The sequence below is a fragment of the Miscanthus floridulus genome, chromosome 12 (genome assembly GCF_019320115.1).
Source record: "Miscanthus floridulus cultivar M001 chromosome 12, ASM1932011v1, whole genome shotgun sequence".
Lineage (NCBI taxonomy): Eukaryota > Viridiplantae > Streptophyta > Magnoliopsida > Poales > Poaceae > Miscanthus > Miscanthus floridulus.
Genome location: NC_089591.1, coordinates 62644775 through 62787992, shown reverse-complemented (window position 1 = coordinate 62787992; position 143218 = coordinate 62644775). Strand labels below are relative to the sequence as shown.

At 46.8% G+C, this 143218-nt stretch overlaps 6 protein-coding genes and 2 pseudogenes across 8 annotated transcripts; 5 read left to right on the top strand and 3 right to left on the bottom strand.

Moving 5' to 3' along the window:
- Positions 1-1177: 1177 nt before the first annotated feature.
- Positions 1178-2254, bottom strand: LOC136498646 (ethylene-responsive transcription factor ERF104-like). The gene has a single exon (XM_066494532.1). It carries the CDS (start codon positions 2140-2142, stop codon positions 1180-1182), a length of 963 nt encoding a protein of 320 aa, XP_066350629.1. The 5' UTR covers positions 2143-2254; the 3' UTR covers positions 1178-1179.
- A 28853-nt stretch (positions 2255-31107) lies between these two features.
- LOC136496670 (ethylene-responsive transcription factor 2-like) lies at positions 31108-32859 on the top strand. The gene has a single exon (XM_066492399.1). The coding sequence runs from the start codon at positions 31642-31644 to the stop codon at positions 32521-32523; it is 882 nt and encodes a 293-aa protein (XP_066348496.1). The 5' UTR covers positions 31108-31641; the 3' UTR covers positions 32524-32859.
- Positions 32860-36196: 3337 nt separating this feature from the next.
- LOC136498430 (oleosin Zm-I-like) lies at positions 36197-37175 on the top strand. The gene has a single exon (XM_066494367.1). The coding sequence runs from the start codon at positions 36562-36564 to the stop codon at positions 37039-37041; it is 480 nt and encodes a 159-aa protein (XP_066350464.1). The 5' UTR covers positions 36197-36561; the 3' UTR covers positions 37042-37175.
- An 8301-nt stretch (positions 37176-45476) lies between these two features.
- Positions 45477-47463, top strand: LOC136495984 (uncharacterized). The gene is made up of 4 exons (XM_066491745.1): positions 45477-46209; positions 46423-46522; positions 46949-47251; positions 47322-47463. The coding sequence occupies exons 1-4, from the start codon at positions 45477-45479 to the stop codon at positions 47461-47463; spliced, it is 1278 nt and encodes a 425-aa protein (XP_066347842.1).
- A 641-nt stretch (positions 47464-48104) lies between these two features.
- On the top strand, positions 48105-57360 carry LOC136496334 (uncharacterized). 2 transcript variants are annotated; one of them, XM_066491987.1, is made up of 11 exons: positions 48105-48691; positions 50231-50571; positions 51822-51890; positions 51996-52098; positions 52734-52822; positions 53150-53261; positions 53548-53601; positions 53694-53742; positions 54327-54427; positions 54538-54653; positions 56625-57360. In XM_066491987.1, the coding sequence occupies exons 1-11, from the start codon at positions 48284-48286 to the stop codon at positions 56950-56952; spliced, it is 1770 nt and encodes a 589-aa protein (XP_066348084.1). In that variant the 5' UTR covers positions 48105-48283; the 3' UTR covers positions 56953-57360. The 2 variants fall into 2 exon arrangements, with proteins under 2 accessions (XP_066348084.1, XP_066348083.1); XM_066491986.1 differs by having other exon boundaries at positions 51822-51896.
- An 8443-nt stretch (positions 57361-65803) lies between these two features.
- On the top strand, positions 65804-80454 carry LOC136496671 (uncharacterized). 2 transcript variants are annotated; one of them, XR_010769105.1, is made up of 10 exons: positions 65804-66086; positions 66483-66830; positions 67007-67222; positions 67593-68242; positions 74526-74622; positions 74706-74759; positions 74844-74917; positions 77640-77830; positions 78700-79410; positions 80054-80454. XR_010769105.1 is itself a non-coding variant. In XM_066492400.1 (9 exons), exons 1-9 carry the CDS (start codon positions 65892-65894, stop codon positions 79335-79337), a joined length of 2463 nt encoding a protein of 820 aa, XP_066348497.1. In that variant the 5' UTR covers positions 65804-65891; the 3' UTR covers positions 79338-79588. The 2 variants fall into 2 exon arrangements, 1 of the variants encoding a protein (XP_066348497.1); XM_066492400.1 differs by lacking the exon at positions 80054-80454 and having other exon boundaries at positions 78700-79588.
- A 1361-nt stretch (positions 80455-81815) lies between these two features.
- LOC136495982 (ubiquitin carboxyl-terminal hydrolase 3-like) lies at positions 81816-106294 on the bottom strand (annotated as a pseudogene).
- A 29474-nt stretch (positions 106295-135768) lies between these two features.
- Positions 135769-139277, bottom strand: LOC136497091 (serine/threonine-protein kinase D6PKL1-like; annotated as a pseudogene).
- Positions 139278-143218: the final 3941 nt, after the last annotated feature.

Genomic DNA, 143218 nt, shown 5'->3' with positions numbered 1-143218 from the left:
CGGCCTTAGAAGAATTTTTCGGGGAGGTGGTAGGGACACGAGAGACGGTGGTGAGGCGGAGGCAGCGATGACTGCCGGAACGGGTGGCAGATGAGGCAGAGCGCAACTATGGCCAATGACGGCGGCGAGGGAGGGGGAAGAAGAAGCCCGTCGCAGACGCATCAGAGCTCCACTGCCACGGCCGCCTATGGCCGTGGAGCTCTGGTGAGACCCTACCATGCCGCGGTGGGGACGGCGGCGCGTCGGGAGGAAGACAACGCGTGAAGAAAAAAAAATGAGTATTTTCGGACCCCAAAATACTCGGATAGACACTATTTTTTTTATTTACGAACACGCATATATACTCTCACACCTACGATGACCAAGGGAGTGAGACGTGTGGCTTGGGCCGCCTAATGCTCCTCCAATTTTTTGATTTACATCCTCCAAACGTAATTTTTTTCATAATGTTAAACAAATATGTGCAGGCTTCAAAAAAAAAGAGCTCATGGCTTTGTCTTTCCCTATTAATTGGGTTTATAAAAAAAACATGATAACATTGTGTGCATCTGCTTCCAACTTTCAAAACACCACCAAAATAATTACACACAAAAAATATTCAGAATAATGGTGGTGTAGAAGGTGCCTGAGGATAACAACGGAAAATTCGGAATAGTGAAAATTGTCTCCACTTTTTTTGGGTTTGTCGTTGTAGTATTTGTGTTCTCTGAAAGATTAATTTGCATCGTGGCAAAGTTTGATATAAATTTTATGACTGTTTGAAAGCTATTCTGAAGGTTGAACCGGTAAACCCCATCGCCCACAATAGTTGGTTGACAGATTTATATACTTTTGTAAAATTTGCAACTTTACGAGTATTTTTATCAGTACCCCATTATATAGAAATATATATATTTTTATAGAAGAAAAATCTTCTACCTACAGGATGTCAAAAATCCTGCATGTATGAACCACTTCTTTAAAGAAATCAAATTGTATTTCATGTATATATCCATGAATTCAGAAACCCTCATCAGGTCCCTCTGTTAAGAGTGAACTGTGTGTGCAACTTATATGTCTACTACTGTAGATGGTGATGTATTCCTACTCTGCTAATAAACTTGGTGGTCCGACCCCTTGCAAATTTACGCACATGCCGTCAATCTGTGGTAACACTAGCAGGCACAGTCTCGGGCGGCTTTAGTTTACGCTGAGCAGCGGAAACCCCAACGCTGGGTGCGGCGACAGCGGCGAGAGCGGCGGCAGACCTCGGAGCAACGCTTCCCAGTACTGCTCCGAGCTCCCGCTCGATGGTGTCACGGGGAGCCACTCGGCACGTCCGCCTGTTGTCCCTGTGGTAGTCGACGTCACCGTCGATGACGGCGAGGTGGAGGAGGACACCTGGGTCGACGACAACGACGGCGCCTCGATCTTCACCGCCTTGTTCACCACGGCGACCACCTCAACGTCGGGGTCCTCACCCTCCACCACCTGCTGGCGCTTCCGCTTGCTTGCCGTGGAGGCCTGCGTCGCCGTCGCGGGCGGGGTCCAGAGGTCAGCGCCGCGGGTGCCGACCTCGTTGGGGAAGTTGAGGATGGCCTTGGCGCCGCGCATGCGGAACGCGGCGCGGTCGTAGGCGCGCGCGGCCTCCACGGGCGTGTCGTACGTGCCGAGCCACACGCGCGAACCGCGGCGCTTCGGGTCGCGGATCTCCGCCGCGTACTTGCCCCAGGGCCGCTGCCTGACGCCGCGGTACTTGCGGAAGTCCTCCACGGCCGCCACGGCCGGCGCTGCGGCCCAGGCGTACGAGCTCGGTGGCACGGAGATGGTGAGCGGCTGCCTCATGGTGGTGGCCATGGGCGACGATGGCTCGCTTCCAAACTTTATCATCACCGGTGGCGCCGGCTCCTGCGCCCGGAACGCCGCCGCCTCGCCGACAGCAGCAGCGGCGGTCGGAGCAGCTCCTACGTCCATGTTGCCTTGATGCTGCTGCCGTGGTATGAAAGACATGGGCTGGAACTCCGGCTGAGGTGGCAGGACGGGAAAGGCGACGTCGTCGGAAACTACGACAGGGCTGGCCACGGGGACGCTGCCGTCGCCGCCGAGCATGAGGTCGTGGATGAAGTCGAGTGCGAAGCCGTCGGCGTCTCCGGTGAAGTCCATGTTCGTGTTCGTCGATCTCTCGATGGAGCTGCACAGCTGTACGTAGCGGTGGAGAGGATGGCACAAGAACACAAAAAACTCTCAGCGGCAGAGGTTGTCCCGTGTCTATCTGTTTTTGTGTGTGCGTCGAGTAGCTGATGCTCCGTGGACACGACTACGGCCTACGGGCCGGTTGCCCTGTATTTATAGGCAAGAAATCAAGCAGGGTGTACCGTGGTACCGAGAATAGTAGGAGACTGAACTACTGAAGGCCTAGGGCTTTCCTCCGGTCAGGTGAATTTCTTTGACCACCCTTGATTGGTGGACTCGCTCTAGCCTTTATGGAGTACGTCGTTATCTCGATCGTTATTAAACTTCATCTCACAGTGTATAGTGAGTCTGTTTCGCTGTTGATCGGATCACGGGAGCTAATAAGCCGGCGATGGATTTCACGGCGTGACGTGCAATTTGCCCAAGTGGCATTCTGCCCCGATAGATATTTGACGCTTTCAGATTTTACTATACTGTCTTGGGATGACTTATTCACTGCTAGCCTTACATAACTATCCAGTTGATCAGTTGTTGCTAATGTTTTTCTTTTTTTAGAGAGAGAGAGAGAGAGAGAGAGAGGAGCCGGCACGGCTAGCTTCGTTGTAACATATGTTAGTTGATCTCTTGGGCTCTTGGATCCGTGTCCTCATTGGAGACGCCCAACCCTAATATTGTTGGTGGGCCCCGTCGCACGGCGCCATAAATAGGAGGGGGAGACCGGGGCGCCGAGCACGAGGTTCGCCTGAGCCGCCTAGCACCCCACCTACAGTCCTAAACTCTAACCAATCACAGAGGGGGGCGCTTCCAGCGACGAGAAGCACCGCCACCGGCCAACGCCGCCACTGCACCGCCGTCCTTCGACATAGCACCGCCACCGGGACTTCACCAAGCACCGCGATGGCGAGCCCGTCTTCCTCCAAGGCGGCTGATGGTTTGCACCCTCTTCACCCCTCTCTTCCTCACTCTATTTATTAATCAAGTACTTCTATATGCTTCTAGGACTCACGGGTTATTCCAAGTGCAAGTAGACAAGCTAGATTTATGCCTAGAGATCTTGCTTTAACTCTATCAACATAAACTCTACTCATTATTTATTAATACAATGATACGCAAAGCGGCGCGTATTGGAGAAATAAAGAGAGCAATTACTGTGAACTTTCTTGAGTTTTTGAGCTTTGGAAGAAACAAGAAAGGATAGGAAATTGTCTACAGCTGGAGCCGATCCAAAACATAATAAATAAAGAAATCACATTTCTCGAACCTGAATCTAGTAAGATTAAAGGAGCGACCAAGCTAAGAACTACAAAGCTGGCTACAACGAAAACGCGTAATGGCTTGAAAGACGTACTGTGAATTTCCCTAATTAAGAAACTCGTGTTTGGATATATACGACAAGAGTGATTAGTGGAGGCAGGTTTGGATGGGCAAGGCAATTGTAGAGTCTGACATTGATGAATGAGCTTTGTTTCAAAAAAAAACATATTGATGAATGAGCGGATACAACACGTACGCTCTATGTAAAGCGTACCTAAATTGGCATTTTGCGGGAGGCGTGTCAACAAAGAACAGGTAGCTCGCTGGAGTATTTTGGCCAGGGCCCCAACATTTCTTCTCTTGTGGGATCCTCTTTTCGTTCCAAAACTTTAGCTTTATCCGACATCAATTTTTTCAACTTTGATCGAGGTTTTGAAGATAAATACTAGCTAGCATGTACAAGTTCAAATGAATGAAAAATATTTTATGAAAACACAATAAAAACTAATTTTGATGGTAGTTATATATTTTGCTATTAGAGCAGTGAAATTTTGAGAAGTTTGACTTAGGGTAAATTTAAAGTAATATGCAATTTATATTAGAACGGAGAGTGTAACTTCTAGTACTATTTAAAAGTAAGATCATCGAAGAAGAAAATCTAATCTCCTTAGTCACGGACCACTATGCGCTCTTTGCTAGTTTTTTTAATTATAATTAAAGTGGAACAAAATTTACCTATATTACAAAAAAAATACAAGAAACGGAACAAAACATTTTTCATGCTGCAGAGTGATTTTTTCCCTTTATGAAAGCTAATTAATTGCAAAGAGTTGGTATAAATTTTATCAAATTTCTCTGAGAACTTCCTAGTGGAAATCCGTGTTTCTGACCCCAACTTTGTCTTTAGAACACTTCCAAGTGGTTTAATTTTAGTATATAGCGGAGATATGAACGTCGTAATTCTATTGCATGCATTCATTAGTAGCAAGGAGTCACGAAGTTACTGTTTTGTTTTACCAAACACTATTTTGTGCCTTTTGCCGCGTGAGCGCTAGCACGTGCAGCCGGCTGTACGTTTAGCGATGAGCGTGCGCTCATGTTACGTACGCTTCCTGCAGGAACCTGTTCACAATCGCGATCTCAACGGATCGGATCCTCGTTTCCCCCAGAAGATTGACCGGCAGCCAGCGCACATGCTGAGGTTAACTAGTTGCCTAGTTGCTTCCTGCTGGGTGCTAGGCTGCTAGCAAATGCGGGACGTCTTGGCCTCTTGGGAGTCGTTCGGTTTCCTTGAGGGCTCGTTTGGAAAGCCTTGGAACGGCATGGATCGGGTCTCAAACCCCGCCACCCGTGGAACCAAGCCCACGCCGGGGGCGAGCTCATCTGGCAGGTCGTGGTCGTCGTGGATTGCCGTCCTGCTCTACTGGCTGATAAGCTATGACTAAAAATACTATTGATTAATTCTTTTAAAGAAAAATATTATTCGTGCTTGTTGGTTTCAGCCAACCAACAGTATTTTTTTCACAATAAACCAGCACCAGCCAGCCTAAACCAGCCCAGAAGCCAACCAACGAACATACCAATTAGCTAAAAAAATATGGTTTATAAGTCAAGCGAACACGACGCTAACCCCGCCGTTCCACGTGGGAAAAAAATCGTCGGCTGAGACGCGGAACGAATCTTCCTCCCTCTCGCGGCCTCGCGTGCCTGCGCGCGGTACGCGGCCCTTGCCCTCGCGTCGTTGCCGCTAGCAGGCGTGGACGGGCGGACGGCATGGCCTCAGGCCTCTCCCGTGGATGAACCCGGAGGGGATCGGGTGGCCACCGTGGGTCAACCACACCCCCGCGTGGGTCACATCTCCTTGGTTTGGTTCCCAGAAACGCCAAACGAGGCCTGAATGGGACCGGAAACCATAACAGCTGATCAGTTGTTATACAAATGAGTCAATCATTCAATCTAAGAATCGTTCCAGAGAACGATCAAAGCCGAACCAGCCCTTACTCTTGCTGCTACGTGTCGGTGTCGACACACACGCCTGGACGATGCACGCACGCAAGGTGGTGAGGCGAGGTCGTTTGCCCCATGCAGGTGTGGACTGGGTCTCCTCTCTCTCTCTCTCTTGCTTTATTAACTGCGCGTACAGTGACATGCATGCTTGTTGCGGCTAGTCTAGAGAGATGCATGCATCGATGCGGCTCGTTCATGGATAGTAGGCGACGGCTTTGAAAAAGTTACTCGCAGTGATCTTTATTCTCCGGTCTTTGATCTGGACGTATAGTACGTCTGCCTAACTAAATTATATCGTTTTCCTAATCTAAATTATAAGACGTTTTGATTTTTCTAAATACATTGCTTTCATCCGTACATTTCGGCATAGTGTATATCTAAGTACGTAGAAAAAATCATGAATCTAGAAAAGTCAAAACGTCTTATAATTTAGAATGGATTAAGTGTGTGCGGTACACGCTAGACTTGGTTTCTTGTTTGACAATAGTCTAGTTAAAATCTGATTAGAAGTTGGAGTGCATACAGGCGTGCGTGCACGCCAAAGGACATGTGCATAAGTGCATTGTAGGATAATACTAGGAGAGGATCAGAGGAGTACTGTATATAGCTTAGCTTAGACATGCAGCGTACAGGGTCTGACTCTGAGCCTGCGGCACATCCACATGTCAGCCATGCATGCACACTCTGCCGCGAAGGTCTCTGTTTGAGCGGCTCCATCGGAAGTTCGCCGTTGCTGACTCGAACCTACTACTACGCAGAAAAGTCTAATCCCGGAAAGATTCCGGCGGCTTAATTCACTTTTACTCGTTCTAGCTCGTGCATGTGACGAGATGCCACCAGCTGATTCCGGCGGTTGCAAAAGGACACCTTGGGCCGGATAACAATGGTGGTAGACTCGTCATGAATGGGTTTAGCGGTTACATGCATGCAAGTCGTCCATCGATTGACTTGATAGCGCCGGTAACACCGGCGGCCCCGGTACTGAGTTTTGGAATTTAGCAGACCCTACTGTAAGTTGTTGTACTGTTCCTATTATTCGTCGTTAGACTGTTACACTACGTCAGTACGTGTGAATGGTTCAATGGATAACGTGAATGGTTCCAATAGTAATAAAAATGTCAACACATTGGTTTAGACCATACGAGTAATAAAGAATGTTAAATAATATATTTTTTTCAATTGATATGAGAACTTAAGAATATCCAGAAAGAGATACAAGAATTTGTCAGATTATTTTGTGCAATTAATAATGGTCTTGTTCGCTTATGCTGAAATTTAGTTTATGTTGATGCTTATACTGAAATGTTGTGAGAGGAAAAAATTATTCCATGGCTGAAAAGTAGCTCAAGCGAACAGGGCCAATATCCAGAGAGAGAGAGACAGAGAGAAGATGAAATCATTTGGCGCTGGACCTTGGACGGAAAATATACAACTAAGAGTGCTTATCTTATTCAATTGTCGGGGATACAAAGTTACAAACAAGCTAAAGATCAACCTAATTTGGAGAGCAAAAACAGAGCCTAAATGTCGCTTCTTTGCATGGACCCTCCTACATGTAAACATTCTAACTGAAGACAATTTGTTGAAGAAGGGATGGATAGGAATCCCATTTGCAAGTTATGTTACCTTCAGACTGAAACATCAACCTTATTGCAAAGATTTCTCTTTCACTAAGCAAGTCTCTGGGATAAGATTGTGAATCGGGGAGGCTTCCATGCCCTACACACAGTTACTTCTGGTGGCTCCATTTACTCTTGGTGGAAAAGGTCTAGGGCTAAATTGGACAAATCGGTTCGTAAAGACTTCGATGGTTTAGTAATCTATTTTTATTGGAATGTGCGGAATAGAAGAACTTTTCAACAAAAGGAAGGACCTCGGAAGAGGTGGCAATGATGATCAAAGAGTCAGTTGAACAATACCACATTGCTAAGTCGACCACAAGCAGTGATGCTTAATCCTTTAGTCGTTTCGATCTCCTTCAGGTTCGTTGAGTGTTGCCTTGGTTGTCTAGGTTCCTTCGGGCTAGGGGCTTCACGGCGGGTTGTTTTTACGAGTTGTAAGTGGTTGTGCTCACTATTTATAAGTGGTGGGAGTTGGAGTCACTCCGTGGCCTGTTGTATTTATCTTCTTCTCTTCTAATAAAATACGGCAAATCTTTTGTCATCCTTTCAAAAAAAGAACTTAAGAATAATTGTCTTAACGTGGCTTCTTTATATCATAGTCATTTATATGCTTCTATGTGATTTTTATGTAATTACTAACTAAAAAATTCTAATTAGTTTAAGCAAACATGGTATTAGTCTTGGCATTTATTTCAAAATTTGAGATTAACAAAGTTGCCGTAGATGTCTTGCTCGCCACTAAAAGATTGTGCTGTTAATTAAATCCTAAAATAAACTCAGAAAAATACAAAAAAAATGGTTTGTCCGCGTGAATGTTTAAGACCTGAATTCAAATAGACAAATTTCACCTAAAACATCCAACCAACTGAGATAGGCTCGATTTGTCATGTACTCCCTCCGTCCAGAAAAGAATAGTAACTAGGGGTTGCATGTCAGTAAAAGTAGTTCACGTTTGACCACATTTCTAGTGAATAATATTCATATTTATAGGCTTCAAATCAATTTATTATGAAAATAATTTCGTATTTAATCTAATGTTATTTATTTGATATCATAAGTATTGATACTTTTTTTATTTATAATTGGTCAAACTCAAGATACTAAAACGTGGCACTAGTACTAGAATTGCGTTCTTTTCTAGACGAAGGGAGTATATACGTACATGATGGTGCACTAGAGCACGTGGATCCCACGTACGCCCACAACCTCTATGCAATTGCCTGGTACCTTCAACAGTTGACAGATCCAACGAAGAAGACAAAAAAACCCAACAAGAGAATTTCGATCGATCGAGTTACTAAACCCTTGAGCCGATCGAGGGATGGAGAATGTTGTCATGATCACATTCACATCCAAACCCCCCAGTGGGATCGCTCGCCAACTTCAGTACGGTCTAAGCTGTCCTAACCGAACAGAGCATATCGATCAGCTGGCCAGGTCAACACGTAGTACGTCGCTCCAAACGGCCGGACTGACCTGACCTTGACCCCGGGCCGCTTCGGCCGGCCGGCGGTCCGCGGATCGCCGCGGGCCCGATCCAATCCTACGTGACTCCCGGCCGCGGACCGCGTCCTAGCGCGGAGCCCTTGATCTCGTTGTAGACCTCCTCCACTCCACTCTTCACTCTTCAGGTCGTTCCTGTCCGAGTCCGACGACGCGAGAGTACAACAAGTCAAGAACTTTTGATGCGCCCGGCCTTGCGGACGCTGCCAAAGCAAAGATATTTCCATCTCCGGATCTCAGGATCTGGCATCACATGACTACACGAGGGATAAGGCTGAGGTCCTCCACACGCAGAGTTTACGTAGGTTTTGTTTCTACAGTGTAGCTGCATGTGTTGCTGGCACTCAACTTTTGCATGTCACGGGATCTATGTTATTCGTGCTCTCTATATAAAAAAACACGATTAGTATATTAACGAGATAAATCATTTTGAGTTTAATTAAATTTACAATGTTTACAGTTTTACAATTAGTATGATAACTTTGCTTTGGTATAATACTCTCTCGACCACCCATTCTTCTCTAAGACCAGTTTTAATGGGGTTTCATGGGCATTAAAAAAAATTGACGTGGCATAATATTGATGAAGACAGATTTGGTAAATGTTTCATGGGATGAAATGAGTTTCACTAGGGATGAAACTTGTCTACACTGTTTTCCAACACATAAGAGTCTAGGAAACAGTGACATCAAACCCCCACTAAGACCTATCTTAGTGAGCAGTTTCGCGTTATTTTCAAAATTGTCATATAGAATTAAATGAAACGTGGATAAAACACTCACTCTCAGTGAAAAGTTTCATTCTAGTTTTCAAAGACATTTAATTTAATGACTCAAAGAGAGTTAGTAGTCGTGTCAAGAGAGTTTCATCTAGACGAAAGCTTACTTCTTCTCTCTCTTCTTAAAAATGTTGACATGTCATAAAATTAGCTATATGGCAGTCTATTAAATGCAGATAAAACTCACATTAAACTCTCACTGAGACTAGCCTAAGACTGACCTAATCTTGCGCTTGGTCACCCCCTCTGTCGACCTCGCCCACCGGTGAGCCTCCATTGCCTGGTTGATGGTGGCGCCGCTGAATTGCCTTGTCATCCACGACTCCGCCACCGTTGCCAGCCACCGCCCTAGGCATCCTTCCAAACCCAGAGGGCATTGGAGTCCATACTCGAATCCTAGTCTCCATACCGCTGCCGCTGGTTCCGTCAATTCCATGACATCGACAACGACAACGAGGTTATTCACCAGCTCACCTCTTGACACGTGTTCGTGCGTTGCTAGTAGATGTCGACACAGGTGCATCGAATAAAGGATTTGGTCATGTGTTGTTCCTGCTGTATATGGACATCTTGATCATCTCGTCGTGTGTTGTCTTTGTTGTCTTTCATGAGAAAATGACTCAAATTGCAAAAAAAACCCCTTCCCCACTCATATAATGGCACCATAGCCCATATAAAATGATCACAACCAAAGACGAAACACCTATACTTTAACGGTGAGATTTTTTAATTCTGTCCTAAGTGAGCTCTCACGGGGAGTCCGACCCATCGCATTTCATAATAAAATGCAACCAAGGCTCGATTAGGCCTTATCCATCGGCCAGATTGATGAGACCAACGTTTGCTGTCTCTCTGCTCTGTTGTCTAGTGTTATTTCATAGTAATTTCCTTACCTGTATCTATCTACACAGTACATTTGTAGTAGCAAAATATTCTACTACTGGAGCAGTACGTCTTCTAGCAAGGACTGTCCTTGTTTATTGCAAAGTGAGCCCAGGTCCCTTGCAGCATTTACGTACCACGAAAGCTACTACTACCTCCGGTTACACACACTAGGCAGCATGCTAAAAGACATGCGAAGATGATTAAAAAGAATCGGGAGATTTTGACTGAGAAGTAATAACACAGGAGCAGCTGAGTACATGCCAACGCGTTCACTATCCTACGAGAAAAATACAGTATATGGCGCATCAGTTCCGTTACGAGAGATACGTACTGGTATACTGGTATATTTGACCACGTTCCTTGGGTAATAACGAGTAGACGAATAAAGTAATCCACCGTCACCGGCTCACGGCTAAGTTCCAACCAAGCGAAATCGAGCGGCGATGTTACACTTGCGTTTGCGTATACATATTCACGCAGGATTTAAAACTGCAGCATAGCTTTGAACGTTCTATATATGCATGGATGGATGGATCGATCGCGTGTCGTGTCACCACTCTGCATCATCCACGGCCTTCTTCAGAGCTGGACCAGAACGGTGAGCACATGAATGCCAAGTTCCAGAGGAGTGAGGACTCTCGAGTTGGGAGTGCCCACGGGATTCTCATCAGGGGAACTCACCCGGAAGGTGCGTCTCAGACAGCTCACCGGACCGAGTGTCCTCGGCCCGGAAAGCGATCGCTCGAACAGCAGTCCAGTCGACCGCACGGACCGCTCAATCGGCCGAACTGGCTGTAATAACGAACTCTGGCTACAGGCTGACCGTGACCGATCGACCTCTTCATACGAGACTAAACCGGTTTTTTTTTTCTCGAACACACAAAAGATTTGCACGTCATTGTTTTAAGATAGAGAGAAAATTTGATGCAACAGGTCTGAGGGTCTAGAAGGTTTTAGATGAATGCTCGGACCCTCACTGGTGCAGAATATAACTAGGCTGTTCAATTGGACAATAGTCAAGACCAAACCGCCTGATCGGCAGCAGCAGAGAGTATATACCGCTTGATACGTTGGCTCGGCGTACACCGGCCGGGGAGATGGATCGAGTTCGTTCTGCGTCGTCACGTGACGACAAATTAAGCGCGCGGGGAGTTGGCAAGGTCACACTACCGGTTTCAATCGTGCGGCAACAGGCGAGGCAACCAAAACCGCGAGCGCAGCGGCACGCCCTGGTGAGTGGTGACCCGGTCAGGGCGCGGTCGCCACTTGAGTGAGAGCCCGGCTGGGACGATCGAACCAAAGGGAAGCACACGACGTGATCGAAGAAACGGCTTCGGGGCGCTGGGGCTGGGAAGCAGACCGTGGAGTGGAGCACGAAAGAGAGATTTGTCAATGGTGGTTAGCAGCTACTAGAGGGCCTAGAGCTAGCTGCTCCTGCGTCTCGTTGTTTGGGAGACGGCGCCGGCTGCATGCACCCTGTTGCCGGACGGAGCAGGACAGCGGTGTATACGTATGGGATGGGATGGGATGGATGCCATGTCTGGCCGGACCGCCGGATGGAACACGATTACTAGCTAGGGGGCAGCGGGTGTACGTAGTCTACGGAGTAGGTCTCTGCCACCTTCAATGCGAGCCGAGGACCTCGCGGGCTCTTGCTGACAACAGAGACGGTGTGGAGTCGGGACTGGATCATCGCCTCATCCAAGCTTTCAACAAAATGGCGTGTGTTTTTCCGGATGACAAGTTTGAACAGGTGCCATCAGCATCAGCACTGGTAGGAATGAGGCTCAGCCCACTGTAGGAGTAGCACAAACCAGGCATCATACATCACATCACATGATTTGGAGCATTCTGCGATGAGAATATTCGGTGCTTCCAAAAAAATTTCCCAAAAAGGTGCTACAGGTAGCATCACATCGAATCTTGCGATACGTGCATGGAGCATTAAATGTAGACGAAAAAAAAACTAATTACACAGTTTGGTTAGAAATTACGAGACGAACGTTTTGAGCCTAATTAGTCCATGATTGAACACTAATTGCCAAATAAAAACAAAAATGCTACAGTAGCCAAATTCCCAAAATTCGCGAACTAAACAAGCACTCAGCCCGCGACACTCGAGTAGGGCCTTGTTTAGATTGGGGTTAGGAATCAGTATTTGGCACTGTAGCACTTTCGTTTGTATTTGACAATTATTATCCAATCATAGCCTAACTAGGCTCAAAAGATTCGTCTCGTATTTTACAATCAAACTGTGTAATTAGTTATTTTTTTATCTACATTTAATACTTCCATGTATATGTCCAAAGATTTAATGTGATGAAGAGAGAGTGAAAAAACTTACGATCTAAATAAAGGTTCAAGAGATGGGCACGGAATTGATTGTGTCATGTCGCAAAAAAAAATTGAATGTGTCAGGTGAGCCAAGATAAACCGAAACGGAAATCTGCAAGCCTCAAAATTTGTCCACACTCAAGACTTTTCAGATTCCGGCAGAGACGTTCAGGTTATTTTGTTTAAGAAAAGAAATAGAGCTAGGAGTAGGATTATCTGAAAAGTTCGGGTCGAGTAAGGTTTATATCTTTGACAAAAGCTCTCGCTTTCCTTCCGAGTTTTGTTCTGCCTATTTTCTATAATCATTCCAATTCCATTCGATTCGTTTGCTACTAGATTTGCAGTTTCCCTTTCATTTTCTAATCATGCTTTCCATCAAAGGAAAAAAGTTATGTTCTTGTCATCAACTGTTGCAGTGGCCGCAGAGTGAGGAGACATGAAATTTTAGGGGAAGGAACGTGCGTAAGGTCCTGTGACAGAAAACACAGGCAACTCACGGTTAACCAAACACTGCCGATCCCTCTTTTGATCTGTTCGTCAGGACTGAAAAATACTGTTCCGGCTGATTGTTGTGAGAGAAAAATACTGTTCTGGCAGGAACGTGAATAGTGATCTTGTGAGTGGCAGAACTAAGCCAGCCGGCCGGCTTAAAGCCAGCCGAACAGGAGCTTTGTTCACAGGGCATGATTTCATCATCAACAATGTTATAGATGAAACGGTTCAAAACAAAAGCTGCTGATACGAGATTTCTTCATTTTTATTATTAAATAAAATAACTAATAAAAAGGTAAAAAACAACTGTACTAAAATTGTACAAAGTATCAGTCATCTTTTTTTTAGAATTAAAAGATTAAGAAAATCATTCCTCTCCACTATATCACATGGTTTGTGTCATCTTAAGTTTTTTTTAGTGGAAACAGTCAGTCAGCTAAGATTTTTTTTAAGATGCCCCAAACAGGTCCCCAAAGCATAGAAAGGCCGCGATCTGGGCCCTGGGGCCTGGGCTCGGCTACGTCGCCACCAGCTTCTTTTACTGGATTCCAGCTTTTGGGCCGAGGCCCGTGACTTCCTTTTCTCCTAGTTTTCCAACAGCTTCTATCGCGAGCCCGGCAAGTGAAAGCGACCACTTATTCCTGACTCCTGACTTCCAGTAATTAAGAACAAATGGAAATTGTTCCCGGTTTGAAATTTAAAGTGCAGCATTCACATAAAAAAATATAGAAACGAAATATGTTCCCAGGAAAACAAAGTAGAAAATTTTTCCTAACAAGTATGCAAAGTTCTTGAATGAAGCATATAAACAACAAATATTAGCTTCACCCAGTCACCCTTAACGAGGAAAATATTTCACAAATAAATAAAAACTAATTAATATATTAATCAATAAGTTAAAAATGTTCCGTTAGTTGAAAGCTTGCGTTCTACTCCATCCGTAGAAAATTATAGGTCACTTGTGTTTATATCAAGGTCCCTGTTTAACACAGCTCAGCTTCACTAGCGAAGCTATTTTTTGAGGTTTTAGCTTCGTGGGCAGCTTTTTTGGTGAAACTAAAGTTGTTTTGGATATCCGTTTGGCAAAATATCTTCACATGATGGACCAAAAGAATAAAATAACCCTTAACTTTTCTTTTCCTTCTATATTCTTTCGTCATCTTCTTCCTCGCTCCTATGCCCCCAACGACCACGCCACATGTGCCAGGTGAAGCTGAGATAAGCTACTTTTTTCCAACTTCATCCCATCACATTCCTATGTGAGAGCAGAAAAAAATAAGTTTCACTCATGAAGAAACTGTTTTGAAAAGGGATGCTTCAAAAAAATATCTCACAGCAGCTCATGGTGAAGCTATGCCATACAGGGTCTAAGTTAATTTTTCTAAATTTAGGCCCCGTTCGCGTGCCCTTAAACCCGGCTTGATCCGCTTATTTTTTTATCCGGAACAGTATTTTTCTCTCACAAATTCATCTAGCATTCCTCCAAACTATCCAGATTCCTCCAGAATTCAGCGAACAGACCCTTAATCAGTTTGATAGAAAAATACACGGATATCTACATTCACTAAATTTTTCATGGAATATGTCTAGGCAAAATATTTATTTGAAGGCATATATGTAAATGTAAAAAACATAGACCAGTTGTTATAAACTTGATCAGAGTTTGACTTAAAACAACTAATATAAAATAATTTGAAATGGAGCAATGTTGGGGGTGTGCCCCACCTATGGGCACCATGTGCGGCTCGATCGCCATCCCAGTTTCTTGCGGAAGCGAAATAAGGAGAGTTAGACCCTGGCGCACTCAGCACTTCGCTATGATAAAAGGCGAGAGGGCTGGCCGCGTGTGAAGAGAAGGATGTGTCGAAGCCCCTTCTCGTCGCAGCGAAGTAAGGGCGGCGCTTGCCGTCCTATTCTTAGAATTCTCTTTTCGCTATGACGAAAGGGGGGACTCTGCGGCCAGGATCAGGCCGTGCCGAGTTCTTTTCTTTTGCCCTAACGACTGGCTCGCTCACAATATAGGTTATTCACTCTGGCGAATAGCTGTTAACAGGTTTGGTTGATTGTTTCTGCAGGTTTCGCCAGAGGATTGCGTGCAATCGGTCTCGGCTATTCGCTCGGGCGAATAGCTATTAACAGGTTTGGTCGATCGTTCATGTAGGTTTCACCAAAGGAGGGCACGTAGTCGGTCTCGGCTATTCGACCAAGCACGCGAATCGAGGAACCGACGCGACGGTTCACTTAACCACCTCGACGGTTCAAATTTCGAGAAACAGTTACACGGCGCGATAACCAAAAAACAGTTATGCTCCGTCCCAATATATATATAAAATAAAAATAAAAAATATAATAATAAAAATATAAAATAATAATAATTATTATCATTATCATCACAATATTAATAATAAATAACAAAATAAAATACACACACGTATACACGTATAGCAACAACATAGACCTCCACCCTTCGCCTGGGACAGCGTACGAGCCCCACTGCAAGACAGTCCTATAAATTCACGAGGCAAACGTGCTCGTATCAAGGGCCTCCTCGCACATTTCCGAGGGGCTAATGTTGGGGGCGTGCCCCGCCTATGGGCACCCCGTGCGGCTCGATCGTCGCATCGGTTCCTTGCGGAAGCGAAATAATGGGAGTTGGGCTCTAGCGCACTCAACACTTCGCTATGATAAAAGGCGAGAGGGCTGGACGCGTGTGAAGAGAAGGATGTGTCGAGCCCCCTTCTCGTTGTAGCGAAGTAAGGGCGGCGCTTGCCGTCCCATTCTTAGAATTCCCTTATCGCTATGGCGAAAGGGGGGACTCTGTGGTCGGGACCAGGCCGTGCCGAGTTCTTTTCCTTTTGCCTTAATGACAGGCTCGCTGACAATATCGGTTATTCGCTCTGGTGAATAGCTGCTAACAGATTTGGTCAATCAGTTTCTGCAGGTTTCGCCAAAGGAGGGCTCGTAGTTGGTCTCAGCTATTCGCTCGGGCTAATAGCTGTTAACAGGTTTGGTCGATCGTTCCTATAGGTTTCACCAAAGGAGGGCGCACAGTCGGTCTCGTCTATTCGCTTGGGCAAATAGCTATTAATAGGTTTGGTTGATAGTTTTCACAGGTTTCACCAAAGGAGGAGCCACCCATCTTTGCATGGCCGACAACTTCTTTCATCGTGGGCCCCACCCAGTCGGTTGGACTAGGCGACATAAGGCGGAGCCGGTCGGGACCTATCCGGGTTCGGCGTTACTCGATGAAGGCGGGTACTCTGAATCGCGAACAAGCCCAAAGCTACGGGGAATATTCTTCGAATTTGTAGTAGTTGAGAGGGCATTTACGTCCTATGAAAAGCCTACGGGCATGTATAAATAGCCCCTATTGAGGGAATATAAGAGAGAGAAACAAGTTCAATAAAATCGTTGATCTTCTTTCGCTCGAATCTTATTTTATCCACTTCTCGTGCTTGATTTCGCTTGAGTGGCAACCGGTGTTCGAAGGTCATGGCCTAGAACAACATTGATGCCCACCGTGGTTGTTGCTTGAGCTTATAATGCCATCAAAGAATACGAAGATAACGACAGGTAAAGCAGGACCATCTTCGGCTGCTGTCGTTGCGGTGGCAGCGGAAGCCGCCGCATGAAATGATGCAGCAACAGCTATGAAACCACCCGTGCCGCAGCCACAGATGGATAATACCGTAGCGCTAGGAGGGCGAGAGCAAACGCCAGAAGACAACGTCAAAGAAGTCGAGATCGACCAAAATGGCGATGAGGTCAAAGAAGATGAAGATGGCGAGATCACTGAGCAAGCAAGAAACCTAAAGACCCTGAATCAGTACCAGCAAGACATCCTTAGACTCCAGAATGAGAAGGAGCAGCTACTCAGGCAAGCCGCTACCCGTAACAGAGCCAAACAGACACAGAGGGCAATTAGGGAAGCTGAAATCCAGAGGGATAGATTGGCGAGAGAAATTCAAGGACCATAGGGAGCAGGAGCAGGAGGTGCCATCCTGTTGGCGAAAACAATGTAATACCAAATGATAACCTCCAGGAAGTAGAGGAAAGTGCATATGACCCCACTTCACCTTTGTCAAATGAACTTCAACTGTATCCATGGCCAGCCGGCTACAAGCCTCGCATTCCGGTCTTCGATGGAAAGTCAAACCCGAGGAAGTTCCTCGCGAGATATGAGACCGCGGTAAGATTAGCCAGGGGAGACACTCAAATCCTCGCAAAGTCACTCATCATGGTGGTCGAAGCAATCGCACATGATTGGCATACTTCGTTGAATGCCATTATCACCCATCGGGTGCGCTCGCGCGCACCCTCTGGCAAATTAACTCCGACGAAATCGAAAACACCCCCCAGGCGATTCTGTCCAAATCACCCGGGGGCTCGGGGGCTACTGTCGGGGACCTAATACCAGGGTACCCCAGAAGGTGGAACCAATAACCATCGAACGTTAAAAGCTCCTGGACGGACAAGGGCGCCGCTGCGTTTCTTGCCCGAATGATGGGAGTTTGGTTCCACCTTGCCCGACGCCCTTAGGCCAGCTCTGCCTCGCTCGAGGGCTAAGGGCCAGACTCCACCTCGCCCGACGCCTTTGGGTCAGCTCCGCCTCACCTAAGCGCTAAGGGCTAGACTCCGCCTCGCCCGACGCCTTTGGGCCAGCTCCGCCTTGCCCGAGGGCTAAGGGCCAGACTCTGCCTCGCCCGAAGCCTTTGGGTCAGCTCCGCCTCACTCGAGGGCTAAGGGCTAGACTCCACCTCGCTCGACGCCCTTGGGCCAGCTCCGCCTCGCCCAAGGGCTAGGCTCGGCTCTGCCTCGCCTGAGGGCTAAGGGCCAGACTCCGCCTCGCCCGATGCCTTTGGGTCAGCTCCGCCTCGCTCGAGGGCTAAGGGCTAGACTCCGCCTCACCCGACCCCCGAGGGCTGGGCTCGGTCTCACTCGATGGATAAAAGCTAGGCTCCACCTCACCCGACGTCCAAGGACGGACCTCGCCTCGCCCGATGTCTGAAGACTAGTTTCGTCTCGCCTGACAACCTCTTCCCGCTCCCTCATGATGATAGGTATAGGGTAGGACAAGACGTTCGGGTCAACCGCGGCTTCGAGGACCATACCCTACGCCCCGGCAAGAAAAGTACTACCAGGGAATGACGGGATGGGTGCTTTAGACCCTTCCAGGCGTGGTAGAGCCTGAATAGTGTTGCGGGCGCGTGCTCTTCGCCCTACAGAGTTGTAGGCGCCGCCTTTAGTCCTCAGACATGGAACCCGACGTAGACATACGACAACCACTATGGTCCAGGAAAGGGCTCGCGCCCTCCACAATGACGGATGTGCTGTCGTCGCGCTGTGGTCTCAAGGGAGCGGCACCCGCTCCATGATCCCTCGGGCCCACCAGATCGGAGCACTCGCTTCGGCCTTCGGATGCCCTCTCCAATCGGAAGGCCTTGCCCACAGCGCTACTTCAAACCCTGATCCCGCGTCCCTCCAACGGGGCCTCATAGGAACTAGAAGGCGTGCGGAGCAAGGCTGGGCAAGACTCATAAGTCAAAACCACTATACCAGAGTCCATACCATGCGCAGAGCAGTACTCTGTAGCCACCCTGATATTCTACAGTAGCATCAACAGTATTGTAGGCGCTTACCATTATCTCGTACCCGCCGGAATGGACAACAAGGCTTGGAAGCATACGCACCATTTCCCTCTCACTTATAAGGCTGCCCCCTTCATCTATAAAAGGGGATGTGCTTCCTCCAACAAAGGGACTGACTTTTGACAACACAACACACATCACACACAGTCAAGCTGCTACCAGGCTCTTGGTAACCTTTCGACCCTTCCATCAGAGACTTGGGACTAGTTCCTCTCTCGATCATTTGTACCCCCTACTACGAACCATTTTTGGTGCTAATAATACGAGCAGCAACAGACTGGACATAGGGACATTCAGCCCGAACCAGTATAAATCTTGTGTCCTTTAGCACACCATCCGGGCCTAACGCGCATCAATATAAATTTACTTGCCGGTGCTTGTTCGAAACACCGACAACAATGTTTTTACATGTGGTACTTCTACTTTCTCTTGTTCTTGTGAGACTAACATTTTGATGGAAGAAGTTGATTGTGATCGATGGAGGCCAAATGATGAATCCACCTTACCAAGAAGCTCAACTCTCTATGCCACTCCTCATGTGGGTCTCATGGCAAAGAAAGAAAAGAATGTGACAAGTAAGAGTGAGAGTGAAAATGAAAGTGAGAGTGAGAGTGAGAGTGAAGATGAAAGCGGTGATGATGAGTTCTATCAACACTTGGCACGTCTAAGCAAGAAAGACAAGTTGATGGTGCTCAAACTCATAGAGAATATTCAAGAGTAAGAAGAAACACTTCACGACCAAGAGGAGTTTCTCATCAACAAAATCAAATGTTTGGAGAAGTTGACCAACAAGCACGAAAAGCTTAAGTGCTCTCATGCTAGTTTGGTTGAAAGGTATGAGAACTTGTCAATTGAGCAAACTTGTATTATTAACTCTCTATCTTGTGTTGACAAATTAGAAGATGAGAATTATGTGCTCAAGGACAAGGTGGAAAGGCTCACTAGCAAGAATGAGATCTTACAAGAAGATCATGATGAGCTTCTGTGCTCTCATGAGAAGCTTATGGATTCTCATCTCATGCTAGAAATTGCTCATGAGGTTGTGGTAACAACGGTAAAATCATACCAACCTCACACTCACAAATGCACATGTACACAAGTTTCATATATTTTATCATGTGCTAACAATTGTTGCTCCCAACCAAGCCAACCTTCCGTTGGGCATGTAATTGTAGAAATTTATGATGATTCCATTACAAAAGAAAATGAAGAGCTCAAGAAAGAAGTTAAGAGGTTAAAAAGGGACTTGATTCAATTAAAGAGAAAGTACAATGCTCAAACTTCTCAAGATAACCGTGAAGACATTGTGAAGAAGCTTGAGAAGGGATCAACCGAAGCATGCATTAAGCCCCATCAAGAAGGACACAAGTCCAACAGTGTCAAAGTCAAGGGGAAATTTTAAGAAGTGCAATCTGTCCAAAATACAACAGTTCAGCTTAAGGCTGTAGAGGTTCCAGGATGCGGCAGTGCCGCATCCCAGTGCGGTAGTGCCGCACCTGGACAGAACAGCAAAGCCCCCAAGGTCACCAAGGTGCAACTTCAACTAAAGAAGACTCTCATCACTTGCTTTAGGTGCAAGAAGGAGAGTCACCATGTAAGAGATTGCTCCTTGAAGAAAGAAGAAAAGGGCATGAGCAAGATCCAAGAGAAGAAGAATATGGCTGATGTCAAGTGCTCCAACATGGGACACAATGCCTCTATGTGTTTCAACAAGGTTGATGACTAAGTCACACTTCCAAAGAAGAAGACAAGAAGAAACAAGAGGAAGTGTTATAGTTGCAATGAGAAGGGACATGAAATTGGCTCATGTTCTAACAAGAAAAATGAAAGCCTTGTGTCATCAAGAAAGATGCTCATTAGCAAGGTAGCAAACAAGAAGCAAGATAAAAAGATGTCTTACAAGATCAAGCGCCGCATTTGCTACACTTGCCAAGGGAAAGGGACATCTAAGTATGGATTGTCCCATGGGTAATACTCCTAGGCTCAACTCATCAATTGATTCAAATTTGCTTAGGAGGCCCAAAATGACACTTGTGCTAGAAAGATGATTTGTTCACCACGTGTTATAAAAAATTAACCCTAATGTACGACTAAAAACTAAATATACTAATTAATCTAACCCTAACCATATCTAACTAAACTAACAAAATCTAAATAAACTAACTAAAAAACTGAAATCTAAATTTACAAAAAAAAACAAAAACTTACCTGCATAGAGCCGGGCGAGCAGGCGCCGCGCGGTAGGGTGGGGTGGGGGGGGCGGGGGGGGGGGGGCGGTCGGCGCCGGCCAACGCAGGGAGGCCGCCCGCGCGGCGGGGCGCGCGAGCAGCGGCGGCCAACGGCGCAACGGTGAGAGAGAGAGAGAGCAAGCACGAGCGAGAGGAGGAAGACACGCCGGCTAGATATTTTACGGAGCGATGATGCAAGCGTCCTGTGTCTCATGACTCGATCAGTTGGGCAGAATACCCAAGGCCTTGCCGTACTCGACATTGTCGTAGATCTCATCGAGGGTGTTGTGCTTGAACTGGAACCCTTCCCTCACCAGCTTCGCGGACAAAATGCAGGCCCTCGGCTTCTCCAGGAGCTGATCCTGATCGTAGGTGCTGAAACGCAGGAGCATACATGCTGTGTCACCTCACTCGCTCGCCATGACCAACTGATCGTACATATTGCGTCGCAGCACTAGTTAGCTATCTCTGGGCCGGTGCGAGATATATATCCTTACTGCAGATTCCGTTTCACATCGTACTGCGGGTATTTCTGTGTCAGGAAACGCGCGAGGTCGACGACGGTCGTGCTGTGGCTGCAGCAGTTGTACCTGCCCGCGGCGGTGGCCTCCTCGGCGACGAACAGCTCGGCTCGGCAGAGGTCGTCGATGTGGACCAGCGGCACCGATCCGGAGACCTGCGATCGAGTACTTTGAGCACGCCGAGCGATGCCTTGTCGTCTGAAATCAATCACGCGCGAGCGAAACTGACAGCTCGTGAGACATGCATGGAACGAAAGAACACGTTCTTCAATTCACCACATGCGTGCATGGCATCTTCGCGGATATCGATCTAATCAGTGGGCACCAGATAGAAGGGAGAGGCAGTGCAGGATGCTGGTGCGCGTGGTCGGCGCCGGCGCGGCTCCCACGGTGATGACGGGGCAGACGGTGACGAGGCTGACGCCATGCTCGTGAGCGAACCTAGACGCCGCCGGCGGGGCGGGCGAGCAGCGGCGGCCGACGGCGCAGCGTGCGAGCGCGAGCGAGAGGAGGAAGGCGCGCCGGGTGGATATTTGACGGACTATCGGCCAGCGGACAGCCGACAGGGTCTCATGGGCCGATATGACACTTTGCCGTACGAACCGGCCCATTACGTAGAGTTGTCGGCTCATGGAAGGCCGATAGGCCGCTGTACTCAAATGCACGTTGAAGAAGAATAGCCCGTCATGGTACGGGGTGCCGCTGGCGCCCACCATCACCACCCGGAGCAGGTCCATCCGGTCCTCGAACGCACACACGTAGATGGTGTCTGCGTATGCACGTCAGCACGTGCAAATTAGTTGCATTTACATATATACATATACGTGCATTTCTATATACTATTATAATATGTGTTTATTTGCCCGCACTTCAATTCATAGTTCGAAGGTGAATTGGTACATATGGATATGGTCATTAATCTCGGTCCGTCCTGTATTAGTAGAATCTATTTTACGCGTACCTGACAAGTTATTCTCCAAGATCTTCCATTCCTTTTGGACTCTTTTTGTCCACTTCCTTCCGACAGGAGTGCCCTGCAGTAGCCAATGCAAGTCAAATTGCAAGTTAATAAAGCACCAACTGGTTACTACCAGTAGTACACTAGTACAAGTTTAGCACACGCGACATGTATGTACTGGTTGGTTGGCTATATGGAACGAAGACAATATAAGATAATTTTATGTAATTTTTTGGCAAATAAAGTATACTCTAACTACAAATTTTGGTTCTCAGCGAAGGAGACAATGATGGGGTCATCTTGCAGAGCAGCGGGGTGGTCCTGGAGCAAGCCACGACCATTCGGGTGAGGGTGTAGCGGCCGCTGCTTGGCTGCAACTCCACGGTGGCCGACCAAAATGCAGAGTTGTACGCATAGATGTACTACCTATATATTATATATTATGCATATATATGCATTGCATCAACAGAAAAGGTCGTCATCACTAAAGATGCAGTCTTAGGTGAAAATTACATAATATATATCGACCGTCCGCCTTGGGAGGCGTCAGCTGAACCCTGATACTGGAGACCCCGGCCAATGGGTACTTTGTATTTTTTTTATTTTGACAAACAATTAATTTAAGAAAGAAAATTAGTAAAAATAAATTAATGGAGAGAAGGGTAGATTAGTAATAGCAGGAGCTTTAACGGAGAACCCTTTCTCTACAAAACAGAAACACAGAAAAAGTACATAAACTGCAAGATCACAAACAACTTACGGGTTCATGATGCCACTGGTCGGTCTGCAGTTTTATCAGGATCTCCCTTGAGCTTTGGGCGCTCTGGCAGCAGCGAGATCTCCCTTTTGTTCGTTTGAACTGCTTATCAGCTATGAAATAATGTTTTTCTCTCACCATAAATCATCATTAGCCAGCTTATCAGCCACAGAAACCATCTGCCGAATAGGACGTTGGTCGCTCCATCAGCAGTGAGGCGTATATACAGTGGACTCTTCTTGTAGGGTACACTATCTATGGTATTTCTGGGCCTTTCTCGGCCTTCATGTGCACCTCAAAATGTACCAAGTTACTGCAGTGCTTGTTGCAATGCTGCCATCTATCTTCAGTGGCCGCTCAAGCAACTCTCTGCTAGTACCAGCTAGAAAATTGATGTCCATGCACATGACGCACTACTGAAACTCGAAGACACTTTTCAGGGGGCAAAACCAAAGCAAACCAAACAGAGCAAACTACTGCCTGCAGGATTATTAATTACTATTAATATATCGGGAAAAAAAGATTTCGACGCAACCGGGGACGCTTCGACATCGCACGAGCCATTGAGAGTTGAGACAGAGCCCAGAAGGGATGGAACACCTTGCAACCACTACTTGGTGGATACTATAAAAAAGTGAGCACTGGCTGCTGTAAGCCAGATAATCACAAGGCGACACAACTTTCGGTGCTCCCACCCTGACGTGGTAGGCCGCGTAGGCGTGATCTGGACGCTGATCACTGATCAATAAGGGGTTCATGGCATCTAGACGCCAGACGGGGTTGAAATGTAAAGCCTCGTTTGGTTTCTGAAAGTGCCATGGATGTCTTTTTCTCTGTTGTGCGTTGCATGAAGATGCACTGGGCCACTGGCCAGCTGGAGCAATGTATATATTGGCCAAGTGGCCCATCACAGCGCACTTTGTTATTAACAGCCATGTGTGCAATCTATAGAGCAGGAATATCCTAGAGTCTCAGGTACCATTATTAGCATCGCGGCGGCGAAAGCTGCTTGTTTTTTTCCGTTCCTTTCTTGTAACTTTGTTTAGCAATTTGTCTTGTAATTGTTGGACTTGCTTTCTCCTACTCCCTCCGTCCCACAAAATATGTAATCCTGCGGTTTAAATCCGATCTCAAAATTCAAGTAATTCTATAGTTTAGGTTACCTTTTCAAATGGACCATACCAACAAAAAACATTGCACATTTGAAAAACCAACACATCCCGTGTTATACTTTGAAGGAACATTCTAGATTGCTTTTGAGTTCTAGCACATGAGAAAAATAATGTAGGAGGGGTACATGCTTAATTTCACACTTCCACTAAACTTGCCTTGAAAAATAAGATTTGCATGTTTTGTGGGACGGAGAGAGTACGATGCAACGACAGATCACCCGCACAGGTCGCATATAAAATACTAAAATAGTCCATTAGGATTACATGTTATTTCCATCCTACATATACTGATCGATCAGAGTGACACTTTTTAAATGATTTTTTAACTCCATCCAATTAAATGCGTGGAGACTTCTTTTTTCTAAATGTGGTATTATCCGAACGGCTTTGCCTGAGGAACTGGGGCGCACGCGATGGCGAACCAAAACGAACCAGACTGCTTTGGATGCGAGAGGTGATCAAGCGAACTGCCTGGGCGAGTGGCTGCCACCTTGCCGCCCGATTCCATAGTCTCTCTTGCACATGTGCAGGATATGCTGCTGCACTAGAGGCTCATATTTTATCCATGCCTCCATGCGGATTTCGTTCGGCATGAAAGTACTTTCCGTTACGGTGGGGGTTTTCGTTTTCCGGCCTGGATGCAATGAACCCAATACGGCCAGACGGGGCAGCCAACTTGGCGCCACACGTCCACGTCGACGATTCCGCAAATGATGCCCCTACAACTACTAGACACTGATGCCTGATACAGATGTGGATTTATCACGGAAATCTCATTCTTATCCCCACGAACAAAGTCTGAAACTCACGAGATTAGTACTACATGAATAATCCACGGAGCACATTGTACGTCGCATGACGCTTGTCGTACCTGTATAGAAATTAAAAGTCGTAATACAACAGAAAACACGAATTCCGGAGCCTGAATTAAAAAAAAAAAGGAGTCTGAAAAGTCTCAGCAGCAACTGAGCATGTGTCATGAAAAGGCTCCAGATTCAGTGTATGCTGCCACCACTGGCCAGTACGTGGCCAAACCCGTCCCCGTCCCCGTCCCCTGATTTGTGGGACGATGGTTTGGTGCAAAAGCAGGCTTGAAAGCGTTTTGTCGTCGTGCTCTCGTGGATCTAATCTAAAATCTAAAATAAGAAACCTGATGATGGGTGGACATGGATATGGAGCTAAGCTAGCACCTCGCTAACGCGGAAAGGCACGGAAAAGTCATTGGCTTGGCACGTTTCGCCCTCTCGTACGTGTACTGTGTACAGTGTACTCGCGGCTGCACGTGACACGATCGTGCGATGACGGCCTGTGTCACCGTGCCATTAGCCGTTCCAGTCTCGTCCTCACCCACGCAACAGAACTTTTTTTTTTTTGAGAATTCTTTATTTGACACCAGACAAATAACCTGTTTTTTTGACCCTAAAAAAAAAAGTACGTTCTCACATCGAGTTCAACTTTCATTCCTTACATTTCCTATTTGACACCGAGTTCAACTTTCATTCCTTATACGACACTCCGTTGGATTTTCTATCCGTGAACCGTTAATTGCCATGTGAAAAGACGATTTTGCCCCTGTGGGCCCCACCACCGTTCTCCCTCCTCTTCTCCCTCCTGTCCACGCCCGTATAAGCAGCACGAAGGCGGTGGAGAAGGCAGGCGCGTTGCGGCCCCCGCGCGGCCGTCCCCGCCGCTGCGGTCGGAGCCCCCTCCCTCCTCCGACGAGCCGCGCCACCCTCCTCCTCCGAGGAGAAGAGGGTGAGCTGTCGGCAGATCCGGCCGCCGAGGTGTGTCGCCACCGCCGACGACGGAGAAGAAGAAGCGACACGCCGCAGACAGGGCCAGCCACGGACCGGAGCCGCATGCGGGGAAGAGGAAGAGGCGACCACGCATGGCAAAGGGCTACGGCGGCGAGCAGCGCACACAGCATAGTGAGAGAGGAGCAGGGGCCCAGCAGCGGAGGCGTAGCGAGCCAGGTACCGGCTCCTCCCGATGACCATACCTGCGGCGGCGTAGGCGACCGTGCTGGGGGCTGCCGCTTTGGGGGGCCGGCCACGGCAGTGCACCGCATGCGCAGGGCCCAATGCGCTCGGGTCGCCCGTGCTAGGGTTGCCGCTCCGAAGGCCGACCGCGTCGAGGGCTTCCCTTGCGACGTCAGTGCGCCGCCCGAGAGGGGCCATGCCTGCGTCGGCGCGCCTCCCACGTGGGTGGCCACGTCGGGAGGGAGGAGAGAGAGAGAGAGAGATGCACGCACGGTAGGGGGAGGGGAGGCAGGATAGCAGCCACGGGCCCGCGGTTGCCGGCAACGGTGGGGTTCGGCCGCGCCGAAGAGCGGCGGTCGTGGGGGCCCGGCCGCTGCGCCGCTAGATCTGGAGGAAGAGGAGAGAGAGAGGAAAGAGGAAGGAAGGGGTGTGCTGCTTATACGGGCACGGACAGGGGGGAGAAAGGGAGGAGAGGAGGGAGAAGGGTGGTAGGGTCCACTGGGGCAAAATCGTCTTTTCACATGGCAGTTAACGGTTCATAAATGAAAAATCCAAAGGAGTGTCGTATAAGGAATGAAAGATGAACTCCGTGTCAAATACGGAACGGAAATTTTTTGAGGATCAAGAAAGAAACGAGTCATTTGTCTGGTGTCAAATAAGAAATTCTCTCTAATTTTTTCCACTCGATCCAGTTCCATCAAGCGTGGAAAATTTGATCACCAGATTATCGGAGAATCTACGGCGGAAACAGCGTAGAAGGATCGGAGCACATATAAATTACTAGACATGAACACATTAACACAATAATATATGATCACGGCGTCGATGGAGACGTCCATGGCTTCAGTTTCCCGCGCATAAATTATTGTATTATGGTCCCGTTCGTTTGTCTTATGAGCCACACTTTTTCAACGAAGAAATAGTATTTTTTTTCTCACTTCAAATTAATTAATAGTATTTTCAGCTTGTGTTTTTAGGGGAAAAAAACGAACAGCGCCTACGTATATTTCCGCTTTGAGGCGTTTGTTTGGTTTCGCACGCAAACGCGAGCGGAGGAGACTGCCAGAACTCCACGGCTTCCAGAGTCCAGACCCTCGCTGTCACGCTGATAAGAATAAGAAAATTTAATCGACGAATCGTGCGAGTCGCGCGCCCGCTGGGCTTTGCATTGGTCGCTGGACTCGGACGTCAGGTTGTGCAGTGCACCGGCCGCCCGGTCTACCGTCTACATCAAGCTGCAAAATTTTAAACTTGACCGGCTCACAGGGAATGAAGAAGGGAACCTTTCGCCGATCGATCCTCCTGCGCGCGGAGACGGAGGGGGAGAGCCATCACTATTCTACTCCATCGGCGACTCCGGACAACGGGGGCAAGGAAACGGTTTTGATGGGTGTGTGAAAAGGGCTTTGCAGAAAGGAGATCTCAGTTCCGTTGAGCAATGTATTTTGGATTAGGACGATAAAGTCAAATGGCTAATAATCGCTACAAAGATCAGCATGCATCATCTGATAGGCACTTTGAATATTAATCTAGAGTATCGAGGTAAACATTATTAGTACACTACCGTAAAGCTGAGCTGTGCCAAACGAGGTCATAACATGCATTCAGCTTAACCAATCGAGTTAACTTCGATTTTCCAGGTCAAGACGTCGATCCTACTCGTACATATATGGGCGCAGGCAGAGCGGAAAGCACCGAGCAGCTTCAGTCATCGAAGCTTTTCCGAGAGTCATGGCATGTGCCCGGCACTCTTTCTTCAACCGTCTTGGCCTTGTTGCGGAGAAGACGAGAAGGTCGTGTCTCAGCCTTCAGCCTCAGGCCAGCGAAAAGGTAAAACTACCGGTAGTAGCCGATGCTTTCGCCCCGTTGGCTTGCTTATAAGCTATATTTTTTTTCAATAAATAGTATTTTTCTCTTACAACAAATCAGTCAATGATACTTTTAGTGTTTATTAGTTAAGTAGATAGGACAATAAATAGTATTTTTCTCTTACAACAAATCAGTCAACGATACTTTTAGTGTTTATCAGTTAAGTGAATAGGGCATTTGGAGTGCAGCTGCAGGCAGTGAGAAGCTACAGGTAGAGGCGGGAGTGAAGTTAGGCATTGTTTAGTTCTTTTCTATAAGGTTTCCTCTCTATTCCATCGAATGATTCATATATATATATGGAGTATTAAATATACATTAAAAATAACTAATTATACAGTTTATGACTAATTTACGATACAAATCTTTTAAGTCTAGTTTATGATTTGACAACGTGGTGCTACAGTAACACATATGTTAATGCCGTATTAATTAGACTTAATAAATTCGTCTCGCGGATTACTGACGGATTCTGTAATTTATTTTTTTACTAGTATCCGAACACCCCATACGACACCCCCATATAACACCCGATGTGACACCCTAAAACTTTACATCCCAGATTTAAACAAGGCCTTAGTCTGCAGCACGCTGAAGTCTTTCGAAGTCCTGACGACTGTCCAAAGCCTACCTAAACAGTGCTGTTGTTGTCCGTCCTGTTCGCTTGAACTACTTCTCAACCAACGAACAATATTTTCTTCTCACACCAAATTAGAATAAACATCAGTATAAGTTAAATTTCAGCATAAGCGAATAGAGTAGTCGCCTCAAGCTTAAACAGATTGGGTCAAGAGGGTCCTTTGATTTCTCCCTAGTCCCATGACTATACCGCGCTACTATACACATCGGCGTGTACATGCGTAATATTATGTCGAGCCTGCAAGCCTGCTGAAGTCAATACGGGGCGTCCGTTCCAGATCGGACGAGAGTGACGGACTGACGGTGCACGAAGCATTGTGCCTGTACGAGCAGGCGGCTACTACTGCTATACGATCGCGGGCAGAGAGCCAGAGACAGCAGAAGCAATCGGCAGGAAGGAAGGAGCCGAGAAGCTGCCGCTGCCGTTGAGGCCGTGGACCATTGACGTCTCCCGCACGCACGACAAGGCAAGTCTTCGCTGCGCCCGTGACCCTCCTATCCTATCCCATGGTGGGCTGGGAATGGGCATCCTCCTCTTCTGGAGACCGGAGCCCAGACCAGCAGACGTGGGGTGGGGGTGGGGGTGGGGGTGGGCGTGGGTCCTGCGGCTCCGGACTAGTCCACGGTCAAAGTCCGTCTTGACCATTGACTGGTCTAACTCTCTGTGTCCTAGAGTATGCCCCCACCCCACCCCACCCCTAAAGCTCCTTTGTTTAACCAAACCAAACGAAAACCCGTGGACTTGTGGTGGGCAGTGACGGATGGTGCTTGGAACTGGAAACCACAAACCAGCAGCAGCCCGTGGCAGATTAGATTCGGTTCAGTATCGAGAGCTAGCGATGACATTGATGAATGAAACCCTGAAATTGGTTAGCATAACCGTCGTGATCAGCCTTGATAAGAAGTCTGAGCTTGCGGCGGTTTTATTCCGATTCAGACCTTATAAGCAGCTCCAAAGAATCACTACTGTCCAATGGGCAAATTTTTCTATGGACCTGATCACTATCCAACAAGCACCTCCAAAATTTTCTAAATGGACCTCGCCCTATAAGATTAATAAGAAACTAGCGTTCGTGCATGTGCCATTTCGTAATAAACTGATTAATCTAAAAAAATCGTAATAAACTGATATGATAGGTATATATGTGATATACGATTTGTGGTACTGCATACACCCGAAACGTTGTTACCAATCCGCGCATTCCCTCTGCACTCCACTATGTTAAATAGTAGGCGCGTCGCAATCAGAGGCTACAACAAGACCTCTGCACACACCATCTTTTCAAGGACTTCCACACACACACAGCTGATGTGTCCTCCGGAGTCGTGATCCGGAGGAAATCACGTGCTCCGCTGTTAAACAATTCTCGGACAGCAGCATGTTTGTGCGAGCAAAGCAAGACTCCCCATTGGCGCGACTCTGTACAAAGAAAGCTAGCTGGCTGGCAAAGCACGTCAAGGCCCTGAAAACTGCCAACGTTTCTAGAATGATGCACTACAGACTGTACTCGTACACCATGAGGGCATTACCAACGTGCGCGCACGTACGGTAGATACCAGGATGAGTGGATCAGATCATCCGCCTTTGGACGATCACGCTACGTTGATAGGTGTACGTATATACTGAGTATCCAGAACTAGAAGCTCAGCGGGTGAAAGAGGGCACGCTGCTGCCTCCGTTCAGCGTCCCTTTCGTTTGGGCTGATTTAGCTTATAAGCTGTAGCCGTGGCTGATTTAGTGTGAGAGAAAAATACTATTTATTGACTGATAAGTCATGGCTAAGCAAACAGGACGCAGAAGTCCGAGCTGGGCCCCACACAAAAGCTGCGGCCGTCTCTATCCTCTCGTGTTCTAGTGCAACCAGAAGACGGTCTAGAAGCAATGCACCACATGACTTCCACGCCATTTCTTCCTGCGACGGCAAAGCTTCAGGGCCACCGCACTGAATACAGATCCATCCACAGGTCTTGTCACGGCTCCGGTGTCGATTCCGCGCTCTTTTTACGGCGGAGGAATTTCCATGGAACAAAACGCCTCTCGTCTGGTACAAAAACACGAGAGAAATGCAGGTCCGGGGCTCAGGACTTGGTGTCACGAGATTATCTACAAAAGTCAGCTGCTTAAGAGACCCGATTCGAAGAGCTTTTCGTATAATAGTAAAAATCACCAAAAGACATGGGGAAAAAGAAGTGTCCCTTCTTGATCATCACCAGATCGCCGTGTGAATAAGCTCGAGACCCCGAGGCGGATATGCGCCCGGGCAGACCAGGGCAGGGCAGGGCAGGCGCTGGACCATCTAGAAAGCACCGAGCGGTGGCACGGGCCTACGGCGCCGCGGCACGCAGGCACGACCTGCGAGCCCGGTGCCGCCAACGCCACGACGGGACGACTCGAGATGAGCCCGGCCGCGAGCGATCCACCTCATCGCTGACGCCACCGGACTGCTAATCCGATCCTTCTTCTAATCTAACCAACGGCCGGGAGCGGAAAGCCAGCGGCCCTCCCCGTAAACTACTCGACTAGATAGATTGCAATCACTAGCACTAGCATTAGCGTCGCCTAACTGGGCCTCGACCGCTGCTTATTTTAATTTCTATTACTCTGAAAAACCCATTCCGTCACGTGGCTCCAGGTTAGGAAAGTTCAACGAACCGCGACGCCGGTGTGAACCCGCCTCCGCCTATATAAACCGGCCCCCGGCCCAGCCCTCGCCGTTCAACTCGATCACTTCTTCCATTCCCATTCGACACACACACAGCTCACTCCCTATTTCAGTTTCGTCATCAGCTCACAAACCAAACCGAGAGACAGAACTCGATTCCAGGATGCTGCTGAACCCGGCGTCGGAGGCGTTGGTGCTGGACACCATCCGGCAGCATCTCCTGGAGGAGCCAGCGGCGGCGCGGCCGGCCGACGAGAGCTTCGGGAGCCTGGTGGCGGACCGGTGGAGCGGCTCGCTCCCGTTCCGTACCGACGACGCCGATGACATGGTGGTGTTCGGGGCGCTGCAGGACGCCTTCGCCTACGGCTGGCTGCCCGACGGCTCCTTCGCGCACGTGAAGCCCGAGCCGGTGAGGTCCCCCGACGACTCGGCCTACTCCTACTCCTACGACGGCTCCTCCTGCTTCGGCGGCCTCCTCCTGGACCTGGCGGAGCCGCTGACGCCCAGCAGCGAGGGCGGCGAGGCGGCCGCCACGCCCAGGCGGGAGGAGGCCGCGGCAGCCGTGGCCAGGGGCAAGCACTACAGAGGCGTCAGGCAGCGCCCGTGGGGCAAGTTCGCGGCGGAGATCAGGGACCCCGCCAAGAACGGCGCGCGCGTCTGGCTCGGCACCTACGACACCGCCGAGGACGCCGCGCTCGCCTACGACCGCGCCGCCTACCGCATGCGCGGCTCGCGTGCTCTCCTCAACTTCCCGCTCCGCATCGGCTCCGAGATCGCAGCCGCGGCCACCGCCGGGGACAAGCGGCCGTCGCCGGAGCCCGCCACCTCCTCGGACTCCTTCTCGTCCTGTTCCTCCTCCACCTCCTCGTCTTCGACCGGCGGTTCGCCCAAGAGGCGGAAGCGAGGCGAGGCAGCGGCCGCCAACATGGCCATGGCGCTGGTGCCCCCGCCTTCCCAGCTTAACCGGCCGGCCCAGCCATGGTTCCCTGCCGCGCCGGTCGAGCAGGCGGCGATGGCACCGCGCGTGGAGCAGCTCGTCATCTAGCCCCGCGCCGATCAGTCAGAGCCAGCCAGCCACCGGGCACCGCGGCGAGGCAATGTGGCGTGCAACGAGGGATGATTCGCCAGCGAAGGCGGAGGAACAGGACAACAAGGCCCTGCGCTGCACTTGCGCGGTGCACGACGGGGCAGCGCAAATGCGACGGCGCGCGCGCGCGCATCCCGGTGACAGCTCCACCGGATGGAATGCGATAAGCTCGGGCGCAATTGGTTGGGGTCCGGACGAGCTCCGGATGCCGCTGTTGCTCCGTGCAACTCGCGCAAGTGGAAGAAGCTGTCTGTGTGTAATCAAGTGTCTTGTCTGCGAAACGAATTTTCGGTATATGCGTCGTCACTTGTCAGGGTGGTGTGCTGAGGCCTGACGAGGGCTTGTGCTGCTGATAAGTTTGGAAAACTGTACAAAAAAAAAAACGTAGGGAGACGATGAGATCAAGAACAATCCGCTTTGTTCGTTGGCACCACCAATGGGTGCGCCATCATCTGATAAATATCCAAGCGGCTAAACAGGCGCGCAAGTCAACAAAACAGCGAACTGAACTCACGACACGTCGGTCCTGTTCGTTTAGCTGAAATTTAGGTGACGTTGCTGCTCGTACTGATTTCTTGTTAAAAAATATATTATTCTTTCGCTGACAAGGACTGTCTGCTGAAGGACAAGATGGAAAACGAGGTTTCGTTTAGATTGCAAGTTTTTTTACTCTCTCTATTATATCAAATTTTTAGATATATACATAGAGTATTAAATATAGATAAAAAATAACTAATTATACAGTTTGATTCTAAATTACGAGACGAATCTTTTGAGCCTAGTTAGGTCATGATTGGACAATAATTGTCAAATATAAACGAAAGTGCTACAGTGTCAAATATTGATTTCTAACCTCAATCTAAATAAGTTCCGAAATCCCATGCCGAAATCGTAAATCACCCTCTGAAACCAAAATTGCAGAGCCGCACAGTCCTGCAGTAAACAAACGCTGACGTAGTAGGAAGGTGGGTTGCCCACGGCAACCAGCATGTTTGATTGGTCGGTGAACCTCGTAAACGATCGTAAATTTTTAGTTAAAATAGTATTTTTCTTTCACACCAAATCAATCAACAGTAATAATCCACGATTCAGCCATAATCCTCCAGCCCAGCCGAACAGGCTGAACATATCGAGAGGTGGTTAGCCCAGCTCCAGCTTGAAGATGTACACTGGATTTGGAGTGTGTTAGATAAAGCAAAACGAAAGGGCTTAACCATATGCGTGTTACTAATTTGAAATAGAAAACAAATCTGTCCGAGTGCCGACAGCTCGGTGGAGCAAGCGAAGCGAAGGCGTCAGCGTCGCCATCGTACTTTGCGGTGGTACCGGAGACGGCGAAAGGGAGAAAGACGCAGCAAGCCAAGCGATGAAAGAAGCGGGAGCCCTCGTCATTACTCCTAACAACGATAAAAATCTAAGGCCCCGTACGTGCTTATCCGCGACTTGTGTAATGCAAGGACTAAGAGCAAGGGCAATGTATATGGACTAGGTAATCCATAAAGATAAATCCGGTGTCAACGGACTATAGTTATGTATTTTACTATAACGTGTAGTCTATAGAGATGGGTCTCGCTTGGTATAAAAGAATATTAAAGAAATCAATCATCTCTTCCTAGGGGTAGCATGCCAGCAAGATGACAGGGAAAGATAAGAGAGGAAGAAAAAAATATTTTTCTATTGCTAATGGGTAGTCCATAAATATGTAGGTAGCTTTAGCTATAGACTATTTTATAGACTACTCACTCAATATTTTAGTCAGGCTATAGTAAATATTTAAATGTGTATGGACTGCCTCTAAACCACACTGTGGTTGCTCCTGGTGGGATAAACATGCGTCCGTCACTCGTCACAGAGGACTACAGGAGGATTGCCCTCACTGCTCCCAGGCAGTATCCACCACAGCGTTGTCGTGTTGCGCAACAGCTGGACTTGGGCCACGGGCCGAGGGAGTAGTATATGAGATGTTTTTTCTTCCTTTTTCCAACTTGTTGGGTATTCTGGGTGGAAAGGGGCAGCAAAAAGGGGAAAAGGTGTATATGATCCGCCTACTTGCCGGTCGACCAGTACGGCACCTGATTGAGTACAGGTCACAGGGGCAAAAGCAGGCCACTGTTTCATGAATAGTGAGTGGGTCATGAACTCATAATATGCTGTGCAGGAATTTTTATTAGCATGAAAAAGAGGTGCGGAAAGGAGAAGAGAGAGAGAAAGGCACGCTTAGTTTGGCATTTTGGTGTGGAAAGCGCTGTGCTTCGAATTTTTCCTTGCAAAAAAGGCGTGATTGGTTTAATTGGAGCGGAACTGTTCCCATCAAAGTATGGTATAGCAGCAAGCAAATGCAGCTGCACAGGGCAAGCTGCCAAAGGTGTGGCGGGGCACCAGCCACATAGGCTTGACGTGGAAACCATTGTCCTACGCAATAAGAATTTTATTTACTTACCATCGAACACAGACTTGGAGTGAAGCAAATTTGCAGCCAAAATCAGGCAGATCGATTTTGAGCTGTGCAAGAAACTGATCTACGTGTAAAAGCAAGCCAAAGCTGCACCGCTCCACCTGGTCCAGTAAGAACGGGACGGACAAAGGCTACGTTCGCTTCTTTTATAATCTGTCTTTTTCAGCTTATTTTTTTTATCCAAAACAATATTTTTCTCTCACAATAAATCAGCTGGAATAGTATTTTGGTTTGTTTTTTCAGCGAAACGAACCGGCCTCGAGTCGAAATTAGGAGCCCGACAAAAGCTCGGTGCTAGTAGTAGCTTTGGCTTCAGTGGTTCATCTCGAAAAGGAAGGCATAACCGGGTGACGGACCTATTGTGGCCACGCTAGCAACGGTTTGAACGGCTCCAAAACGTTGATTCCTGTCTCCCTTTCGCCTAGTATCCTAGTCAGAGCTTTTCAGTTTCCAAGGCCTCCTGACTTTACACGCCAGCATCGGAATCAGGCGATTAGTCCATGCCAAACACTTCAATTGCATCAAGAGACCAGAATCGCCTTTTTTTATAATAAGAAGAAAATGGAGCACATTAAACCCTTTGGTGTGAGGTGGATGGGCCGGCGCGCACACAAATTATTGCATGGGCCCAGACTGTTACAGGCCTGCTAACAGTGAGACACGGAATTGGCTTCAGAGACACCGAACACAAATGGAATAATTCGTAGCTGTAATCTTTGTTGTAGTATGATTTTATTTAGGTTTATGATTGTTAAATATAAACAAATCAATAAATAAGCTATGCATGATCTAATAAGTATGCAATTTTTACTACAGTTCAATCGTATAATAATTAGTCCACCATAAAAATTTCATCACAATTGGAGCTATGAATTATTCCAATTAATTACAGAAAAGCATAAATCTAAAGCCACAATAAATTTATACTAAAGCATACCACATTATATGTTCATTGTGTAGATTTACTCATGTGGAGTCCAACAAAATTGGATTTTCTATTTTATAATTTTCTATGATTTACTATGATTTTTTAAAGATTCAACCGTAATAAATAAAAAAGAAAAAAAACAAAACCGCCTTTAAACCTGTTTATAACAGGATTAGAGAAGTAAAATGAACGTTTTAAAAGTTGAGGGACGTGTTTTGTTAGGTTTTAAAGTTCAGTTGGGAAAAACGGAGTTTCACGAAAATTGAGAAAGATAACGTGGACTCTCCCCGTTACCTTCCGCAACCAACGGCCGATCCAACAGCAGGGAGTCCACAACCTCGTACATATCGCCGCGCGGAAGCGGCGCGACCGCGCAAGCCTTTGTCCTCGACATCCCCCACACAGGTGTCGTGCGGCTCCGGACACGAGTCCCGCATGCGTCCCACGCGGCCGCGCCAGGTCCCGCCTCCGCGCATCCCTAAGTCTATAAACTCCCTCTCTCCCTGGCCCTCGTCCACCTCACTCGTAGTCGTAGCATCAGTGGCAGCGGTAGTAGGCGCTCTGGGCAGTGTGCGCACGTGGTGCCTAGCTCGCTCTGCTAAGCTAGCTTGCCATGGCTGATCACCACCGGGGCGGGACGGGAGGTGGCAGGGGCTACGGCGACCAGCACCGCGGGGGCGGCATGCACGGCGAGGGGCATCAGCTGCAGCAGCAGCAGAAGCAGGGCGCCATGATGACGGCACTCAAGGCCGCGACGGCCGCGACCTTCGGCGGGTCGATGCTGGTGCTGTCCGGGCTTATCCTGGCCGGCACCGTGATCGCGCTCACGGTCGCCACCCCCGTGCTGGTGATCTTCAGCCCGGTGCTGGTGCCGGCCGCCATCGCGCTGGCGCTCATGGCGGCCGGGTTCGTCACCTCCGGCGGCCTCGGCGTCGCCGCGCTGTCCGTGTTCTCCTGGATGTACAAGTACCTGACGGGAAAGCACCCGCCGGGCGCCGACCAGCTGGACCACGACAAGGCGAGGCTGGCATCCAAGGCCCGTGACATCAAGGACGCAGCGCAGCACCGCGTCGACCAGGCGCAGGGGTCTTGAGATGCACGCGAGAGCGGACCGCGTGTCCTGCTCCTGGATACCGCCCGAGGGGTGGCGTACGGCGGCGGCGCGCGACCACCGCCGGCGCGGCATGGCTCTACGGTTGCTGCTGCTACGTACGTACGCTGCCGTAGAGTCTCAGTCGCCGTGCTAGCCCTAGCTAGTCGCTATGTGTTGTGCTTTATTTGTATGTGCATGTGTGTGTCTTGTTGGTACATGCAGTGTAGTATGCTGTATGCGTCTTTCTTGATCGGAGTGACGGATGTACTGCATGCTCGATGTCTAGTTTGGACGTCATGTTTATGATGATGAGAATAAAATGCAGTGTTCAAGCGAGATGCTACGGTTTCCCGGACTACCATGCGATTTGGAGATTGCTTTGGCTCTTTGCAACAATAACCTGTTTTTTTTTTTTTTTTTGAGCAACAACAATAACCTGGCTCGTGATACCATCGATCGGGATCGGTATGAAAAGAGGGCATGGGCTCACCTGACAAAGTGCTCTTGTGGGCTTGTGGCCATACATTCCTACATGAGGTCATGGCCTCACCTGACAAGTGCTCTCGTGGGCCTGGCCTGTGCCCATACATGAATATCGTGAGATCGTTTAGGGCTACCATGGGCTAACAACTGATTCAGCGCTAATGGCGCCAAAGTCTTAATATTATCCTTTAGCCAAAGGCTCAATTTGTTAGTTCACTAAGTTAATCCTTCAAACCCAGCTGATTAAGTCTTAACATTAGCCTTTAGCCAAAGCCTCATATTGTTAGTTCACTAAACTAGTCCTTCGAACCCAGTTCACTAAACTAGTCCTTCAGCTGACTAAACTAGTCCTTCAAACCCAGCTGACTAAACTAGTCCTTCAACTAAGTAAACTAGTCCTCCAAACTCGGCCAACAAGGGCTCAAGTTTAAGCTTTATATATAGTTGTTAGTTCATTAAACTAGTCCTTCAAACCCAGCCGACTAAACTAGTCCTTCAACTAAGTAAACTAGTCCTCCAAACTCGGCTAACAAGGGCTAAAAGTGCGGAGAGCTAAAGTTTAGGCTCTACGTTTAGCCAAAGCTTTAACTAGCTATTAGTTTACTAATCCTAAAGTTTAGCTAATTCTCAACTAGCTGTTAGTTCACTAGTCCTTCAACCTAGCTAACAAGGGCTGGACGCGTCCTTCAAACCCAACTAACAAGGGCTAAAAGTGCGGAGGGCCAATAGGTGGGCTAAGTTTAGGCAAAGCCTCAACTAGTTTTTAGTTCACTAGTCCTTCAAATCTAACTAACAAGCAGGGCTGAACTAGTCCTTCAAACCTAGCTAACAAGGGCTACAAATGATACAGATAAAAAAGGTCATCTCTATCCTCTATTTTCTCTCTATCCAGGTGAGAGAGAGAGAAAGGTAGGAGAGAGGATATTTCAAAAATCATCTCTATCCTCTCTCTGACCAGGTGAGAGAGGAAAGGTAGGAGGGAGGGTATTTTTGTCTAGAAGCTAATTTCAGCTAAGGAATTAAACAGATAAGGGCTAACAACTAGATAGCTAAGTTTTAGCTGACTATTAAAAGACAAGCAGGGTTGAACTAGTCCTCCAAAGCTAGCTACCAAGGGTTAAAAGTGATACAGATAAAAGAAGTCATATCTATCCTCTATTTTCGCTCTAACCAGGTGAGAGAGAGAAAAAAAGGTAGGAGAGAGGGTATCTTAAAAATCATCTCTATCCTCTATTCTCTCTAACCAGGTGAGAGAAGAAAGGGAGGAGGGAGAGTATTTTTGTCTAGAAACTAAAATTTAGCTGAGGAATTAAACAGACAAACATATCCTTACTCATCTAAGGGCCCGTTTGGATTCACTTGGACTGTAGAAGCTAGATTCTAGAATCTAGGATAGGATCCAAACAACCATAGCTTCTAGCCAGCTTCTAGAATCTACAGACCCCCAGATTTCATAATCTGGTAAGCTGAGGGAACCCAGCTTCTTGCGGCTTCTAGACATCAAAAGACCATGTTGTCCTTCTTTCTTCCATAGCAGGAGCATAAAAAATAAAAGAGTGAGGACATTATGGTAATTTACTTTGAAAAGTTTTCTATCTCAACTCATGCAATCTATGAATCCAAACAACCTCTAACTTAGCTTCTATAATCTAGCTTGCAACAATCTAACTTTTAGAAAGTCAGATTCCACAATCTATGAGGTATCCAAATATGGCCTAAGATTTCTTCTTCTCTAACCCAAACGATAAATCGGCAGAGAGGAAAGCTCTTTTTTTGGGAATTGAAATTTTATCTTGGGACTTGGTAGGAGCAACAACCCTATCCTAAGCGATAAGTCCTTGACGAGTGAGCTGTGAACAGAGAATGAGACAACCAGTAGCGTAGGCTTTGTAGAATTTGGACCAGACAACTAAGTCGACTACCTGATTGGAAATTTGGATGCATCCCGGCTCCTGGGCTACTCGGTGGGGGGGGGGGGACAAATGAATGACCTCTTGGGCATTAGGCCACTCTGGTGCGTGCGACATTTTATTTCTCAAATTTTGAGATTATTTTCAAGACTATAACTTAGATTTTATCCTTATTTTAGGTTTTATTTTCGAGTTTTCAACACTATGATTTGAATTGAAGAATAAAACTTGGTCTCACCCCTCCTTTTGGAAGGTGGATTGGTGGGGAACAAATGCACATTGTTTTCAACATGAAATGGGGTAGATTCCCCACACCCATTTGGGAGAAGGATTAGAATCCCAACCGACTAAATCATTTCAGAAAATTCAGAAAAAATCAAGGAATTAAAAAATATCATTGCCATTTAAAAAATCAGCACCCATTAGACTTTTAGTAGTAGTCGTATATGATTTGGCCTCAACCCATCAGTTCCTAGAAGATAACAGAAAAAACTTTATCATTCCCATTAGAATTCCATCAGTTTCATCAAGTAGCGAACCAATAAACTTATAAAAGATATACTTTGAGAAAAACAAGCACAGATAACCAATGAAGAAGAAGATAGCTACTACTAACAATACAACCAAACACAAATACAAATGTTACTCTTAAAACTATCCACATTAAGCTAGAAGTAAAGTAGGGAAAGCAGTCACATCTACTTGAGCTTAGCCCATGACATCTTCATCCTCATATGACAAGGGAATCATTGCAACAGCTACAAACACAACCTCAATGTTGCATGCCAAAAAAACTTCCAGTATAAGCACTTGGCATTACAAATAGTACATTCAGTAGGGTAAATCATTGTCATAATTATCACTTACATGGCAAAAAGCTACATGTTACATGGCAATGCAGTAAAGGTTTTACCATCCATCCTAATACAATATAAACCCTAACACGTACGCGCATAGGCTATGACTTATGTTCTAACAGGATCAAATATTGACCTTAGCAACAACAAATAAAGAGAACACACTTAGCTAGCTGGATACGTACAATAGTATTGCTCTAGGTTTCTTAGAGATAAACACAATCAACTAACTGGATACAAGGTTACAAAAATCATTAAGTGCTACGCAAGTGGTGACCCACCAAGCGTGCTTAATCATTCCTAATCGTACTTAAGCATTTTCTAATGCAGCAGAAATTCATAATTTTGGTCTTGGACCAAACAAATGAGAGATGAGAGTGGAGAACAATTGGGAGAGTGCAAATGAATCAGGGGCTAGGTCCCTCCTGCTTCCACATCTGTTCTAGTTGATGTCCGTATTTACCTGTTTTCATATTCTCGAATATCCAACTCTTTTTTATGTTCCTAGACAAACTATTCTGAATTATTTTCACTTTGCTGATGTTAGTATTCTATTTTTTCCCTTGGTCTTAAACCTAATATACAAGTTTCTAAAAATCTATATCCATGTTTTGTTACGAGCGCATGATAATGCTAACCGAAGAGGTCATATACATTATTTAGACGCAAGGTTACAAAAAGCGTTAATCACTGCGAGCGGTGACCCATCTCCTAGAGCTCAAGCGTTCCTAAGTGTTTTGTAATGCCGCAAAAATTTAAATATTGGTCTTAAGAAATGAGATTGGAGAGCAATTGAGAGAATGAATGATGGGCAAGACCCCTTTTTGTAGGGTAGGTGGTTGGGGAGATTTTCATAAATTCCTCTAGTGGGGCTTGTATTTGAAAAAGAACATCTAGGGGTTATAAATGGACCGTAATCATTATCTCACAAGTCTCTTGGCTATGTAATTGGACCTAAAAACATTAATAGGTCCCTAACATACAATACACCCCCGAAGTCGCCGCCCATAAGAGAAAAACAACTACCACCTTCGCCCATCCCAGCAGGGGACGCCTCTATGGCTAGAGGAGTGGAGACCTGACCCCTCCGTAGTTTTTAGTTTTTTGTTGATCCTTGTTCTTCTAGGGTTTGTGAAAGGATCTTGATGTCGCCTAGAGGAGGGGGGTGAATAGGCCTATTTCAAACAAACTCGTAGCGGGAGTTAAATTCTAAGTGCGGCACTGCTGCTCCCAAGGTGCAGCACTGTTGTACTGCAGCACTGTCGCGCTAAAAATGTAGCACTGATGCGCCTGTAGATAAGCTCGAACTATAATTCAAAAACTACCCAAAGAAAAATAGATCGAGCAAATTACTGATGTTCCTGGGGTAGTGTAGAGCCTATTCCACCACCTAGATGTTGGCAAAAGTGCACGAGCAAGTAGATCGGGACCAAACCCTAGAATCAGCACAAATACAAGAATAGCAATGCAAACCATAAGAACACAAGTGAGACACCGATTTATCCCGTGGTTCAGCTCGCCACTAAGGCTTGCAGGCAGTACAAAAGATAGGATTGCAAAGCTTGCTATCTTGGCTAAGGCTTTAGGCTTCATTTGGAAACTATTATCCACAGGGCTTTCCCCGGGCTAGAGCCCCATGAGGGAACTGGGCACGGGCCATATTACCACGACGTTTGGAAGCCCCACGTGGAGGGGCAGGGCGACCCGACCCTCGTGTTTTCCTCGGGTGGATTCTCCCGGACATACGAGGTCGGGCAGCGCTTCCATGTATCGTGCTAGGGACGGGGGATGGTGCCCTGGGGAATTGAATGGTCGCTAAAATCCCTCTCTGGGCATCCGTGCCCCGGGCTAATCTGTCCCGAGCTCCCAAAGGAGGCCTTTAAGGATATTTGGTGGGTAAATAAGCACTTGGTTGCATATTAAAGCTTGTGCATTGTATCCCCCTTTATAGTACGACATACCTATATACTCAAGATCAAGATAATATAATTATTTCAACCACTTTAGTCTTCAATATCTTCATATGCCATTTCTTCTCAATATCACTTCATAAGGGGCTGCAATCATCTTTGTCTCATTTCTTCAAACAAACATACCTTAAGCATGTGACTTGAACCATTTCCATATATATGAGTTCACCTCATGGCTTCAAGTCACCTTTACATAATGACTTATCGTACCAACAGTGCCATCATGACCAGCACTGTAGCACCACGCGCATCCCATGCCGCAACGTGGACACAAGACCATGATGACAACCACGCTCGGACATACGCTGACACCAAGACAAGACGACCTTCCTTGCAAGCCTAGTTTCTCCTTCCTCAGGCTCACAGACCGCTCAGTCGGAAGAACCTATCTCTTTGTACGTGGTCTGGCCCCGGACTCTATATAAGGGCAGCCAGGGCACCCTTCCAAGGGGATGGACTCTCGAGACTTTATTCGGGCAGTCCCTCTCCACTCTCCTACCTCTTTCACTCTTATTGCATACCCTATTATAAGAACTTTAGAGCATTCAACCGAGAAACACGCACTCAAACTATAACTCCTTGTGTCTTTGAATGCTACCATCGTCTTCCTAAAGCAACATGACATACGTATAAATTCACTCATCGGGTGACAAAACACCTACACTAGCTCTATCACAACAACATTTGTAAAGAATGATCTCAAAATTTATTACTACTTTATCGGTTGTTTTTCTTTCTCTGTAGAGTTTATGAGTGTATTTGGTTGGGTGGCTGACTCCTACCCTACTTCTCTAGAGGCCAAGATGGACTTGTTACATGGGTCTGGGGCCTGGCTTCGGGGAGCCAACCATACACCCCTGTTGGCCTGGCTAGGAAAGAACATGAGTGTCACCTGTTTTTCTAGGGGAATTTTACATATTTACCATTATTAAGATCGCCACTCATATGTTTCTCATCCTTATGATGGCTCTTACAGATTTAGCATCTTTAAAAATCGTGCGTCTTTGTTTTGCCATATGTGCTCGTCTGGCACGCCACGACGACATGACACGGTGGCGCATAGTCAGCAGGGCGCAACAAAATGACCTGCCTGCCCCTAGCTATTTGGAAGAAGGGAAAACGGGCCGGGCCAGTCACTCGCTCGCCCCCCATTTTCTCGTGCGGGCAATGCCGACGCTCGATGCGTTCTCTTCTTCCCCGTGAACACCATCGCCGCCTGCTTCTTCTCGGTCCCCTTCTTCTCTAGCTCGCCCGCCTCCCCTTCGGCTATCCCTGAGCCACGGCCTCCAGCTGCTGCTCGCGATGGATCGAAGGTACGTGGCCCCTACTGCCCCCTTTGCACCCACATTCCACGGCATTTAGGGTTAGGGTTCATGGGTGTACGCATGGTGGGTAGCCCGTCCTGCGTTCGCAAGCGCCGTGTCCTCATTCGCGGGCTTCTGGGGCGGCCGTATTCAGCCACGTACGTGAGTGCGTCCTTTGACGCGGCGGCTGTAAGCCCGTAATCCTGTTTGTGGCCGCTGCCCGCATAGAAACGAGAAGCTAGTGATTGGTTGTGTACGTCCTTGTTCATTTTTTAATTTACTTCACAATTTTTTCTAGTGATCCGTACGTTAGCTAAAAAAATATACGTAAATTACAGAAAATACTGTGTATCATTAGAAATATGTGTCTGATTTTTTTACATTTCCCCCCATTCATGAGCTATCAGAAAAAATGCAAGTTAGCATCTATCAACATACATACAGATAAAAAATCATATGCCGATGGCTACTATCACTGCCTCGCCATAAGCTCTGAACAAGTCTGAGCTGGCTGCTGCTTTTCATCCCCCCATATTTTGGTTCTGGCTCCGCCACTAATGGTTGCTCACTTTATCTCCATCCGTTTTTTGCTTCGTAGGATTCTGATGTAGTAGGTGGCGTCAATCAATTGAGGTCACAATGGCAAGCAGTGATTGCCCGCCTTGGTAAGTGTTTCCAACTTAAGCTGTGCAGTGGGTTGGATACTCTCTGACTCTGTATTTCATTCATTGTGGTTGATTATGCCAGGATCGATCCTGGCTCTGCATTTAGATTAGTTTTTAAAGTCGCTAAATATGTTGCTAATGGTGAGTATGGCCTAGTCGAGATGGCAGAGCAGCAACACGACTTATGGTTTGACAGGAACAGTGAGTATACCCTGGCTTTGTTTCATGAGGATTTAGCCATTAGGATTATATGGGGGCCATCTCAAACACTTTCAATGCGGGTTCTTGACCAAGATACTGGGTCTGAGTGGAAGATTAGGAGGGATGAGCATTTGCAGCAGATGGTTAAGGACAGATGGGATGAGAGGATGGCTTTCATTGCAGTAGATGTTGTGAGCAAAGGTGGATGTACAGACAAAGGCAGTTCTACAGCAAGATGTGTCTCTAGTGTCACCAATGGGTCTCATGTTGAACCAAGTCATGTGCCTGATGATGCTAAGGGGTGTGGTGATACTTGCAGATCCCCACCAGCACCCCCACTCCCTACTGAACAGCCTGTAGCAGTTGATTGGAATACACTAACCATACAAGAGAATCCTGATGATGATGGCTTAGCTACATAACTTGTTGATGAGGAACAGGTATTTGAGGCAATGGGATTCAAGGAAGTAGAGGCACAAGAAGCCGACAGAAAAGAGGTTCCCATTCCAGTTATCACAGCAGAGATGCAAGCAGATATGAATGAAGCAGCTGTCAATGTTGATGACACAATTGATGCAGAGCCAATGTATGAATGGGATAGGGACAATCCAGATATGAGTGTTAGCACATGCTATCCCAGCATGGATGAGTTTAGGCTAGCTATCAGGCAGCATGCTATAAGAAAGGAGTTTGAGCTTGATACTGAGCATTCAGACAAAGAAAGGTTCAGGGGTAAATGTGCTGCTCTAGGCTGTCCATGGTTTATTAGAGCTAGAACCCAGCACGATGACAGTGTCAGGGTATAAGTTCTGAATTGTTTATGAACCTGTTGTTTTTTATTTTATAACTGTTACTTTCTGCATTTTACTCCTTTTTTGTGTTTGCTGCCTTGTTTTGTTCTGATGTTTTGTTCTGTTTACAAAATGCAGATACAAATCAATAAGGGGTCCATAAATGTCCATCTACAAAAAGGGTTGTGAACAAGATGGCATCTATAAGCTAGGTGGCAGAGAGAGCAATTCCATTGCTAAAGAAGAAGCCATCAATGGGGGCTACAGAAGTAAAAAAGGAGTTGAAGTACAAATATGGCATTGAAATCCCCTACCAGATAGTGTACAATGGGACAAAGAGAGCATCAGACAAGCTATTTGGTAAGTGGAGTGATTCTTTCAATTGGTTGTATAGATTCAAGGTAGAGATAGAATTGAGATCACCTGGTACTGTGGTAGAGATAGACACTATCACTGATGAGGATGGTAAAGTTAGGTTTAGCAGATTTTTCTGTGCATTCAAAGCTAGTATAGATGGATTTGTGAATGGCTGCAGGCCTTATATCAGTGTAGACTCCACAGCTCTGAATGGCACGTGGAATAGCCACATGCCTACAGCATTAGCATTAGATGGCCACAACTGGATGTTTCCTGTGGCCTTTGGTTTTTTTAACTCTGAGACAAAGGATAACTGGGTCTGGTTTATGGAACAACTTAGAAAATCCATAGGACCCATGGAAAAGCTTGCTATCTGCACTGATGCATGCAAGGGGTTAGAGTCAGCAGTTAAAATAGTGTTTCCACAGGCTGAGATGAGAGAATGTTTTAGGCACCTAATGGAAAACATGAAGAAGTACTACAATGGTGATGTGTATGGGAAGAATATGTGGCTTGCAGCAAGAGCTTATTCAGCACACAAGTTCAAGTTCTTTTTTGACAAGGTCTTGGCAGCCAGTCCAGATGTGCAGAAATGGCTGACAGAGCACCATCCCTTTCTGTGGGCAAGAAGTAAATTATATGATGACATCAAATGTGACTACATCAACAATAATTTAGCAGAATCTTAAAATGCTTGGATCAAAGAACACAAGGACCTGCCTGTGCATATGATGGCTGATGCTATTAGAGAGAAGATCATGGTTTTGTTTGCCAGAAGGAGAAAGATTTCTATAGCCCTGTCTCCTGGTATATTGCATGATGTCATCCATCAACTTAATGCAGCATCAAGAGGTCTAGGACACTTGAACATTTCCAGTGGCCACCCTAATCAAGCTGAGGTTACAAAGGTCTACAAGGATGAAGAAGTTCGAAGACATGTTGTGTATTTATCTCAGAAAATATACACATGTAGACAGTGGCAGATAAGTGGTAAATCATATCCACATGCCTTGACTGTGATTACCAGCATGAGGCAACCTGACATGGGAGCATTTGTACACCACTACTACTCAATGCAAAAGTTTCAAGCAGCAGTGGCCTGAGGTGGACAAGGGCTTCAGGTTGTACCCTCCAGCACAGAAAAAGAGAGAAGCAGGTAGGCTGAGGAAGAATAGGATTAAATCAGCAAGGGAGGCAGGTGGAAAAGCTACTAGGCAAGTCAAGTGCCCTAACCGCAATGGGTATGGTCATAGGGGTGGTAGCTGGAAATGTTCCCTCACTGGAACCAAGAAAATGTGATTTCTTAACTCATGTATTTAATTTGTTTACTAGCTGTTGTAATTACTAACTTGTTTTGTTATTGCTGCAGGAAAAGAATCAAGAAGAGTAATGTTCAGGTTGGAAGGAAGAAAGCAAACAAAGATGCTGCTGGTGATGAAGCAGTCACTCCAAGAACCAGAAGAGCACTAGCAAGGGAAGCTGCAGCAAAAGCAAGGAGGGATGTTGAAGAAGCTGAACTCAAGGCTACAACAGCAAGACAAGCAGCAGAAGCAGCAGCTAGGGAAAAAATTGAGGCTACAAGAAATGAGTTATCTGCAACTCATGCACGGGAAGATGTCCGGGAAGCCTTGGCTTTAGAAGTTGATGTCCTAGAAACTACAAAAGCTAGGAGGTATGCTATTGAGTCTACAGCTAGGAGTTCATGCCCCTTGTTGTACTATGACTTTTATTGTTTTGAATAGGAACCTATTCTCAGAAGATGAACTGCAAATTGAGCCTGTCAAAAAAATGACACCTAGGAAGAAGAAGTTGGCAAAGAAAGTGAGGAAGAACTGGGAACTTAAGATGAACCGGAACATTGCTTTTATTTTGCTAAGAGCTTAGAACTCTTGATAATATGTGTAATTGGCCAGAACTTTATTTTGCATGGCCTTCTATTGTAATCAAATGGGCATAACTATCAACACGCTGTCGTGTGTAATGGGCAAAGGCCAAAAACTCTATATGTATGGCTACAATGTGCCCCTATTTGATTGTCAGAAACAAGTACTTTATATAGTGATCTTAATTTTTCCATAGCTGATGTGCCTATCTTATTTGGTTGTCATATGTGATACTATGTAATGTGCCTCTATTACTTTGCATAGACACAATGTTTCGCCTCCTCTCATTTTAGATGGCCACAATTTGCCTCTCTTAATTAGCATGGCCAGAATGTTCTTATTTTTTTATTGCCATATGATTCATTCAAACACAGACAATATGACAGTTTCAGGTCTGGGGGAAACAGAATGGGCGAGCGAGCGCCTGGGCCAACCAGTTTTTCCGTCTTTGAGCGGGCGAGCAAATGGGCAGGGGCAGTCAAGTCTTTTTGTAGGGCACTGCTGACTGTGATATGTCGCCGTTGCGTGCCAGATGAGTAAATATGACAAAATAAAAACACACAATTTTTAAAGATGCTAAATCTGTAAGAGCTGTCGTAAGAACAAGAAACGAATGAGTCGCGATCTTAATAACGGTGAATATGTAAAATTTCCGGCTTCACGGAGGGCCAGCAAAGGAGGAGTTAGCCTATAGCCAGTAGCCACCGCCGCGGTGCACGCGCTCCCACCATTTTGCCCTCAAACTCAGAGAAAATTCAAGCTCAAACTCGTGCTGTCGTTCACCTCCCCTCCCCCAGGATCCCAAGTTGAGGAAGCAGGAGATGGGAAGAGACGGGAAGGAGACTAGGCGCCGGAGCCGCAAGAGATCCCGCGACGCCTCCCCCTCCCCCTCCTCGGATTCCGACTCCCCTTCCTCCGCGTCCTCCCCGAGCAGCAGCCCCGAGCGACGGAGCCGCAGCAGTAAGCGGAGTAGATCATCCTCGTCGCACTGCCACCGCCACCGCCACCGCCACAGCCGCAAGGACAGCGGCCGGTCGCGGAGCTCCCGCGACGAGGACCGCCGCCGGCGGCATCGGAGAAGACGGGACCAGGAGAGAAAACGGCACGGTGGGGATGGTGGCGGGTCCTCCGACACCCAATCGTCGGAGGAGGATAGGGCGGAGGAGGCACGGAAGATCGTCCGAGATATCCTCAGGGAATTGCCGGCCGTAGCCGAAGAGCTTCGCCAGGTAGGGTTTCTTATCTTTCTTTTTTTTTAGCCTACAGTTGTAGTTTCGGAAAGTTGAACAACGGGCCATGTCTGGACTTCCACAATTACAGTGCTAGAAAATCTGTAAAACACAGTTACTTCATACGCTTATGCTGAAATTTGGCTGATGCTGAAACGTTGGGAGAGGAAAACACTGTCTGAATAAGCTTAAGCGAACAGGGCGATGTGAAGGCAATGAAAAGTAGTTCTGAATAACTCTGCATCCATAGATAACCCACATATACTACATGTGAAGGCGATGATTTTTTATTATGTTCTGTCTCTGGTATTTTATATGTGGAAGCCTGTCAGTAGCTATAAGATGAAGGATAATAGGTTGTTTCACTCTACGGAAATGCAGTGAGTCTGAAATGATTCCTCGTTCCATACAAAGTGCCATAGAAGCTTGTTGATATGTCATGCAAAGTAGAGCTCCTCCTGCTTCTGATTCTCTGTGAGAAATGATTTTCTGAGAGAAGTGATTCTCTTGGATTCTCTGAGAAAAACTATAGATCAAAAGTGATTCTTTGCGAGAAGTGAATCAGGAGAAGCTAATTTTTTCAGCTCCTAGCCTCCTAGTTCAATTCAGGGAAATCATCCTAAGATAAACTATAATTTTTGTTTTGTATTTTTTATGCTTGGTTGATGTACTTATAATCAAGAACCAAAACGCATGGCATAATGTTCAGTATGAAAGATATAATGATAATGAATATATTGGCAGTTGCAACTGCTACTTTTGAATCATGTATGTAGGCTGAGTTAATTCAACTTGTGCCTCCTGAAATTAATGTGGATGTATATTTCTTACTAACTTTCATTGCAGAGTTATTTCAACTCTGCCATTTCAACCAGCAGTTGTCATGCTGAAAATCAGCAACAGCAACTGTGACTTGCAGAGTTACCCTTTATCTTTGTGATCAATTTGCATGACGAAAATTTGAGCTTCTTTCTTGGTGCATATTTTTGTTTTATACATTGAGTTACATCTTTGAAAGTTTAATAAAATTTTATATTTATACTGCCTTTTTAGGCTTCCAATTGGCATAATATAATATTGATGTTACATTATTACTTAATAGCATGATATATTCATGTATTGGATATGTATAGAAGTGGCTGTATGTGTTCTGAATAGCACTTGTATTCATTATTAGAGCTCTAGGCCCAAATATATACAGGTGCAGTTATTAGCAAATATGCACAAAACCCCTTATACAATGGGGAAATACAAATATTTATAAGACATCTAACAGTATGAAACATTATTCTAGCTATTATCTTCATACTTACTGTTTTCTATGGACTATGGTGGCTTCATTTCTCCAAAAGTATTGGGTACATTAACTCTTCAATTTTTAATATGCCACTGAAAATAGAATGTAAAATCTGCAGTCTGTTTGTGCTGTAATTTTATTTTTTCTGAATATATTTAATGTGTATATCTGTACCACATGCATTTTAGTGTGACTTTCATGTTCTGTGTCCTTAAGATAGCTCATGACATGTGAACTTTCAGCTTCTCCAAATGGTAGACAGTGGTGAAGGCATTGATATTTCTGGAATTTCCGACAAGCCATTGGTGAAGCGCTTGAAGAAACTTTTCCGATCTCTGAGACTGAAAGAAAGTGCTAGTGGGGCTTACTTGCTGCCTCCAAAAAATGTTCCTACACTTGATATTGTTGGATCATTACTATTAACAAGTTCCAAACTTTCAGACAACAAAAGTGGAAAGACAGTATCACCAAATAGAGAAGAACTACCACAGGCTAACTTTGATGTGCAAAATAAAGATAAAGATGATACTATTTCCGAAGAGCCGAAAGTTATTGATGTGGAAGAGGAACCTCCTAAAAGAAGGTAACACTTGGGTGTCACAATTTGTTCTGCTGCAGTATTCCCAATAAATTTCATTGCATACCTGTAAATATGATAGAAGTATTCTTGGCCATATACTTGTTTGGTTAGATAGTTGCATCAGTTGTGTCCTTCATTCATTACTTTAGGCTAACAACAGTACATGAGCTTTTCAATTACTGAATGTTAATGTCTGCTTCACTATAATGCCAGAGTATCCCACATTCCCACTATTAGCATATATTCTTGATGCTGGTATTCAGGAGCATTAATATCTTAATAACTCATGGCAAGGACATGATCATATCCCACTGAACGAAACCTAGTGAGACAGGTGGGTGTCAACTGGGTTATGAGGATTCGTCTCCACTTGCCCCTCCCATGAGGGGCTATGATGAACCTTGCCACCGTGCATCATGGCCCTCCTGTCCGTCCCCATCTAGCGAGTTTGTGGATAGCAAATAGGAGCTCTATTTTTGCCTCCCCCCCCATAGTTAGCTTCCTAAAACTCGAAAATCGGGGGGGGGGGGGGGGGGGGGGGGGGGGGGGATCGCGCGAAAACCACCAGGACAGACCCCATCCCCATCCGTTGGCTGTCTCTAGTCATTGCCCTAGAGCCCTATCCCCAGCCATTTCTCTGTGTTCCACACCAGGGCCAAGCGCTGCCAGGCTTTGATCTCCGTCTCGTCCCATGCTAGGGCCAAGCGCCACCAAGCCTTGACCTCCCTCGTCTCGTGTGGTCGCGCCATTAAGCTACTGTAGGCTACATCAGGACCGAGCCTGCCCACGAAGAGCAGTCTTCATGCCCCATGCGCTTCATGCTTCCAAGCATGGCACGATAATCGTGGCAGTCATAGCCATATCAAACCTGCATAGTGATCGACGAGGTCTTTATGCCCCCATGATTGATTCAAGTTGCGTTTGTAGGTTGCTTGTTTTTTTTTCTCGAACACGTTTGTAGGTTGCTTGTTTGAGGTTGAGCTCTCGTGAGTAGTGAGTTGCTGTGAGTTCTTCGATGAATTCTGCACATGCGGCGTAGTTAAAGTATATTGCTGCTGTGTTTTCTCTTGACATAACTATTCTAGGTTCTAATGTTCTTGATTAGTAAGTTTGGCGTTATGCTGTCTAGTGTGGCCGTGTGTTTATGGAATGCCTCATTTCCTTCTCAAATTTGTTACCCGACACAACATGATTCTTTTTTTGTCTGATTACTGCCCAACTTGTTACCCAATTTAATGTTTTGCTCTGTGCAGGATAATCGGTCCTGCAATGCCATCTCGTGAATTACTGGCTGCAGCAGCTGAAATGACAGAGGCTCTTAGGTGCCGGTAATGATTTATTCTTGTTTTTAGTCTGATATGTTTAGCCTAGATTCATGTGTCAAACAATGGTTAGACAAAATTTCATTCATTTAATGTTCTAACCAGGGATGCTGAACTGGAAGCCGATGATGATTTGCTCATAGGCCCCCCACCGCCAGCTGTAGTTGCTGAAGCTGCATCTGCAAATGAAGCTGAGCGATTTGAAGAGGTACAGTGTCAGTAATGATATTCCACCATTAATAATTTTGGAGCAATGCAGTACCAAGTACCTATGTTATTTTAAAGTTCATCCATGCTTGTGCTGTTCACTTTCTGAGTTATCTTTACTGTTTGCAATTTTCGCAGCAGTTGTGTATGTAAGCTGTCGACCTTGTCTGTCATCAATAATCCTGATTGATTTTGTGTAGCAACAGTATAATGTGTCCTCATTGATCCTTGCTATGTGCTTTTCTTATTTACCTTGCAATCAGCTAGTCTCTGCTGCCTATGGGGTCAATTTGTTATTCTGGATGATAACACATATATTTTAATATTTGATCCTTGGCACAAATTGCGGAGTAATATGTGTCACTCACTTTGCTTGTATAACTGCAATCGACATTATAAACAACTTTCAGGTCCTGTTCGGATACTTTGGGATTAGGATCCAAAAGATTTTGTGTGCACAACTTTGATTGATTAGAAAAGTTCTTTCTTGTAGTTTGTTTCTGTCACTTTCAATAAACATTTAATGGACAACATGATTATTTTCTGAATTCTTATTTTCTTTTTCAATTAAATATCTGGTTTTGCTTTAATATGTTCCAGCAATTTGTTGACCTTTCTTTTGGATGTTTTTGGTAGGTTACTCGAATATTGGCAGCTGACACAAATTCACCTTATGATGTTCTGGGGGTAAATTGGAAGATGTCAACTGATAACATGAAGAAAAGGTGGTGATTTGTATGCTCTTCATTTTCACAGCTAATTTGTTTTAATAATAAAATTGTTTCCTCAAACCTTACTGTAAAGATAATAGAATGGTTCATGTAGTATTTATTCTGTAGGTTGTTGGGAGTTGGGCTATTGTTGACAAAAATAGTGAAAATGCGTAGCAGTACCTTTTAGGCTTTTACAGGTCTTGCAACCTACAAGTGCCCGTGAAGAAAGTGGCTCCATTTTGTTATCTGTCATAAACCTATCACATCATGCTACATTAGTTATGTTTTTCTTTTCTGTTTTCTGCTTAAGTGACTAATCCTCCTATCTTATACTTGTAGGTATTGGAAGTTGTCTCTTTTAGTGCACCCGGACAAATGTCCTCATCCTTCAGCACAAGAGGCATTCGTGAAATTAAATAATGCCTTCAAAGACTTACAAGACCCTGATAAGGTACATGAGTTTTCCACGCACTGAAACTAGGTTCATCTTTCTTTCAAAGTTCACTTACAGAATTTTGCCAAGTACAGAACCACTATTACATTTGTCTTATTTGGAGAAAATAATACATTTATATTGTGGCCATTAAAGAAGATACTATATTGAAGAGAGAAAAAAATTGATGAAATTTCCAGCTTAGTTTGTCTCTCTTTTCGTTGATTAGTAAAATCCAACGTCCTCCCCCTCCCTCCCTCAATGTAGCTTACATTTTTATTTCTGGCATTTTCTTGATTTGCAGAGAGGTGCAATAGACGAGAAGATAAAAAAGAAAGAGGAGATGGAACAATTTGAGGTAAACTTCTGTAGAATATATATTGCTTACTGATTGATCAGAATGAAACAGATAAGTATTTATTCTGTTTATCCCATTTCTCTACTTTTTAGATTGAGCTTAAAGCAATGCGTGAGGCTGCGGAATGGAGACGGTTACAAGGTAAATTATTGCAATATCAAGAGCAATATTCCAAAATAAATTTAGATATAATTTGATGCTATGTACTGTATCGTGTAGCAACATTCTTTTTGGGGTCCAAATTTCAATCTACAGTTGTACTTTATATGACGAAGATCTAACTGCCTGCTATGAATTACTATCCAGAATATCACTTAGGCGAACAACACAACATTATCAAATTAACTATCATAATAACAAAAATGATTTTTTTGTCTCTAATTACATACTAGCTTCCAAATCAAACACTGTTGAATGGACCTCTGGCTTGTCCATAAAGCTTGAATTATAAGATAAAGCAAATTTCACATACTATGCTCCATGCGCATGCTGTGATTGTGTTGACTATAATAGTTATGTGTACTTTAGCCCTGTGCACTAATACACGTTAACCACCGTAAGATGTTGTAACCTCTTTTTCATTTTTTTGTCTGCTTGTGCGCCCAGATTTGATGTACGTGATTTCATTGATTATTATATTTTTGTTCAAAGTTTATCATAGCTGGTAATTGTGAAGATATTGAATGTCAAGGATAAATATGATGTCATCCTCTTTTTGCTTGCAGGTGTATCACTTGCAGGTGATGATGAACTTTTATCAGGTCCAAAAGAGTCACAGGCACCTAAGAGAGATGAATGGATGACCACATTGCCACCTGAGAGAAAAGTAAATGATAGAAATATTTACTTGTGTAATTTTTTTTTATCTACAATCCACCAAAGTATGCTTACTTTATTGTGATATCTTATATGTATGTAATTTTTTTCTTGTCACAGGCAGGAGTGCCGATGCATTCAACTAAATCATTTAGTATGAATGGTAAAGAAGGACGTGGAGACACAAGTGTCTGGACTGATACCCCTCTTGATAGAGCACAAAAAGCACAACAAAGGTATGCTTACTGATTTTTTTCCCCTCAAATTACGCAGGAGAGCTCTGTGTCATTTCACTATTAGAGAAAAAAAAGTACAAGAGCAAGGTGAAAACAGCCCCCCCAAAAACACACGCCACACAAACCCGGTTGTCTACAAACCACGTGCTGCTGACTAAAGAACACAACCAATGGGATCATACTGCCAACCAGAAAAGGCACCAAGAGCTACATTCATCAGTGACCTTGTGCAGAAGACTCTGAATATTAGCGGAAGCTCCCTCAAACACACAAGCATTCCTAAATTTTCGTACTTCCCAGGCCACCAAAATAATAAGGGAATTAAGCCCCTTGCGCGTCTCCTTGGGGAGTTTCTGATGGTGTTCTCCCACCATCTGAAGAAATGAGTTGCATCAGCTGGAGGTGCCAAAGTCGCCATGGAAAGTTTCTGAAACACCAAAGTCCAAACCTGCTGGGTAAACACACAAGTGATTAGGATGTGCTGGATTGTCTCAGCCTGATCACAAAATGGGCAAGCAGGCTGGTGGGGCTGCCTGCGCTTGGCGTTGATAGTTCCCAAGACAAAGGCAGTGTAGGTCAACTTGCTAGAGTAGGATCCAGATTTTGTAAGCTTCCAATGGTGCTGATGAGGGACACTCAGTTGCAAAACCACACCGCTCACCAAATCCAGAAAGCAAGGGAATTGCGCAGGAATAGTAGATTGATTATGAGGAGGCAATAGTACAGTCATATATAGGCAAGTATTGTCCTATGGTTTTTTTGGTTAATAGAATCTGGGCCAACCACGGGCATCCTTGCCTTAACAGATCATCAATCAACCTTACAGATCACGCACGGGTGCAAGGCCCAAAGGGCCAACCGAACTAAGTCCCTCCCTAGCTGTCTAACACTTATGAAGCAGTTTAGTTCTTTTTATGATAGTTTGTTCAATATTTTTCATGCCTGCTAGTGCAGTGGCAATACTGGTAAAGAGAATTAATGGGCATCAGCACAGGACAAAAAGCCCACATAGCAGTAGAGTTGGCAATAATGCATTGCAACCTACATGTAGAGCCATCACACTAAGCAATATTCAAATTCCACTTCCATCTAGAAGTTGTCTAAATCAACTTTACTTTTAGCAATGAGGAAAAATGCAACATATCACACAAACATGCAGCAACTGGGCACCGAGGCAAAAATAGTGGCATTTCTGTATGATGTGGTTGCAGTCCTTGAACAACCTGAAGGCTGCTACTATTTTAATGACTGGTTCCTCCTTGAAACTAGATAAAACCTAGTTGGAATTTTGAACTTTGAAGAATTTCCAGCAGTAGGCTAACACCAGGAGCGAGAAGTTCCTTCCAGGTTAAAACTAGTTAAAGGCATGAGTGTTACAAGTTTTGTAGAACATTGGTTTGCATATGTAGTTATTTCACTTAAATATTATAGGCTTGCACATTATTGCGTCAATATGCATACTATTAATTATTCTAAAGCTCGGAATTATTTTTAATAACAAATCATGAAAATTAAATCATCCTTTTGTAAATCAAGCTTTCGTTGATCATTGTGAGTTAAGCAGGATTGAAATTAGTGTTTCCATGTATTGTCACTTATGTATACCATGCTATAATATTTCAATGGTCGAACGGTAGAAATATAATGGCAGTAGTAATTACATAATGCCTTTTGCTCTTATGACAATGAAAGCGTAAGTGCATGGATTAGATGTCACAAACTTAATATAAACCAGCTGATTGGAAACTGTTTTCATTGCCAACTAATTAAACTCATGGAATCTTGCCATCATTGTTTGAGTCAGCAGGCAAACAACATTGTAATGGAGGCATCAGTTTGCTTTGCTATTAAAGTATAAAATAGATGTGCCATATTACTGACATTTCCATTTGTAGTACACGATGTCCCATTGCATCTTTAAATAATACCAATACCAATGTACATGGGCTAATGGATTACACTCTCTTGCAGCTATCTAGAAGCCTACAATAAGACAAAGGCGATTGCAATAGGCGATGATGTAAAGAGCAAAAACCCGGATGCTTCAATTGTAGATAAGTACAATACCTCCAAAAGATCAGTGTCTCTTGTGCAGAAGCACCGAGAGAGTAAAAAGGAGAAAAAGAAACAAATGCAGCACGAGAAAGAAGAATGGGAGGGAAACCACCCATGGAAGCCATGGGACCGGGAGAAGGATCTGACTGCTGGGCGCCAAAAGGTAGCCTTAGACCCAGAGAACATGTCACAAGGATTAACTTCCCGTTTCGCATCTGGTTCTGTTCAGAGGAACTTCCTGTAAGCAGTATGGAAAGATACTCCTTGAGCATGGCCTAATCGATGATTAATATACAGTTACATCCTTGTCGCCTGTCGGCAGATGGCAAAGATATTACTGACACGTAAAAACGAGTTATGTTATCAAGGACAATCATCCTGTAAGTTGGTGCTTGTTATGTTCATTTTCTCAGTGTATTATCTGGCGAGCTAAAATGGTGTCATAGTTTGTTCGAACTATACAATAACTTTTTCAATAGGCCTTAGAATTGTAATTTCATTTTAATGATGCTAAAATGTCTAGGTTATTGGGTTGTTACCATGGGCCTTTTTGTTTCCCTTTCTTTATTGTGCGAAAAATGGTCATGGCTTTTCGGATGGTCTCTGATGGTTCATGATCCACTTGGATACAATACATACCCTGTTACTTTCATTCAGGCAGACTGCTTCTATAAACTTGGATTTGTAAAGTTTACTCAGTGATGTGACATCAACATGTACATTTTATGCCTAGTTTATGCCTAATTATACCTAAATATACTGATAGGGTAACGCCTACTTAAGTCTTCTAATTACGAGACTTGATTAGATTGTTTAGCGTTAGTACTGAGGTCCTTCCACTACGAGATTCAAACTCTGAGCGTTTCTTCGACAGTCCCAAGTCAGATAGCTTTTATGGTTCCTTCGTCAATATTATGTATTCCAGAATTTACAAATTAGTCAATTTAGCTATAACCTACTCCACTGCGCTACCATTAGGAAGGGCTGTTGGCTCCCCTGCAGCTGTAGTTGTGCAAGGGGCCAAATGCAGAGTAGACTCATCTGAGGAAAGAGCTAAAGGGTCATCCAAAATCCAAATGGGCTTAACCCGCTGTGGAGTATTTACAATTTATAAGGGACAAGCTTAGAGATAAACAATAGAAGAAAAAGCTTCAGTGTAAGGTATAGGTGAAACGTGCACTGCAATAGTTAGAACAACTATTTATAACAACATCCTTGGCTTCCATTGAGTTTATCCATTACTAGGTTCCCTGCGCTCGGCCTTTTGTTTTCATCCATTGACACACGCATCAGACCAATTTTACTGCAGTTTCTGAATTGGGAGAAGCAGTCATCTTTTAACATAATCTGGAGGTGGCAACTTTTTGGAACGGTTTAGCTTCTTTTGTCAGGAAAAATAATGACGAGAAATAACAATTAATCTATAAGTGATATTAGAATCGATAAATTTCTTCCTAACAGGCCAACATCTGTATCCACCATTGTCACCCTACACTCACTTTCGTCCGAAGTCATGACCCATGTGCCTAACCGGCCAATATCTGTATCCACCATCGTCACCCTACACTCACTTTTGTCCGGAGTCATAACCCGTGTACATTTGTATGCTCCGCTGTCTCTTTGTGGGCTCACACGGTGCCGGCCCATTCAAACCCTGCATTCAATGACCGCTCCTACTCTTTCGTCTGTTGTTTATCTCTTAACCTCAACATATGGGCCCCACTGAGATGGGTCTCGCATGGTACATTAGGGTTTAGGACCTGGCCTCTAGTATCGTTATATAAAAAAGTAAGCAAAATCCCCAATTTTTCTAAAGAATCTGAACTCCGCTATCCTTGCATAAAACAGTAAGTAAAATCCCTAATTTTTTCAAAGAATCCCAACTGAAGAAATTCCCCAAGGGCCCAAACTGAAGCCTAGATCACAAACCTTTGATCCTGTTCCTGCCTCAATCAATAGCCCACCATGCCACGGCATTATCCACGATGCAAAGATATCATAACACTCCCTTCGTTTTTTTTATGTCGTATTAGCTTTGTTTTAAGTCAAACATTTAAATCTTTGACCATTGATTCTAAAAAATATATATAGGTTCATGATATAAGATTTATGTTGTCGGTGTTTTGGACCGGGGGGTCCTCAATCGACTAGTGAAAGTGTACTGCGTGTCCCTAATCCTGAATGGTGATGCAAACAGGCACAAGGTTTATACTGGTTCAGGCAATAGGTGCCCTATGTCCAGTCTGAGAGAGCGATCTTGTATTCTTTGCACCGAGGTGCTTGTAGTAGGGGCTTACAAGCTGGACGAGAGAGGGAGCTAGCCCTAGGTCTCTGTGAATTGCAGTGTGGGTTGTTTGAGATGTTGATCTCCTGCAGTGAAGGAGTGTGTATTATAGAGTGTTGTGCGTTGCTTGCATGGGTGTCTCCCTATGCGTTGCTTGCACACCGTCTCCTCCCCTTAGAAGCAGTCCTGGTCACTCCCTTTTATAGTCGAAGGGAGGCACAGGGGCGGTACATGTATTTGCTACGTGGCGTTCTTCGGCAGGGGCGGCATGTCCGAGCCCTGCAGCTCATCACTGTGGCGGCGTGGTTGGTAGAGCGGTCTTGTCCTCCGTGTGCTGGAGCGACGCGCCGGTCACGCCCGATCCTATGCGACGTGGGAGCTCCTGTGGTGGCAGGCGCGCCTTCTTCTGTTGGAGGCATACTGGTCACTGTATGTTTAACCGGCACGGAGTGCCGAGGCTGGGTTGATGCGATGGCGCGGGTACGCTGACTCTGAGGCTATAGGAGCTAGGCCCTGTGCATGACGTGGGAGCTCCTGCAGCCTGACACAGGGCATGGCGCGTACTGCGGGCGACGTACCGGTCCCAGAGCGCTGACAACATAGAGAGCCAAGGCCCAGTCGATGCAGAGGCTGGACCGTCGTGGGGGCTCAGTGGGCGCAAGTCCTGAGGCTACAGGAGCCCGGAAGCGAGTAGCCGAGGCTCGAAGGGAGCAGTTGGCCTTGCATGTCATTTCTGAGGCTACAGGGACCCGGACGTGACTTTCCATGCCTGAGCAGGGGTTAAGCAGCATAGCGTGGCATGGGTGTCCGTCGTGGGCATAGTGCCAAGCACAGCGGCCGGTAACCCCCGCCCCGTCCCGTCTCGAATGGCATGGGGTCGATGTGACTCCCATCTCGTCGGCCACTCCGCTGTACCGTGTTGTCGTGTGGCTGACGTCGCGGGAGTGGTTGAACGTGTTAGTTGGATGTGACGTCTCATCAGAGAAGTCAGTCAAGGCGGCGGTGACGGGGTTGATGCTAAGCCAGAGAACCGGTACCTTGTCCGAGGCCTTGCGGCGCGGGGCCTTGGGCGAGTCAGAGAATCGGTACCTCGTCCGAGGCCTTGTGGTGTGGGGCCTCAGGCGAGTCAGAGAACTGGTACCTCATTCGAGGTCGTGCAGCGCGGGGCCTCGGGCGAGTCAGAGAACCAGTACCTCGTCCGAGGCCTCGTGGTTTCGTTCTGGGCCGAGCCCACTTCGGGTGAGCCTAGATATTGTTCGAGGTGGGCCGGGCGGTCCAGCGGGGCCTCGGATGTGGCGGGTTTGCCTACGGTTGTATTTTGGTTTCATTATTTATAAGGTCTAAATAATTTTTTTGGTTCTTGCTTAGGGTACCCCTTTTTATGGTATCCGACAGTAGCCCTCGAGCCTCGGGGGGAGTGCGAGCACTCTCCCTAAGGTTTTGATGAGACTTGGCTCGCAGCAGCTCCTATAGGGATTGTGTTTTGTGCTCGAGGCTTTGGTGGGTGCGCATGAGCGCACCCGCCGGGTGTAGCCCCCAAGGCCCTGGAGGAGTGGATTTACTCCTCCAGGGGCTTTTTCATGTTGAGTAAGGGGTTTTATCATGTTTGCCGAGCCCCTAAGTGCGAGTTCGGGTCGCTGGGCCTCGGCTTGGTTGCAGGAAGAGCCCCTGAGCCTCTGCTCGAAGCAAGAGGGCAATCAGGAGTCTCCCTGTCTTTTTTATGCGGCCCTCGCGCATCCTTTTCATTCAGAAGGAGGGGTGGAGTATGCTAGGCTACCCTTAGTGGGCGAGCAGTGATACCTCCGGTGAGTTGTTACCGAGTAAGTCCAAGTGGAGGCCCGTGCCCCATTCGATAGGGATCGGCTAACGGTCCAGAGACGCGCTCCAAAAGTACCAAAAGGGCTTCTCTAGTGGGTCCTAGGGCCGTTCAATTGGCCCCGGGGGCTTGGTGCCTCTCTACGGTGGGATCTCATTCAGAGACCTCCCTACCGGTCTCGGACACGACTTAGGACATCCCAAACAATTGCTTGCTTGGGCCTCAGCCATGTACGGGCTCGCCCATAGTCATCCCTGACTCTGTTTGTCCTAGGGCGGCTGTCGAGACCCTCGGGGGCCCAGCCTTCGAACCCTTGGACCGTAACGGGCTCAGTGCCCAGTTCCTTAGTCTGAAAGGCTGAGCCTCCGAGTGCGAGTTTGGGTCGCTGGGCTTTGGCTTGGTTGCAGAAAGAGCCCTCGAGCCTCTGCTCGGAGCAAGAGGGCGATCAGGAGTTTCTCTGTCTTTTTTATGCGGCTCTCGCGCATCCTTTTTGCTCGGAAGGAGGGGTGGAGTATGCCAGGCTACCCTCGGCGAGCGAGCAGTGACACCTCCGATGAGCTGTTATCAGGTAAGTCCAAGTGGAGGCCCATGCCCCATTCGATAGGGGTCGGCTAGCGGTCCAAAGATGCGCTCCAAAAGTACCAGAGGGCTTCTCTAGTGGGTCCCAGGGCCATTCGATTGGCCATAGGGGCTCGGTGCCTCCCTATGGTGGGATCCCATTCAGAGACCTCCCTGCCGGTCTTGGACATGACTTAGGGCATCCCAAGCAACTGCTTGCTTGGGCCTCGGCCATGTACGGGCTCGCCCTTAGTCATCCCTGACTCTGTTTGTCCTGGGGCGGCTGTCGAGACCCTCGAGGGCCCAGCCTTCGAATCCCTGGACCGTAACGGGCTCGGTGCCTAGTTCCTCGCACTACGCCAGCATCGACCTCGAGGCCATCAGCGACGGTTACGTCATGGCCGAGGATGATGAGAAGGCTGAGGAGGAGGTCCTAAAGCTAGTGGAGGCGGCTGAGACCCCTGGCATGGCGCTGGCCCGGCTGTTCGAAGAGGAGGTGGTTCCTCCTACGCCGACCGCCGACGCTGGCGACCCTGGGTTTTGATCTGGGCCAAAGGGGCCATGTAAATAGATTAGGACTTACATCATTGTACCATAACGCTTGTGGCCATCGAGGCCTTTATAGTACTTGTGTATATATGTTTTTAACCATTTTCTATTATATTTCTGAGCCTCTGCCCTCTATCTCGTTCTTGGACAAATGCAAAAAACTTCTTCGGAACCAAAGCTGCCCTTTGAGCGAAAGGTGGTGAGGGAGTTGCCGTAGCCTAGAGGCGTAGGCCGTTCTCATGGCTCGGCCGGCCTTTTGGCCTCGAGACAAACTTTTGGTCCTTAGGTTTTTTACGATCATTTTGTCAGGGTATGCGATAGAGTTTTGGCGTAATTTTTTTTCGAAGAACGACTAAAAATGGTGTCTGGGGCTTAGGGGGGTTCCCCCTTCTAGCCCCCGAGGGAGGCTCGGTTCTGCAGGGGCAGAGCCAAGTTGGGTTCGAGTCCCATGGTGGGCACCTCTACAGAGGTAGAGCCAAGTCTCCCTTATAGCGTTATTGTAACGCCGAGCCCCTATCGATAGGCTCGAGGGGTTTCTCGAAAAATTATAACAACTAAAGAACGCTTCTTTATTGTATTTCGAAAAACAATGTATAGAATGCTTGGGAATTTAAGGGTAGAAGCGACATAGCTGTTCTATGTTCTAAGCGTTGGTGAGGATTTCGCCCTTCTCGTTGGCTAGCTTGTAGGTCCCAGGCTTTAGTACTTGGGCGACGATGTACGGCCCCCCCCATGACGGGGTCAGCTTGTGGTGGCCCTTATTGCTCTGCCTCAGTCTCAGCGCTAGGTCACCCACATTCAGGTCTCGGCTTCGAATGCGTCGGGCTTGGTAGCGTCGTAGGGCTTGCTGGTACTTGGCCGAGTGTAGCAGCGCGATGTCTCGAGCTTCCTCCAGTTGGTCGAGGGCGTCCTCACGGGCTCTGCGTGAGTGGAAGCATAGGCGACGGTGGCATTGGTCAACCCGAAGGGGTACGGGGATGGTGTCGTCGCCGGGCTCCACTCCGCCGGAGCTGGCTCCTCAGGAGGTGGCAGGGCAGAGCTTGATGATAGGGCATCGCTGCGCGCCACCAGCGTCTTTCCCTTGTCGAGGCTTAAGCTAGACATGTCCTCAGCCAGGGACTCTATGCCAACGGCCGGGTATGGGATACTGGCGGAGCACGGATCATCGCCTTGAACTTACGCGGTGTCGGGGTGGTCCCACCCATGTCGCGCCTAGCGAGCACGACGAGAGCGGTGGCCTGGGCGCCGCTTGCGCCTGGGCTGCTGGTGCGTGATGTCGTCATCGGTCGATAGGGCTCTGGGTGGGAGGAGTACCATGTCATACTCATATCCTAGAGACATGAACTCTAGGCTCCCAAACCAGATCATCGTGCCGAGACGCAGTGGTCGCATGGGGTCTGCCATCCGGAATCTGTTGGGATGACTAAGCTGACACATAGTAGAGCCCCTACCTGGCGCGCAAACTGTCGGTGTTTTGGACCAGGGGGTCCTCAACCGACTAGTGAAAGTGTACTGCGTGTCCCAAATCCTGGATGGTGATGCAAAGAGGCACAAGGTTTATACTGGTTCAGGCAATAAGTGCCCTACGTCCAGTCTAAGAGAGCGATGTTGTATTCTTTGCACCGAGGTGCTTGTAGTAGGGGCTTACAAGCTGGGTGAGAGAAGGAGCTAGCCCCAGGTCTCTGTGAATTACAGTGTGAGTTGTTTGAGATGTTGATCTCCTGCAGTGAAGGAGTGTGTTTGTTACAGAGTGTTGTGCGTTGCTTGCACGGGTGTCTCCCTGTGCATTGCTTGCACGGGTGTCTCCCTGTGCGTTGCTTGCACACTGTCTCCTCCCCTTAGAAGCGGCCCTGGTCACTCCCTTTTATAGTCGAAGGGAGGCACAGGGGCGGTGCATGTATTTGCTACGTGGCGTTCTTCAGCAGGGGCGGCATGTCCGAGCCCTGCAGCTCGTCACTATGGCGGCGTGGTCGGTGGAGCGGTCTTGTCCTCCATGCGCTGGAGCGACGCGCCGGTCATGCCCGATCCCGTGCGACGTGGGAGCTCCTGTGGTGGCAGGCGCGCCTTCTTCTGTTGGAGGCGTGCTGGTCACTGTATGTTTGACCGGCGTGGAGTGCCAAGGCCGGGTTGATGCGATGGCGCGGGTACGCTGATTCCGAGGCTACAGGAGCTAGGCCCTATGCACGACGTGGGAGCTCCTGTAGCCCGACGCAGGGCATGGCGCGTACTGCAGGCGACGTGCCGGTCCTAGAGCGCTGACAACGTAGAGAGCCGAGGCCCAGCCGATGCAGAGGCTGGACCGTCGTGGGGGGCTCGACGGGCGCGAGTCCCAAGGCTACAGGAGCCCGAAAGCGGGTAGCCGAGGCTCGAAGGGAGCAGTTGGCCTTGCACGTCGTTTCCGAGGCTACAGGGACCCGGACGTGACTTTCCATGCCTGAGCAGGGGTTAGGCAGCACAGCGCGGCACGGGTGTCCGTCGTGGGCACAGTGCCGAGCACAGCGACTGGTAACGCCCGCCCCGTCCCGTCTCGAATGGCATGGGGTCGATGTGACTCCTGTCTCGTCGGCCACTCCGCTGTACCGTGCCGTCGTGCGGCTGACATCGCGGGAGTGGTTGAACGTGTTAGTTGGATGTGACGTCTCGTCAGAGAAGTTGGTCAAGGCGGCGGTGACGGGGTTGATGTCGAGCCGGAGAACCGGTACCTCGTCCGAGACCTTGCAGCGTGGGGCCTCAGGTGAGTCGGAGAACCGGTACCTCGTCCGAGGCCTTGCGGCGCGGGGCCTCGGGCGAGTCGGAGAACTGGTACCTCATCCAAGGCCTTGCGCGCGCGGGGCCTCGGGCAGTCGGAGAACCGGTACCTCGTCCGAGGCCTCGTGGTTTCGTTCTGGGCCGAGCCCGCTTCGGGTGAGCCCGGATATTGTTAGAGGTGAGCCGGGCGGTCCAGCCGGGCCTCGGATGTGGCGGATTTGCCTGCGGTTGTATTTTGGTTTTGTTATTTACAAGGTCTAAGCAATTTTTTCGGTTCTTGCTTAGGGTACCCTTTTTATGGTATCCGACATATGTTTTTAGATTCACCATGAGAAGCACTTTCATAATATTCCCTCTATTCAGGTTTCACAGGCATCTAGATTTAAAAAGTATCCCTTTATTTTAAATTATAAGACATTTTGATTTTTCTAAATACATAGTTTTTGCTATATACTTAGATATACAGTATATTTAGATACATAATAAAAATAATATATTAAAAAAAAACTAAAATGTCTTATAATTTTAAATAGAAAAAGTATTCAATATTTATAGGAGCCTAAACCGTTCAATATATATATATATATTTACAACAATGTGGGACGGCTGAGAACAACCCCCTTCATGTTAGGCTATTGCTTGATACATTAGTTGGTGACGTCTCCTGCACCAACCAAGGTTTGCCGCACCTAAGCTTGGGGTGTGGTCTCAAGACCACTTTACATTTCCCATAAACATAAACCAATTGTGTGGTTCCTTTTTCATATTTTAGATTAGCATAAATTATTTTATTTTTACACAGAATTTCCGATAGAATTGTGAGAAATGGTCGTACGTGCATGAGCCGTACTTGGGCGGTTGGGCCGCTAGATAGGACTTGCAGGGCACATCCCACGGGCTTCCTCAAAATATTTGTCGTTTTCGTTTTTCGAAAAACTATATTAAAAAATATTAATATTTATAGTATATAATTGGTATTATTGAAAAGATCTTTAAATTTAGTTTTTTAATAAATTTATTTAGAGGTATAAATGTTATACGTATTTCCTATAAATTTATAAATTAAGTTAAACTTATGGTGAAAAAAAACATCAGATAATTTTGGGACAGGGGTAGACTAGAAGCCTCCAGAAATGTTTGTTGTTCTTCTAGAACACGCCCTCGGAATCCTATCGCCACCCACGACACGGCCGTGGAACTCACTCTTTGCCGAGCTTTCTCTGTCGCCATGCTGCCGGCGGTCGCCGCCGCATCCCCCGGCCTCTACCATCTGCCGCGCTACCACCACCTTGGCCGTCGCTTTCACCTCCGCCACCACCGCCTTCTACCTGCTACTCCGGCCAGGCCCTCGTGTGGCGCCACCCACGCCCGCCGCCTTCTCCTTGCCGGCGCGTTCGCCTCCGGAGAGGGTCCTTCAGGACAGGTTAGCTCCTGGCAGCCCTCCTGACACGCCATCGTGGTGTTTGCTCAAATTCAGTCCGCAGGAATTTGCAAAAATAGATAAATATATATATTTTTTTTAAAAACCTCTGTAATGTTTGTGTATTCTGAACCTTAATGTCCATATAATGCTTTAATTGCTCCATTTCAGCAAGAAGTTGCGGTATTCCAGCAATTTTCAGGATACTTTTGAAATGCAACTAACAAAATTCTGAAATTAGTTTACATGTGGGCGTTTCGCTTTTAAAAGATAATGTACCACGTTTTTTTTATAGCTCACCTCAATTGTTCTGAACTTTTGAAATTCGGAATGGACTTTCTTGAAGTGCAATTTCTTTCAGAGTTGCTGTCGTCTCAATACATCGGTTGATTTTGTTAGGATGTTGACTACTCTGCTGGCGCCACAAATTCTGGGTCTGCATACCTTGGTCTCTTCGTTCGATTGCTTGGCTTGGACAATGACTCACGTGATAGGGAGCATGCTGTTTGCACACTCTACCAATACTCCCTTGGTGGAAGGAAGAGCATCGATGAGATAATGCAATTCCTTGGCTGCATTGTTCTCATCATTAGCCTCCTGAAATCAGAGTCCACTCCTGCCTGTGAAGCAGCTGCAGGTCTTCTGCGTAACATTACATCAGTTTACATATATAGGAAGATGGCTGGTGAGAGTGGAGCAATGGAAGAAATCATTAGTCTTCTCTGTAAATCTACAATAACCCCTGAGGTACCTGCAAATTTAATCACTACCACCCCAAGATCTTTTTCTCCATTCCATGTTGGATGTAAAGTGATATAACTGGCTGTTACCATGTTTGGCATGCGTGATAATGGTTGATAGCCAGGATACATATAAAAACAATGTTGAATTACCTAATGCATCATAATGGTTTCCTCTTGCAGATTCTAGAGCAGTGTTTGTGTACCATTTGGAACTTTTCTATTGATGAAAATTGGAGGTACAAGATTCTGAGGAGCGATGTCCTAATGAAGATTGTTAGCTACCTAGATGAAGAAGACATAAAAGTCAAAGAGGCCGCTGGTGGTATCATATCAAACTTAGCTTTGAGTCCCTCTAATCATGGAGCTTTGGTTGAAGCAGGCGTCATCCCAAAATTGGTAATTTCAACATAACAAGATCCCAGTGCAAATAATCGCACACTTTATGCATTGCTTCAATGTTGAAAACATGAAATGTTGTATTAGCCATGCTTAGGATATACACTTGGTACATGCATTATTCAACTTTTTTTCCTCAAATGAGGTCCTAAAAGCCATTGCAGTTGTAGTACTATGAGATGTTTTTAAACCTTTGGTGATCTGTTACTAAGAAACTTTAGCAAAGTCTAAATATATAGGTCTATATTTTGAGATATGCCTAAATCTTATGTCATGCTAATATTTTGTTGGAGTGCAAATTGCTTTTGCCACTTATTATTATATATTTCCTGAAATTTGTTCCAAATAATAATTTGGGGTTGTTTTTTAGGTTCATCTTTTGCAAACCAAAGAAGATGACTATAAGATTATTAGAAAGGAAGCTAAAAGTTCACTAATACAGCTGGCTGGTGATGATTGTTGGAACTACAGCCTTATAATAGAGGAGGGTCTAGTCCGGGTTCCTTTGGTTGGCTCAGCTGCATATAAAGCTTTTAAACCTCTCCCTCATTCATGGCCCTCTTTTCCTGATGGCTCTGAGATTCAGCGGAGTTCTCGTCCCTCAAAATACGGTGCCACTGAACTGCTCCTTGGCCTGAGTGTCAATGAGAATGATACAAAACCAGATGAAGCTAAAATTAATGCTATGATAGGACGTTCTAATCAGCAATTCCTTGCACGTGTTGGAGCTATTGAGTTGGATGATCAAGGAAAAGAGGAATCTGGATCTGAAAAGAACGACATGTATACCATTTTGCCATGGGTAGATGGTGTTGCACGGTTAGTTTTAATCCTTGGACTAGAAGATATCTCTGCAATCAAAAAGGCTGCTAGAGCATTGGGTGACGCATCAATAAATGAACATATGCGCACCTCATTCAAGGATGCTGGGGCCGTTAAACCTCTACTTCAGTTGCTCAAGCACAAAGATGTACATGTTAGAGAAGCTGGTGCTTATGCGTTGGAAAAATTAAGTGTCAGGTACTTTATCTTTCCTTATTCGAAGTCTTTAATCAAGGCGATCATACCACTTAATGTTGTTTAGAACAAATCTTAATATCACTTTGCTGGTAATTAACTCTGTCTGGGTGCTGTCACTTATAACACAGTTAGGCGTTTCTAGGAGATTATAATTTTTTTTGATGCCTAGAGTAATGTCATGTTAAATAGAGGGATTTGGCATATTAATAAACCCATGAGCTCTATGACCATAATTCATCTTTTTCCATCTCTAATTCTCCCACTTTCATATATAAATCAGGCATAAAAATACTCTAGGTAGAAAAACGCCTAGACAAAATGCCTAGGTGCTAGGTGAGGTGCTGCTGCTCCGTTTAAGTGTTGCCTTTGTTGCAAGTAAGTAACTAGTCAAGTGGAATATTTCCTGCTTGAGGGCAGCTTGGCACTTAGGCCGCTTGATTGCATTATATAGAAGTAGCAAACTTGGGATACAAGAAGGTGCTTCACCTACTACAGCATATGCTAACTGCATAAAGCAGATGCTACCTTGGATGCTAAGGCATCTGAAAATAGCTAGACAGTAAACAGTAACTATCTAAGACAGTGAATGGTAAATAGCTTAAGTAGGTAAACTAGATACATTGGGTAAGCACTAGGCTAAACCCTCATTTCTCCCCCTTAGCCTTGTGCTCAGCCTTGGAGGTGATCTGCTTCAGGACAATCCTTCCCCTCATTTCTTCGAACTTGGCCTTGCCCAAAGACTTGGTGAGGATGCCTGCAAGTTGATCAGCGGTTGGGATATGTTTAGCCTTAACGCTTCCATCTTCCAGGCAGCTACGGATGAAGTGATACTTAATCCTGATGTGCTTACTCCTCTCATGGAAGACTGGATTCTTGGCTAGAGAGAGGGCTGACTTGCTATCCACCTTCAGCTCCACCACCTCGACATGCCTGTCGAGGAGCTCTGCTAGCAGCCTTCAGAGCCACAGAGCTTGTGTTGCAGCAGTAGAGGTGGCAGTGTACTTGGCTTCACAGCTGGATAATGCCACCACCTTCTGCTTGATCGATTGCCAGCTGACCAAGCAATTGCTGAGGAAGAAGAGTGTTCCACTCGTGCTCTTGCTTGTGTCGATGTCGCCGGCGAGGTCGCTGTCATAGTAGCCGACGAAGTGTGCGGTGCCGGGCGCCTTGATGAAGTGCAGACCGAAGTCGAGCGTGCCAGCGACATAGCAGAGGATGCGCTTGACAGCTTGTTGATGCTCCACTGTAGGCCGCTCCATGAACCGGCTGACGAACCCGACGGCGAACGCCAGATCAGGGCGAGTGTGCACCAGGTAGCGCAGACTGCCGATGAGGCGCCGATAATGCGTGGGGTCGACCTCCTCCGCCGTGCTATGTCTGCTAAGCCTCAGCCGCTCCTCCATTGGAGTGTGGGTAGGGTTGCAGCCAACCATTCCGCCGAGCTCCAGGATGCGCTTGGCGTAATGTGTCTGGCGGAGGGTGATGCCGCTGGCATCTTGGCGCACCTCGACGCCGAGGTAGAAGCTGAGTAGGCCGAGGTCACTCATGTCGAAGACCTTCATTTATGCCTTGAATGCCTCCACTTCTCGTTCCTCCACGCCGGTGATGATGAGGTCGTCGACGTAGACGCCGACGAGCAGGACAGAGCGCCCACTGCCCCGCCGGTACATCGCCGCCTCGTGAGCGCTTTGCTGGAAGCCCATATCCTTGAGCGTGGTATCCAGCTTGGCATTCCAGGCGCGCGGAGCCTGCCGCAGACCGTAGAGGGCCTTGCGGAGGCGGTAGACCTTCCTTTCCTCTCCGGCGACGGCGAAGCCGGGCGGCTACTGCACGTACACCTCCTCCTTGAGGTCGCCGTTGAGGAAAGCGGATTTGACATCCATGTGGTGGACGCGCTAGCCTTCTTGAACCACCAGCGCGAGGAGGACCCTAACGGATTCCATGCGCGCCACTGGAGCGAACGCATCGTCGTAGTCCACTCCTTGCTGGACGAAGCCGCGTGCCACGAGTCTTGCCTTGTGCTTGATCACCGCGCCCAGCTCATCTTTCTTGAGCTTGAACACCCATTTCAGGGTGATGGGACGGTGACCAACGAGGAGCGGCACCAGCTCCCAAGTCCGGTTCTGCTCCACCGCCTTGAGCTCTTGCTCCATTGCCGCCCGCCATGCCAGATCGTCCTTGGCTTTGGCAAAGTTGGCGGGCTCGCCGGCGTGCGTCAAGTGCAGCTCGGCGAAAAGACGTTGAGGCGGCGGAGGTGGAGGATGGTCGCCGATGATGTTAGTCATCGTGCGGGACCGCAACGGCTCTTCATCGTAGTAGGCGTCGAGTGTGTCTTCATCCTCCTCCAGGGGAGTGGCGAATTCCACTTGATCACCGCCCACAGCTGATGCCGCCGGTGAAGTGGTAGGGGCAGCAGGGGACGCTGGTGGTGACGTTGGCGAGGCCGGCTGGGGTGCTGGAGGAGCGACCGCTGCTGCCGATGTCCCTCCGGGCTCCCCCGAACTTGGTGGCGGCGAGCGCGGTGCAGAGTGATGGCGCCGGCGATGTAGCTTCGGTCGCCACTAGAGAAGCACCTTGTGCTCCCCTAGCTCCTCCAGTCTCCCAGTACTCGACGGTGAAGTCGCTCGCTGCCGAGACCGAGCTGCCAGCGTCCGGAGTGGACCAGTCCTAGCTGTGCCCCTCGTCGAAGATGACGTCGCTGCTGATCTTCACGCGCCGCATCACTGGGTCTAGGATGCGGTACGCCTTGGCTCCCTCTGCGTACCCGATGAAGATGCCAGGCTTGCCGCGGTCATCAAGCTTGCGGAGCTGACCCAGGTCCTTGGTGTAGGCGATGCAGCTGAACGTCTTCAGATGGCTCACCGCCGGCTTCCGCCCGTACCAAACCTCGTAGGGGGCCTTGCCCTGCAAGCTCTGCGTCGGCGAGCGATTGAGCAGGTGGACGGCCGTCATCACCGCCTCCCCCCAATACTTGGCAGGCATCCTCCTTTGCTTCAGTAGGGACCGGGCCGTGGTGACCACGGTCTGATTCCGGTGTTCCACCACGCTGTTCTGTTGTGGCGAGTGAGGTGTCGAGAAGTGGCGCTGGATGCCCTCTCCTGCGCAGTAGTCGGCGAACTCTACGACGGTGAACTCGCCGCCGTTGTTGGTGCGTAGCACCCGGAGCTTGCGGCCGCTCTCCTTCTCTGTCGCGGCTTGGACATGCTTGATGGCGTCCGCGGCAGCATCCTTGGACGGCAGCAGGACGGCCCACATGAAGCGGGACGCGTCGTCCACCAGCAAGAGGAAGTACCGCCGCACTCCTGGAGTCGCCGGCGTCACGGGCCCGCAAAGGTCGCCGTGGATGAGTTCCAGCTGCTCCTGCGCGCGGTATTTGGCCTGCTGAGGAATGGGGCGCCGGCGCTGCTTCGTCGTGACGCAGGTGTCACAGAATTGCTCGACGTGCTTGATCACCGGCATGCCCCGCACCATGGCATGCTTGCCGAGCTGGTGCAGCGCCTCGAAGTGGAGGTGGCCGAACCGTTCGTGCCAGCGCCAGGCGTTGTCGTCCTTCCTCGCGGCGAGGCAGGGTGGCTGCGCGGCCTCAAGATGGAGGACGTAGAGGCGACTGGGCCCGCGGTTCACCTTGACGAGGAGGCGCCCGCGGCGATCCCAGATGCGAAGCACGCCCTTGTCGATCTCCACCTTGGACTTGCCTTCATCGAGCTAGCCGAGGCTCATGATGGAGTTGCACAGCGCCGGGATGAAGTAGACGCCGTGGAGAACTCAGTGCTCGCCGGTCTTGGCTTGGAACATGATCGAGCCGACACCTTGGATCTCCACCCTTGACGCGTCGCCAAACCGTACCGAGCCACAGACACAAGTGTCGAGGTTGGAGAAGAGCTCGTGACGGCCGGTCATGTTGTGGGTGGCGCCGCTATCGAGGTACCAGCCATCCAGCTTGTCCACGCCGGAGCCGGTGTTGAGGAATGCACGAGCTCTGGGCTCGTCGATGTCAAGGGTGGCGTCGGCCTTGGAGCAGAGGATGCCCTCCTCTGTTTCCAGCTCTAGGAAACCGTGGGCGAGGAACAGAGCCGCCTCGTCGTCATCCGCCTCCGTGAGATGCGCTGCACCACCACGCTCGCGTCGAGGCTGACGACAATCCTTCGCCCAATGGCCGGCGCGGTGACAATTGAGGCAGGTGTCGTCGCGGTTCGCCTTGCGTTCGCCGCCGGCGCCACCAGCTTTCTCTCCTTGCCCGCCGCCGCCACGGTTGCCATGCTCGCCCTTGGGCTTCTTCCTGCCGCCACGGGCACGTCGGCGGTGCTCCATGGACGAGCTGGACGAGCCGAAGCCGTCTCCTCCCTTCTTCTTCTCCTTCTGCCGAACGAGCCATTGCTCCTCGGTGTACATCAGCTTCCCGCCAACGGAGATTGGCTCGGTCGGAGTTTCTTCCTCGAGATCGTCCACCGTCTTCAGCCTTCCGGTGACCTCCTCGATGGTGAGGTCCTGGAAGTCGAGGAGGGTCTCAATCGCGATCTTCAGCTGGGCATACTTCTTCGGCGCCGCTCAAAGAAGCTTCTCCACCGTCCGCTCCTCCGTGAGGTCCTTGTCACCGTGGCGGGCCATCTGCTGCTTCAGCGCGGAGAGGCGAAGCGCGAAATCCTCAACCTGCTCATCGGGACGGAAGGCGAGGTTCTCCCACTCCTTGCGCAGTCGCTGCAGCGTGGCGCGGCGAACGCGGTCGACGCCGATGCGCGCCGCGGCGATGGAGTCCCACGCTTCCTTGGCCGACTCCTTGTCTGCGAGCGGCGCGCTCATCTCCGGCGGTACTCCGGCGATGATGGCCTTGAGCGCGCGCCGGTCGTCGTGGTACGGGAGGTCGACGTACTCGTTGGCGTCCCAGAGCTGGCGCACCTGCATCTTCACTTTCATGAGCAGGCTCCACTCGTGGTAGTTGGTCTTGGTCAGCATCGACCATGGCGTCCCCTTGCCAGAGTCCTTGTACACCGTCTGGACGGCCGCAGGTGACCCACGACGGCCTCCGTGTCCGCGATGGCGCTCCGGCGACGGTGAGGGGATCCTGCGGCGCACCGGGCTCCGCGACGGCTCCCTGGGCTGCCGCTCCAACTCTGCGCGCGGCCGTGTTGGCCGCTGCCTGCCTGGCCGCCTCGATCGCCTACGCGGCTGCGGCCTCTGCCACGGCTAGACGCTGAGCGCGATTAGCGCAGGGATTGACCACCATCCCTCCGCTGGCGTTGGCGGCTGCACGCAGAGCGCGCTCGCTGGAGGTGGACATGCCCTCTGCTCTCTCCTAATCCAGGCTCTAGATACCAATTGTTGCAAGTAAGTAACTAGACAAGTGGAATATTTCCTGCTAGAGGACAGCTTGGCACTTAGGCCGCTTGATTGCATTATATAGAAGTAGCAAACTTGGGATACAAGAAGGTGCTTCACCTACTACAGCATATGCTAACTGCATAAAGCAGATGCTACCTTGGATGCTAAGGCATCTGAAAATAGCTAGACAGTAAACAGTAACTATCTAAGACAGTGAATGGTAAATAGCTTAAGTAGGTAAACTAGATACATTGGGTAAGCACTAGGCTAAACCCTCAGCCTTTTTATACAAAGGTTTCACAATGTATTGATGTATCGCCTTTTAAAACATGCAAAATGGACCTACATGTCTATGTGTATCTATTTGTTTGGCTAATAGAACATTGTTTTTTTTGTACCCTGTTTGTTTCCTTGGTTGGGTAGTTTATTTTCCTGTGTGGGCGCATATGTTACTATGACTAAAGTGATTGCGTAAGAGACCGGTTCTGTACAGTCTTTCTTCTACTTTAATAAAATGGTATGCAGCTCACCTGCATATTTGAGAAGAAAAGCATTGCATGTTTTGGATTTGGAACATATTCAGAACTTTTTTTTTTTTTTGGGGGGGGGGGGGGGGGGGGATGCCTACTCGGTCCATTTTTTTATGAATAGTCCAACATATCAGCTTTATTCAAATGCACTTGCGCTACTCCTTGTTTAGGCTACCAGAAGATACAGATAATGAAGTCTAGTTGTCGGTAATGTTCGCTCTAGACTAACAAGTGATTGTGCATGAACTGTTTAATATGTGGATACTGTTGAAGTGTTCTCTACTTGATTAGCCGCGAAGTGCTTTAATAGCATATAATATATATTGGGGCACTACTCGATCATATTTAGTATGTTCTTCTGTTTGTTGCTGGATTCATTTTTTACTGTCATATGTTCCTCGTTTGACAATTTGTTTATTCACAATCCTTTGTAGTGCCACAGTCTGTCGGAATATCAAAACAGAAGGTGGATTAGGATTGCTTGTAAATATAGTCAAGGATCAAGATACCCCAGTAGAACTACTAGAGAAGGTATTGGCCTTCAACATGACCTTTTTTACACATAAGAGTAACATTGTCATGGCTAGGGTTCTAACTTAACAGTTCCTGTGCAGATAATTTATATACTTTCTCGAATGTTTGACATGGCGATTTGCATGGTTGCTACAGTGAGTCTGGCATATTTTGCACGTCACTGGTTTTAATTTTTTTTTATATTGAAACACTGCACTCTAATGCTCTCAATTTGTCAGCCGGATACTGAAGGTGATAAGGATAGTGGAAACAATGCAATTCCCCAGACATCTGTTAACCAAGAGATGGCCAGGTTAGTTTGGGCCTTGTGGCTACACATGTGACTTTCTTTACTTACTCTCTAATTTCATGGTAAATCTTGAGTTCTCATTCCCTTAATTCATAACAAAGTGTTGTTTTAGCTTTATGCACACATATGACAAATTGGTATAACTATAAGATTACCACATTAAATGTGGCTGTTTATTCACTTTGTATTGTTTTATATAAATGCGTGAGACCTTGCACGATTGGTCTATTAATAATGTTAAGTTTTATGCATGCATATTACCAATTGGGTCTTCAGTTACTGACTACTGTATCACCCTTTTCTGTTTTGTCTGTAATACTTCTAACAATTAAGCTCAAGTGTCGAGACAGATGTCAAACTGGTTAATTTTTTGATAAAACTATTGTCTTTAGCCCTTTAAATCATTCACAATTAATATATGGTATAGATATAGATATATATGATTATAGAAACACTTAATATATGAATATTTTTCTTTCTAAAATAACAATTATGTAGGGACAATAGTTTTAGGGATGAAGGAAGCACTTTCCAGTGGTGAATAAGTTATTTTCAGTAGTGGGAAAAACATGAATTTGTTTCATAACAAGCTGCTTATAGGAACCAACCAGTTATGTTGTTTGTCATAATTTAATTACTCCAGAATAAGTACATCAGTAGATTGAATAATTGAACCATGGGAGTTACAGAAAACCAGTTCAATGACTCATTAAACTGCTTTTTTTTTAGTTGCGTATTTCAGTGCAGTTTATGTTGTACAAATTTTGTGAGTTGAGTTTTAATCTCACACTTATCAGTGGATCACCTAATCCTCTTTAGAGTCAGTATTTCCCAGAAGGAATAATCCATTTTACCCATATCAACTATTGCTGAAACCTAGATTCACCCTTAACTATTAACCGTCAAAATTATTTTTCTCGAATACGCAGGAGATCTGCGTTTCATTGTATTATAGAGAGGAAATAAAGGCCCGAGTGCATTACCAACTCATGCCGGTACCATACATGAGAAGGTTGGGACACAACATTATCACCTATGAGACATCTGACGACCGACAACCAGGCACCTAACTAGAGGTCCCACCCCCATCTAACCGAAGTGCTAGGAGCTTCTTAGCTCCAGCCAAGCACCACAGTTTGTACTCATCTCTAAACTGTCTCAAGACCTCATTAACGGATGGAGTAGCTCCCTCAAAGACACAAGAATTGCGATGCTTCCATATCAGCCAAGATGTCAGAATAGTTAGCGAATTAACCCCTTTTTTGTACTCCTTGACTCTACGAATGCACTTGGCCCACCAATCAGCAAAGCTATGTTCGTTCTGTTGTGGTACTGCTCCATCCATCTCCATAGGCGAAAGGATGCTGAACCATACTTGCCGTGAGAACACACAATTAGTGAGCAGATGTTGAATAGTCTCCTCTTGGTCGCATAAAGGTCATCTCTCTGGATGTGACAATCCTCGGCGAGCAAGCCGATCCACTGTCCAACATCGGTTTCTGATGGCGAGCCAAATAAAAAATTTACATTTTCCAGGGGCCCATGACTTCCATAAACGTCGCCAAGGCCCAAATGTCACTGAACCATAGAAGAAAGCTCGGTAGGTAGACTTGGCGGAGTATGTTCCAGAGGCATCGAATCTCCAAACATGTTGATCATCATCCTGGGAGAGCGCAACCTCCCTAAGACCATCCCAAAGGTGCAAGTACTCCGAGATTCCGATCATGGACAGGCCTCCCTGAATATCACTCACCCAAGCATTATTTTCAAGTCACAAAGCGAACTATTCTTTCGCCTTTTACTAACCGTCAAATTTACACACTCTTAACTGTCACCATATCAAAGAGCCCTCTGATGGTGTTTTCATGGGCTTTTTTATGCACTACTGGCCGTTGACTGCCTTTAAACATAGCCATGGTGGCAAGAAATATGCCAAATCAACATGCTTTGCCACATTACCATTGACCTCTAGTCTTTCTCTTCCCTTCTCATCCATGGGCACCATGACATCAACCATTCAGCAGCGATTACTCTGGATCTAGATTCGCCCTAGTCCCTGCCTTGTTACCACTGCCATGAGCATGGTAGGCTTGCATGCTTACCATCACTTGAGAGTGCATGGCACTTGCACATTGACCAATTTGATCGCATCCTGAAAGTTAAAATTTGTGGTGTCTCCTTAACAAGCTGCTAGCACATGTGGATAGCATGTTGACGTCGCTCTTGATTTTGCTTGTGTTTTGACCAGTTATCTTGCACTGTTATTTTTCATGCCGGAGTTGTAAATGGGTTTGCTCTTTTATTTACCAATACCTTATTAGTGTTGTGGCCATTTATTACTCTTCCCCAAAAATCCTATCTTAATTTCTTTTCTTAGCCACATTGATCTGTCACCTATGTTCCTTCCTAGCGTTTGAATATGCCGCCACAACCATGTCTTTCTCTCTAACACGGTAACACCAGTTTCTCTTCTACTCTTATCAATGAGAGTATGATTGCTGGCGAACATATCTACTACGCTGTGGTTCTACATACTACAGTTTTGGCAAAACCCCTCTTTGGGGCACACAGATCCTTAGACACAACTTATGTGGTCCATGGTTCTGCACTATCATCTTTGGCTTCTTGCTTCTCTTTTGGGCACGCAAGCCTGACACTTTTATCATTCATGTGGTGTAGTGTCTGTTGGAATATTGTAGTGATGTGATTCTTTTAATGTTTGTAGCGAGTTGATCTTCGATTTTGATGCTATCTCGCGCTTAACGAAAGTTCTGAAGGAAGCATCGCCAAGGTTGCAAGCAAGAGTCTGTTGTGTACTAGACCATGTAGCAGCTTCGGAGCAACATGCCACTGCAATGATTGCTGCTTGCACTGGTTCAGTAATCGAAGCTATTCTTGAAATAGGGGTTATTCATGGTAAATTTTTAATTCAGTTTTGTGTTAGATTTACAAATGGTTACATTACTTCTTTTCCTTGTATCATTTATATATATATCATGAAATAGTTATGGTAGTAATCTTTGATAAGAGTTTTTATGCACTAAAAAGCTTTGTGGTAGTGCCCTGACTTGACATGAATTATTATACATATCGTATGTTAGAGTATTAGATTAATGCATTTGTTTGAAGTGTAAAAATAGCCTATTAATAATGTATTAATCGCCAAAAAAGTAATTGATCGAGCAGAAAACATCAAGATTTGTTGAGGCCTATTGGTTTGTACCAAAAAATGGAAGAATGAACATAAACTTTGTTTTCATATCAACCATATTACATTTGGTCCATTTTTTATCCATGCACATCAACTTTTAACATTAATCAAGTTCTGAATTTTGGTAGCTATATCATGTCTACCCTAATGGAAATATATTTTCTGGCTCCATAGTTCTATGTTTCACTGCCATAATTTAGTAAGATCTTTCAGTCAATTCTATCAATTAGTCAGACCTATATCGCTGTCATCCCTGCATAATTTTTTCTGGAATGATGGTGCCTTTTGGTGCTTGTATGCTGTTCATTAAGGTTGTATTATAGATAACAATATAACATGACATTACAAATTATGATGCAAATATGCTTGACATATATAGTGTTAGCCAAGAATGGTGCTAATGAATCAGTTTTTGTGGAATTTTCTTCGACAAAATATTATGATTTAGTAGCATTCTGAGATATCACAATTTGCTGTCATTTTCTGCTAGTTTTCCATCTCAGAAACCTTGAAATGCTGCTATATTGATATAATCTTCATCTCTAAAATTTCTTTATGTTTCTCTATATAATAGGGACCAGAAGTGACTCTGAAAACTTTGATGAAACTCCTAGTGCAGTCATCAAAGAACTCAGTGAGGCTGTGTCTGCAGCTGTGAGGTTACTCACAAAGTTATTGAACTTTGATCTTTTCATCCGCAGCATAAACAGTGAAAAAATCACTTCTCTGCTAAGAAGAATGCTCAAGTCAAGTTTCCCCCTTCAGTCAAAGGATTGTCTTGCAGCATGCCTCCTTAAGCTAGAATCCAGAGCTGGCTTATCAGGAGATCATGGTGTCAGTAATATAGATATGGAGATAACTATCTATCAGACTATTCCAAGGCTAGTTGAGCAAATGATGAACTCACTTAAATTTGAAAATAAGAGAAGTGCTGTAATAGAGCTGAACAAGATAATATCTGGTGGTGTGCTGGAATATACAAGAGCATTGGCTGATGCTGGAGGCATATTTCCACTGGTCAAAATGCTTGAAGAGGGGGATGGAGATGCACTGGAAGCTGTCTTAGCTATCTTGTATAATCTGAGCATGGATCCAGAGAATCACCCAGCAATAATTGCTGCTGGAGCAGTGCCCCTGTTGAAGCGGATTGTTCTTATGGAGGGCCCACAATGGAGTAGTGCTATTCAGTTGTTGAGAACATTGCCTGTATGACATTGCTGAAGAAAATGACCATTCATCGTCAATGAACATTTTAACTGCACTTAGTGGCTTAGTGCATGCACAGGTACATTGTGAAGATCTTCTTCAGTGTCTACACGATCAGTTTGTTCCAAATGCCTCTGCAATTGCGACACTTTGATGTTGTTAAACACCTAGTCATTGTATCACTTTTACATGGATACCTTCTCTCTTAACATTACAATGGTAGATGATAACCATAATTGGAGTACATATTTGGACAATGATGCAAGGTTTATTGCCTTTCTTGGATGTTTAGGAGACAGAGAATTGATGCAAAATAAATTGAATTAGTTCTCACAGGACTACTAGCTGGTTTAGGAATTTTCTGGAATAGATAATAAAGTGAAGTCAAAATCGTTTAGCTTATTATCTTAAATTCAGTTGCACATTGCTGAATTTAGCATATATGCAATTAAGGATTGGCAATCAGAACACACATGGATATAACTTGTGAAAGTTCTAAGAAAAGAATTTATTTTCTGGTCGTCCTTGATGACTCCATGATGACCAGAGCACAGGGAGGCATACTATTATCTTCAAACAAACCTTTGGTGGATATACAGGTATTGTTGACTGAAGAACCGGTGCAGAAAATGTCTTTGAAAAAGTTTGGATTGTTTTATCTTGTTGCTGAATACAAAACTAACAATAATGAGATCCTTTACTAAACATGATTTCTTTTGCAGCTAATTTCTTAGATTGAGGTCGCAGCTGAACCGAGCTCCAGCTCCCTATCATCATCAAAATTTGAATTTATGACCTGGAAGAAAGTATCAGAAAGGACATTTCCTCCGAAGTAGCAATATACGCTGCCCTTTTGGCTAGTTGAAAAGCACACCGGGGCATGATATATGATGTCTTTTTGCTCACATGCGACGGCAATAGATAGTACCATGAACTATTTTGGACACTGGCAGTTTGCTGGTGCCTAGTTGTGAGACCCTGGAAAGTTCAAACTGTAGCGTGTTACTTAATAGTCATGTTTCGACGCTAGGTGACTTCACTCTGTAAAAAATGGGGATCCTTTTTGTATAACCGAGCTTTAACTACTGAACTATCCTGACTAGCGCAGCAAAATTGCAGTAAACTGACGTATACTCATTGCTTGGGGACTTGACTACTTGAGCTACCATGATCATAGTCATTGTGATCGACGTGGACCCAGCTCACATGCAAGCGGGCTTGTAGACAGACCTGCAAAACCGACCTGCAAACAGGTTCAAATTTTACGTGTATATGTATTATATATAGTAAGATGAGGGGGTCGATCTCGATCATGTTTAGCCGCACCTCAAGTAAAAATTTCTGGTTCTGCCAGGATGATGGCGGCGGCGGCGCACTACCACCGCTGAGGCGCTGACGCGACATGGCCCTAGGGCGGCGGCGGCTGCTGCTGCTGCTGCTGCTATACGTATGCTGCCGTAGAGTCCCGGTCGCCGCGCTAGTTCTAGCTAGTTATTCTGTACATGGGCTTACCTAACAAGTGCTCGTGTCCATACATGAATATCGTGGGAGCGTTTGCTTGTGTAAAACATGAATATCGTGAGAGCGTTTGCTCATGTATAAGATTTCTTATTCTCCAACCGAAACGACAAATCGTGCAGAGAGGAAAGCTAATTTTCCGGGAATTGAATTGAAATGTATTCTTGGGGGCAGGAGCGGCGACCCTGAGTGACAACTGACAAGTCCCTGAGGAGCTCATACCGTGCCGGTGAGGCGTGAGCGGTGAACCAGACAACCAGTAGCGCAGGCTTTGGCGCTTTGCAGAGGTCGGACCGGACGACCACGACGACTGCCTGATTGGGAATTTGGATGCATCTCAATTCTCAAACTACTACTGGGTGTGGGGGGCGGGGGTGACAAACGAACGCCCTCCTCGGGATCTGGACTCGTCCGACGTTTTTTAGCCAGAGAGTACCTCGCTGTTGCTCTGGTGGGAACACTGAACAAGTGAACAGTCTCGGCTAGGCTCAGATGATTCCGAACAGCTTCGTGACCCAAACTTGTGTTTCGAACTTGTTAGCTTCACGTCCATCTGAATTTCGTTCCCGCAAACCGCAGCCGTAATGCCTCGACGCTTAAGCACAGTGGCAGTGCTGCGTTACTAGCGAGTCGTGCATGCGACATCAGATTGCGACACAACACATCTGCCATAACTGCGAAGTGCCGAGTGCCGAATGCCGAATTAGCTAGACACGGCCACACGGTCACTCTTCTAGCCAGAACCATGGTCCATATATCATACCTTGGCATTCGAACTTAGCTCTTCTCCAGACACAAAGAAGTGAGACTACCGACAGAAACTTTCTGTACCCATTTTTAACGTGTTCAAATACTAAAACGAAGGCAAGAGAACAATACTACAAACTGCAATATTGGACTCCGAGACTGCTGCAAAGCAAATGGGGATCTCAAGTGCTATGACTGAAAGAGCCATGACTGAAAGTGCTATATCACTTTGCCTGAAAAAGCCATGACATTGAAGTTGATTGACTGGGAATACAAGGCAAGTCTTGCTTTTATAACTTTTGCAGCATCCTGCACACAAAGATATTCAAAACCATAAGCATTATCCACATTTGCTTATACTAAAAACAAGGAACTCTCAGTGTCACGACCAAAATCCCCTTTAAGCTAATGCAACGAGCTAAAAAAAAATTCTTTTCCAACTAAATGTCAGCTCTCTGGCGTTTACAAGGTGGGAGGGTGGGAGGCACCCTGCCACCAAGGAAGCAAGTGCTCAGTCCCCACATCAAAAGATTCTCAGGCTTATAAGGTATAAATTTGCAGGCATAGTCTTTCCATATCATAATCCTACAACTCAACGAATGCTGAGTAGCGTATGAAAAGAAATAACATGGGTCGATCAATTTACGTGCAACAAGGTATCAGGAGTGGAAGGCCCATGGGGTATTGGCTGTGATGTCCCCCCATCAAGCTCATAAAGTTCTCCTGGAAAAAAAATGTAAAGAGTTATGAGAAGCTGCTGATAGACCAATTGTCGAGGATTTGCAGCAAAATCGTCCAACTATGGTGTCTTAGTAGATGATCGCATGTTACATACCATCGACGCAAGAGAAACAAATGTAATGTTCAATTACTCCATCCTTGGCCTGCATAGTAAAATGGGATCCATCAGCTTCAGATGATAGTCAAAGATAAGATAAGCTCAGACCATAGTTTTGGCTAATTGACTTGATTCAGTTCTTTAATAACAACTGTTACAATTGATTGTGAATTGACATGTCCAGTTCTCACTTACAACGACACAGATCAACAAAATACAACACAGATCTCAGATATTCAGGTAACCTGTAACTCTAGCTGGTCAGTAAACTGTTCTTTTCTAGATCAGTAAACAAGTGTTAGCAGTCAGTTCTCAGATAATGGTAAACGGAAACCACTTTGATTTTGAGAAGCACTGACAACAAAAATTATAAGAATAGCCTGTATACACTTCATGAAGGGCGGACCTGGTGCAAGCGGTAGTGTCTTACCGCCTGTGACCGGAAGGTCCCGGGTTCGAGTTGCGGTCTCCTCGCATTGTACAAGCGAGGGTAAGGCTTGCCACTTACACCATTCCTCAGACCCAACACAGAGTAGGAGCTTTCTGCATTTGGTACGCCCTTTAGCCTGTATACACTTCATCAAAAGAATAACACCCATAAATCTCGAGCAAATATTAATGTAGTGGGCACATGTAATAATAACATCTGTGTCACCGGCAGTAGCGGCAATGGAATGAGCATTCTCCATTTCCTGGTCCTCCTCAAGAAATGTAGCACGCTGAAAATGTTGGCCCACAGGATCACCGACTCAGGTGAGTGAACCACTCACTGGTCTTGCCGAGCACCCGCTAGTGTTGCCGAGCACCCACTAGCCGTGTCGACCACGAACAAGCGTTGTCCATTCCAACACACTATAGCTAGAGCTTGAAGAAGAAGGAAGAACAGAGTATGCACACACAGTACAGGACACCAGCATTGACCGAAGCCCTGTCCGAGAGATGGCAAATCTGAACTCTCTTTACCGAGTTACCATGGTAGTCTATTTATACAACTCTATCCATCTAGTCCCAGTACAGCTGCCCTGCTGCAACAGTAATTAGATAACATACAGGGTTGACTCTGCGCCGGCCACTGCATGTGCCTACAGTGCTGCAGGTGAGCAGTTCGGCGCCTGCACCTGCAGCGACTACTGTATCACAGCAGGGGGCCTTTTTGACGTCACCTTCCCCTTGCTGTGTTCACACAAGGTAGCAGTAGATTATCTAACAACCTTCCCCTAATCCTACTGCTAACCCTTGTACCCCCTCCATGCCGATCATCTCCATGAGTCGAAGACGTCCGAGCGGCTTGGTGAGGACGTCCGCGAGTTGCCGACCAGTTTCGACGAACTCGATGACGATCTGTCCTCCATCGACATAGTCTCTGAGGAAGCGAAACTTCACGTCGATGTGTTTACTCCGGTCGTACAGAACCGGATTCTTCACGAGGGCGATGGTGGGCTGGTTGTCCACCATCAGTGCTGGTGGGTGAGCTTCCACGCCGGTCAGCTTGCCTAGCAGCCGATGTAGCCACACAACTTGGCACGCCGCTGTGGCCGCCGCTACGTACTCTGCCTCACACGTAGATAGCGCCACCACCTTCTACTTCAGTGACAACCATGAAATTGGGACCGACCCGAGGAAGATGAGCACGCTAGAGGTGCTCCGTCGTCCGTCGATGTCCCCTGCCATGTCTGCATTGCTGAACACAGTGAGCTGCAGCCTACTCTCGTCGGTCTTTGAGAAGATGATCCCATGATCTACCGTTCCTTTGACGTAGCGTAGTAGCCGCTTCACCGTAGCCCAGTGATCCTCTCTTAGATCCTCCATGAAGTGACTGACGTAGCCCATGGCGAACGCAATGTCCGGCCTTGTGTGGACTAGGTAGCGCAGACCGCTAACGATGCTCCGGTAGAGTGTCGCATCCACCTTCGCCGTGGTGCTGGCCTTCATCAGCTTTAGCCGCTCCTCCATCGGAGTCACGCATGGCTTGCACTCAGCCATATTGCTCCTCTCCAATAGCTTGGAGGCATACGCGCTCTGACCGAGCGTGAGTTCCTCCTTCCCCTATCTCACCTTGATGCCAAGGTAGTAGGAGAGTGCGCCGAGATCGCTCATTCGAAAATGAGCCGCCATCTCACGCTTGAAGCTGTTAATTTCCTCCGTGCGCGTGCCGGTGATGATTAAGTCATCCACATACACGCCGACGATGAGCTCCTTCTTCCCCTATTGCCGCGTGTAGAGCGCGTGCTCAGTTGCGCACCATTGAAACCCAAGCTCGCCCAGTGTGGCGTCAAGCTTGGCGTTCCATGCTCGTGGGGCCTGCCACAACCCGTAGAGCACCTTGCATAGTCAGAACACCCTGTGCTTCTCTCCCTTGACGGCGAAACCTAGAGGTTGCCTAACAAAGACCGTCTTCGCCAGCTCACCATTGAGGAAGGCCAATTTAACGTCCAAGTGATGGACGCGCCAGTCCTTTGCTGTTGCCAAAGCAAGTAGCAAACAGACCGACTCCATGCGCGCTACTGGCGCAAAGACCTCCTCGAAGTCTATGCCCTCGCGCTGAACAAAGCCTCGGGCGACGAGGCATGCCTTGTGCTTGACAATGGCGCTAAGCTTGTCCCGCTTGACCTTGTACACCCACTTCAGACTAATCGGACAATATCCTGGAGGTGGATCGACGAGCTGTCAAGTCTTGTTTTCTTCGATTGCCTTCATCTCCTCCAGCATCGCTCGTCGCCAGTTTCCATCGGGCTCGGCCAGCGCGAACGTGGGTGGTTCCTCAGCACTGACGAGTAGCAGCTCTGCATCATTGAGTAGCCTACCCGCCAAGCCTGAGGGGCCTATGCCGCCGACGATGTCGTCCAGCCTACAGAACCACACCTCCTCACCTTCATGCTCGGCACTGCCCTAGGAGTGCTCGGCTCTACCGCCGGAGTGCTCGGCACCTCTTCCCCAGCGTCTCCACCACCGTGGATGACCAAGTGCTCGACGATGAAGGTGTTGGTGAAGCTGCTAGCTTCCCCCGTGCTCGGACTACTCCAGTCCCAAGCCGCCTCCTCGTCGAACACAACATCGCGCGAGACAAGCACCTTGTCTCTGCGAGGGTCGTAGAGCCGGTATGCCTTGGTACCCTTCGCGTAGCCTAGGAACACCGTGGGTGTGCTCCTATCCACCAGCTTGGTGAGGTTCGGCTTTGTTTTCCTGACGTGGCCGATGTAGCCGAATGTCTAGAGGAAGGACACGCTCGGCTTGCGCCCATACCAAGCTTCGAATGGCATCTTGCCCATCAGGGCTTTGGTCGAAGATTGGTTGAGGATGAACACCGCCATGGTCACTATCTCACCCCAGAACCTTGTCTGCATGCCTTTGGCCTTCATCATGGATCGGGCCATGCCAACCACCGTCTGGTTCCGCCTCTCCACCACGCCATTCTATTGTGATGAGTACAGTGCGGTGTGGTGTTGCCCCACACCCTGATCCACGTAGTACACAGCGAACTCCACCGAAGTGAATTCACCACCACGATCAGTCCTTAGCATGTGGAGCTTCTTGCCGCTCTCGGCCTCCGCGTGCGTCTTGAACTTCTTGATCGCCGCCGCCACTTCATCCTTGCTTGTTAGGAGTTGTAGCCACATGTAGCGACTGCAATCATCCATGAGCAGGAGGAAGTACCATCGACCACCGTTTGTAGTAGGCGTGATCGGCCCACAAAGGTTGCCGTGGATGAGCTCGAGAGCGTCCTTCATACGATACTTGGCCGTCTTTGGGAAAGGTAGCCTCCTCTGCTTTCCGGCTAGGCAGCGTCACACAGCTCGCCTCCGTGCTTGATGTGGGGTAGCCCTCGGACCATCTTCTCTAGCCAATTAAGCACATCGAAGCTGAGATGTCCAAACCGGGCATGCCACATCTATGGTTCCTCAGAGTGCCTTGCCACCAGGCACACCAGTTGCTCTACCTTCAAGTCGAGCAGGTACAACCAGTTCAGGGACCTCTTCACCTTGGCAAGAAGTCGCTGATCCCGGTCCCTGATCCTAAGGACTCCGTCCTTGATTAGTACCTCGCTATCGTGCTCATCTAGCTGATCAATGCTGATGATACTGGAACATAGCTACGTGATGTAGTATACATCCGTTAGCGCGTGGTGCTCTCCGTTCTGGCACCTAAAGATAATGGTGTCGCGCCCTTGGATAGTCACCCTTGAGCCATCACCAAACTTCACTATACCGGTAACATCGTCGTCGAGCTCAGAGAAGGATTCCTTGGAGCCGGTCATGTGGTTGCTGGCACTGGAGTCCAGATACCACCATTACTCTTGGTCGGCGCCCACACATCCGAGGTAGACTTGGGCGCATGGTTTGTCGAGGTTGACGGTCTTTAGGGCCTTCCCAGGTCCTTCCACCATCGTCGCCTCTTCCCTCTCCTTGGCCTCGACGTCATGCAGTGCACAGAACGTCGTCATTAGGATAGTGGCCTCATCCTCATCATCAGCTTACGCCAAGTGAGCATGAGCCTTCTTCTCCTGCTTGCGGTTTGGGAACTCCTATGCCCAATGGCTCATCTTCCCGCAACGTCGGCAAACGTTGGCGTCGACCTACTTCTTCTCCGAAGAAGCCTTGCTGCGGCACTTGCCATCGCCACCGCGGCTGGAGGAGGTTGTCTTCCTAGAGTTCCTTCGAGCAGCCCACTCCTCTTTCGTCAGCAGGAGTTTCCGCTGTCCTTCGTTGTTGTCGCCTGCTCCAGGCACTCGTCCACCACCTGTAGACGGCCTGTCACATCCTCAATGGTGAGGGTGGACAAGTCCAGCATCGTCTCTATGGAGAGAGTGATCTGGATGTACTTTGCCGGCACAGAGTGGAAGTACTTGGAGACCGCCTTCTCTTCATCAATGGTGACACCGTGGCTCTTCAGCTTGCTGATGAGTGTCTGTAGGCGGAGGGAGAAGTCCTCCACCATTTTAACATCCTTGAACTTGAGGTTGGTGTACTCCTGCTTCAGAAGCTGGGCCATCGCCTTCTTTGCGCGGTCGGAACCGACGCGCATCGCCGCAATGGCCTCCTATGCCTTCTTAGCTGAGCTCTTCGCCCCTAACGGCTCCCTGTACTCCGTCGGTACAACAGCGAGGATAGCCTCCAACACTGACATGCCATCTTCTTCATTATCGGTGCCCTTGTCAGCAACATTCCAGAGCCGTCGGGCTCTGAGCTTGACCTTCATGGTCACCGACCACTCTCCATAGTTGGTGCGAGTCAGCGTCGGCCAACTGGTGCCGCTGACCTCCTGCACCGTGCAAACAACGACCTCCGATCGTTGCTGGGCAGCCACAGCAGTGCCACTGCTGTCGCCCATCTTCGAACCGCCCATCATCACTAGCGGTTAGTCTGGCGACGGCGCTTGTATGGCTCTGATACCACTTGTTGGCCCACAGGATCACCGGCTCAGGTGAGTGAACCACTCATCGATCTTGCCGAGCACCCACTAGCCGTGCCGACCACGAACAAGCGTTGTCTGTTCCCACACACTATGGCTAGAGCTTGAAGAAGAAGGGAGAACAGAGAATGCACACATAGTACAAGACACCAGCGTTGACCGAAGCCCTGTCTGAGAGATAGCAAATCTGAACTCTCTTTACTGAGTTGTCGTGGTAGTCTATTTATACAACTCTATCCATCTAGTCCTAGTACAGCTGCCCTGTTGCAATAGTGACTAGATAACATACAGGACTGACTCTGCGTCGGCCGCTGCATGTGCCTACAGTGCTGCAAGTGAGCAGTTCGGCGCCTGCACCTACAGCGATTACTGTATCATAGCAGGGGGCCTTTTCGGCGGTTCACATAAGGTAGCAGTAGATTATCTAACAAAAAAATGTCACCCACTTTATATGTTAGTTCAGCATATGATGGAAGCCAACAATATGAAAGCATTTGAACTGCAACACATCGATCACTAACCTGGGTAGGATTCATGTCAGCAGTTCGTTTATATAAAATCTATCGAAATATGACCCCTCAGCTGCAAAGAAAAAAGTTAATAAGATCTCACAAGTGAAAGGTAGCTAGACTAAGATTTTTTTTTAAGGAATCATATGAAATTCTCAGAGGATCATGCAGATTATTTTATTGGTTTTTAGATAATGAAAATTACTGTGGGTGACAAAATGGGCTGAAAGTTGCAATCTTTCGCAGGCAGACTGAAAAATAGAGTAGCGTAGGATTGGTTAGGGTAATTAATTTTAACATATGTTTTGATTTTTATCAAAATGCCATAGATGGAAAGTTAAATAAGGGCTCAAAAGTACTGGGAGAAAAAAGAGAGTACCTAGTTTGATTCTGAAAGTAGCATTCCCCAGGGCATGAATAATACCAACTGTGCCACAGGCATTCCCAACAGTTTGTTTTGTGAAATATACGTTCTTGCTGGGCTCCTGCATAATGTAGTTTCAGGACTAATGAGTAAAGAAGGATACTCTTGACTGTTAAAGAAGTCCAGTAACAACCTTTGATTTAATTCAATGCTATATAAATTTGAATTGAACTTTACATCTTGAAAAGATACAAATTATCAACATAACTGAAACCTTTGATTTATGTGCTAATAATGCATCACCAGAGGCAGGCTAGAGATCGAAGCAAGCGCTCCGGTTAGAGAGGCGGGCCGGAGTCAGAAGCGGGTGCCATTCCTCGTCAGGCAAGCCTTTTGGTCGAAGATTGGATCGCCCCTCTAGCCTATCATTTAGGTACTTGGGTGAAAGGTCCTAATATGGCTAGAGGGGGGTGAATAGCCTATTTAAAAATCTACAAATCAACTAGAGCAATTTGATTAGTATGACAAATAGCGTAATGCAAACTTGCTCTAGCTCTACAAGGGTTGCAAGCCACCTATCCAATAATTCTAGTTGCAATGATTACTTAGGCACACAAACTTGCTATATAATTACTCACTAAGAGCTCTCAATCTTGCTACTCTAAAGAGCTCAACTAGATGAATGTAAATAATAAAGCAAGCTCTCAATTCTAATTACACTAAAGAGCTTGTATCAACTAGTTACAAGAATATAAATAAGTGAGTAGGGTGATTATACCGACGTGTAGGGGATGAACCAATCACAAGATGAATATATAGCCAATCACTGGGAGAATGCCAAAGACAAGAGACAATCGATTTTCTCCCGAGGTTCACGTGCTTGCCAACACGCTATGTCCCCGTTGTGTCGACCAACACTTGGTGGTTCGGCGGCTAAGAGGTGTTTCACAAACCTTGTCCACATGATAGGACACCGCAAGAACCGACCCATAAGTGAGGTAACTCAATGACACGAGCAATTTACTAGAGTTACCTTTTGGTGCTCCGCCGGGGAAGGTACAACTCCCCTCACAATTACCAGAGACGGCCATGAACAATCACCAACTCGTGCCAATCCTCCACCGCTGCACTGAGCCGTCTAGGTGGTGGCAACCACCAAGAGTAACAAGCGAAATCCGCAGCACAACACGAATACCAAGTGCCTCTAGATGCAATCACTCAAGCAATGCACTTGGATTCTCTCCCAATCTCACAAAGATGATGAATCAATGATGGAGATGAGTGGGAGGACTTTGGCTAAACTCATAAGGTTGCTATGTCAATGAAAAATGTGCAAGAGAGAGAGAGCTTGAGCCAGCCATAGGGCTTAAATAGAAGCCCCCCCACGAAATAGAGCTGTTGTACCCCTTCACTGGGCACACTGCGGGCTGATCGGACGCTCTGGTCAGACTGACCGGACTCTAGACCCAGCGTCCGATCAACCAATGTAAGCCACGTGTCATTGTCCATTCAATAGGAACCACCCAATCGCAACGGCTAAGTAGCGACTGGACGCTCCAGCACAAGTGATCGGACGCTAGACCCCCAGCGTCCGGTCGTTTATAGTAAGGTTCCAAACCAGGTTTTCTTCGACTGGACGCGTCCGGTTCACCTCGACCGGACACACCTCAGCGTCCGGTGCAAAACCCTAGATACTATGCTGACCCATAAGTTTCGACCGGACTCAGACTTGCAATGTCCGGTCAATTTAGACCTAATGTCCGGTCAATAGACCGACGCATGCACCCTCTGCTGCCACTGACCGGAGGCACCGGTCCAACCGAGACCACCGTCCGGTCACTTACAGTGACCGCCAACTTTTTTATCTAGGGCGCCGGAGGCATCGTCGGACTGTCCGCACTCTACTGGGCGGACACTCCACCGATGAGGTATCTTACCCTTGCTCAAATGTGCCAACCACCAAGTGTATCACCTTGTGCACATGTGTTAGCATATTTTCACAAATGTTTTCAAGGGTGTTAGCACTCCACTAGATCCTAAATGCATATGCAATGAGTTAGAGCATCTAGTGGCACTTTGATAACCGTATTTCGATATGAGTTTCACTCCTCCTAATAGTACGTCTGTCTATCCTAAATGTCATCACACTCACTAAGTGTCTTGATCACTAAAACAAAATGGCTCCTATATTTTATACCTTTGCCTTGAGCCTTTTGTTTTTCTCTTTCTTCTTTTCCAAGTTTAAGCATTTGACCATCACCCTGCCATCACCATTGTCATGATCTTCACCATTGCTTCATCACTTGGAGTAGTGCTACCTATCTCATAATCATCTTGATAAACTACGTTAGCACTTAGGGTTTCATCAATTAACCAAAACCAAACTAGAGCTTTTAATCTCCCCCTTTTTGGTAATTGATGACAACCCTTATACAAAGATATGAATTAAAGTTCATTTGAATCCATGTTGCTTGCCCAAGCATATTTACCATGTGTAAAGGATATGGGCAAGTTTCATGAACTCCATATGATAGCAATTGCTCCCCCTACATATGTGCTAAGAGTTTGGATTGAAGCTTTGCACATATGATTAGATAGGAAATATAGGAGTCAATTTCTACCAAATGATGCTAAGGTATAAGAGATGGACCTTTGAAGCGTGATACCAATCGGAGTGCACCAATATACCATCCTTAGCACCATTAGTAACTAGACACACACCAAAAACTAGAATACCGCATGAGATCAATATTACAAGCAAGGATCTAGTTTCCATAGAGTGAACATAGGTCTAGTTACTTTAGCCTATGCATGCTAGTTTTTCATTTCAACATTCAAACCTACAACTAGCATACACCACACAAGCATGGATATTTGAAATTAAAACTTATGCCATGCAAGCAAATATATGTAATGCACATTCAAATGCACTATACAAGTTTATGAGCTTGCTCCCCCTATTTGTATGCTCAAAATTTTAATTGATCCCCTTCCTTTGTCATATTTTATCTCTCCCCCTTTGTTTCTTTGTTGTCTTTTCACTATCTTTGTACACTATTTCTCCCCCTTTGTCATCAATGACCACAAAGGCTTAAAGTATAGATAGGGTAGGATTATTAATGTCAACAATTTACACAAAAGGTGACCTCAAATTATAGATAGGTTGGGGTGAAACCATGTGAAATGAGGATCATTTTCCCAATTTGGTTCAATCTAGATTACTTGCAAAAGATATTTAACTCGGTTTGATCCAAGGACAAGCTTCTTCACACCTCCAATTAAGGGTTATCTTGTATCATGTTGAGTTAAACACTTATAGCTCATTTTCTAAATCAAACACTAGGTTTGCAAGCCCATAAACATGTCATATGCTACCACTAGATCATTTCAAACATACAAGCAATAGTGGTACCATACAAGCATCAAATTCATTTGATTTTCATGAATGAGCCTATTCAAATGTGAAATATGTCTAGATGCACTAATCATGTCCTTAGCAAGGATGTATGCCATGCCAATCAACTTTTACCTTGGTTTGCTCGAAGGAGAGGCATGCCATATAATGGGGGTGCATCAACACATATTGGAGAAGTCAAGTATGTTCAATTCATTCCTTAGCTTGCAAAACCTCTTCTCATCAAGTGGCTTGGTGAATATATCGGCAAGTTGATCTTCGGTGCCCACACTCTCTATGCAAATGTCCCCTTTTTGTTGGTGATCTCTTATAAAGTGATGATGAACATCTATATGCTTTGTTCTTGAGTATTGAACTGGGTTGTTGGTGAGCTTTACGGCACTTTCATTGTCACATAGCAATGGCACTTGCTTGAACTTGATTCCAAAGTCACTCAAAGTAGCCTTCATCCAAAGTAATTGAGCACCACAACTATCGGCCGAAATGTACTCCGCTTTGGTGGTTGAAAGTGCTACACTATTTTGCTTCTTTGATGACCAAGACACAAGTGATCTTCCCAATAGTTGACATGTGCCCAATGTGCTCTTTCTCTCAACTTTGCATCCCGCATAATCAGAGTCTGAATATCCAATCAACTTAAATCTTGCTCCTTTGGGATACCATAATCCAACATGTTGTGTATGCTTCAAGTAGCTCAATATTCTCTTAGTTTCCTTCAAATGACTTTCTCTTGGTGAGGCTTGAAATCTAGCACACATGCATACACTAAACATCGCATCCGGCCTTGATGTGGTCACATAGAGTAGACTTCCAATCATAGACCGATACATCTTTTGATCCACCATGTTGCCACTAGCATCACTATCTAAGCTTCCACTTGTCCCCATTGGTGTACTAATAGATTTACTCTCATCCATTTCAAACTTCTTGAGCATGTCCTTGATATACTTGCCTTGACTCACAAATGTGCCATTCTTTATTTGCTTGATTTGAAGACCAAGGAAGTAACTAAGTTCTCCAATCATAGACATCTCAAACTCACTTGCCATCATCTTACCAAACTCCTCACAAAATTCTTGATTTGTTGATCCAAAGATGATATCATCAACATAGATTTGCATTACAAATAAGTCATTCCCAAGCTTCTTGGTGAAGAGAGTGGTGTCAACCTTTCCCATCTTGAATCCCTTAGAGAGTAGGAAATCCCTCAATCTCTCATACTATGCTCTAGGTGCTTGTTTCAATCCATACAAAGCCTTTCTCAACTTGTAGACATGGTTGGGTTTCTTCTTATCTTCAAAACCAGGAGGTTGCTCAACATACACAAGCTCATTGATGTACCCATTAAGAAATGCACTTTTCACATCCATTTGATACAACTTGATATTGTGGGCACAAGCATAAGCTAGCAAGATCCTAATTGCTTCCAATCTTACAACCAGGGCATATGTTTCTCTAAAGTCAAGACCTTCAACTTGAGTATAACTTTGAGCCACTAATCTTGCTTTGTTCCTTATTACTATCCCATCTTGATCTTGCTTGTTCCGAAAGACCCACTTAGTTCCAATCACATTATGATCCTTAGGCCTCTCAACTAAATCACATACTTAATTTCTTGTGAAGTTGTTTAGCTCTTCATACATAGCATTTATCCAATCAACATCCTTCAAAGCTTCATCTATCTTCTTAGGTTCAATGGATGACACAAATGAGAAATGCTCACAAAATGAAGCCAATCTTGATCTTGTTTGCACACATCTTGAAATATCACCAATGATAGTGTCCAATGGATGATCTCTTGCAACATTGGTTGGTTGAAGCACTTGCTAGCATTTGATTGATCACTTGGTTGAGATGATGAACTAGCCATTTGTTGATCTTACACATTGCCATTACTAGTGCTTACTTGGATTTGATCATGAGAACCACTAGCTTGCACATTTGAGTTAGAGAGCACTTGATTCTTGTCATCTTTCACATCAATCACCTCTCTAGGCCTTATATCACCAATGTCCATGTTCTTTATTGCATTGACTAACGGAGTGCCTCTCACATCATCTAGATTCTCATCTTCCTCTTGGGAACTATTTGTTTCATCAAATTCCACATCATGAACCTCCTCAAGAGTACCACTAGCCAAATTCCAAACTCTATAAGCCTTGCTAGTAGTGGAGTAACCAAGCAAGAAACCTTCATCACATTTCTTTTCAAACTTGCTCAATCTAGTGCCTTTCTTCAATATATAGCATTTACATCCAAAAATCCAAAAGTATGCTATGTTGGACTTTCTCCCATTCAATAGCTCATAAGGTGTCTTCTCCATCATGGGGTGACAATAGAGTCGGTTGCTATAGTAGCAAGCCATGTTGATTGCTTCGGCCCAAAATGAATGACTCACATTGTACTCACTCAACATTGATCTTGCCATATCTATCAAGGTTCTATTCTTTCTTTCAACTAGCCCATTTGATTGAGGAGTATACTTGACCGAGAATTGATGTCTAATTCTAAATTTATCATATAGCTCATCAATTCTAGTGTTCTTGAACTCACTTCCATTGTCACTTCTAACTTTCTTGATTGTTATTTCAAACTCATTGTGAATGCCTTTGACAAATGATTTGAATATTGCAAACACATCACTCTTGTCACCAAGAAAGAAGACCCATGTATATCTAGTGAAATCATCCACAATCATAAATCTATATTTGTTTCCACCAATGCTAGTGTATGTGGTTGGTCCAAACAAGTCCATATGCATCAACTCAAATGCCTTAGATGTGCTCATCATGCTCTTCTTAGGATATGTGTTACCAACTTGTTTTCTGGCTTGACATGCACTACATAGCTTATCCTTCTCAAATGTGACATCTTTCAAGCCTCTAACTAAGTCATGCTTAATCAACTTGTTCAATTATTTCATTCCAACATGACCAAGCCTTCTATGCCATAACCAACCCATGCTAGACTTAGTGATCAAACATGTTGACAATTGAGCTTCTCTAGCATTGAAATCAACTAAGTATAGATTCTCATATCTAAATCCTTTGAATATCAAGTTAGAGCCATCTACACTTATGATCTCTACATCATCCACACCAAATATGCACTTGAAACCAAGATCACACAATTGAGCTACCGACAATAGGTTAAAGTTCAAGCTCTCTACTAGTAGCACATTGGAAAATGCTCAAATCATTGGATATTGCAATCTTACCAAGCCCTTTGACCTTGCCTTTGCCATTGTCACCAAATGTGATACTATCAATCTCATTGCTCTTGCTTTCATTGATTGAATTGAACATTCTTGGATCACCAGGTCATGTGTTGTGCTGCACCCACTATCAAGCACCCAATGCCTTCCTCTGGCTTTATAATTTACTTACAAAAGAAGATCAATTCTTTTTAGGTACCCAAACTTGCTTGAGGTCCTTGTAGGTTAGTCACCAAGGTCTTTGGTATCCAAATGGCCTTCTTCTTTGGGCCCACAATTGGTGTACCAATGAACTTAGCCTTCACACCATTGGCACTCTTATAAAGCATGTAACAAGAATCAAATTTGATTGAGGATACACTAGGTAGCTTGTTCTTGTTAGTCTTGTAATTTTGCTCTATATGCCCAACTTGCTTGCATCTATTGCAAAACCGACCATTGCCCTTCACAAAGCTAGCTTTGGGAGTGACAAAGGCCGCATTGCCTTTCTTGGGGGTATAGCCTAATCCCTCTTTGTTGAGAGAAAATCTTTGGCTACCCAAGCACTTTAGCAAGTGGGCTTCTCCACCATAGGCATTGCCTAAGGCATGAGTGAGCTCATTTACCTCCTTCTTGAGGTTCTCATTTTCCACCATTAGTGATGTATCATTCATAGGTGGAGTAGTAATGATTGTGCTACAAGAAGTGTTAGTAGGAGCAACAATAATGGGTTCATGAAAAGATTCATCAATAAGATCATATGTTAGTCCCACATCACATGTTATGATCACTTGCTCCTTCTTAGGCTTCCTCCACTTTGACTTGCTCAATGAGAGAGGAGTGAGCCTTTTCAAGCTTAGAGTGAGCTTTGCCAAGCTTCTCATGGGCTTCCATTAGCCTCTCATGAGTGGCATTGAGCTCATCAAGGGATTGCTCAAGAAATTTGACTTTCTTGTTCAATTCCTTGCTACTCCTTTCTCTTCATCTGAAAGCAAGTATGCACTGCTCACACATGTCCATGAGCTCCTCCTTGGAGTACTCCTCATCATCATTATCATCACTCCTACAAGCATCACTTTCACATTCATCATCATCACTCACTATCATATTTTACCTTGGTAGGTTTTGCCATAAGGCATGTCGATGGAGTGTCGAAGATGGAGGGCTTGTTGTTGATGGCGATGCTTGCTAGTGCTCTCTTGATAGATTTCTTGTCATCATCACTAGAGCTATCACTATTTCAAAGAGCCATCACTATCCCATGTGACCACATATCCTCCACCCTTCTTCTTCTTTTGGAAGGTCATCTTCTTCTCCTTCTCCTTTTCTTTCTTATTCTTCCTTGTGCTTCTTCTTCTCATCCTCATCATTAGTCACTATTATATGGACAATTTGCGACTACATGATCGGGGCTCTTGTAATTATAGCATCTTCTCACATACTCTTTCTTCTTGGTGTGATCTCTTCTCTTTCTTGCACCATAGCCCTTCTTCTTCATGAATTTTCCCATCTTGCGCACAAAGAGAGCCATAGCTTCATCATCAATATCACTAAGACCATCATCATCACTTGATTCTTTCTTAGACTTGTCCTTGTTCTTTGATGATGATGAGCTAGCCTTGAATGCTATGCTTTTCTTCTTCTTTTCTTCTTCTTCCTTCTTGTCATCCTTGTCATCCCCCTTCCTTTCCACATGGTATGTCTCTTGTGTCATGACATCACCTAGTACTTGGTTGGGGGTAATATCCTTCAATCCTCCTCTTATGATGAGCAATCTCAACATCTCAAATCTTGGAGGTAGGCACATTAAGAACCGATGAGAGACATCATCATCCTTGATCTTTTCTCCCAAAGCCTTCAAGTCATTGACAATTACTTGCAATCGATGGAACATCTCCAGAATACTCTCATCTTCCTTCATCTTGAAGCTTGTTAACTTGTCCTTGAGGATGTACAACTTGGCACTCTTCACCGCTGGTGTGCCCTCATATGTTTTCTCCAATCTCTTCCACACCTCATTTGATCTTTCATAATCCTTGATTTGCTCAAACACCTTGGAATCAATGGCATTGTATATGGTGTTGAGAGCCATTGTATTGCATTACTTATTGATCTTATCTTGGTTAGTTGGATCATCAGGATCAATGATAGCATAGTCATTCTCGGTCACTTCCCATACTTGATCATTGACTGAACCAAGATACATCCTCATCTTTCTCTTCCAATAATCATAGCATGTGCCATCAAAGAATGGTGGTTTGCCCCCCACATGGTTGAACACAACTTGAGCCATAATTTGACACCAAGGTTGTTAAGCCTTCAATCAAATGGTGACCACGGCTCTAATACCACTTGAAAGGTCCTAATATGGCTAGAGCAGGGGGGTGAATAGCCTATTTAAAAATCTACAAATCAACTAGAGCAATTTGATTAGTATGACAAATAGCATAATGCAAACTTGCTCTAGCTCTACAAGGGTTGCAAGCCTACCTATCCAACAATTCTAGTTGTAATGATTACTTAGGCACACAAACTTGCTATGTAATTACTCACTAAGAGCTCTCAATCTTGCTACTCTAAAGAGCTCAACTAGATGAATGTAAATAATAAAGCAAGCTCTCAATTCTAATTACACTAAAGAGCTTGTATCAACTAGTTTACAAGAATGTAAATAAGTGAGTAGGGATGATTATACCGACAGTGTAGGGGATGAACCAATCACAAGATGAATATATAGCCAATCACTGGGAGAATGCCAAAGACAAGAGACAATCGATTTTCTCCCGAGGTTCATGTGATTGCCAACACGCTATGTCCCCGTTATGTCGACCAACACTTGGTGGTTCAGCGGCTAAGAGGTGTTTCACAAACCTTATCCACATGATAGGACACCGCAAGAACCGACCCATAAGTGAGGTAACTCAATGACACGAGCAATTTACTAGAGTTACCTTTTGGTGCTCCACCGGGGAAGGTACAACTCCCCTCACAATTACCAGAGACGGCCACGAACAATCACCAACTCATGCCAATCCTCCACCACTGCACCGAGCCATCTAGGTGGTGGCAATCACCAAGAGTAACAAGCAAAATCCATAGCGCAACACGAATACCAAGCGCCTCTAGATGCAATCACTCAAGCAATGCACTTGGATTCTCTCTCAATCTCACAAAGATGATGAATCAATGATGGAGATGAGTGGGAGGACTTTGGCTAAGCTCACAAGGTTGCTATGTCAATGAAAAATGTGCAAGAGAGAGCTTGAGCTGACCATGGGGCTTAAATAGAAGCCCCCATGAAATAGAGCCGTTGTACCCCTTCACTGGGCACACTGTAGGCTGACCGGACGCTCCAGTCAGACTGACTAGACTCTAGACCCAGCATCTGGTCAACCGATGTAAGCCATGTGTCATTGTCCAGTTCAATAGGAACCACCTGATCGCAACGGCTAAGTAGCGACCGGATGCTCTGGCACAAGTGATCGGATGCTGGACCCCCAGTGTCTGGTCATTTATAGTAAGGTTCCAAACTAGGATTTCTTCGATCGGACGCGTCTGGTTCACCTTGACCGGACACACCTCAGCGTCCGGTGCAAAACCCTGGATATTGTGCTGACCCGTAAGTTCGACCGGACCCAGACTTCCAGCGTTCCGGTCAATTTAGACCCAGCATCCGGTCAATAGACCGACTGTGCACACCCTCTGCTGCCACTGACCGAACACACCGGTCCAACCGAGACCACCATCCGGTCACTTACGGTGACTGCCAACTTTTCTATCTAGGGCGCCGGTGGCACCGTCAGACTGTTCGCACTCTACGGGCGAACACTCCACCGGTGAGGTATCTTACCCTTGCTTAAATGTGCCAACCACCAAGTGTATCACCTTGTGCACATGTGTTAGCATATTTTCACAAATGTTTTCAAGGGTGTTAGCACTCCACTAGATCCTAAATGCATATGCAATGAGTTAGAGCATCTAGTGGCACTTTGATAACCGCATTTCGATACGAGTTTCACTCCTCTTAATAGTATGGCTATCTATCCTAAATGTGATCACACTCACTAAGTGTCTTGATCACTAAAACAAAATGGCTCCTACATTTTATACCTTTTCCTTGAGCCTTTTGTTTTTCTCTTTCTTCTTTTCCAAGTTTAAGCATTTGACCATCACCATGCCATCACCATTGTCATGATCTTCGCCATTGCTTCATCACTTGGAGTAGTGCTACCTATCTTATAATCATCTTGATAAACTAGGTTAGCACTTAGGGTTTCATCAATTAACCAAAACCAAAATAGAGCTTTCATTGGGCCGGTCCATGAGTTGCGCGTTGCTCGCAACATTGTCCGTTGGGCTGAGCCTTTGCTGAGAAGCCGGTCCATGAGGGACCCTGGGTTTATGAACCTGATAGGAGCCCCTAAGCCCTTGGGCGATTTGGGTAGAATCATCTGGGGGATTTTTGTCTTGGTGGCAAGTGCGCGTGAGCGCACCCGTGGGTATAGCCCCCGGGCAATTCAGGCAGAATCATCTAGGGGGTTTTTTCGTGTTGCCTAGTGGGGGAGGTTTCATTTCATTAGCGGGTGTGCAGCGAGCGCACCCATGGGTGTAGCCCCTGAGCCCCCAAGTGATTCGAGCAGGATAGCCTGGGGGTTTTGTCAGCGGGCGTGTGTGCGTGTTTTTTAGTAGAGACAGAGTCGTCAACCAAGGCATCAGTTTCACAACCGGGGCAGGTTTGGTTTTTGGGTAGTTTTTAGAGATCGTGTGAGACGGAGCTCGCGGATCCTGGTGTTGGTGCGCACCGTGGGATCGGACGAGGCAGTTAGTTTTTAGGATTTGGGCGAGACGAAGCTCGCGGATCCTAATTGGGCGAGTTCAGGGTCATAGACCCTAGGCATTTTGGTGTGCAGTCGAGGCATAGCCGAGGGGTGGGACGAGTTTGGGGTCACAGACCTAGGTGTTTGGTGTGTAGTCGAAGCGTAGCCGAGGGATAGGGTGAGTTTAGGGTCGCAAACACAGGTGTTTGGTGTGTAGTCGAAGCGTAGCCGAGGGATGGGGTGAGTTCGGGGTTGCAGACCTAGGTATTTTGGGTGTCTTGAGCCCCCAAGCCCCATTGGGCTTTGGTAGGGGTCGGTTTTGAGTTGTGTGTGTTACCCTCGGCCTTGGTTTCTCACAACTAGAGGGGATAAGTTTTGTCGCTTGCCTCGATCGCTCGGGCTCGAGTGACGCACTCGGTGAGCTCGCTAACGGGTATGATCGAGTGGAATCTGGGTCTGTCATTTATAACAGGGTCGACATAGCCCTCTTGTGACATTCCACTGCTTCTTTACCTACAACCTGGCAAATGCTTGGTTTGTTTGAGAGGTCGACCTGGGTGGCCCGCTGGCCACCCCTTTGATGGAGATTCTATGGGTTTGGCAGAGACTTAGGATCGAACGAGAAGGTTGAGATGACTCTATCTACTTTGGGGTAGACTGGGTGAGGGCCACACTGGGGCTCATCTATGTTTTCTCCCCTAGCTCTGTTTGATGCGAGGCAGCCTCGAGCCCTTTGTGGGCTGGCCTTCAAACCCCGGTCGGTCATTGCTCATGTTTAAATGAGGTAACTGTCGCTTTGTGATGCAACACAGAGTGTTGTGATGTATTTCGCCGCATGTGCGATGCCTTAGTTCTCGAGCCCCCGGGTGATTCAGGGCTCGAATTGTCCGAGGGACATGAGCATATGGAATGAATGCGTATGGAACGAATGCGTGAATCATCCGAGTGACAGGGTTTGAAGAGCTCCAATCGAAAATGTTTGACCAAGAGCCATGCTCAGTCGTTCGTGATGGAGTCGGCATGACCTACATGGGGTGTCCCTTTGCTCCTTACCTATCTCTTGGTGTTTTCCTGAGCCATTTGATCGACTTTAGGAAGTCCGATGGTCTCTCCTAGCAGAGATCCCATTGTTTGGGTTTTTTCGAGTACAACCTAGGAAGGTGGAGGGCCACCTGTGAGTGGTGGCACTTTGGTGCCTACGCTCGGTGTGCGGTGGTGGTGGGCCATACCCAGGCCATGTCCTGTTTGACCAGGCACCGTTCCATCAGTCAGTATGCGTCCCATTGGTCAGGGCATGTCCCATCGTATCCCATGCGCATTAAATGGGGAAGGGAGAGGGTTTTTTGCTCTGCTCTTTTGCCCTTCTTTGGCTACCACATTTCCTCCTTAAATAGGGGAAGGGAGAGGACTTCTCTTTGTAGTCCTTTGCCTGTTCTCCAACCATTGCCTTTCCTCCTTCTTCCTTCTCTTTGTAGTCCTTTGCCTGTATGCCGCTGCAGTTCCTAAGTGAGAGAGAGGGTAAGCGAGGGGGAGAACTCATAGATCCCTTCATGAATCCAGAGCGCAATGTCAAGCTAGAGGCTATCCAAGGTGGTGCTAGCCGTCTTTGCTTGAGGAGGGGCAACTTCCGCCGAAGGAGGTGGCGTGCTGGATTCATCTGCGAGGCCTTTTTTGGGATGGAGCCGTGCGTGGATTCTTTCTGGTGGTTCTTCACCGGGTGAGCCTTATCGGAGGGGAAGTTGCCTAGGACCATGCTGGTGGAGGGTTTCGCGCCTGTAGCTGCTCAAGTTGGCCAGTTCATAAAGTTTGATGAGTTGTCTTCTAGCCACAGTGGCCATACCTTGGCAGACAGGGTTTCTGCCCAGGACTTGCCTCGACTGCATAAGAAGGTCAGGAGCTCCATGCTCTTTTGCTGAGCATCTATGGGTGCGACACCCTTGAGGTACTCGTTGCATTCACCAAAGTCGAGGGAGCAGAACTAGGCGGGGTCCTTGAGGTACCCGTTGTGTTCACTGACGTCGAGGGAGTAGAACCGGGTAGGGTCCTTGAGGTACCCGTTGCATTCACCGAAGTCGAGGGAGCAGAATCAGGGCGGTGTCCTTATGGCGGTGGTTATGTTCGACGGCATGTGCCGTGGCCTTCCCTTTGGTGTCAGCTGATGCCGCCGAGCAGCCATAGTACTATTTGGAGGAGAAGTAGTTAGCAAATGTAATCGTTAAGTTTGGGGGAGCCCCCATGTGAACAGTTTTTGTATCAATGAATACATCAGTTCTGTTTTTTGTGATAAGGCTCACTATCTGTTCCTTGTTTTTTATCCTAGCATAGCTTTGCTTTTATCCTTTCTTTTTTGCACCTGCCCATTCATTTCGTAGGCTACAACTTTTAAGAACCTAGGCATGGCCCACGGGGCTCGGCTGCTCGTCACCGTAGGTCATGGCGGGGTGTGTTCGGTTGGGAGTAAAAACAAAGTCACGTAGAGTAATTTAATGGGATGGAACGCCCTTTTGTTTGGGCAAAAAGTTTTTACCATGTGATAGTAAAAAAGAGGTAGTATTTAATATTGTACCCTCATGGAGCCCCCGAGCAACCTAGGCTAAAAATGTTCGTGCTGGGGTGCTTTACAGGAGCAAGTGTTGTACTAAAAAGAGGTAAGACCAAATTTAGGGGAAAAATGGCGTAGCTGTTCAATGTTTCAAGTGTTAGTGAGAACGTTGCCGTTGTCGTCCTCTAGTTGGTAGGTGCCCAGTCAGATCAATTCAGTTATGGTATAGGGTCCTTCCCATGGTGGAGAGAGTTTGTGTTTTACCTTCATTGATTGGGTCATTCGGAGCACGAGATCACTGACTTCGAGGGTCCTTCCCCTGATCTTCCTTTCATGGTACCTACGAAGAGTTTGTTGGTAGCGAGCAGAGCGGATGACTGTCGTCTCGTGGGCTTCCTCGAGCAGGTTGACTACTGTCTTACTAAGCCTCTACGGCTCGGTCATGGTCAAAAGCCTTCACACTTGGGGCGTCATGGTCGAGGTCAGAGGGCAGCACTGCCTTAGCTCCGTAGGCCAAGAAGAAGGGTGTGAACCTTGTGGATCTGTTCGGGGTCATTCTTAGGCTCCAGAGGATCACTAGGACCTCTGCAACCCATCGCCCAACATACTTGTTGAGTCGGTCAAAGATGCATGGCTTAAGTCCTTGGAGGACCATGCCATTGGCATGCTCAACCTGACCATTAGTATGTGGATGTCCGACGAGGCCCAGCTGATCCTGATGTCATATCCATCACTAAAGTCTAGGAACTTCATTCTGGTGAAGTTAGTCCCATGGTCAGTGATGATACTGATTAGGAATGCCGAACCGGTAGATGATGTCGAGGAAGAATTTGACCGCCTCTTCTGAGCGGATGTTGGTGATGGGCTTGGCCTCTATCCACTTGGTGAACTTGTTGACTGCTACAAGTAGGTGAGTGAAGCCGCTCAAGCCCTTTTTGAGGGGTCCTACCATGTCGAGGCCCTAGACCGTGAATGGCCAGGTGATGGGGATGGTTTAAAGTTCTTGTGTAGGTAGATGAGTTTGTCGAGCATAGAATTGGTGTCCCTCACACCTATGGATGACTTCCTTTGCATCTTGTAGTGCGGTGGGCCAGTAAAAACCTTGGCGAAAGGCTTTTCCGATCAGCGACCTTAGGGCCATGTGATGTCCGTAGATCCCAACATGGACCTCGAGGAGGAGCTACTTCCCCTGGTTGGTGAGGATGCACTTCATGAGCACCCCTGATGGACTCTGTTCATAGAGTTCATCACCGAGCGTGACAAAGGTCTTGGTGTGTCGAGCAATCCATCGAGGTTTAGTCCTTTCGGGTGGGAGAACCTCCTCGAGGAGGTAGGCGAGTAGCGGTGCTTGCTAGTCAGTTTGATCGAGTGCCAATACAGCGATGTCAGCGGGTGACATCGTCATAGAGGCACTGGGGTCGGAGCCCTAGAGCGCCGGCTTGGCATCAAGGTCGGAGCCCCTAGGTGCTGACTTGGCATCGGGGCGTGTCTAGATTGGACCTTCTAAGACATGGGTGGATGGCTCATGGAGATCGTTGATGAAGACCCCGCTCGGGGACGGATCCTGCCTGGCGGCCAATTTTGTGACAAAATCAGTGGCATCGTTGTCCTTTCGAGGGACATGATGCAGCTCGATTCCCTAGAATTTGTCCTCGAGCTTGCGCACCTCTTGGTAGTATGCCGCCATGAGGGGGCTTTTGTAGGAGGACTCCTTCATGACCTGATCGATGACTAGCTCCAAGTCGCCATGAACGTAGAGATTTGTAGCACCAAGTTCGATGGCGATGCATAGTTTGTTGATGAGGGCCTTCTACTCCATGGTGTTGTTTGAGGCTAAAAAGTGGAGGCAGATTGCGTAGTAGAGCCTACTCCTGTCTAGGGAGATCAGAACCACTCTAGGCCTCGATCCAGGCGCCATGATGGTAGTACGGGGGATATACCTGATGTCGTGGCCCATGAGTTTGAGTGCCCACTTGGTGATCCATTATGTGGCATCGCGGTTGCGGACAATGTCTTCGAGCAGGTATGAAGTGACGACCGTGACTTCATGGTCGGTGAAGTAGTGCAGGAGCTTCTAGGTCACCATCAACATGGCGTATAGGAGCTTCTGCACCTAGGGCTACCAGACCTTGGGGTCGGTGAGTACCTCACCAATGAAGTATATGGGCCGCTGGACCTTAAGGTGGTGTCCCAGTTCCTCCCTTTTGACGACCAGGGCAGCGCTTACCACATGGTTGCTGGCCGCGATGTAGAGGAGGGGTTCTCCTCGTTCAGGAGTGATGAGGATTGGGGTCGATGTTAGGGATGCTTTGAGGCTCTTTAGAGCCTACTGAGCTTCCTCAGTCTAGACGAAGGTGTCTGTCTTTTTGAGGAGCTTGTAGAGTGGCATCCCTCATTTGCTGAGCCGAGAGATGAACCAGCTCAAAGTGGCTAGACAGCTGGTGAGGCTTTGCACGCCCTTGATGTTGTGTACGGGGCCCATGTTGGAAATGGCTACAATTTTTTTGGGGTTGGCCTTGATGCCACACTCGGACATAATGTATCCTAGCAGCTTCCCCTTTGGAACCCCAAAAATACATTTTTCGGGATTCAATCTGATGTTGACCTTCGGAGGTTCGTGAACGTTGTGGCCAAATTTGCGATCAGGTCACAAGCTTCAGTCATTCTGACCACTATGTCATCATCATAGAAGGTGATCATTGGTCTTAGCCGCTCGGCTTGATTAGGCTGATCGAGTGGGTCAATTTGGTCGGCGAAGCATTGCTACATGCACCTTTGGTAGGTGGCGCTAGTGTTTTTTAGGCCAAAAGGCATGGTTATGTAGCAGTACGAACCATACGGGGTGATGAACGAGGTTGCGAGCTGATCAGACTCTTTCATCATGATCTGGTGATAGCTCGAGTAGGCATCCAGAAAGGAGAGGATCAAGCAACCCGAGGTGGAGTCAACTATCTGGTCTTTGCGCGGCAAAGGAAAGTGATCCTTTGGACATGCTTTGTTGAGGCCAGTATAATCAACGCACATCTCCATTTCTTGGTCTTCTTTTTGACAAGAATGGAATTGCCAAGCCAGTCGGAGTGGAATACCTCTCTGATAAATCCGGCTGCTAGGAGTTTGGTGATTTCTTCGCCTATGGCCCTGCACCTTTCATCATCAAAACGGTGCAGGCATTGCTTAGCGGGCTTTGAGCCCGGGATGAGGCGCAGCGCATGCTCGGCGATGTCCCGTAGTATGCCCAGCATGTCAGATGGCTTCCATGCAAAGACATCATGATTGGCGTGCAGGAAATTGATGAGCTCTAATTCCTATTTGGCCGAGAGCTGGGTCTCGATCTGCACCGTTTTGGTTGGGTCGGTGGGGTCGATTTCCACCGCCTTGGTTTCCTCAAGCGGGCAGAAGGCCATCGAGGAGTTTGGTTTGTTGTAGTCTAGGACTGCTAGGGTCAATGACTCCTCGAGCCGTGGAAGCTCAGACAAGTTGATGACCGCGGTGGTGAGCTCAAAATGCTCGCGGTCGCACATGAAGGCATGCAAAAAGGCGTTGCTCATGGTGATGACGTCGTTCGGTCCTGGCATCTTCAGCTTGAGGTAGGTGTAGTTGGGGATTGCCATGAATTTGGCATAGCATGGCCGCCCCAAGATGGCATGGTAGGACCCTGTAAAGTCTACCACTTTGAAGGTGAGGACCTCCGAGCGAAAGTTGACTCGGTTGCCAAATGTGATGGGTAGGTCAATCTACCTGAGCGGGTATGCCTGCACTCCTAGGATCACCCCATGGAAGGGAGAGCCCGCTAGGCAGAGTTTCGACCAGGGGATGCGCATGGCGTTGAGGGTGTCGACGTAGAGGATGTTGAGGCCGCTGCCTCCATCCATTAGCACCTTGGTGAGGCACTTCTTGTGGACAATGGGGTCGATGATGAGTGGGTAATGACCTGGTCTCGCGACGTGGGAAGGATGGTCCCTCTGATCAAAGGTGATCAGAGATTCCAACCAGCTGAGGAAGGAGGGGATGACCATCTCGGCGGTGCATGCCTCCCTATAGCGCACCTTGTGCTAGCGCTTGGACCAAATGGTGTTGGATCCACCAAAGACAATGATGCATTCCTTGGGGTCAGGGAAGCCGTCTCCGCCCTTGCCCACCGTGCCTCTTTTCTTGGCTAAGGCCTCCTTCTTTCGGCCCGCCAGCCTGTCGTAGGAAACATTTTAGGAGCTCATAGTCCTTGTAGAGGTGTTTGATGGGGTAGGCATGGTTGGTGCATGGGCTGTCCATGAGCTTGTTGAAGTGGTTAGGCAGTCCCTATTGGGGCTGCTTGCCCGTGCGATCAGCCGCGGCGACCAACATGGTGTTGTCCGATCAGCACCGATCCTTTTTGTTCTTCTTGCCCCTCTGTGTGGAGGCGCCCTTGTCTTGGTCCATGCGCTTGGCCTTGCCTTTGTCCTGGCCTCCATTGAAGACCGCTCCGACCATCTCCTCGCCGAAGGCATGGTTAGTGGCGATGTCGAGTAGGTCGCGGGTGGTACGGGACTTTAGGTAGCCAAGCTTGTGGATCAGGGACTCACTGGTCGTCCTGGAGAGGAATGCGCTAATGACTTCTACGTCGACGACATCAGGGAGGGAGTTACATTGTTGGGAGAACCTATGGATGTAATCCCGCAAGGACTCACTGGGATCCTGCTGGCAGCTCTTGAGGTCCTAGAAGTTTCTAGGGTGGACATACGTGCCTTGGAAATTTCCAACAAAGACCCTCTTTAGAGCCATGCCCGAACATGTTCCCCCATGAAGATGGGGAGATACTAAATGATGAAATAGTCATCATCTACCCCTCCGGCTCGATAGGCGAGCTAGAAATCTTTGAGCCAAATACCGAGGTTGGTCTCCTTGGTGTACTTAGTGATGTTGGTGGGCGGTTGGAAGCTCTCTGGATACGTTGATCAAATGCCCATGGTCTCGGGCCCTCAGGGCTAGGACTCCGGTCATCTACCCGACGACCATGCCTAGCGCGCATTTCACCACTCCCTCGATGGTTCAGCCGAGACCTATGTCGCCTACCCTCATCACTGCCTGGTGAACGTCATCATCATGTCGGGCCTGATGCTAGTTGCTGATGATGCTACGAGCATCTTGGTGTGGACCAAGTCGTTTGCATACCGATGGTTGGTGTAGATCAGGCGCCAGGTCAGACTGTGGCGCGACCACTGCCTCCTGAGCCGCACTTGGCGGCTGTAGTGGTGAGCGGATGGAGCGATCCATCTAGCGCATCCCCACTCCCTCGGTGGGGAGGGAGGGCGCGTGTTGGAGTCATGATGCGGAGCTTTCCGCCTATTGAATGGAGGCGGCTTCTACCAGCACCTAGAGGTTTTGGTAAACCACCCGCTCTTGGGGGTCGACGGGGTCAGGAACACCGCGTAGAAGCATTGCTGTAGCTATGATGTTTTGGCTAGCCTAAGCGAACTATGGGGGATCATTCCCCTCATTCATGATGTCGTGTTGGACCTAGCGGGCATGACCCCAGGCGCTGCCCGTCGGCTCATGCGCATGGGACGCAACGTGCCGCACCAAGCGCGTTGGCATAGGCGGCACCTGGTTCTACCACCGTTGTTGTAGTTCCTCAATGTGCTCTTGCGCAAAGTGAGGGCCCCCCCACATGGGTCTGGAGGGGTGTGAGTCTACACAGAGTCCACAACCATAGGTGGCTATCCTAGAGCGTCCGCCATAGTGCACTCCTCAAACGAACGGTGGCTAGGTGCCACATCACTGATGCTAGAGCCATCGCTCTCACCCTCATCATTCGAGAGTTCATGGAAAGTGGTAGGAGCATGGCTCACCATTCCAATGAATTCAGATGTGAGAGGGGATGGCGCCAGCATCCTTCGGAGCCTCCGAGCGCACACGTCCATGAGGGACGCGAGGCCATAGGGGAACCAATCATACGGTGTTTGTGGTGCGGTCAATATGGTCTCTCTAGATAATCGGTGGGAGATAGTAAATAGAGAGTAAATAACAGTATGCATATTACTCATAGTGGGGTTTGAGCAGAGGGTTTGCTCGAAATGAAGCGTAGATGCCTCATCGTTGAAGTCGTCGTGTGTCCTGGAGCCGATGGAGGGTGCCCCTCCAATGGGCGCCAGAACAAGTGCCTCCTCATGGAGGTGTAGTATGCCGAGCCGATTGGTGATGAAGTCTAGGCTTTCAAAGAAGATGTCCTAGGATAGCTCAAAGATGGGTGGAACCCACATCCCAATAGGTGAGAGTGCGGGAAACTCCAGTGAGCCGAAGCGAGTAGCATCGCTTAATCCCCCCATGGCGAAGGTGGCGGAAAAGTGGGCCATCCTATGACCAAAAAGTGTTGAACGTACAACGTCCTCCCCATGGATGGCACCAATTGTCGGTGCAGAAAGTGACCGAGACGTAAATATTTGTAGTTTTGTCGTATGTTGTGATCGGAGGTGGCCTAGCACTCAATGACATAGGGTTTATACTAGTTCAGGCAACGTGCCCTATGTCTAGTTTGAGTCAGTCAGTGACTTTATTTCTGAGCCTAGGTGCTCAAAGTTTGTAGTGGGGTTACAAACAAGAAGTAGAAAGATGGGGGTACAAGAGGTCTGATCGGACTCTGGTCAGAGGGACCGAGAATGATGGGAGCTCCGCTATGTGCTAATTGTTCAAGCGTATGCTCGTGGTTTGAACCTAGTGGTTCTGCTATTGTGTACTAGTGAACTTGATTGATTGAACGAATCTATCAGTTGGAAGAAAGCGCATCCCCTTTTATAGATGAAGGGGATGGCCTTACAAGTGAGAGGGAGAGAATACGTTCACTGCTAAGTCTTGCTGCCCATGCTAGTGGGTACAAGACGATGGTAGGTGCCCACAATAGTGTTAAATGTCAGACATACGTGGGAGGTTGTTTTGTCTTCTTCGGGTATGGCAGACGTCGGTGCCTGCCATACTATTGATACTTGAAGGTATGCAAGGGGTTTTACCATGTTTGCCTGGTATGGTAAATGCCGGCGCCCACAACACTGTCGATGCCCAGAGGCATGTGGGGGGAGCCTTACCATATGGGAGTTAATGGTGCCCACAATATTGTAGGGAAAATGTCAGCGCCTACAACACTGCTTGGATTCTTTCATGTCAGGGAGGTCGCAGAGTACTATTTCTACAGGTGTACAGTGTACGGTCCATGGTATTTTGGTTTGACTTGTGTGCCCTGCCTTACTTTCTCTGTCCATTTCCTAGTCCATACCAAGCGGGTGTCCCCGGTTGGTTGGTCCTAGTTGGCTCTGATCGTGCTAGTCGAAGAAGAGCAGTGAGTAGGGGTTTAGCGCATCCCTGGTCAGAGATGTGGGTCGAAGTCAGAAGCGGTGTCTAGCTAGGCCTTCCGATTAGAGAGGCCATCCAGAGGTGGGCTGGAGACCAAAGCGAGCACTTCGGTCAGAGAGGCGGGCCGGAGTCAGAAGCAGGTGTCATTCTTCCTCGGCCATGCCTTCTGGTCGGAGATTGGATCGCCCCTCTGGCCTATCGTTTAGGTACTTAGGCCGGCCCATGAGTTGCGCGTTGCTCGCAACATTGTCTGTTGTGCCGAGCCTTTGCTGGGAAGCTGGTCCATGAGAGACCCTGGGTTTATGAACCCAACAGGAGCCCCTGAGCCCCTAGACAATTCAGTTAGAATCATCTGGGGGGGTTTGTCTTATTGGTGGGTGCGTGTGAGCGCACCCGCAGGTGTAGCCACTGAGCCCCCAGGTGATTCGAGTAGGATCGCCTATGGGTTTTGTCAGCAGGCGTGTGTGCGTGTTTTTAGTCGAGATGGAGTTGTCAACCAAGGCATCGTTACTGTAGCCGAGGTGGTTTGGTTTTAGGGTAGTTTTTTAGGGATCAGGGTGAGACGGAGATCATAGATCCTAGCATCGGTGCGCACCATGGGATCGGGAGAGGCAGTTAGTTTTTAGGGATCGGGCGAGACAGAGCTCGTGGATCCTGATGGGGTGAGTTCGGGGTCACAGACCCAGGTGTTTTGGTGTGCATTCGAGGTGTATTTGATGGATAGGGGTGACTTTGGGGTCATAGACCCAGGGTGTTTGGTGTGCAGTCGAAGCATAGCCGAGGGATGGGGCGAGATCGAGGTCGTAGACCTAGGTGTTTGGTGTGCAGTCGAAGCATAGCCGAGGGATGGGGCGAGTTTGGGGTCATAGACCTAGGTCTTTTGGGTATCTTGAGCCCCCAAGCTCCATTGGGCTTTGGTAGGGGTCGGTTTTGAGTTGTGTGCGTTACCCCGTCCTCGGTTTCTCACAACCGGAGGGGCTAAGTTTTGTCGCTTGCCTTGATCACTTGGGCTCGAGTGACACGCTCACTGAGCTCACTAACAGGTATGATCGAGTGGAATCTAGGTATGTCGTTCATAACTGGGTCAGCATAGCCCTCTTGTGACATTCCATTGCTCCTTTACCTGCAACCCGGCAGATGCCTGGGTCATTCCGGAGATTCCTAGGTCGTTCCACTGTGACCTTACCGAGCGGGCATCCTCGATCGGTTGGTCCTAGTCGGCTCTAATTGCGCCAGTCGGAGAAGAGCAGTGAGCAAGGGTTTGGCGCATCCCTAGTCGGAGACATGGGTCGGAGTTAGAAGCAGTGTCTGGCCAGGCCTTCGGTCGGAGAGGCCGTCCGGAGGCGGGCTAGAGAACAAAGTGAGCGCTCCGGTCAGAGAGGCAGGCCGAAGTCGGAAGCGGGTGCCATTCCTCCTCGACCAAGCCTTCTGGTTAGAGATTGGATTACCCCTCTGGCCTATCGTTTAGGTACTTGGGCTGGCTCATGAGTTGTGTGTTGCTCGCAACGTTGTCTGTTGGGCCGAGCCTTTGTTGGGAAGCCGGTCCATGAGGGACCCTGGGTTTATGAACTCGACAGAGAGGTTCTCATCTTCTGTTGTTTTGGGCCTATCAAAAGCATTGGTTATTTCAATTGTAATTGGCTCCGTAGGAGGATTAGCCAATGAGAGGTTTGTAGACGCTGATTCAAATGCCTAGGACAACAATTCAACATCTAAGGCAGATTGAGATGCAATAGTCGATGTCTGTAAAAAAGGGATTGAATTAAAAGTTGGATATCATCTTAAGAGGGGAGATAAGTTAAGTTACCTGAGTAATTGATGATTTTGTTCTACAAAGTCTCTTCCTAGTGGTGGTTTTCTGAGTTACGCCTTGGGTTGCCTTGTATTTTGAAGACTAATATGTGAGTATTGTTGAGGCAGCTGGGGTTTTCATCAACTTTTTCAGGGTGGGTGTAGTTGATGCCATTCTTCAGGCTGGACCTGGTGGATAATATTCTATGAGATGCCCTTTCTTGTCCACACTTGGCGGATCAAATTTGGTATCCTGCAAAAAAATTGTTAGATGAATTGATAGGAGAACTTGTTAGATAATCCTTCTGAAAGAAAAGTTGTAAATTACCTCACTATCAGAAGCAAATTCTTCATCCAAGGCTAAACAGTTGTGATGAATTTAAGAAAAAGAAAATACAGAGTAGCGGCTAACACTTGAAAGGAAGAAGTTTGAAGGCATACCTCAAGAACGTGGTTGCTGGTTGCCATTGTAGTCAAAAATGGATCTGAATCTAAGGAAGGTTACTTGAATGGCAATTTGGTAGAATAGAGAATTTGCTAGGGTTAAGGCTTTGGCGATGGCGGCTTTGACTGTTGAAGTTTGCCCGAGAAAGAAGGGGAAAGTAAGCAGGCCGAGGGAGCTGGGAATGATACTATTGGGGTATTATATAGAATTTGGCCCGAGTGATCAGGAGTAATGCATTTATTTTTGAGTGAGCCATTGCAACACGGTGAATAGATGAATAGGAATTTTGGAATAAAATCATTTTTATTCCAAAATTGAGGGGGGCATGTGTTTACACCAAAATTTAGGAAGAAGAACGTCGAAACTCAAAGCTTTCAGGATTGAGTCATCAAGGAATTGATTAGGTGTGAATCGGTATCAGCTGATTTAGATGTGATGTCAGAATCGGCTATTTTATGGATGATGTCAGTAAACGGCATTAATGGGCTATACTTGAGTGGTGCCAGAAAGATGTGTCGGACTCTATAAATAGGGAAAATTGGAGTCCAGGTTATTAAGTTAGGAAGTTTTCTTTTATTCCAAGAATTATAATGAGTCGTATTTGAGTAGGATTCATGTTTAGATTTCGGGTATAAATATTAGACACTGGTTATTATAAAAAATAAACATTCAATCAATACAATCTTTTTGGCTTTCACCATCGCATTAGGAGTAGGAGTACTATAGATCTCGACGAGTTCTTCAGCAAATAGGGCTGTATCGACTTATCGACCTCCATCTTGCTTGTGAGTAACATCATGACTTGTATTATGCTTGTAAAGCTGTATAAGTTGATTGATCTTTTATGAGCCATAAATAAGTTAGTTATCGATCTGTATCGTAGTTTATAAGGCTACATCAGCTGATTGATCTTTTATGAATCATAATATAGATCAAAGTTATTGATCTAATGTTAAATAACTTGTTGTTTATTACAATATAACCAGTTATCGAATCTGCTAAGATTAGTAAGATTTTCCTTACTGTTTTTGGTTGATTCACCTGTTATTGATCTTGCTATAATTAATGTTTTATTAATTATAACAAAATCATCCAATTGAGATAGAGATAAATCGGCATCATATCATCTTAATTGATCGTCCTTTGATCCAATCACGCTTCAAATCTTATAATTGATGGCTTAATTCCGCTAGATCCATTGTTTTATCTGTATTCCAGTCAAACATAGTATGCATCCAAAGACATGTTTTAATCTTGAATAGACTCACTAGTTAATGAGATCTAATCTAATGATACTACCATAGTTGCATCGATCCAGTCGAACCTCACTGGTAAGACTTTAGATTAGAAATTATCGATTAGTAGTTGTTAGTGCAGAAAGTGACCAACAAGTAAATATTTGTAGTTTTGCCACACGTTGTGATCGGAGGTGGCCTAGCACTCAATGACACAGGGTTTATACTGGTTTAGGCAACATATCCTACATCCAGTTTGAGTCGGTCAGTGACTTTATTCCTAAGCCAGGTGCTCGAAGTTTACCGTGGGGTTACAGAAGAGAAGGAGAAAGATGGGGTGCGCGAGTGGTCCGGTCAGCTCCGGTCGGAAGGGCCAAGGGTGAAAGGAGCTCCTCTATGAGCTAAGTGTTCAAGCGTGTGCTTGAGGTCCGAACCTAGCAGGTCTGTGGTTGTGAGCTAGTGAACTTGACCGATCTGGATTAGCTTGTATGAACTTGAATCAACTGAATGTTTGGGAGATAGCACATCCCCTTTTATAGATGAAGGGGATGGCCTTACAAGTGAGAGGGAGAGAGTTCTAAGTCTTGTTGCCCATGCTGGTGGGTATAGGATGATGGTAGGCACCCACAACACTGTTGGATGTTAGATGCATGTGGGAGGTTACATCATCTTTGTTCGGGTATGGCAGATGTCGATACCTACAAATACTGTTGATGCCTAGAGGCATGTGAGGAGTTTCACCATGTTTGCTCGGTACGGTAAATCCCGGCGCCCACAACACTATCGATGCCCAGGGGCATGTGGGAGGCCTTACCGTATGGGAGTTTAATCGGCGCCCACAATACTGTAGTGGAAAATGTCGGTGCCTACAACACTATTTGTGTTAGGGCGGTTGTAGAGTACTATTCCTATAGGTGTACAGGGTACGGTCCCTGGTATCATGGTTTGACTTGAGCGTCTTGCCTTGCTTTCTCCATTCGTGCCCTGGTCCTTTCCGAGCGGGCGTCCCCGGTCGGTTGGTCCCAGTCGGCTCTAGTTGCGCCAGTCGGAGAAGAGCAATGAGTAGGGTCTTTGCATACCCTGGTCGGAGATGTGGGGTCAGAGTTGGAGGTAGTGCTTTGCTAGGCCTTCTGGTTGGAGAGACCGTCCAGAGGTGGCTAGACACCGAAGTAAGCGCTCGGGTTGGAGAGGTGGGCCAGAGTCGATAAGCGAGCGTTGTTCCTCCTCGGCCAAACCTTTTGGTCGGTGACTGGACCGCCCTTCTGGCCTATTATTTAGACTCTTAGGCTAGCCCATGAGTTGCGTGCTGTCTACTTGGGCCAAGCCTGGGCGTGGAAGCTGGTCTACAAAGGACCCTAGGTTTATGAACCTGATAGGAGCCCCCGAGCGATTCAGGTAGAATCGTCCGGGGGATTTTTGTCTTTGATGGTGGGCGCACGTGAGCGCACTCACAGGTGTAGCCCCCAAGCCCCCAGGAGGTCTGGGTAGAACCATATGGGGGGTTTTTTGTGTTGTTAGTGCACCCACGGGTGTAGCCCCTGAGCCCCTAGGCGGTTCAGGCAGAACCGTCTCAGGGGTGTTCGTTAGCAGGCGTCTGTGCATGTTTTTTAGTTGAGGTGGAGTTCGTCAACCAAGGCGTCATTGCGCAGTCATAGTGTTTAGTCGCTTTAGAGATTGGGTGAGATGGAGCTTGTGGATCTTGGCGTCGATGCGCGCCGTGGGCTCGGGTGAGGCAGTTAGTTAAGGGATTTGGATGAGACGGAGCTCACTGATCCTGGCATCGATGTGTGCCATGGGATCGGGTGAGGTGGCATCATGGATCCTGGCCTCGGTGCCGCCCACGCAACTGAGGTAGTTAGTTTAGTTAGTTTGGGATCGGGCGAGCCAGAGCTCATAGATCCTGATGGGGCAAGATCGGGGTCGTAGACCCAGGTTGTTTTTGGAGTGCAGTCAGAGCGTAGCCAGATGGGGCAAGATTAGGGTCATAGACCTAGGTGTTTGGACCACAGTCGGAGCATAGCCGGATGGGGCGAGATTGGGGTTGTAGACCTAGGTTGTTTTTGGAGTGCAGTCGGAGTGTAGCCAGATGGGGCGAAATCGGGGTTGTAGACCCAGGTGTTTGGAGCGCAGTCGGAGCATAGCCGGATGGGGCGAGTTCAGGGTCATAGACCTAGGCATTTTGTATCTTGAGCCCTCGAGCCCTGTTGGGCCTTAGTAGGGGTCGGTGTGAGTTGTGTGCGTTACCCCGTTCTTGGTTCCTCACAACCAGAGGGGCTGAGTTTTGTCACTTGTCCCGATCGCTCGAGCTTGAGTGGCACGCTCGGTGAGTTCACAAACGAGTATGATCAAGTGGAATCCGGGTTCATCGTTCATGATAGGGTTGGCATTGCCCTCTAGTGACATTCCACTGTTCCTTTACCTGTAACCCGGTAGATGCCTAGGTCGTTCCAAAGACCGACTTGGGTGGCCTAACGGTCTCTCCTCGATGGAGATTCTATGGGCTTGGCAAGAGGTTTAGGATCAAACAAAAGGTTGAGATGATCCTGTCTACCAAACTAGGCAAGGGCTGCACGGGGCTCATCTACGTTTTTCTCCCCTAGCTTTGTTGGTTGCTCATGTTGAATGAGGCAACCACCGCTTCATGACGCAACACGGAGCATTGTGATACATTTCACTGCATGTGCGATGCTTAGTTCCTGAGCCCCTAGGCGGTTTAGGGCCTGAATCATCTAGGAGGCATGGGAGTATGGAATGAATGCATGTATGGATGTATGAAATGATTATAAAGAAATAGTAGGGGTCGGCACTGTTACCTTGATGACTCGAGTGACGGGGTTTGAAGAGCTCTAGTCAGAAATGTTAGACCGGGACTCAAGCTCGTCGTTCATGATAGAGTCGGCATGGCCTACATGGGGCGTCCCTTTGCTCCTTACCTGTCCCTCGGTATTTTTTCCTAAGTCGTTTGATTGACTTAAGAAGCCCGATGGTCTCTTCGGACGGAGATCTTGTTTTTGGGTTTTTATGAGTCCCTCTTGGGGATGCAGAGAGTCTCCTATGTGCGGTGGTGCTTTGGTTCTTGTGCCCGGCGTGTGGTAGTGGCTGGCGTGCGGTAGTGGTGGGCCATACCCAGGCCATGTCTTGTCTGATCATGAGCCATTCCATCGGGCAGGGCATGTCTCATTGGTCAGGGCGTGTCTCATCTGCATTAAATGGGAAAGAGAGAGGTTTTTTCGCTCCGCCGTTTCGTCTTTCCCGATCGGCGCGCCCTTCCCTAACTGTTGTATCCTTTTCCTTAAGTAGGAGAAGGGAGAAGGTTTTCACCTTGTTCTTTCGCATTTTCCTTATCCGCTACCTCCTTTCCTTTTCCTTCTTGCCGTGAGTGTTCTTGAGAGCTGTGGTGGTTTCTAGGAAAGAAAAGGGAGAGAGTGAAGGGGAAGAGAAAAACTCACCAATCCTTTTGTGATCCTGGAGCGAAATGTTGGACTAGAGGTCGTCCACTATGAGGGAGTCGGTGTTGAAGGCCTTCGTCGTGAAGGGGTTCCTACCGCCGAAGGAGGTGGCGCACTAGAGGGCTCCTGGGAGGGAGGAGTTCCTACAACCTCGGCCTGATGAGGTGGTGTCCTTTCTCACCTTCCATGAGCGTGGGTTAGGGAACCCCACGCACTGGTTCCTGCGTGGGCTCCTCAATGAGTGGGGTCTGGAGCTACAACACCTTAATCCGATGGGGGTGCTGCACATCGCCGGCTTCATCACCATCTGCGAGGCATTCCTCGAGATGAAGCCGCATGCGGATTTCTTCTGGCGGCTATTCTCTGGGAGAGCCTTGATGGCGGGGAATTCGGCTGAGATCGCACCGGTGGGGGGGGTTCGCCCTGCAGAGGAAACCAAGCATGGGAGGCTCATATCCCACGTACACTCCCTACGACTCCAACTGGGGGTGGCATGGGGAGTGGTTTTACATCAGGAATCGAGTGGAAGCGCCATTCCTGGTGTTCACTGGTAGGAGGCCGGAGAAGTAGGATAGTTGGTCATGGGGTTGTGCTCGTAAGGTGAAGCATAAGGTGGGGGTCATCAAGGAGGAGCTCTAGAAGCTCGTAAAGTGTGGCCTTGATGGGGTGCGGGTGTACCACACCCTCTACCACTGCTGGGTTGTGCCGTTGGTGGAGAGGAAACAGCTGATGTTGATGTACAGCAGCCCATCAGACCCGGACCGCGTGTCGCCAGAGGATCTGCCAAACAACGAGGTCTTGAGTCGCCTTGGCTGGGTGTTGCAGCTGAAGCCCAAAGAGAGGGTCGATGGGAAGCCCGCACCTTTCAACTCTGTGATTGTGTCGAGACTAGTATGCTCCCTTCTATTTCGTCCATGCTTCTTCCTCTACTTTTCCTATTTCTTGATTTTGGGCCATCCGTTCTATAGGGGCTTGGAGTTTACAAGTCTCGGCCACACCTTCCCAAGGGATTGGAGGGCGCTGGCTCGGCAGGCTGCCTAGAAGGAGGCAACAGACACCAAGAAGAAGAAGAGAACCTAGGGAGGTTCGGCAAAAGCAGGAAAAGGAGCAGGAGATCGCCCTGGCGCGTGAAGACCAGGGAACTGTAGGAGCGATGTCGAGTCAGAGCTCGCGTCAGAGGATCCCACAGATGTGGATGACATGGTTTTCTCTAAGGAGGAGGAAAGCCTGAGAGGTCGTTGTGGCCACGGCGACTGTCCGCTGGTGATGAGCAAGAGGCAAAAAGCATGTGGTGGTTCCCGTGCCGAGGAAGCGTACGTTGCCGACGAACAGGAGGCAAAGTGGACACGGTCAACATGCACCTTGGTGGCATCACTGGTCCCATCCCTACCTACCATGGACACGGCCAAGCAAGCTAGGCGGTCCAAGGAGCAGACCGGCACCCTGCATCGCGCGACTCATAGCCAGAGGATGCCTCACTCGCTACTCTAGTTGGGGAGTCCTGAGCCGAGGGTCACGGCGACTCGTAGGCTGGGCAGGTGCTAGTTAGGAGGATGCCACCCCTGGCTGAAGTGAGGGGTCGTGGGTCATAGCCTAGGGCGGCCCTTGACCTACAGGCCCATCGATGTCAGGTCCCTGCCTTCAGAGTCATGTCACCCACGTCCCGATACATTTTACTTTGTCCCTTTTTGATCTTTTGCTATTGAGTCTTTTTGGAGTGTGACTTATCTGCACTTTTTGTCAGTGGCCGGGTGATGTCGGGGTTGAGCATCACCCCAACTCCCATGTGGGAGACTTGGAGGCCCACCCTGTAGCGTGTCGTGGTAAGCAATGAGGGGAATAGGGTGGCAGTGGTGAAGTCTTCCCTTTTGGGGGTGGTGTCCCCTGGGTCGGTTGCTGGTATGGTGGCAGCGGTGGCGGCGGCATTGGCGGCGATCCTGGTGCTGACTATGGAGGTCAGGTAACTCTTATGGCCCCTCCTCCACCAGCTACTGGTGGAAGAGGCAAGGGAGGCCGAGCTCCCTACCTCGTCGGGTGGAGGGCTGCATGGCTCACCCTTATCATCGGAGCTGAAGGCATTGGTGGGGGACACTGGTCGGGATAGAGTCAGAATGCTGGGCAGGTGGCCCATGCAACCGAGGTGGTGGACATCTCATCAGACGACGAGGCTAATGACATGGTGGAGCTGCCGGTGTCATAGCGGGAGCTAGCGGTAGTTTAGTCAGAGGCTAGGCCCTCCAGTAGCCTACCAGAGGGTGACCTAGAGTGGCCCTGCCCTGAAGGCCCAACAAAGGTGTGGTTTGTCCTTTGGGATTTGTAGGAGGGTCAGCTTTGGGACATCCTTGGGGAGCAAGGACATGCCGTGGTGTCCAAACTCACCAACCTATCTGCGAGGCTCGGAGACGCCTAGGAGCGGGTTAAGTACGCTCAGCAGTTAGTCGAGGTCGATCTGCAGCTTGCCGTAGAGGTGAGTTTCCCGTACTTGTCTTTGACCTCTAAATCCTTTGTTGGTTGCCTTAGCATGCTTGTTTTTTGTAGAGTCTGAAGGGGATGTCATCCTGCAAGTCCCACTTCCTCCGAATGGAGCACGCCTGGATGGCTGAGCTTGAGCGTCAGCTAGAGTTCGCTCGTCGCGAGTCCTAGGACTAGGTAGCCAAGGCGACCATGGTGTGGGCAGAGGGGCAGCGTGTAGCAGAGCGGACGACTGCTGTCGAGCGAGGGCTCAAGGTAGCGAAGCCCCACTAGGCGGAGACCGAGGCGGGGTTGCGGACATCCCTGGTAGACATCGAGGCAGCACTCCAAGAGTCCTTAGTGGCCCTTGAGTCAGAGCAAAGCGCCCTAGAGTTGGCACGGAAGGCCCTGGAGTTAGAGTGAAAGACTCGGTCAGAGGTGGACCAGTAGGTGCTTGTGCTTCGGGGCTAGGGTGATGGGGATGGAGGAGGCAAACGCCTAGCTGTGCACGTAGGCGACTCGACAGGTGGAGGAATTCTCCATCCTTGAGAACTTCCGCGTCGATACATACCTTTTCTATTTTTTGTTGTGTTGGTTTTTTCCTTCAGCCTATTTCCGAGCTTGTTGCCTTTCTTACAGAGCTGGGCAGAAGGGTGAAGACGCTGGAGCAGGACCTAGAGATGATCAAGGCGACCTTCAGCCAAAATGCAGAGGAGTTGGCCAAGTCTCATGAAGAGCATCATGATCTCGAGGGAGAACTTGACTAGATTCGCAACATTGCCTAGCTCGTCATCTCGAAAGCCTTCGGGTCGATGCCAAGCACTAGCGCACTCGCCGTCTAGCTGGCGAAGGTCCTGGATGCATTCTGGGACCTTATCACAAGTGGCCTATTCTACGGAGCGTCGGGGGTGTTGACGTCGGTGGCGACACACCACCCGAACCTAGACTTTGCCACTATCTGCAGTGGGTATGCTGAAGGCTTGAGCACGGAGGATATCTAATCGATCAGGGAGGGCTTTGAAAGGATTAAGATGCCCAAGGGGGGGGGGTGAATTGGGCTAATTACAAATTTCTTTGCAAGAATCAAAACCTATGGTTAGCCCAATTAACCCCTTGTGCCTAGAAAGTGTTTCTATTGATCTAATGCACAAAAGTTTAGCACCCTAAGTTCCAATCCTGCTCTAGCATGGCAATTCTAGGAATGTAAATGACAAGTAATGAATTGCTCAAAGTAAATGCTTAAAGTAAAAGAGGAGAAGGAACACGGTGATGTTTTGCTAAGGTATCGGAGAGTCACCACTCCCCACTAGTCCTCGTTGGAGCACCCGCGCAAGGGTGTAGCTCCCCCTTGATATGCGCAAGGATCAAGTGCTCTCTATGGGTTGATTCTTCGACACTCTGTCATGGTGAATCACCCACAACCGCTCACAACTTGAGTTGGGTCATCCACAAGCTCCACCTGGATGATCACCAAGCTCTCCAATCACCACCAAGCCATCTAGGTGATGGCGATCACCAAGAGTAACAAGCACGAACTCTCACTTAACCATGGCAAGCCTAATGAGAACTGGTGGATGCACACTTTGCTACTCTTGATCTCACTAATGAGGGCTCTCTTTGGGATTCTCGAATCTCAATCACCTCACTAGGACCTTGCTCTTTTTGACACTCTCAAACGTGTTTCTCAACTGTTGGAATGAGCAAAAGTACCCCCACACACGAATGGAGGTGGTATTTATAACATGGGCTCAAAAACGAACCGTTATGTGCCTCTACGAGGTGACCTGGACGCTCTGGTCATGTTGACCGGACATGCCAGTCAGCTTTACCCCAAACTCTAGTGTTTATAGTGTGACTAGACGCTGGCCAACGTTCGGTCAGCACTGATCGGACACATCCGGGCGCAATTTACCCTCACTAGAACCTTACTGATGTCGATCGGACGCTGGTCCTCAGCGTCCGATCACTTCACTTCTCAGCGTCCGGTCACTTCCAGATGACTTCACCTTGATCAAATGAACTGACTTGGACTCTAAGCCAGCGTCCGGTCAGTATTTGACCCTCCTATTCACTTCCAACTTTCAATCATATGTGAATGAAGTTTGCTCCATTGGATCTAAGGACTATTTTGGAGCTACCTAGCGCTAGTTATAGCAAGTGTGCATCACACCTAACCCACTAGACTCACCTAGGTCAAGCTACCCATCCATACCCCCCTTAATAGTATGGCCAAAGGGAAAACAAAGTCCTAACCTACTCTAAGTGTCATTCCAACTCTAATCGACACTTAGAACTAGTCCATCCTTAACCTTGTCGTCCATCCTTTGAAAACTAAAATGATTTCCATCATAGGGGCATGACCATCATGATAGCCCAATCAATCTCCATTATCATGACCTAACTTAAATGCTTCTACAAAACACACATTAGTCACAGTAATCATGTATTGTCATTAATCACCAAAACCCAACTAGGGGCCTAGATGCTTTCAATCTTCCCCTTTTTGGTGATTGATGACAATATCACCTCGAGTATGTGAAAGAGATGAAGTTTTTAACATGCTTGGTTCATATAAGCTTTTGGCAATAAGAACAAAAGTGTTAGGCAAAGCTTATATGACCCTAAGCCAACATGATGTACTCAAAAGATATGAAATAAGCATGAGTACAAGTAATAAAGCTTATTTGCATCGGAGTAAAAATGCAGAAGCAAAGCAAAAGAGCATAGCACAAGTGATATGACATAAATAATTCAAAGTAGAGAGCACACATGTCATATATCACGACCATGTAGATATCACTATCACATAGATATAGTTTAATGCATAGAAGTAAACACACGACGAATGCATAAAAAGTATCACACATAAAACTCCAAATGTACTAGATAATAAGCTACTAAGTAAGCTAAGCTCCCCCTAAATAGTCGCTCTCCCCTAAGACTATCATACTCGAACCCTCTCCCCCTTTGGCGTCAAACACCAAAATCTAAGGGTCAGTCAGCGGGGCTGCAGCGGACGAGACGGGCTGCTGAGGTACGAGGAGCGAGCTAAAACTAGGCGCCATCATCATCTGACCCTAAGCTCTGAGCAGTCTGACCCTTTGGTGCTAGAAGTGTGCTGAAGCAGTCTTGGTCAGATCAGGAACTAGAGCTGCTATAGACTGTGCTGGTATGACTGAAGCAGCTGGCTCTGATGATGCCATAGAGGAAGGGAGCGTCTCTGTAGTCCCGATAATAGGTGCAACTGATAGAAGGACATGGGACATGCAAGTATGGAGGAGTAGGCTGCCCTATCAACTCACTAAAGGATGCACCAAGAGTCTTAGACACTATAGTCTCTAGGCACTAGCAGTGAGGGCATCTCAGCCTGATGTGAAGCCCATTTGAAGAGGTGTGAACTACGGGGCTATCACTAGGCGAAGCAAAATACTAGGACACCTGCTCTGTAGGTGAAGCAAACTATGTTGGTGGTTGTCCCTAACTCTGAAGCCCACTAGGCTATAATGCTAGGAGTCATCGAAGTGGTGGCAGGCTGACCAAGCTAGGGGCAAAGGCTGTGACAGTGGAGCCCCAATCGCTGTCACTACATGTTGCATGAATCCAAAAAGCTGCTGATGCATGAGAAGCTGTTGCTGATGCAAGGCCTACTACTGCTGCTATATGGCCTGCTACTACTGCTAGATGGCCTGCTGCTAGCGTTGGAACTCATCCTACCGAGTCTGAAATTGTGTAAAAGTGACAGCGGTCTCTTGAGCCTAGGCGTGCCTGATCCTGCCTCATCCGCTCAAGTATAGCAAAGAGAGCAGGGTCTGTCTGTAGTGCAGGTGGAGCTAAACTGGAGCTACCAGCCTCATGATCATGTCGACGTGTAGGCATCTAAGGAATGTCCTGGTAGTCCTCATCTGAGCTGTCACTGGGGTCACTCTCGACCATCCCCTCCTACTAAGTAAGCTCCTCCTCCTCAGTAGCTACAATACACCTAATAATAGCATCTTGCTGGGCTATAGTCTCTGGTACATCTAGATGACGGTGCAGGCTGACTAGGTGCCTGTGGTGTACTATGGCGGATCATCTAAGTCAGGTTATATGTAGGAAACTCAGTAGTAGCACCACTGTACTCAGCTAACATTTTAGGCGACCTCACTATAACAGCCCTGTGAATAAGAAACATGATCCAATGGGCATAGGGCAACTATCGATGCACCTCTAAACCCCTCAGCAATAGTATCTTCCATCTCTGAAAGGAGATCCCAAATGTCAAATATGGTCTGCTGCATCAGGGAGTTGAGAAGCCATAGCTACAAGCTGAGTCAAGCCCTCGTGATACCCCATTCTTGGAATCAAGGTCCTCCTCATAATGGCATCCAGCACTCTAGCTGTAGGAGTGAGATCACTAGGAGTCCTGCTCGACCCCTCACCAAAAGGCTCCTTGAAGCAATGGGGAAGCAAATCTAGTGGGAGGCACCATACCACCATGAGGGCATCTAGGAGGCACTATCTATCCATAGCAAACATCATGTAACCTGACAGGCTGCTCCTGAAGCATGAGTATCTCTCTAACTCTAGTGCTCAGTCAGCCTATAATCCCTACCTCTGAATGCAAAGTGAATGTATATGTGCTGCGGGTCAATCCATAGTGTAGTATAGAACTGATGGACCCTAAGATGGAACATATAATCCTATCTATCCAATCAAGTCTATCAGCCCTGGCAGGTATGTAAGATAGGGGTGAATGTGCTCTCCAACTACTGCAACTATAGACTCAATGTTGCACGCCCTCTAAGGTCTGAATACAGCTCCACTGTTAAGATATGCATTGTAGAAATCCTCCTAGAGTGGTGTGTAGAAGTCCTTTGATGCTCTATCATCCCTCCTCGGTGGGAACCACTGCTCAAACTCCACAAACCTAAGCTGCTGCACCTGCTTGGCCGTGGCGGCCCTCAAGTCCAAGTGTGTCATAGGAAGCAGACCTTGTGGTCTGGGCAATGGACGAGAACCCCTCCATTGTGTATCTACCCTCGGCGTGACGGGAGCACGGGTGGTATGACTAGAGCGGCAAAACTATGGCTGAGGTGCCTGCTCTGTCTCCTCGGCCTACTATCCCTCCTTAAGCCTGCTCTGCTGATGGTGCCTACTACTATGACTCCCCCTGAGGCTGACCCTCATCAATGGCAACACGCTATCCTCCAATCATGAGAGTCCTAGGTGGACCACCATGAAGGTGCTCAACCTGCTCAAGTATAGCCCTTCCTTCTGGTGAAAGCTGATCTGCAATCCAGACTCCACTGTGAGCACCTCCTCTCTCGGCACGCTCTGTAGCCTCTACAACTATGGCTGCTCTAGCTGTCTCTACATCTGGGTACTTGTGCTTCTTTATTGCAGTCTTCATTGTCGCCTTGCCTTTAGGATCTACAGGGCAGGCGAGGCGGACGCCTCGGATCCTCATCACCCGAACTGCCCCCAACATTCTTGATGCAAACCATCGGTTGGATCTAAAGAGAACAATTGCCGCTAACAAGAGACAACTGCCAACTATCACTTCCGAGGCTTGGCCTCGATCTGTACTCATGAGCTTGGCCCCAAGTTAACTGACAACTACCACTGAGACCTCAACAACACTGACTCGATGCATGATGGAATACATCAGGAAATACAAATAATTTTAATTATGCATCTACAGATATGAAACCCTAAGAAAGCAAGCAATTAGGTACGAAATTGAAATGTGGGCTTGCTACCTGATGAACGGGTGATCCGAGGAGAAGAGAAACGATGTGCAGGGAACCACCAAAAAGGCGAGGCTAGGGTTAGGGTTCCAGATGCACAATGAATCGACAGCTAGGGTTTGCTGTGTTGTAGCTAGGCAGGGCCACAGTAGTGTGGGTGTAGGGTGAAGCTGTGGCGCTGAAGCACGCGACGGCATAGGGTGTGGAGGCAGGGTGGCTCTATAGTGGTGCGCGGGTACGGCGGCGCGGCGGCTCGGCGCGAGCAGGGCATGGTGTGCGCGGTGGCGGCGTACGGGTAGTGGAGCAGGGCGTGGATGGTGGCGCTGGAGCACGGCGGCATGGACTGGAGGCGGCGCACGGGCGCGGGAAGACGTAGCTATGGTAGCTAGGGCAGAGGCGAGCTCAAGATGATGACGACGGATGCGGCTAAGATCAAAACACCAACAATTAAGTAGTGGCCCCCAGCAGATCAGAATAGGAAACAGAAAAAGAGTCCTAAAACCACACACTTTCTACTGACCGGACGCTCCGGTGGCAGCGACCGGACGCTGCCACCCAGTGTCCGGTTGATTCCAGAGAGGTCCAAATCCTCTAGAATCACGACCGGACGCATCCGGTGGACACCAACCGGACGCAACCAGAGTCCAGTCACCTAGCCTTGATGCCTTCATTCTTGATTGGGCGCTGATCCTCCAACTAACCGGATGCTAAAATGCAGAGTCTAGTCACTCTTTCGCAGTGAGTTCACCTCCTGTGAACTGACCGGACGCTAGACTCTAGAGTCCGATGCAGCGTCCGGTCACTCCTTTTCTAGCGAATCTTCAAAGTCCTTCGTGCTGTCTGTTCCCAATCAAGTCCCAACTTAAATAAGATCCAAATAAACATCAATTGGGGCTGATATGAGTGACCTCTCTCAAACCCTCATGTTTTTCAAAAATATTTTGCCTTAGGCTATAATTCTTTTTAAGAAAATAGGCAATAAGAGGGCAATTTGAAGACAAACGACAAAACAACATTCATGCATATGCAATGCAATACTTGTAAGTAAATCTAGTTGCTTGTCAAGTTTGATCCAAGGTTAAGCTTCTTCACACGCTTTTCGGCGGTTATCTTAACCATGTTAGACAAGCCCTATATGCATTACAAAACATTAAATATGTTGTATATTACAATGCAAGGGACAACACAAGCTCATTTTTTAGTGAAGTTACTAAAATCAAGCACATTGAGCTCATTCCGCAATCTACAAAATATTGCCTCATCTAGCGGTTTAGTGAAGATATCCGTCAATTGATCCTCGGTCCTTACACCTTCTAGTGATATATTATTTTTAGCAACACGATCTCTAAGAAAGTAATGGCGGATATCTATGTGCTTGGTGCGAGAGTGTTGAACCGGATTATTTGCAAGTTTTACCGCACTTTTATTGTCGCACAAAAGAGGTACTTTATCTAAAACTACACCATAGTCTAGCAAAGTTTGTTTCATGTAAAGTATTTGTGCACAACAAGCACCCACGGTAATGTATTCCGCTTTGGCGATGGACAAAGCCACACTATTTTGCTTCTTGGAGGACCAAGACACAAGTGATCTACCAAGCAAATGGCACCCTCCGGATGTGCTTTTTCTATCAACTTTACAACCGGCATAATCCGAATCAGAATAGCCAACTAACTCAAATATAGCTCCTTTGGGATACCAAAGGCCAATACTTGGTGTGTGCTTAAGATACCTAAGGATTCTTTTAACGGCAATCAAATGAGTTTCCTTAGGATTAGCTTGAAATTTAGCACACATACACACACTAAACATGATGTTGGGCCTAGATGCGATCAAATATAACAAGCTACCAATCATAGAGTGGTAGAGAGTTTGATCAACCATGTTACCTCCCTCATCTAGGTCGAGATGTCTATTAGTTGGTATTGGTGTCTTGATTGGCTTACATTCATCCATCTTGAATCTCTTGAGAAGATCATTTGTATATTTCTCTTGAGAGATGAAAATCCCTTCTTTCATTTGCTTGACTTGAAAACTAAGAAAGAATGTAAGCTCTTCAATCATTGACATCTTGAACTCCTTTGACATCAATTCACCAAACTCTTTGCAAGATTCTTCATTTGATGATCCAAAGATGATATCATCAACATACACTTGACAAATGAAGATATGCTCATCAAGCTTCTTGGTGAATAGTGTAGTGTCGACCTTCCCAATGGTGAAACCCTTCTCAATGAGGAAGTCCCGAAGGCGCTCATACCAAGCTCTTGGGGCTTGCTTGAGCCCATATAATGCCTTGGACAATCTATACACATGATTAGGATATCTAGGGTCTTCAAGCTCGGGAGGTTGATCAACATAGACTAGTTCATTAATAAAGCCATTTAAAATGCACTTTTCATATCCATTTGATAAAGTTTTATTTCATAATGTGATGCATATGCAAGGAGGATACAGATGGCTTCTAATCTTACAACTGGTGCAAAGGTCTCTCCAAAATCCAAACCTTCAACTTGAGAGAACCCCTTTGCCACTAGTCTTGCCTTGTTTCTCACAACAACACCTTGATCATCTTGCTTGTTTTAGAACACCCACTTTGTTCCAATGACTATTGCACCTTTTGGCCGCTCTTCAAGAGTCCAAGCTTCATTGCGGGTAAAGTTGTTCAACTCTTCATGCATTGCATTTATCCAATTTAGATTTTGAAGAGCTTCTTCTACCTTAGTAGGCTCAAAGCAAGAGACAAAAGAGTGATGAGCAATAAATGAAGCAAGTTTTTGTGAGCGAGTCATTACACCCATTGATGGACTCCCTATGATGAGATCTTGTGGATGATCTTGTAGTAGAGGTGTATTTCTTCTATTGACCACTTGAGGAGGAGGTTGTGGAGCATCAACATCTTGTGCTTGTACCACCATTTGATCATGAGAGACATGACTGTCTTTATTTTCTACTCTCCCATCTTTATCACCATCTTGTGGCACACTTGATAAAGAAGGTGGATCAATCACTTATACATCATCTTTAGGCTTGATGTCTCCAACCGGAATGTTCTTCATAGCCTCCCTCAATGGTTCATCACCTACATCATCAAGATTCTCATGTGCTCCTTGGGAGCCGTTAGATTCATCAAATTCCACATCATATGTTTCTTCAACCAAGCTGGTGGCATGATTAAATACTCTATATACTTTAGACTTTGATGAGTAACCAACAAGAAAACCAATATCACAACATCTTTGAAACTTCCCTAGGTGTTAGCGCTTCTTGTAGATGTAGCATTTGCAACCAAACACCCTAAAGAAAGAGACGTCCGGCTTCTTCCCATTGAGCAACTCATAAGGTGTCTTACCAAGGAACTTTTGAAGAAATAGGCGGTTTGATGCATAGCATGCGGTGTTGATAGCTTCCGCCCATAGAGCTTCGGGGGTGTTGTACTCATCAAGCATTGTTCTTGCAAGAATGATCAATGTTCAGTTCTTCCTCTCAACTACACCATTTTGTTGAGGAGTATATGTTGCGGAGACCTCATGCTTAATCCCAACTTCATCACAATAGGCTTCTATGTTAGTATTGTCAAATTCCTTCCCATTGTCAATTCTTATCTTTTTAAGCTTCACTTCAAATTCATTTTGAGCTCTCTTGGCAAACTTCTTAAAACAAGATGCAACTTTGGATTTGTCATGAAGGAAGAATACCCATGTATACCTTGAATAGTCATCAACAATCATAAGACAATGAAGATTTCCTCCCAAACTCTTGTATGTTGTTGATCCAAATAAATCCATATGAAGGAGTTCTAGCACTCTTGCGGTTGACATGAAAGCTTTTGTTGGATGGGTATTTGCAAATTGCTTGCCGGCTTAACATGAACTACAAAGCTTGTCCTTCTCAAACTTCACATCCTTCAACCCTCTCACCAAATCATTCTTCATTAGCTTCTTGAGTGAGCTCATAACAACATGAGCAAGTCTTCTATGCCATAGCCACCCAAGTGTTGTTTTGGTGAATAGGCATGTCTTCAAGTTTGCATCTTCGGAGGTGAAGTCCACTAGATATAGGTTGTTGTATCTAAATCCTTTGAATATCACATGATCATCATCCTTCTTAGATACAACAACCTCCTTCTCAGTAAATAAGCATTGGAAGCCAAGATCACACAATTGTCCAACGGATAGCAAGTTGAAACTCAATGAAGCAACAAATAGCACATTGGAGATGGAATGATCATTTGATATAGCCACTTTGCCCAATCCTTTGACCTTGCCCTTTGAGTTATCTCCAAATGTGATTCTTTCTTGTCCATCTACTTCTTCATCTAGTGAGGTGAACATACAAGGATCATCGGTCATATATTGTGTGCAACCACTATCAATAACCTAATGACTTCCACCGGTCTTGTAGTTCACCTACACATAAGAGATCAAGCTTTAGGAACCCAAACTTGTTGAGGGCCCTTCACCTTCTCAACAAGTGACTTTGTAACCCAAATTTTCTTAGGCCTATTCTTGTTAGGAGGACCTAAGAACATGACTTTCATCTTTCCACTAGAATCCTTTCTAAGCATGTAGTGAGCATTGAAGGCAAAAGGTCTAGCATGCTTGGGCAAGGGTTGTGGTGGTGGAGTTTGGCACTCATGAGCAAAGTGGCCTTATTGTCCACACTCAAAACATCTCTTTGGCTTTGGCTTGAACTTATGTTGTTGTTGAGCTTGAGCCTTCTTTTCTTGGTTTGCTAAGTACCCAATGCCACTTCTATCCATCTTCATGACGGTGTTCATTAGTAGCTCACTTTCAAGATGCTTGCCTCTAGTGAACTTCCTCAATCCAATCTTAAGATGCTCTTTCTCTAACTTGAGCTTCTTGTTTTCTTCCTTGAGAGCATCATTGTTTTTCTCTTCCTTGAGCTTCTTGTTCTCATCTTTGAGCTTCTCATTCTCAAGGATCAAACCATCATCATGAACAATAGTTTCTAGCATGATAGACTTGGTGGTTTTGAGTTCTTCAAGATCTTTCTTGAGTTTTTCATTGTCATTTTTGAGCTTGAAAAACTCATCATAATCATAGGCATCAACCACTAGCTTGCCCTTGCTACTAGAACTTTGCTCAATGCTCTTAATAATCAAGTCATCACATGATGTAGCTATATCAATCTTAACAACATCGTTAGTAGCATCATGTGGCTCATTGGATAAGAATTCTTGAGCAATAACAAGATTATTATGATTAACCTTAAGAGTAGTATATTCTTCTCTTAGCTTGTTGTGGCTAGTGATGAGCTCATTATGTGTCCTCTCAAGTTTATCATGTTTTTCTTTAAGCTCTTTCTTAGAAGATTTGAGCTCCTTGAGTTTAGATGATATAGCATCATTTGCTTCTTTAAGCTCAACACTAGCCTTTTCTGCTATATCACATTTGGCTAAAAGAGAATCATTTTTAGCTTCTAGCTTTTCATTTTTAGCTCTAGTTTTTATAATGATCTTAGTGTATTGTTTTAGCAATCTAGCAAGATCATCATAAGAAGGTGATTCATATTCATCATCATCACTAGCATGCTCATCATCACTACTATCACCATTATTAGATACCTTGCGGTCACCCTTGGCCATAAGGCATAGGTGTGTAGAGGATGATGGCGATGGTGGTGGTGAAGATGAAGAGTCGATAACAATTACGGCCACCTTCTTGTTGTCACTATCATCATCGGATGAGGCACTAGATGAATCAATGTCCGTGAGCCAATCACCAACAATGTATGCCTTTCCACTCTTCTTCTTCTTATGGAAGTCCTTCTTTTTGCCATCTCTCTTCTTGTATGGCTTGTTCTTCTTCTTCTCTTCTTCTTCTTCATTACTTGAATCATCTTTCTTGCCCTTGTATTTGTTCTTGAACTTGTCTTTCTTGGGCTTAGTGCATTGGTGTGCTAGATGACCAAATTCTTCACAATTGAAGCAATCCATCTCGGAGATTGGCTTTCTTCTAGAGCTAGTGAAGAACTTCTTCTTCTTGCCATCAAACTTGATGCCACTTTTGTTGAGCTTCTTTAGCATCTTGGCGGTCTTTTTCACCATGAGAGCAAGACTTTCATCATCAACTTCATCATCACTTGAGCTCTCATACTCAAGTCTTGCTTTACCCTTCTCTTGGCTAGCTTTGAATGCTAAGTCCTTATCTTTCTTCTTGGTAGAGGATGAGCCATCTTATGGCATGATGTGCATGTACATCTCATGAGTATTGATCTTTCCCAAGATTTGTGTTGGTGTAGCAGTGGAAAGATCACCTTGATGAAGCACGGTCACAATATGCCCATATTTATCAATGGGGAGGACACTCAAGATCTTTCTTACAACATCGGATGGTTGCATTTGAGTGAGTCCAAGCCCATTGACTTCCTCTACAAGAACATTCAAACGTGAATATATCTCATTAGCACATTCTTTAGGAAGCATTTCAAAAGAGTTGAGCTTTTTCATGACAAGATGAGTGTTCCTCACGCTCACTCTTAGTTCTCTCATGAAGCGCACAAACATCCAACCATAGTGCATGGGCATCTTTGTGGTTCCTCACCCGATTGAACACATCTTTGCAAAGGCCTCTAAAGATGATGTTTCGAGCCTTTGCATTCCACTTCTCATAGTTCACCTCATCGCCTTGTAGGTGAGTAGCATCCCAAGGTTTTGGGAAGCCATGTGAGGCGGCTCTAAGAATGCCAACATCTAGAGCTTCTAGATACGCCTTCATGCGAATTTTCCAATAAGGTAAATCATCTCCCTCAAAGATAGGAGGAGGTCCATCCCCATGAGACATCTTGCTCTAGGCGGTTAAGCCTAAATACGTGAGCATGAGGCTCTGATACCAATTGAAAGGATTAAGATGCCCAAGAGGGGGGGTGAATTGGGCTAATTATAAATTTCTTTGCAAGAATCAAAACCTATGGTTAGCCCAATTAACCCCTTGTGCCTAGAAAGTGTTTCTATTGATCTAACGCACAAAAGTTTAGCACCCTAAGTTCTAATCCTACTCTAGCATGGCAATTCTAGGAATGTAAATGACAAGTAATGAATTGCTCAAAGTAAATCCTTAAAGTAAAGAGAAGAGAAGGACCGCGGTGATGTTTTGCTGAGGTATCGGAGAGTCGCCACTCCCCACTAGTCCTTGCTGGAGCACCCGCGCAAGGGTGTAGCTCCCCTTTGATCCGCGCAAGGATCAAGTGCTCTCTATGGGTTGATTCTTCGACACTCTGTCGCGGTGAATCACCCACAACCGCTCACAACATTAGTTGGGTCATCCACAAGCTCCACCGGATGATCACCAAGCTCTCCAATCATCACCAAGTCATCTAGGTAGTGGGGTCAGAGATGTGGGGTCGGAGTCAGAGGTAGTGCTTTGCTAGGCCTTCCGGTCGGAGAGACCGTCCGAAGGCGGCTGGACACTGACGTGAGCGCTCGGGTCGGAGAGGTGGGCCAGAGTCGACAAGCGGGCGTTGTTCCTCCTCGGCTAGACCTTCTGGTCGGTAACTAGACCGCCCTTCTGGCCTGTTGTTTAGACTCTTGGGCCGGCCCATGAGTTATGTGCTGTCTGCTTGGGCCGAGCCTGGGCATAGAAGCCGGTCTGCGAGGGACCCCGGGTTTATGAACCTGATAGTAGTCTTGTTCATGATCAAAATATGTACTCTGTTTGTTTGCTATGACTGCATCGGCTATTTTAGCCGATTTGCCTATACTCTCACGCATATAGCATGTTTTCGTAAATCTGTCAATATATAGATGGTTTTATAGATTCTTTGGCTTTAGTTTATTATCATTATCATAGCTGCATCGATCCAATTGAACCTTACTGTTGATGATAATAGATTAGACTAAAAATTGTTTGTAGATTCATTTATATCAGACAATCGATTTGTTCGCATGTTATACTCTTTTCATCAAACTTATTGGCTCAACGTTTTATATCGATCATGTTCCATTTAGCTCATGATATTTTCTGATATTTCATGAGCATCGGTTATTTTGATTCGTATCATTATCGTTTAATATTAGCCGATAATATTAGCCGTTTAATATTACCGACATGTTCCACCTTAAATTACTGATAAGATTTTCTCTCCTTGTCAATTGCAGGTCAAATTGACTGGCTCGTCGTTGGGTTTTCAAAATCGGCTGGTTCTGTGTTGAAGCCAAGCAGATCTCTGGTCTCGTTCCACTTAGATCTTCTGGCTTTCTATGTGTTGATCACATCGCCATATTTTTATGTCAACACGTAGTTTTATAATATTTTCATGAGTTATCTAATTAATTTAAGATGCTTAATATTGTAAGATATAAACTTATAGAAATTGTTGTGATAAATTAGTGATAGTGTTGGCTCTAAAATTTTCATAGTAAATTCCTAACATTATTAGGTGCTTACTGTAATTTTTGTAGCTCCATAATAATTAGTTTGCTAAGATAGCTAAATGAATCCTAGTTCAAAAATATATATTTAATAATAAAATACCGAAACACCTTGGGATTTTAAAACTAGAACATTTTCTGGAGATGAAGCCTTGCTCAACAACATGAATATGTAGCCTAGCGCGTTAGTTATTAGAGCTATCTCGTTAGCTTGCGAGGCGTAATTGTATTTCTAAGAGTTTCAGTTGTCGTTGATTATTTACGTCTCTATGTTGCATCCACGTATATCGTAATAGGAACAACGATGGATCATGAAGATGATCAGAGTAGCGAAAAGGATGGTGCCTTGATGATCGTGTCACCATGATGGAATGCTAATCTTTGCTTATATGTTGCCCAGGCAAGCCTCGGTGCATAACCTCTATTATTATACACTTTATTTTATGCTTGTGTATTAAGTTTTAAGGAGTTGAATAAAACCACTTGCATATATATATGTCAGGATCGTGTAGATTGCTCTGCTATAGGACCCGGTAGAAGTAGAGTGATTACCTGTCACTCGCGAGAGATAGGAAAGATATTATTGTTGTTATTATATTACTATCACATGGAATATATATGAATGATAATTGAAGATCGGGCAGAATAGTACTTGGATCTGGACTTGGTTAGGCATTCGAGCGAGGCTCAGATTGTACTTGTTCCGCCTGTGTCGATTGAGGACCGTCCGATGCTGTGGATGATAGTTAGGTTACAGACTTATTATCCTGAGCACATACTTGCTTATGGGAGCGGGAAGGCTTGTTATGCTCTTGTCGTGGGTTCCGACTCTTTCTGGACCGGCTGATTGGAGGCAGGGAAAGGTGGAGATCTAAGCACCATACTGAGACTGGGTCTCAAGTGTGGGGGCTTGGAGTCCAAATTTGGACGGAGGCCAAGACCCCTCGACAGGAGTGGAATGGGTTGGTCTTGTTTGTGCCTGGGATATAAATGGGGTGTGTGTTTCGGGGTACCTAGGATACATTGATTCGTGAATCGTTGTTTCTGTGAGACGGTACCGACTTGGCTATGGCCTAGCACCGTAGTAAGAACTAGAAATTGAAAGGTGATAAAATGGTTCTGATTGCTTACCACCTGCTTGAAAGTAGCATAGGTGTTTACATAGAATGGATAGTTAATAAACTAATGATAACTGCTAATAAAATTGAATATAAGGACGCACGTTTAGTAATGCTTCCTGCAGATGTAATAACCCACAAGTCAGATAGCATTGCATATCCTTGGAGTCTTTTATTTTCCTCATGTCGAGTAAGTCTTGCTAAGTACAATTGAGTACTCAGTGTTTTATTCCCCCTGTTGCATGTGATCGGATGATACTTAGAGCTGATTCTTGTGTGTGAAAACCTCCTGGTGGGCTCAGAAATGGTTCCTTTCACGCTACGACCATAGTGTTTATTTATAACCCTCACTAAAGTCTTTTATAAGAAAAGATGTAAAATCTGCTTGCATCTCTTGTATATAAATGTCCACTACGTTAATACTCCATCATATCATTAAATTAATTTTTGCTTCCTCTATAACTCTAATAACATTGTTCAGCCCGTTCGGCTGGTACACAAAACTACTGTGTACCGGCTGGTTCTGGCCGGTTTCAGCTAATTCAATAGTGTTCATTGAGAGAGAATAAGCTGAAACAAGCGAGACAAGTCGAGCCGAACAAGCCCGTTATATTTCGCTGTTATAATCAATTGAGGTAATATTCTGTTACTGTAATAAAGTGAGGTAAGAAATGACTTAAGAATATTGTAGGCTGAATTCTCTCATTTATGATTCTGATGAAAAAATATTAATTTTCGAGTTCTCCCTTAAAATGTGCTTAACAAAACTACGTATTTTAGTGTTCTCTCTTAAATACTTAATATCTGATAGAAGAAAGTACTTCTAAGAGAGATTAGATCAGTCGCTTCTGCTGCCACATCGAGCTCACGAGAGGCGCACAGCACCGATCCTGGGGCACCCGGTGTCCCGGTTCCGGAGACCCAGACTCATGAAGGGCCCAAGGCAACGGGTGCATTGCAACAAGGAGGAAAGTGCCTTCTCATCTCTTTGATCATGAGAATTATTTTGCCACACTCACTGCTTTCAGGTCTGCTGCAATGCATACCCTATACCTAGTTCCCTACAGAAACTCAAAATGTGCCAAAGCAAGCAAGTGGCAACACACATCTATCTAAATTTTTGGTCGATTCAGATCTGAGAATTTTGCATCGACGGTGAGACACGAAGCACCAAATCGAATCACACAACATCAAACTGACCATACACGGACAGTATGCAAACAATAGGCTGCCACTGGACACTATACTCTAAAAGAACTCGAAGTCCAGGTATTTCCCGCCGGACTTCACGTCTGCTCCGACTATCCTCTTGCTGTTGCTCCCGATCGCCTCTGCCACCCCGTACTTCACAGGCAGCTCGGCCTCGACGGGCCTCGGGACCTCGGGAGGAGTGCTGCACCGGATGAGAGCCCAGTTCACGCCCTCGAAGAAGGGGTGCTGCTTTATCTCCGTCGCTCCCCGCTTCACGCCAAGGCGGCTCTGCGGTTCCTTGACCAGGAGCCCCCTGATGAGATCTCTGCTTGAGTAGCTCGTGGACGGCGACTCTGGAAATTTTAGTTGCTGACCGACCACGTTGAACAGAGTGGCGCGGTTCCCTGACCCCTTGAATGGGGTTTTCCCGTACAGCAGCTCATGCAGGAAGATGCCGAAGGTCCACCAGTCGACGGCGCTTCCATGCCCTTCACCTTTGATGATTTCAGGGGCCAAGTATTCATGAGTCCCTACGAATGACATCGATCGAGCTGATGTTGGCTCAGCAACAAGCTCAGGCAGGGTGCCGGCGTTCTGTCCCAGCTCAGACCTTGCCTTTCTAGTCTTCTTCTTGCTCTTCTGACCGAAGAATTTGGGGAGGAAGCACACAGGCTGAATACAAGCTGAAGTAGGTTCCATGCAAGCAGGCTGTACACAGAAAGAACCACCTGCTCTTCTGGGATCAGAATCAAAAGCTGATGTTCTGATGAGTGTAGGTGAGACCGCACATCTCAGCGAGAGGTCAAAATCTGAAAGCATTATGTGCCCATCATCGCGCACAAGAACATTTTCTGGTTTCAGATCTCTGTAGACGACTCCCAACATGTGTAGATACTCCAGAGCTAGAAGTACTTCTGCAGCATAAAACCTGCACAGAATCAGGGCACTCCATGTTACTGCTTGCAATTACTGTATTATGAAACAAAGCTAGAATCTAACATGACCTAATACCTCTCTTACTTGATGCTACTCTTCACATGGGCCCTGGCGCCCTGCTGTATAAATTTTACTCCACTAATGCAGGAAACATTTTAGGATACCTAACCTAACCAGGTGCACTTTGTTCCTACACATCACTCATAAAAGCTATTAGACTCTATTCGGGAATTTGTAGAGAGCATATCTGAACAAAGTTAGATTCTTCACAAAAAGGCCAATAAAACTAGGATGCTTAGATTCTCCATAAAAAGCCCAATAAACTAGGATAGTAACATTAGATCACCTTGTCAATTAAACTAGTAGTAAATTAAATTAACAAGATCCCCAAATGTGAACAGAATTTTCTTTCGGCAGATGAATGTGAATATAATATGATAATAGGCATTCAGTGATATGTAATACGACTTGAGAAATCATCTACTCTACTCCAAACAAATTACATTTCTCTGAATAATAGTAGTGTTCATATAGATTACCTTGCAGCGTACTCAGAGAAATGCTTTCCGGGTTGTCTCTGTCGCAAAGTATGCAGATCACCACCCGGACAGAATTCCATCACCAAACAAGAGAACCTATCAGTTTCAAAATGTGTATACAACGTTGGGAGGAATGGGTGGTCGAGAAGCTGTAGAATCTCCCTTTCAGTTTGAGCCCTATTTAACTTCTTCCTACTTGCCAAGGATGCCTTGTCCATTACCTTCATTGCAAAGTAGCACCGAGTTCCACTTAATTCTGAGAGGTAAACACTACCAATGTCACCACAACCAAGACGCTTTAGTAGTCTAAAATGGCTCATTCCAAGAACGCTATCACGAGTTCGTACAGCATGAATTGCCTTCCATCTAGGATCATTCCCCTTGTGAGGCTTGCTGGCACCTCCAGTGATGTGGCTCCAGCTGCTGTCATCACTAACACCACTGCTATTACTTGCTCGACTCATGCTAGTTTTAGCACTTTCTAGTAAGTCGCCTCGAACACCCTTTACACTCTCACAGTTTCTCTCCACATTAAGCATTGCTTCACCAGCTATGGCTTCGCTTTTATATGTGCTCGCGCAGCTGTGGAGGGTGCTCATGGCAGTGACGACACCCATGCTGTCAATGCTACTGTGAGGGCTAACATTGCCACTAGGAGGGAGTGAAGCGTCCCAGACGCACTCCTCCGAGTCCTGAGGCAAAGAGGTAGCCTGGGACGAGCGTGCTATGGCGACTGATGCCACTGCAGAAGCAGATACCTTCCTCTCTTCAGCCATGCCTTCAGCACCGCCTGCACCTACCACCAGATTTGCCTTTGTGCCTGAAACACGGATCGAGAGATCATCTATGAAAGGCCCCTTCACCGAGACTCCTCGCACTAAACAAACCGGTGGCTCCGCCTTCTCCTCGTCGATTGCGACATAGACCGTCTTCATGATATCCATATCAATAGGCTCTGGAGGGTGACTAGCCCCAGAGAAGGAGCTCCGGCCGCCTTCATCAGAGGAATCCAGGCTCCGAAAGCTCTCTACGCCATCAGCTGGCAGATCCTTCTCTTCTTGCTGCTGGGAGTCCTTCCCTTTCCATGACGCCTTTATCGGTATCGGTGGCTCCAAGCTCTGAACCTTCTGAGCAGTGAGCAGGGAAAGGGTCTTTGGGCTCAGCAATCTTGTCTACAGCCTCCATTCAGTCACAGCATAACAACTGCACAACCACCTGCTGGATCGTTTCTTGACGAATCCCCAAGCAATTCTCTCCAACCGCCTGTTTCCTGGCACTCGGTGCGCAGATTTCTGCGCAGACAACACTCCACCCTACAAGAACCACAATGATTTCGTTGTCTGTAAAAGGACGAGGAGTATGGAGACGAAGAAAACCAAAATTTCCCTTCAATCCAAAGAGTTCCCAGAATCGAACCTGCTTCCACGCTAATTCTGGGCGCCACCAAGCCAAGCAACTCCCGAGAGTAGGACGAACTCCACACTGTGCAAACACAAAAGTGCCGTTCAATACTTCAATCCATCGGATTAGACATTGCTCTCTTGCGGAAACAAGAACCCACCAAATTATGCCTGCGTTACTTAAATCCCACGACTCCCTCACCGCCGCAAAATCCCAATAACCACACCTGAAATCCCCCGTTCGCTACCCGGAAATGCACCCAACCCAACCCGCATTCAGATCTTTCCCACACACAAACCTCCAAAAAATAGCCAACAAAGACGAGCGGAAACCAACGCATCCCCAAGAAAGCAAGAACCACAACCACCCCCGAACTCGAGAAGCTTAGCAGAAACGAAAGAGATAGTCACCTCGAATGGGGCGAAGTGGAGATCCCGGAGCGTTCTTCGTGTTCTTGGCTCCCAATCCTCCACTCGCCTCCCCCACCGCTCACCACTGGCGTTACCACTGCTCCGCTCGTACCAGTCCCCGAGTAAACTCTCTCTCTCTCTCTCCTCTCGTGAGGAGAGGAAGTGGGGTGGAGCCGTGGAGTGGAGTGGAGGACAAAAGAAAAAGCGAAAGGCGTGATAACTGTTGTGGAGCTCTGCTCGGAGTCGGAGGTGGGGGCGTTGCTTCCCTTGCCTTTTTTTTTCCCCCTTCAATTTCTACCTTTAGAAATTAATGAACAGATAGAGAATGCAGTAAGGGCAAGGGCAATGATACAGCCTGCTGCCGACGAAATAAACTCTAGCCTAGCTTCTATTAAATGCAGCAGCGACAGCCAGCAGCACATTGCACCTAATGCGGAGCCTGCGCAACAGCAGAGCAGCCAGTAAAAACGCAGCACATGCGTATCCCCCACTTCAAGCCGACATTTTACGAGACGCTCGCTCCGCACTCTCTCTCCTGTCCTCTCTCTGCCAGCAGGGATTCAGCCGGCTTACAGCCAGCCATAATACTTGCTCTAATGGTGCAGCGCGTGGGCTTGCTACTCCAGCCTAACAGCCGTTTCCCGCTGCTAATCTCCAGTTTACTTTTACTAATCACGCAGCTTTGTTCCCTGTGGACTGTGGTCCTTTCATTTGTTCTTGTTACTGCGCAAAACCGTTCAGCATCCCTTGGTGATCAGTGAAAAATGACTGTTTCCTCTAATGACTGTTTGGTGTTTCTCTCCCAAATTTTAGTCACCTAGGCCTTATTTAGATTGAGGTTAGGAATCAGTATTTAGCACTGTAGTACTTTCGTTTGTATTTGATAATTATTGTCTAATCATGGCCTAACTAGCCTCAAAAGATTTGTCTCGTAATTTACAATCAAACTGCGTAATTAGTTATTTTTTTTATCTACATTTAATACTCCATGCATGTGTCCAAAGATTTAATGTGATGGAAAGAGAGTGAAAAAACTTGCAATCTAAACAAGACTCTAAATCAGGGACTAAACTTTAGTCACTCAGTGTTTAGTTTGGATGACTAAAAGAGGTCTTTTAATCCCTTTTTAATCAGGGTGTTTGACTACAAAGTGACTAAAAGGTGAGGTTTAATCTCTTTTAGCAATAATTTGGTGACTAGTTGGCTAAACTCATTTAGTCATAGTGTTTGAGTGAAAAATGATTAAATGGGACTAGATTTAGCTGATTAAATTTTAGGAGGGGCTAACCGGGCCCTAATATTATGTGCTATTTAGGATTTTATTACTCAATTTTTTTAGCGTTGAAGATTAGTGTCTGAACGGCATTTCTTCCTTGACCAACACAAAAAATCTGTATTACCCCAGCTTTGTCATAAAAAAATATCTATAATATATAACTCTTGTATCTATGACAATATATTTTCGTCAAAATTGCTGGCTAAATGTTATATTGGAGACTTAGCAATATCTAAAAATATATATATTATTGATCTCACGAAGTGATACTTTTTTGTAAAAAAGTTGTTGTATGCTTCGACATTCATCTTAAAAAACATAGGTGAGTGTTGAATTCGTTTGAGCACTAAACAGGACAATCTACGTCACCTGTGCCATCCTCAGAAGCTAATGGGTTTCTTGTGGTACCTTAATCTGTTGATCATATAAACTGATACTAAAGTGTGTGCGTGTCACTACTCTATTGTAGATGAAACATGCTTTTATTTGCATCAGAGTTAAATCAAAATATTAGATTTAGAATTGGATGTAGGCATGTTATTTGTCTCATCCTAAGTCAAACTATTTAATTTTATTTAAATTTATAAAAAAACATAGCAACATCTACAAGAACATATTAATTCCATTGGATCCACCATTGAATACATTCTAATAATATATTTATTTGTTGTTGAAAATTGAAAGGATCAAGATGCCCAAGAGGGGGTGAATTGGGCTAATTTTAAATTTTCTTGCAATAATCAAATCCTACTGATAGCCCATTTAACCCCTTTGCCTAGAAAAATGTTTCTATCAAACTAATGCACAAAGGACTTACAACCTATGTTCCAAACTTACTCTAGCATGGCAATTCTATGAATGTAAAGACAAGTATTGAATTGCTCAAAGTAAATGCTCAAAGTAAATGCTCAAAGTAAATCGAGAGAGAGAGTAACGCGACGATGTTTTGCCGAGGTATCGGAGAGTCGCCACTCCCCACTAGTCCTCGTTGGAGCACCCGCGCAAGGGTGTAGCTCCCCCTTAATCCGCGCAAGGATCAAGTGCTCTCTATGGGTTGATTCTTCGACACTCCGTCGCGGTGAATCACCCAAAGCCGCTCACAACTTGGGTTGGGTCACCCACAAGCTCCGCCGGGTGATCACCAAGCTCCCAACCACCACCAAGCCGTCTAGGTGATGGCAATCACCAAGAGTAACAAGCACGAACTCTCACTTGACCACGCGAAGCCTAATGAGAAGATGGATGCACACTTGACTACTCTTGATTCACTAATGAGGTTACTCTCTTGGATTCTCAAATCTCAATCACCTCACTAGGACCTTGCTCTTCTTGGCACTCACAAACGTGTTTCTCAGCTGTTGGAATAAGCAAAAGTAACTCCACACACGAGTGGAGCTTCTATTTATAAGGCAGCCTGAAAAAACAAACCGTTATGAGCTTCTGCGGGGTGACCGGACGCTCCGATCGTGTTGATCGGACGCTCTAGTCAGTTCAACCCGCGAGCCAGTGAGATTGTGTTGACCGAACGCTGGCAGGGTCCGGTCAGCACTGACCGGACGCGTCCGGTCGCATGAAACCCTCACTGGATGCTTACTGGGCTCGACCGGACGCTGAACCCTCAGGGTCCGGTCAGTACTGACCGGACGCGTCCGGTCGCAGATTTCCTTCTCTGGAACCTTACTGGAGTCGATCGGACTCTGCCTTTCAGCGTCCGGTCACTTGACTTCTCCAGCGTCCAGTCGCATCGAACACTGTCTGCTGATCAAATGAACTGACCAGACCCTGCGGCCAGCGTCCGGTCGCACCGGGGCCAGCGTCCGGTCAGCATTTGATCCTCCATTCACTTCCAACTCTCGATCATATGTGAATGAAGTTTGCTCCAAAGGATCTTAGGCATTCATAGGAGCTACCTAGAGCTAGTTTTAACAAGTGTGCACCACACCTAACTCACTAGACTCAACTAGGTCAAGCTACCCGTCCATACCCCCCTTAATAGTACGACTAAAGGAAAAACAAAGTCCTAAACTACTCTAAGTATCACTCCAACTCCAATCGACACTTAGAACTAGTCATCCTTAACCTTGTCGTCCATCCTTTGAAAACCGAAACGATTTCTATCGTAGGGGCATGACAACTTTGATTGCCCAATCGATCTCCATTACCATGACCTAACTTAATTGCCTCTGCAAAACATACATTAGTCATAGTAATCTTGTATTGTCATTAATCACCGAAATCCAACTAGGGGCCTAGATGCTTTCAAAAATGTTCTATTTTTTCCTATAAATTTGTTCAAACTTGAAGTCGGCTAAGGACTAAAACACCTTACATCTTGGAGTAGAGTAATCCCTCCTTTACAAATTATCTTTGTCCTAAGTAATCTTATTTAACTTTTCAAGTTTTTAGAAAAAATACACCAACATCTAAAACATCATATTAGTTTCATTAAATTACTTATGAAATATAGTGTATTTTTTAAAACTTAAACCTATTAATAGTTTTTTTAAAATGTTGAATTTAAACAAGTTTTATTTAGTATAGATATAAAGTGAACTATAATTTGAAATGGAAAAGGTACCAAATAATACTGGTATAAAAGAAAATAATACCATCTTCACAAAAAAAATATACCTAATAAAGAAGAAATTTATTTTTCTTATAATGGGAGGAATAAGGAACTGGTGGTTTTGATTAAAGCTACAATTCTCACCGAAAGTGAATTAATTGCTGAAATGGGTCGGAGGACCATCGGAAGACGTTTGGGCCCGAGGTGCTGGACCACACTGCAACCTACAAGGGACCCACCTGTCAACATCACTTCTTGTTCTTGGGGGCGTTGGCGCGCTGCAACCCAA

Excerpts from the sequence above, each read along its gene's own strand:
- LOC136498646 (XM_066494532.1), bottom strand. The coding sequence starts at position 2,142 with ATGGACTTCACCGGAGACGCCGACGGCTTCGCACTCGACTTCATCCAC.
- LOC136496670 (XM_066492399.1), top strand. The coding sequence starts at position 31,642 with ATGCTGCTGAACCCGGCGTCGGAGGCGTTGGTGCTGGACACCATCCGG.
- LOC136498430 (XM_066494367.1), top strand. The coding sequence starts at position 36,562 with ATGGCTGATCACCACCGGGGCGGGACGGGAGGTGGCAGGGGCTACGGC.
- LOC136495984 (XM_066491745.1), top strand. The coding sequence starts at position 45,477 with ATGGGGGCTACAGAAGTAAAAAAGGAGTTGAAGTACAAATATGGCATT. Across the intron at positions 46,210-46,422 it reads TCCCTTTCTGTGGGCAAGAA|CATCAAGAGGTCTAGGACAC; the intron begins GTAAATTATATG and ends AACTTAATGCAG. Across the intron at positions 46,523-46,948 it reads GAAGTTCGAAGACATGTTGT|GAAAAGAATCAAGAAGAGTA; the intron begins GTATTTATCTCA and ends TTATTGCTGCAG.
- LOC136496334 (XM_066491986.1), top strand. The coding sequence starts at position 48,284 with ATGGGAAGAGACGGGAAGGAGACTAGGCGCCGGAGCCGCAAGAGATCC. Across the intron at positions 51,897-51,995 it reads ACAGAGGCTCTTAGGTGCCG|GGATGCTGAACTGGAAGCCG; the intron begins GTAATGATTTAT and ends TGTTCTAACCAG. Across the intron at positions 54,654-56,624 it reads GCACAAAAAGCACAACAAAG|CTATCTAGAAGCCTACAATA; the intron begins GTATGCTTACTG and ends ACTCTCTTGCAG.
- LOC136496671 (XM_066492400.1), top strand. The coding sequence starts at position 65,892 with ATGCTGCCGGCGGTCGCCGCCGCATCCCCCGGCCTCTACCATCTGCCG. Across the intron at positions 66,087-66,482 it reads GAGAGGGTCCTTCAGGACAG|GATGTTGACTACTCTGCTGG; the intron begins GTTAGCTCCTGG and ends TGATTTTGTTAG. Across the intron at positions 66,831-67,006 it reads AATCTACAATAACCCCTGAG|ATTCTAGAGCAGTGTTTGTG; the intron begins GTACCTGCAAAT and ends TTCCTCTTGCAG.